This window comes from Haliotis cracherodii, unplaced genomic scaffold, assembly GCF_022045235.1.
Source record: "Haliotis cracherodii isolate W230 unplaced genomic scaffold, xgHalCrac1.p SCAF_23, whole genome shotgun sequence".
Taxonomy (NCBI): domain Eukaryota; kingdom Metazoa; phylum Mollusca; class Gastropoda; order Lepetellida; family Haliotidae; genus Haliotis; species Haliotis cracherodii.
The window spans coordinates 9,525,317-9,669,495 of record NW_027266279.1 but is presented as its reverse complement, the minus strand read 5'-3'; the positions used below and the strand labels follow the sequence as shown (position 1 = coordinate 9,669,495).

At 41.4% G+C, this 144,179-nt stretch overlaps 2 protein-coding genes across 3 annotated transcripts; one reads left to right on the top strand and one right to left on the bottom strand.

Moving 5' to 3' along the window:
- Positions 1–17,181: 17,181 nt before the first annotated feature.
- Positions 17,182–28,841, top strand: LOC139471606 (G-protein coupled receptor dmsr-1-like). The gene is made up of 2 exons (XM_071253986.1): positions 17,182–17,465; positions 24,394–28,841. Exon 2 carries the CDS (start codon positions 24,424–24,426, stop codon positions 25,522–25,524), a length of 1,101 nt encoding a protein of 366 aa, XP_071110087.1. The 5' UTR covers positions 17,182–17,465; positions 24,394–24,423; the 3' UTR covers positions 25,525–28,841.
- Positions 28,842–89,360: 60,519 nt separating this feature from the next.
- On the bottom strand, positions 89,361–142,774 carry LOC139471667 (high affinity cationic amino acid transporter 1-like). 2 transcript variants are annotated; one of them, XM_071254112.1, is made up of 14 exons: positions 142,550–142,774; positions 131,972–132,115; positions 125,566–125,685; positions 124,509–124,637; positions 122,624–122,779; positions 121,746–121,885; positions 119,566–119,680; positions 118,725–118,947; positions 116,835–116,974; positions 116,418–116,520; positions 114,272–114,417; positions 113,637–113,803; positions 112,540–112,648; positions 89,361–89,984 (listed from the first exon to the last, which is right to left on the bottom strand). In XM_071254112.1, the coding sequence occupies exons 2-14, from the start codon at positions 132,090–132,092 to the stop codon at positions 89,611–89,613; spliced, it is 2,043 nt and encodes a 680-aa protein (XP_071110213.1). In that variant the 5' UTR covers positions 132,093–132,115; positions 142,550–142,774; the 3' UTR covers positions 89,361–89,610. The 2 variants fall into 2 exon arrangements, with proteins under 2 accessions (XP_071110213.1, XP_071110214.1); XM_071254113.1 differs by lacking the exon at positions 89,361–89,984 and adding an exon at positions 110,200–111,487.
- Positions 142,775–144,179: the final 1,405 nt, after the last annotated feature.

Below are 144,179 nucleotides of genomic sequence, written 5' to 3'. Positions count from 1 at the left end.
TCTACCCCGGAATCTTCACGGGTACAGTCCCTCAGTGGGGATTCGGGATCAGAATATGTCCCCATGGCCCGATGCCTGTTGTTGAAGCCTACTAAACTGAAGATCGGGTGGTCATTGAATCCCGATGGACTGAATCGTGGCAAAAGTTTTCAGTCACCGTTTTTCCTGGCCAGAATATATTAATAATATTTAGAAGCGGCTGTGATCGATAGTGACAGTGGTATAACATTTACATTAAATAACTCAGCTTTTCAATCAAGGTTCAACAACAAATACCCGGTTACGTCATTCCAGAGAATGTATGGCAGACATTCAGAGGAATGTCCTGAATATGTCACGACCCATCCCATGACGGGTGAGACCCGTGAAGATCCGGGGTAGAATAGGTCTTCAGCAACCCATGCTTGCCGTAAAAGGCGACCATGATTGTCGTAAGAGGCGACTAACGGGATCGGGTGGTCAGACTCGCTGACTTGGTTGATGCATGTCATCGATCCCAATGACGTGGATCGATGCTCATGATGTCAGTCACTAGATTGTCTGGTCCAGGCTGGATTATTTACAGACCGCCGTCATATAGCTGGACTATTGCTGAGTGCGGCGTTAAACAACAAACCAAACCAAACCAAACCAAAACAATGATGGGTGACGCTATCCCATGCTATAATCTGTAGATGGACTACATATAGCCTGCAGTACTCATTGGCACTTTAAATGTAATTTGTGCGAGTGGCGGATCCTACTGGTAGAACGCGACATGTTTACCCTTTTTACGAAAACCTGGTCGTGCACCTGACTTTCAGTGATCCATTCACACAACTTTCATCACACTTTAGCCTTTCAAGCCCTATGGAATTTGTTTCGCCAGGTATATGAGATTATTTTCTGGCGTTCACTTTTGAATAATGTATACATGTGATTACGTGTGCCATCATGCGAATGTCAGTCGAATGATAACCCATTCTAGTGATTGATTGAGTGAGTGAGTGTAGTTTTACGCCGCTTTTAGCAATATACCTGCAATATCACGGCGGGGGACACCAGAAATGGGCCTCACGTCGGAAATCGAACCCTGGTCTTCGGCGTGACGAGCGAACGCTTTAACCACTGGGCTACCCGACCGACCCTTGCCCATTCTATGTCCGACATCCACTAACGCAATGTAAGAAGGCGGTATAGCTTTGAAAAAAAATGATTGTGTGCGATGTGAATTGATACCAGCTTCAAATAGTTTCAATTGTTGTTCTCGATTCATATGTCGCTAGTGTAAACTGTAGTAGTGACTGTGTGAGTTTGGTTTTACGCCGCTTTAAGCAATATCGCAGCATTATCGACCGCGGAGGACAACAGAAATGGCATGGGTTTGACATATTGTACTCTTGTGGGGAATTGAACCCGGATCTTGTGCGACGGCCTTATTATATTTTACGAATTGTGGTTCAAAGAGAGATTGATGTTCATATCTTCAGACGTTGTGTGAAGCTGAGAAAGTGTCTCAATGCAATAACAGTTTAGTTAGCAGCCAAACAAAATGCTGTTTGATCTACGTGAATGAAAAAATGCCAGGAATGCCATCGCCGCAGTCAGGTCCCTCTCAAGAATTCATCCAGTAATCGGAACATGTACACTTAAAGTAACACAGTTTGCATGTCAAAGATATACAACTCAGCATTAGCTAAGGATCAAAATAGTCAATGTACAGTGTGTGGTCCTTAGCAAATGTTGATTAGTATATTTTATGAAAGTGAAAGTAAAAACACTAATTTTTTAAAGAGGAATGGACAATTCAATCACTCGAAGGGAACGTTTAATTGTCAGTGTTTTGAGAATAATTAATTAAAGACTTCCTACGACAACCATGCCCATGTTTACCTATATCTATGAAGGTGGTGATCTTACTTCAAGAAAGTATTGGTCATTAGATACACCTTTCTTATGTTATTAAACAATACTGGCTTGCATATTATATTCTTGATGTCATTGAAAGCGTTCGCGGTGTGTAATAGAACCATAGGTGAGGTGAGGTGAAATGGGGTTTAACGTCGCGTCCAAGATTATTGCACTTATATAGCGACGTGCATGTACGTGTGTGTGTTTGTGTGGCTGCTTGCACTAGTCCGGACTGATGCCGATTTATAGTGCTGAGATACCATGCCGCAGGTAAACATGAATACCCCACTCAGACACAGTATACTGACTCCGAGCCGACCAGTCCTTGTTTTAGCCCCTTAATGCCGAGTGCCAGACAGGGTAACAACAAGTACCATCTTTTAACGTCTTTTGGTATGACCCGGCCGGGGATCGAACCCCGGACCTTCAGCTCTCCAAGCGAGCGGACGCTCTACCCCTAGACCACGGAGGCGGTCAGAGAAACAAATGTAATACATTACGATACAATAAGCGTTAACAATCAATCAATGTCTGCGATACATTTCATGTGGTTATTCCAATTTAATCGTCCCCATTGCGCGAGATAGATTTCCATGTATTCAATCAATTTCCAATGCTTTTAAGTTTCGAGTGTCAACAAAATCAGTCAATACCCTGTTGTGGTTTATCACTTAATTGTCTGGATAGTCTACAGGCCGCCGTCAGGCAACACTCATTTACTTTTTTATGAAAATTGTGAGTGGAGGGAGTGGGACTGATTTTTAGTGATCCATTCATATATTTTTTTTTTCCATTATTTTATCTTTTACACCCAACGGAATCGGTTAACGGATAACCGAGACTGGTTATTCTTTGACTTTGACGTTATATCTATTCCATAGATTTCCAATGCATTCCAAGGATTACCACGTTATAAATTCTTAGAATAATAGTTCTCTCCAGTTTTCACATTTTTGCAATGATCAGTTCTCTCGTGGTTAAATTGGAGAGGGCACGGGTTTAAGGCCCCGAAATTCGTTATGCAGAGCTGCGTCCCTAGAGCACGCCCAAAAAGCTTATGATTGTGGGTTCGAATCCCGATTAAGTCGCTAAGTTGGTCAGCCCTATACCACCGAAGTGGTAAACGTCTGAGACCTGCATCACTTCAGGCTTTCCTCCCACATCAAACTGACACGCCGTGATATAACTGGCATAATATTCAAAGCGGCGTTAAACATACGTCCCTCCCCTAAAGTTTGATTTTTTTTTCTCCATTTTCCCACGTTCTTTCCAAGATTGAAAATATAGCTTTTCTCCCAGTGGTATTAACAAGCTGTCGACAGTTATAATGAGTTAGGAGAATATTGCATATTTACTCACACAGAGTACACATCACACACACACACATTTACACTGTTTAAAGATATCATAGATTACAATATTAACGACCAGGCTTATTTATTGCATTGGAAGCACGTTCTCGCAGCAGTATGAATCTCTAATGTGTTTATACAGTGAAGGAGCCCGTATCATTTCCGTCAGCTACCAGTATGTTAAACCAGTCTTGTCGAACCTAACCTCAGACTCTAAATTCAATTATAACTTTTTCAGTCGAACAACGGTTTAATTGTTCAGCGACATGATTGATGTTTGGGGCAATTGTTAAACAACTGTTGAAAAGAATCATCTTGTTCAGAACACGACCTCCAAACCACATGCCCTGGAATCTCCTGATAGGAGAAAACACACTATCAGTGCTGGGTAGGAACGTATCAAAAATAACTGCCGACCATCTCTCCTGGTGCACTTCGTGTGATTCTCCAACTTTGAAAAGATTATTGCTCTATTATACTGATACATGCTCCATTTAAGCAAATGAATTCAAGGCTGCAATGAATAAATGACTTTTCGCGATAAACGAAAGTGGAGCGATTTCACAATGGACAAGTGTAACCATCAACATTCTGGGCAGAGTCTGGTTTCAAGGGAAAAAACGGTCCTATTTTAAGTCCCATGGGAAACGTTGGAAATTTAGTTTGAAGGAATCGGGTTAACCAACCGTATAAAACCACTAGTCGGGCTGTTTGGTACGGAAGCCTTTTAGGGCCATTTCGTATTTTTTTGTTTTTTCTCTTGAAATTTTAAGATACTAAGTTGAAATTTCAAGAAACTAAGTTGTCATTTCAAGATAGTAAGTTGAAATTGCAAACGTTAATATCTTGAAAAATCAACTTAGAATCTTAAAGTTTCAATATTATCATTATCTTGAAATTTCAACTTTGCATCTTGAAATTTCAAGATAATAAGTTGAAATTTCAAGTTATAATCTTAAAATTTCAACTTATTATCTGGAAATTTGAAATTTCAACTTATTATGTATCTTGAAATTTCAAGAAAAAATTAAAAAACAAATGGTCCTAAAAGCCTTCCGTAGCTGGGTGGGCGTTCAGTATTCATAATGCCACTGTCTACTCGGAATTGCAGGAACATTCCACGTTTCTCTCATTGCCAAGTTTATGAAATTGCAAGGATGAATTAATGAATGTAGTTTTACGCCGCTTGTGATCGCTTAACTGTTGTTGTTTTTTTTAAGAAGGTGAGGTGAAATTGGGTTTAACGTCGCGTCCAAGATTATTGCACGACGTGTGTGTGCGTGTGTGTGTGCGTCCGTAAAACCATACTCACTCACACACTCACTCACTTAATGCCGAGCGCCAGACAGGGTAGCAACAAGTACCATCTTTTAACGTATTTTGGTGTGACGCGGCCGGGGATCGAACCCCGGACCTTCCGCTCTCCGGGCGGACGCTCTACCAATAGACCACAGAGGCGGTCTCTTTTTAAGGAAGAAGCTTTTATTTAACTGTCCTTATTGTATTCCTCTTCAGTGACACGTTGACAATTCAGTGTCAGTTTATTTCATTTATCAGTTTCTTATACCCCCATCACACCAAACTGGTTCTCAATACGTTCGTGAAAATGTTATCAAACGGGCTCCAACTGTGTATGAACGTAGTGGACGTAGTCGCAACTATTGGCAGTCTTTTTACGAACTTCATGGACGACCTCGGACGGGGATGGTGCTCTAGAACTTTGAGTCTGCTCGAGCCCGTCCATCCCGTTCTGCAATTAGTCGGATTGACAACGTACTTAAAACGAGAAAGACGTATTTCGAATGGAATTGCCGTATTTCGAACCTACTAGGGAAGTGTTACGACGTGGTGCAGTCGGACATAAATTTCAGTACGTGTGCACACCGACCGGGTCGACTTCTCTTTGGAGGCATGATGTGTACAGCTCGGAGCCCTGAACTTGAATGAAGACTGACTACAACGCGCTCGGTATCCACAGGAGTCGGACCAGGACGGGCAGGACGCGAATACACACGCACTAGGGATGAGATGAGGATGTACTGCGAACGAGTTGGTCGGGTTAAGAATTAGTTAGAACTGGCTTGGTCGTATTGTGGACGAGGTAAAACGAAGTTGAACTGGTAACGAGCGGGTTGAGAACGGCTACGGACGTGCTCGAACTGCTTCGAAACTTTGTCGGGATGAGGTGAACGGGCACTTTTACACGATCTGAACTGGATACAAACGGACTGCAGACTGGCTAAGAACGAGATAAGAACGAGATAAACGTCTTGAGGACTGCTTATGAACGAACTAGCATCGTACTTTACGCCAAACTACGCGTTCTACCGTAATCACAGTCCGTTCTAGTATTTGTTTAGAACGGGATAGAACTATTTTGGTGTGATGGTAGCATTACTCTAAAAGCATTGGGGGCACGGGTGGCCAAGTCGTCTAAGGCGCCGCGTTTCGCTGTTAGAGTTGCGTTCCTTGGTTACGCCAGAAACCTATGATTGTTGGTTCGAAACCCGGTTTGCCCCGGGATTATGTTTCTAGGTTTGTCACAACCATACCCGTGCTCGTGGGTTTCATCGAAGTGGTAAACGTCTGAGACCTGCATCACTTCGGGCTTTCCTGCCACATTAAGCTGACACGCCGCGATATAACTGGAATGCTGTTAAAAGCGGCGTTAAACCCAACTCACTCACTCACTATAATCATTGACGCATAAATTCTTGAACAAGGTTGCCTTCAACATACAATGCAAAATCGAACAATTCGATCAATAATTGCGCGTACAATCAACCTACAAAACTCAAGTTAATACACGAATGTCAGTTAACGACCTGAGATTCGGTGTTTAAAGGTATACATGTGACTTGATCGATAGCATAAGAATAGTCAGAAATTTCAACTTTGATTGACAGGTTATATGTAACAGGTACTGAATATAAGTACAGGTGTGTTCAAAGGCACAGAAGCGTCGGGTGATCAATACATGCACATGCATGTAAATCCCTTCCCGATGAATAGTTGTTTGTTTGTTTGACGCTTCACTCAGCACAACTCCAGCTATATGACGGCGGCCTGTAAATAATCGAGTCTGGATCAGACAATCTAGTCATGAGCATCGATCTGCGTAATTAGGACACGATGATATGCATCAACCAAGTCAGCGAGCCTGGCCACCTGATCCCGTTAGTCGCCTCTTATGCCTCACAGTCGCCTTTTATGGCAAGCACACTTAAAGTTTCATTTTACCTTCATTTCAGTGGCCAAATTGTCTAACATGCCCATGTTTATCTTGGGATATCGATTTATCGACATAAGTAATTATGCTCTGATTGTTAGGGAGCGTGTATGATTCCTCTCTATGTAACTAGAAACTTGAGGATTTGTAAATTATGTAATATGGGTTATGTGGAAAATGAATACCACTTTTTGTTAATTTGCAAGCCTATGATAATTTAAGACAACAATATATCCATGAAAAGTTTTATGTCCATTCTACCCTGGATACATTTGATATGTCAATGTCTGACTGTGACCAAACTACAATTCGAAATACCGCAATGTATTTGTATTATGCCTTTATCTACCGTGAGTCAATAATTAATACTGTGGAGAAATATATGTACAATGGGCCGTTGGCCTAAACACGTACGAAATAAAGAAACTTGACATTGACATTGACTCCTCTCAGGAATTACATGTAGGTGACTATATTTCACGTAAAAATGGGTTTATATTTGCGGAATTAATGACTTAAATATTTTTAAAGCATCATGTTATATAAGCGAACTGTATCTTTATCAATTAAAAAAAATATGTTAATGCTTGCAAGTCTTTCAAACACGGTGTGTTCAAGTGAAAATGATGCGTACAATGCAGGGTTCAAGACATAAGATTACAGCGTTCCCTGACGTTACTATGGCAGCACGTTGTCACCATCTACTATGACGTTATAAATGATATAAGGGGAGCTTAACAATGGTATTCTGTTACATGAAGGGATGTGAAACCATTAGCATACAGAGGAGTTAACGTGAGCGTATATATCAACATGATGTCAACGGTTATATGCTATGACGTCATTGTACGTCCCTTCAACATTGCCGTGAATATATTATGACGCATGTGCTTCGTATGTATTTCGCGTAAATCGATTTAGGCCTGTGACTCGTAGGACTCATCCCTCATTTGTTTGTAAAAGATAAATATCAGCCTTAATGAATCGATATTTGCCACAAATTGGGGAGCAATTAGCGAGTACCATGATGAGTGAGGGAGTGAGTTGGGTTTAACGACGCTTTTAACAGCATTCCAGTTATATCGCGGCGTGTCAGCTTAATGTGGGAGGAAAGCCCGAAGTGATGCAGGTCTCAGACGTTTATCACTTCGGTGAAACCCACGAGCACGGGTATGGTGCTGACAAACCTAGAAACATAATCGGGGCGAACCGGGATTCGAACCCACAATCATAGGTTTCTGGCGTGCCCAAGGGACGCAGTAGTACAATGATGAGGCTTGATAAAACACGAGTAGTTAATTCTATATATCATACAACCTTTAATATCTATTGACAATACTGATAATATTGAAGTACTCACCTTAAACCATTGTCTCAAACATCAAAGGAACCCATGTTGTTATATGAACATTTGTTTGTAAACACCTGTCACGTGTACCTGTTAAGAGGTGAGGTGAAATTAGGTTTAACGTCGCGTCCAAGATTATTGCACATATATAGCGACGTGCATGTTCGTGCGTGTATTTGTGTGGCTGCTTGTACTAGTCCGGACTGATGCCGATTTATAGTGCTAGCTCACTGAGATACCATGCCGCAGTTTAACATGAATACCCCACTCAGACACAGTATACTGACTCCGAGCCGACCAGTCCTTGTTTTAGCCCCTTAATGCTGAGCGCCAGACAGGGTAACAACAAGAACCATATTTTAACGTCTATTGGCGCGGTCGAGGATCGAACCCCGGACCTTCCGCTCTACCACTAGACCACGGAGGCGGTCTGGTACCTGTTAAGAAGTTTCCGGTTAGTATTGTGCATTGCTAAGTCTTCGGGGTATGATGTACACCTTATTTATGTCAAGTTTATGCTATGGATAAATGAGTAAAATGATAAGAACTTTATGAACCCGCTTGTTTTGCACTAGATAATAGATACAAAATAACAATAAAAAAGTTTTACAGCTATATTGATAAAGTTTATTTTGAACTCGAGCAGTTTCACAAATGGTATACGTCATGTCATGCGGACTTGATCACTGTGAAAGTACATTATGCCCATAATCTGTAAGCCGGTGCAATTCAGTCATATTACAAAGTGCTAAATGAACCCGTCGCCCCTCTGATCCTTCTTCGCTGAACGAATGATGGCAATCGAGTTTAGTTGCTTTGAAAGGCATCTGAACGTAAATATCAACGGTCAACGTGAAATATTTGACGATTAATTTTATTGATCCTGAAGCTATATTTCAAGTTTACTTTGTGAGACTATCCCATTTCACCTGATTCCTGCGAGAACATGTTCTTGATAAGACCTCTGACGTCATACGTCTCTACGCTTGTTCGGACTCTCGGGTCACAGTATTGTTATGTGTCGATTCCCAAATTGAAACAAAGTTTTAACCAAGAAATATGTACGTAAAAGAACTTAGTGTGAAAGCAACAAACAACCAACAAGTGGAAAACAATCAACAAATTAAGTACGTTTATAAATCAACAGTTCACAATACAACGAAAGTACGATATTCAATGACTGTATATAATATGATGGTCAGTATTAAATACAACAAGAGTTTGCCACTAACGTAGCTATATCCCCCACCCCTGTTGCAGAATTTATGACATAATTAAATCTAAACAAACCCTAACCCTTTTTAACCGAGGTGAGTGAGTGAGTGAGTGAGTGAGTGAGTGAGTGAGTATGGTTTTACGCCGCTTTAAGCAAATATTCCAGCAATATCACGGCGGGGGACACCAGAAATGGGCTTCACACATTGTACCCATGTCGGGAATCGAACCCGGGTTTTCGGCGTGCCGAGCGAAGGCTTTAACCACTAGGCTACCCGACCGCCCCTGGAGAATCATGAAGTATCATGGAGGATCATAGCGTTACACAGAGGATGATGGCGTTACATGGGGTATCGTGGCGTTACATGGAGGATGATGGCGTTACATGTAGGATGATGGCGTTACATGTAGGATCATGGCGTTACATGGAGGATCATGGCGTTACATGGGGTATCATGGCGTATCATGGAGGATCATGGCGTATGATGGAGAATCACGAAGTATCATAGTGCATCATGGCGTTACTTGGAGGATCATGGCGTTACATGGGGTATCATGGCGTATCATGGAGCATCATGGCGTTACAAGGAGGATCATGGCGTATCATGGAGGATCATGGCGTTACACGGAGGATCATGGCGTTACATGGAGGATCATGGCGTATAATGGAGGATCATGGCGTTACATGGAGGATCATGGCGTTACATGGAGGATCATGGCGTTACATGGGGTATCATGGCGTATCATGGAGGATCATGGCGTATCATGGAGGATCATGAAGTATCATGGAGGATCATGGCGTTACATGGAGGATCATGGCGTTACATGGAGGATCATGGCGTATCATGGAGGATCATGGAGGATCATGGCGTTACATGGAGGATCATGGCGTTACATGAATGATCATGGCGTATCATGCAGGATCATGAAGTATCATGGAGGATCATGGCGTTACATGGAGGATCATGGCGTATCATGGAGGATCATGAGGTATCACGGAGGATCATGGCGTATCATGGAGGATCATGGCGTTACATGGGGTATCATGGCGTTACATGGGGTATCATGGTGTATCATGGAGGATCATGGCGTTACATGGAGGATCATGGCGTATCATGGAGGATCATGAGGTATCATTGAGGATCATGGCGGTACATGGGGTATCATGGCGTGTCATGGAGAATCATGAGGTATCATGGAGAATCATGAGGTATCATGGAGGATCATGGAGGATCATGGCGTATCATGGCGTTACATGGAGGATCATGGCGTTACATGGAGGATCATGGCGTTACATGGAGCATCATGGCGTATCATGGAGGATCATGGCGTATCATGGAGGATCATAGCGTATCATGGAGGATCATGGCATTACATGGAGGATCATGGCGTTACATGGAGGATCATGGCGTTACATGGAGGATCATGGGGTTACATGGAGGATCATGGCGTATCATGGAGGATCATGGCGTTACATGGAGGATCATGGCGTTACATGGAGGATCATGGCGTTACATGGAGGATCATGGAGTTACATGGAGGATCATAGCGTATCATGGAGGATCATGGCTTTTCATGGAGGATCATAGCGTATCATGGAGGATCATGGCGTTACATGGAGGATCATGGCGTATCATGGAGGATCATGGCGTTACATGGGGTATCATGGCGTATCATGGAGGATCATGGCGTATCATGGAGGATCATAGCGTATCATAGAGGATCATGGCATTACATGGACGATCATGGCGTATTATGGAGGATCATGGCGTTACATGGAGGATCATGGCGTTACATGGAGGATCATGACGTTACATGGAGGATCATGGCGTATCATGGAGGATCATGGCTTTTCATGGAGGATCATGGCGTATCATGGAGGATCATGGCGTTACATGAAGGATCATAGCGTATCATGGAGGATCATGGCGTTACATGGAGGATCATGGCGTTACATGAAGGATCATAGCGTATCATGGAGGATCATGGCGGTACATGGGGTATCATGGCGTATCATGGAGAATCATGAGGTATCATGGAGAATCATGAGGTATCATGGAGGATCATGGAGGATCATGGTGGATCATGGTATATCGTGGTGTATCATGTACATAATGGAGGAAAGTCCAAAGCGACACATGTTACGGCCACTTACTCCAACAAGCAGAGAGTAATAGAGATGCCAGAAAACATAATTGGGATGAATTTCGGATTCGAGCAACAATCAGCCAGTCCTGATACGACCAAGGGTCGCAACACGTCACAGAGAGATGCGTCTCTTCAAACCACTTGTAACTCTTCATTCTAACTTCACTTCATATTGTATGACTAATGGACTAATGACTAATGGAAAGTAAACCCTTACCATTCTTGAAAAGAAACCAGACAATGTTAATACTACGCCAATGAACTACCTCGTCGAAAACAACATTACAAGAAACGTATTCCCTATAACCATGTATCTGATTATGAACGTCAAAAGGAGAGGACTGTTGAGTTTAATCAAGTAGATAGCTGTGTGTTCTAATTTGTAACTTCAACCATGACAGGAATAGCTGCTTCAACGGGAAGCAGGCTACATGTATGGATGTGGCGCTTGGTTTCTTAGATTAAGTTTTCTGAGAATACTTGGCGATGAATGAATGAGTGAGCATGGTTTTACGCCGTTTTTAGCAATATTCCAGCAATATCACGGCTGGGGACACCAGAAATGGGCTCCACACACTGTACCCATGTCGGGAATCGAACCCGGGTCTTCGGCGTCACGAGCGAACGCTTTAACCACACGGCTACCCGACCGCCCCCGGCGATGATTGAAAAGCCTGGAGTATGCCTCCAGTAGCCGGTAAGTTGACTGTTCCACATTCAGTTGACTGTTCCGCATTCAGTTGACTGTTCTGCGTTAAGTTGATAGTTCTGCATGAGTTTCTCAGCAAACAGAGAATATTACTGTGGAGTGTTTGTGGAATTTCTAGCTTGGGACATATTTCGTCAGTGAAGCAGTTCTGGTTGAACGAGTATGTCATCTGGTTTTATAGCGTGGTCATTAGTTTCACAATTGCTGTTAATATCAATGTTCAATCTTTGGGTAAGTAATGTTATTTACACTAATGACTTTCATTTACAATAATAATACTACATTAAATTAAACATGTTAAAAATGTACTTTCGTGTAGAAAAACAAAACAATTGGAAATTATAATTCATAGTAATGTTAGTACATATGTCATACATGATTCATAATGTATATATACAGGAATAATATTACACACATATATATATATATATATATTATATATATGATAGTAGTAGCGACAATCATAATCATAAGAAACCTCATTAAATCATTTTTTCATGGTGTATCATGGAGTACCATGGGGTATCATAGAATATCATTGTGTATTAAATCATTTTTACTGACAATTTTATTACTAAAAATAAAAAAGTTTCTTTTAATTTTGATAGCGTACGCTGGGTTTGACATCGATTTGAACAGGTAAAGGGGTTCTGCCGTTTCTACTTACTAATTTAAATTCCCTTAATGGAACCAATACTCGAATCAATAGTTACTCATTTTCGCATTGCCGTTTATTTCAACGCATTTTACCTATCCTAGATGGGTTTACAACGCAACATTCTTTTTATTCAAAACTCGACAATGCGACAATATTCCTTCTTGGATGGCATATGTCGGCAGCTTGCAGACAGAACTCAGAAGAGATAGAAGTGCTGGTAATTTTGTAATTATTGGTATTAATTTCATTATGCTAATGTCGTCCTCACCATATCAGTGAAGATGACCTTCAAGTAATGAGTTTTATATCATGTCTGACATCTGAACTCATATACCAAAATCGGAGGGCATCATTTCCCCATCCTCGACGAGACCCGTGCAGATCCGGGGTAGAATAGGTCTTCACCAACCCATGCTTGCCGTAAAAGGCGACTGTGCTTGTCGTTAGAGGCGACTAACGGGATCGGGTGGTCAGGCTCGCTAACTTGGTTGATGCATGTCTGGTCCAGACTCGATTATTACAAACCGCCGTCATATAGCTGGAATATTGCGGAGTCCGGCGTTAAACGAAAAACAAACAATCTACACTATTTTCAACCTAAACAAAAACAACAAAACATGCTTATGACATAGTCGGAATAATTCATATATGATTTTTTAAACTATTCAACCTATAATGTGGTGATGAAATAATGCATTAGATTGCGATATAATGACAAACTTAAAACCTTCAAGAGTGATTAATAAATTATTTAATATTTTTTATATATTGTAATATAATTTGAAAATATAGTGATCGTAACTGGTGAGTGTAATGGATACAGACACGTGTCATATCTCCACTGTGTAATGTAGAGAAATCATGAATAATTGAGGCAAGCATCATTTGATATTCCCCCAGAAGTCTTAGAGGATGCAAAAACATAAGAGGCCACTTGGATGAAGAAAGGAAGAAAGACTCGCTGACTGTTGAGATGATAGTAACTGACAGGTCAAGTCAAGAAACAAATACTAATAACATCAGACTGGAAATAGCCAGATTGTGGGATAAAACTTGACGGGGAGGGGTAGGTGGTGGTTGACTCAGGGTGTTGGGCAGATGTAGATTCGGGGCACCTCCCTACACACGTTATGAGAAGTGAGTGAGTGAGTGAGTTGGGTTTAACGCCGCTTTTAACAGTATTCCAGTTATATCGCGGCGTGTCAGCTTAATGTGGGAGGAAAGCCCGAAGTGATGCAGGTTTCAGACGTTTACCACTTCGGTGAAAGCCACGAGCACAGGTATGGTGCTGACAACCTAGAAACATGATCAGGACAAGTGAGAAGTGATTGAATTGAGTTGTGTTTCGCTTCTCTGTTGCACATAATCTGTGTGTCAGCTTCATCAGCGAGTGCCAGAATGTTGATGAAGACAGCCAACGTGATGAAGGTGAAACCTACGGGCACTGCATGGTTCTCACACACAGGGATCATAATCGGAACCAATCCGGGATGCGAACACGTGACCAGCAAACTGCATCGTTTTAGACACATTAGACGTTTTGCCTCAGAAGACTAAGCGATATTTATAATTCACATCTACTAAGAACTAAGAATATCCAGAATAATTTCGTCTGCATATTTTCACCATCGGGTGATTACGTACAAACTGAGGGGCAAAGGAAACGCAACCAAATAAATAATGGTCGTCGGTTTTCAACAAATTTGCCAAACAGCACGAAAACAGTTGGGAAAACATAGCTGGAATGCAACTAACCTATTCCCTGTGAACATGTGCACGTGCACGTGATTTGCGAGAAAAGTGAATTTTATCACTAAAAAATGCAAAATGTGCATAAAGTTACCCGTATGAAAATCAGGTATAAAACATGAGCAGGATTGTACTTTCTCATCACACAAAACCGTTTAAAACAGCGAACATGCCTCGACTAACCGCAGAACAGAGGGAGAGAGCCATCGGAGCGACGCAGGAGCACGTTGCCAGGATCATTGGCTGCTTCAAGTGCACCATCTCCAGACCTGTCACACGTCACAGGCAAACCGGCAGTAGTGCAGGCAGGCCGAGGAGTGGAAGACCCAAGGTCACGACCCCACAAGAAGACCGGTTTTAACGGGTGCTTCATCAAAAGCCCGGATTCCTAACTGTTACGTCATCATCCGCAAACAGCCTTGGACATCTGGTCAGCAGAAGGACCGTTGCTAGGCGACTCCGCATGTACGGTCTCCGTGCCTTTCGACCTTTCAACCTTTCAAGGGCATGACGTTAACGTTTCTACACCGACGTCAAAGACTGAGATCGGCCAGGAATGTGCAGCAGTGGCAGCAGAGAAATTGGCGGGTTCGAATCTACCGACGACGTGGTGAACGGACGGCACGTTGTTGCGTCCAAGAAGTGGATTCTAATGGAGGTGGTAGAGTCATGGTCTGGGTGGCATCTGCGGGGACCAGAAGACAGATCTGGTCATCATCGACGGAAATCTCACTGCACGTCGTTACATTGATGAGGTTTTGCGGCCTGTGGTACTGCCTTTCCTGCAACGACACCCACGGACGCTGTTTCAGCAGGACAACACGACCCCACACACAGCTCGAGTCACTGGCGACTTTCTGAACGTCAACAACGTGACCGTATTACAGTGGCGAGCCAGATCCCCGGACCTGTCGCCCACGGAGCACCTCTGGGACCAGCTTGGACGCAGGATTCGGAAACGTCAACAGCCGCCATTGACGAGGGATGCCTTGGCAGGAAGAATGGCGTAGGGTCCCTAATCAGGATGTCAGGAGACTCGTGTACTCAGTTCGACGTCGTTAGGGCCTGCATCGTGGCTGGAGGGGGTCACATCAGATACTGAGCCATGTGTGAAGCACGTCGATTCTGTGGGTGTGATCGAATACTGGACAGTGCACCCAGTATGATAAACGTGTCTGCAGAACTTCAAGTACATGTTTTTTTATCTCGTCATTTTCAAATACCGTTTTAAAATAATTGGGTTTTTTTATAATTTAACATGAACTGCCACTAAATTTTGCGTCTGATTTGTTTTAGACCAGAAAATTGTTTGTGGCGTTCCTTTTGCCCGTTGGTTTATTAAGGAGAAATTTCGCAGATATAATGACAATACACTGGCATCAAACTGGATCCAAATAGATCCCTTTCTTCATTATAACAAGAAATACAAATTAATTTAAAAACAAACACTGATGTTGTTCTTTTTGTCACAAATTCATTTTTTTCTGGTAGTGGTTCAATGTGCGATCAAAAAAACCCTTTCCTTTATCATGAGAAATGTCCGTGTCTATGAGTCACTATCGAACAGTGATGACACCAGGTGCTAGCGAAAAGATGGAGTAGCCTCCACCAGCGGTGGCACCTTTCACAAACACATGCAAGAAAAAGTTGATTGTCCATCGGACAAACTACGGGAATATAACTATGGAACAAGTCAAAACAGGGAAATGCATCTGACATCAGTTTTTGACTGATGCGTCTAATTTGGAAATGTCCCCTTGTGGCATATAGTCATATAAAAGTCGTATAGTGGTTCGGATGGCAAATCATTTATGGGATAAGTGAGTGAGTTGGGTTTAACGCCGCTTTGAACATGATTTTAGGTGAGGTGAGGTGAGGTGAAATGGGGTTTAACTTTGCGTCCAAGGTTATTGCACTTATATAGCAACGGGCATGCACGTGTATGTGTGTGTGTGGCTGCTTGTACTAGTCCGGACTGATGCCGATTTATAGTGCTAGCACACTGAGATACCATGCTGCAGTTTAACATGAATACCCCACTCAGACACAGTATACTGACTCCGAGCCGACCAGTCCTTTTTTAGCCCCTGAAAGCCGAGCGCCAGACAGGGTAACAACAAGTACCATCTTTTAACGTCTTTTGGTATGACGCGGCCGGGGATCGAACCCCGGACCTTCCGCTTTCCAGGCGGACGCTCTACCACTAGACCACGGAGGCGGTCTAGGTGTCTGTTTAATGTGGGAGGAAAGCCTGAAGTGACACAAGCTGTACACGTTTACAACGTGCGTGAAACATGAGCCGGGTCTGGTTGTGACAGGTAATCAGAACGAATCGTGTATTCAAAATAGCTGGAGTCTTCGTGATGCAATTTTTCACAGCGAGCTGCCTCGCCATAGACGCCACGCAAATGACTATTTCCCATAAATATCTTACTGAGACAGTGCAAAGACAAGTCAGTTGTTCACTTGAAAAAAAACCCACTGGAATATATGTTACATGTGAAAAAAGGGAATTGCATCTGACATAATTTTTGTCACTGATTTGGAAATGGCCTCAAATTGTCTACAAAAAAACATAAGAAAACTCTGCTAAAAACAGAGTTCATGGCACGATTCTGACTACACAATAAGCATGTGTTTATGAATCCCTGTAAAATAGTGATGACGCCAGGTGTTCGCGAGAAACGCTTTTAATCTTTCACCTCGACAAATACTTGTTCTGATGAAATGTCCTGGCTAATTATATACTACGTGACATTGGCCTTTTCCTTCGTCATGTTTTGACATATATTACCCACAACAACACCAGCCGTCTCTCAAGACGCTTCTCTTCCCACAGACTACCAGGGATAAACACAAGACGAATCAAAGGCGCGGCGCCCCCTTTCACCATTGGTCCAATCCAGCAGCTGTGTATACGCTGTGAGTACCAACGCTACTGCACGGCTTACAATCAGTGGACGAGGATGGATCTATACGTGTAACAGCCAGAGGATCCGACTGTCCGGGAACGCAGGATTTTGTGATCACTTAATGGATATTTGTAGAGACCTGTTGGAATATGTTGTATGGGTGTTGGTGAAGACGGATTTTCGTAGAGCTGCTTGTTTCTTAACCATGGAGCTAGTGTGCACGGGGCGAGGTGATGGAACGTTTCTGTAATTACGGTGAGGATTTGTTGTGTGCTATAGTAGGATTCATACAATGGACTCTACTTTTAGCTGAGATTTTTTATGATTATGGAAAACGTTTTTACGCTTTTATTTGGGGTGAAAATAGTATAGAAGTAGTTGCACAAGTAGGTGTTCCCTGTGGGGATTTTGGATGTTGTGACCAATTCATTTCTTATAACATGTTCATATGAACAAAAATCATGTTTGTTTACAAATGGTGCCTTTATAGTATAGAAAAAAACACACTTCTTTTCTATAACTGACAACACAATTTTGTGTTCTGACTTCAGTCATCATTACAATAATGTCATTTACACATTGGTGAAACAATATTTGTCCAACATAGGTTTCCTAAAGACAAAAAGTATTTATCATTAAAAGATGTTTTACTATATAATAACTTATACAACTATATATACAATATATAACCATCAAAACTGTACTGAAGTTACCACTGTACGCGATTGCATTGATTTTGATGTGTGAATGAAATCTTTATATATGATGCTCCAAACCTTTGAAGCAGGTGCTTGCGAAAAGGTGTATATGTACAATGTGTATGCATCGATTTGATGTGTGAAGGAAATCGCAGTTCTGTCTAACGACAGTGGAATCAATATTTGTCTGAGGACAATATTTTCAAAAAGGATTAAATCAACTATATAAATAAATACATTCTCAGAAAAGGTTTAAACTGTGTATATAACGATTTTTTGCCGAAGCAGATTCCTTTGCAAAATAGTGGGGAAAAGTATATGAACGGATCATAAAAAATCTGTTGTTCGCGAAAGTGGTAAGCGTGTCCTGTCTAGTGTGTTGGTAGAATAGGTCTTCAGCAGCCCATGCTTGCCGTAAAAGGCGACTATGCTTGTCGTAAGAGGCGACTAACGGGATTGGGTGGTCAGGCTCGCTGACTTGGTTTGAAGCATGTCATCGATCCCAATTGCGTGGATCGATGCTCGTGATGCCAATCACTGGATTGTCTGGTCCAGACTCGATATTTACAGACCGCGCCTTAAAGCTGGAATATTACTGATTGTGGCATTAAATACAAACAAAAAACACAAGTGTGTCGAGGTTTTTTTGGCTACAAGCTGCACTAATGAGAACCCCGAGAGGATGTGGGGTAAGTCTCTAAGTCCCTAGCAAACTCCCAAGTGGAACCTAATGGATCGGGTTGTCAGGCTCGGTGACTTGGTTGATTGCGCGTCGTTGGAAGTCGAGGAAAGGTTGCTAGCAATATCAATCACTGGATTATCTGGTTCAGATTCGATTATTTACAGGCCGGCCTCTCATGTGTGGAAAATTGCTGAGTGTGGCGTTAAACAACAAACGAGCACTGACGTGTATTTTGGCTATTGTTATCAGTAATGTCTATATCATAAATTAATAAAACACTTCAGTTGTATTCATGTTAGCTTCGTTTACACATAATCATATTTTACTATTGGTGAGTGATTAAGTGAGTTGGGTTTAACGCCGCTTTTAACATTATTCCAGTCATATCGCGGCGTGTCAGCTTAATGTGGCAGGAAAGCCCGAATTGATGCAGGTTTCAGACGTTTACCACTTCGGTGAAACCCACGAGCACGGGTATGTGCTGACAAACCTAGAAACATAATCGGAGCGAACTGGGATTCGATCCCACAATCATAGGTTTCTGGCGTGCCCACGGGATGCAACTCTGCACAGCGAATCGCGGCGCCTTAGACGACTGGGCCACCCGTGCCCCCCATTTCACTATTGGTGTTTTATTGCAATGTAAATAAAAAAAATGTAATCCATCATTTATTTCATATATTTCATGGTTGTAAATGATCTGAAAAATATAGACGCAGACGTAATGATCCTAACAAGAAGGTTTTGTACATTGCGTAATAGTTGTAAAGAACGCTCGATAGAAAATAGAGAAAGGACTTGTAGACAATGTAGTAATCCCGTCCTATAAAGCGATCTTATCGTTAAGACGATCGTAGCTCCCATACGTTAACATTGACTGACCAGTAGTCAGAGGCGGTTGGGTAGCCCGGTGGTTAAAGCGTTCGCTCGTCGCACCGAAGGCCCGGGATTGATTCCCCAAATGGGTACAGTGTGTAAAGCCCATTTCTGGTGTTCCCCGCCGTGATATGGCTGGAATGTTGCTAAAGGCTGCGTAAAACCATACCCACTCACTAACTCACTTACGGCAATCGTAGGGATGAAATATCTCTGTGGAACGTGGCTCTGACAAAAGCTAAATTTAAACAAAATCATTCCATGAATAATCGAAGGAGGGTGTCATGCCTAGTAACAAATTATCAGTATGTCATTTTAGAACTGTATTACCTTCCACTGATTTACCCACCTAAACTACAAATAAAGACGACCAGTGAGACCGCCTCCTTTTTCTATGGGGGCACGGGTGGCCCAGTCGTCTAAGGCGCCGCGATTCGCTGGGCAGAGTTGCGTCCCTTGGGCACGCCAGAAACCTATGATTGTTGGTTCGAATCTCGGTTCGCCCCAGTTATGTTTCTAGGTTTGTCAGCACCATACCGTGCTCGTGGGTTTCACCGAAGTGGTAAATGTTTGAGACCTGCATCACTTCGGGCTTTCCTCCCACATTAAGCTGACACGCCGCGATATGACTGGAATACTGTTAAAAGCGGCGTTAAACCCAACTCACTCAATCACTCCCTTTTCTATTTAGATCTACGCATAATGATTCAGCGACAAAAACTCTCCACAGGACTGTATGACAAGAGGGATGCCTTTAACTTTCCAATAGTCAAATTGCCCTTCATGTCGAGCAATAGCCCAGATATCCCAGACTTGATTATTTACAGACCGCCGTCATATAGCTGGAATATTGCTGAGTGCGGCGTTAAACATCAAATAAACACACAAATAGACAAAAAGCTGCTGTATCATAACCTGCCAACCAATATTTACATCCACATTTACACATCCACATCTCTTGTGTGTGTGTGAGAGAGAGAGAGAGAGAGAGAGAGAGAGAGAGAGAGAGAGAGAGAGAGAGAGAGAGAGAGAGTGAGAGAGAGATCAACAGTTCGCACTGAACACGACCACTGAGTGCGTGTTTATTGACTAGCTATCCTGATTCTACTTTGCTTGAAGAATATTCTCCGAGGGCAGTTCAGATAAGAAGCATCTGGTTTTACGAGAGCTTTCATTACCCAATAGGCTGTCCATATGAACTGTCTAAATGTCAACAGCTCTATAGTGGAAAACGGTAGCTATGGTTTTCATTGCAACAGTCGAAGAGAAGAAGAACAAGTATAATACATTAATTTAAAAATGGATACGAACAGCTCCTATAATTCGGCACACTCTCGTTTTTTTGTTTTTTTTAATTGATATTGAATTGAAAACAAAACCGCTTTCAAGAGAATGATGAATATTTTACAGACGTATAAAACGACGTGTATTTTATGATGGAAATATCTCTTTTGTATGTGCTCTGCTCAAACTAAATGACTCGTCATCCTTTAATGAAATAGTGAGTGAGTATGGTTTTACGCCGCTTTTAGCACTATTCCGGCAATATCAGGACGGGGGACACCAGCAATGGGCTTCACATATTGTACCCATGTCGGGAATCGAACCCGGGTGTTCGGCGTGACGAGCGAACGCTTTAACCACCAGGCTACCCGACCGCCCCTTCAACGAATTATAAATATTATAAAACAGTCACATTATTGTTTTGTTTGTATGTTACTGTAACCACCCTCAGCAATCTGTTTCTTGTTCTTTAAGATCGTCATGTAAATCGGGGTTTCAAATGTTAAATTACCTGGTATCAAATTAGGAGATAAACCTTCTGTGTTTTGAAATTTGAGGTAGTCTGACTCAAATGCATAAACAACAATATTCCGTGTATAAATAGGAGGTAATCCGGATTCCAGATTAGAATAAGACCACATCACCCCGCATTATATGACTGACGTGAAAGGAGACTAAATGGATCGGGTCATCTTCCCCAGGCAAGAGAGTTAACTGACTTTAAAAGTCCAGTTTCCACCCTTGCCGAACAAGGCTGGATTTACTGGGCTCGATCGTAGCGCCACCAGTGGCTATTACCAGTTATGTCCCTTCTAAGCCTCTCCTGTGGACCAATCAGATTCCACCTCTCGTATCACTTGCGTTTGCTTCACACAAAATGGTGGCGCTCAGTCAGGACGATCTGATCGATAAAAAGGACCTATATTGTGATAAAACGGGTCTTACATCGCGAAATGCATCCAATTACTTGAACACCTTGATTTAAACCATGAAAAAAGTTTGGAAATTATCTGTTGACAACGAGTTTGCGGTGCACATGCTTTGCAAATCCTGCAATTGAACGAAATACACGACAGTTTACGAACCGGATTTCGATTTCGGTGCGCGATTTTGATAGGACGAGGCAAAGACTCGTAGGCCCAGCCAAAATGTAACTATGTCATGAGCATGTGTTTATGAATCATTATCAAATAGTGACGATACCAGGTGATCGCGAAAAGGTGAGCGCATCTTGCCCCACCGGTGACACTCGTCACAAACACATGCAAAGGCATATTGATAAGGTTATTGATATGTGAGGAGTTACCAAAAATAAACAAACTATGTTTTTGTACCATGTACACATGAACGATTTGGTGAATTTGCGGTAGAACTCTCTTCTTTTGTTCATTCAAACACCTGAGATTAAAGTGCCGTCAGATCGCAGAATAACACCAACACTATTAGAGTCAGACAATTACATCTGGTAACCAATTTTAATATCAGACTTTAGGGGTTTGGGAAGTCCAAAGGAGGCCCGGATTCGATCCCATCCATCGGTACAATGTGTGGACAAAACCCTTTCTCTATTCATAAGAAATCTCGAATTTCCATGTACGATAAATGAAGAATAAAAGCGACACAAAACCATATTCATAAGAAATCTCTGTCAAAAGTCGATTGTACGATTCCAACAATATCATGATCATGTTTGTATTAATAACTATCAAATGGTGATGATAGTAAGTATTCGCGAAAAGGTGAGCGTATCCTGCCCCGCTGGTGGCTCCCATCACAAACACATGCAAAGGCAATTCAATGGTTCACATGGAGTCTGGTAGGCTATGGCTGGAATACTTCAAAAACGTGTTATACTATCACGCATCTAGTCAACTGCACCTACGTGTTCGATTTGTTGCAAAGATCAAGTCGTTATAGGCCACAAATTTCAAATATTCAAATGCATCGTTAACCAGTATGGCGAGAAATACAATAAACCTGACGAGGTTGACATGTTCTCTGCTAAATCCACGAAATAATGATTTTCACATGTGAATAAGAGATTTGGATTGGTTTTTTTTTAAATATTAATAATACCATACTATTGTGAACAGAACTCAGAGCTTTGCAAATACGATCGTGTCGAAAATAGTTAATTGTCTTGACATGCCAGTTTGTCCTGACTTCAAACTCCCATCAACATTCTCTGAGTAACAAATTCTCCCTGGACGATCTCATAATGCATTATTCATGTAAAGCTATTTCAAGTATAAGGACGATTGAGTCATTTTAAATGGGTATACATTCAATTTAACCGCGGTAGTGTGACGTGAATGATTAATAGCTTCAAAGAAAATAGTTTCTTTACTGTCAGGAAGCAGTGCCATGACGTAATTAATGACGTCATTATCTGCTGTCATTTCACATTACGTCACAATTAGGAAATAAACACTTTGGTGAAATATATTCAGTGAAGCGGCATGTGTTTTGAGTGGGTTGTCTATCTGAATTTCGGAATCACCGACAACAACCTGTAACTAAGACAAAATTGTTATGGATGAGCAAATTACAAAGAAGTTGCTCATCCATAACAATTTTGTCTCAGTTACCATTCTAACTTCTAAATGCCACTCAAAGAAGTAACAGTCTGTAAACAAAATATGGCACTGTATATGCTCAAGCAGTTTGTTTACAACGTAAAACATCACTCGAATATACAGGCATTGAAAGCATATAAGCACGGCAACTTGGGAAGCTGACATGAGATGGGAATCCCTATAGAAAACAAAGCAAGCTTTGCAAAACTTTCGTTCTATACCATACGTCACCATTATGACGTCATATCGCTCATTGTGACGCAAAAGATATGACGTCACAGTCGAAAATATCAAAGCGCCAAATTCCAAGTTCTCTATTGTACCCAGAACTAAAATACATTCTCTTTCTAGATTTCTATCGTGTTTTGATGGTAACCGCAACTCTGCATTTTGTAACCTGTAATTGTAGACATAATTATTTAAATATGCCAACAGACAATGCCTGAAAAAGTACTATTCTATAAATATTAGCTTCCGCGCTGGATGCGGCCGTTAAACCAGCTGTTTCAATCAGAGGAAGTTTATTGTGATTAAGTAGCATCTGTTTGACCAATCAGCATCGAGTAATTCATGGTAGAATAATGAATATTACGTCACCAGCGGCATCACGTACACAATATTGTAGTGCGTGTGAGCTCATTATTAAACATTTTCCCGACATTCCGTTTGGTCGGCTTGGGGGGCACGGGTGGCCCAGTCTTCTAGGGCGCCGCGATTCGCTGTGCAGAGTTGCGTCCCTTGGGCACGCCAGAAACTATGATTGTGGGTTCGAATCCCGGTCCGCCTCTATTATGTTGCTTGGTTTGTCAGCACCATTCTCGTGCTCGTGGGTTTCACCGAAGTGGTAAACGTCTGAGATCTACATTACTTCGGGCTTTCCTCCCACATTAAGCTGACACGCCCTGATATAACTGGAATACTGTTAAAAGCGGCGTTAAACCCAACCCTCACTCGCTCACTTGACCGGCTTATAAAAAACAAAAAAACTTAAGTTTAACCTATGTATTTTGTATGTAACTTTACGAAAAATGATTATAACGTGTTAAATGTATTATTGGTCCTTTCAGAGAGCACGTGAGTGGTTTGTCTGAACCAGGATGGAGTCGAACCTGACAGAATACGAACCGTACAAGAGTGAAACGCTCGTGTCCTTCTACAAATGGTACACGGGCGTCCATGGCTATCTCAGCATCCTTGTCTGTGTGTTCGGGATCCCAATGAACCTCATCAACATCACAGTCCTTTCCCAGAAGCACATGCGAACGCCTATTAACTGTATCCTTACGTGGCTGGCCGTGTCGGATCTACTTACAATGACGTCATACGTCCCATTTGCTATCCACTTTTACTGTGTGTATCCGCCGTGGGAAGCGTCCCCTGAGAAGAACAGCCAGGGATGGATGCAGTTCATTTTGTTCCATATCAACTTCTCCGCTGCCACCCACACAGTTTCAATCTGGCTTGGTGTTACCCTTGCTATTTTTCGATACAAGCATATTTATTCTCCTGCCAAAGGGGCGATAACTCGTATACGACGACTCGTCCGCGCCAGGATTGCCGTTGTAATGATCTATGTATTATCCGCTGTAGGCCTTACCCCGAACTATATGACGAACAAGCTGACACATTCTTTGAATGAAAACAACGAAACAATCTACCATTTTGAAAACCTCGGACTAGGAACGTCGGACGTTAAGCCAGTTGTTCTGTTGAATTTATGGATGTACAGTCTGTTAGCGAAGCTGCTGCCGTGTATTTTGATGGTAGTCTACGGAGGACTGCTCGTCTGGACTCTCAAATCCAAGCTGCGTCACAAACGCAGACGACTTTCCTGCACTTCCGCCACGATGCAGCGCCCCCTAGACAACTCACGAACGACCCGGATGTTGCTGATTGTGATTGTCCTTTTCCTGATCACGGAGTTTCCACAAGGAATTCTCATCATCATTAGTGTGACGTCTAAAGGATTTTTCAAGAATGTTTACATTCCGCTTGGTGATTTAATGGATATGGTAGCCCTTATAAACAATGGCGTCAACTTTGTGCTGTACTGCGCTATGAGTAGGGACTTCAGGAGAACACTAATGGACTTGTTAAAGATGGCTGTCATGCCCAATGCCAAACACACGGTAGCTAATGGCATCAACAACACCGACTCGGAGCGTTCAAATACAGCGTTGATTCTGCGCATGACATGACTAAGGCGGACCAGGGATGGGTGACATTGTAAAAATATGGCGCATGCTCAGTGTCATTTCCGGTATGTGACGTGGGCAAAATGTGAATACAGCTTTACCTGACAATTAGTCATTTCATATTTATTTAAACGTCTTTGAGCGCCCATCGTGTCAACCTGACGTGGCACTGAGTAATAATGGTATGTGATGATATTCCACTGAGAGTCAGGCTCACCAAAACCATATCAGCTTCTCGTCGTTGCCTTGTGATGCATTCACCTCCCGCACCCAATCCCTGTGTTATAGATATTACCCGAAATCTTTGTTCAGAGAAACTCGATAATCAGGACCATCTTTTCCTGTAAGATTCGACGGACAAAAGCATGTCCGGTTTGACAACTACCCGAATTGACGAATGTCACGTGTGAAGACGACGGCAGATTTCCTGAACGGGGAACGATCGGGGCTTCACTGGACAATGACCCCATGTGACTCTTCTATCCAGTGAGATGGGTCCCTATATATAATTCAAGACATTAATATTACCATGACCAATAATCTTTCCAAATACGGTGAAACCTTTTTTACCGGTTAAGCTCTGGGAAACTAAGCGTATTTCGGGACAACCGAAGCAGCAATATTAAGCCATAAGGATCTTCAATTTACGTCTTAAACGAAGTTTGAGTTCGCAATAAGTATTGAAATATTGACAAAAGTTTAAAATTATAAGTATATTCATCACTAAATGTGACACGTCCATTTGGAGGAGGGAGAAAACATACCCGGAATCACACGAAAAACAGATTTTCTAACTTCATTTGACTAATATAGTGCTGATTTTGTGTTCGTGCTTTGTGCATATAGAATAATTATACATACATAAGCAGGTTTAACACCTTTTTATCAATATTTCAGTTATATCAAGGGGTCATCTAAATGTGGTAGGAATGTACAAATTGAAAGCAGGCCGAACAAAGTACACTTTGATGAAACCCACGAGCAGGGTAAGATGTTGATGATCAAATATAATAATTGGGGCGAACCTCTGAGTTTTACCCACGCCCCGCGGAGCCTGGTTGTCTAAGGGACACCACTCTTCACAGCAAGTAGTGGCAACTGAGACCACGCGCCCCAAACTCCCGAACTTACACTGGAAGAATGTTTACAAATATCGTCTTCACAAGCAGGAACAATTGTTGTAAATTTAACATATACATTTAATGCGACATATTTCATAAACAATTGTAAATTTAATTTACATATTTTACATATTAGAAGAATTGTAAATTCCTAAGTTGCACACATTCACGTAAATGTCTGTGTGAATTTACATACATTTACGTAACTTCATATCTAAATTTACAACCGAGCAAAATTGGTAAAAGTGATGTATTCTTCCAGTGACATAAACATCACAGGTCTATAGTTCGTTGGGGCGGTCGGGTAGCCTCGAGGTTAAAGCGTTCGCTCGTCACGCCGAAGACCCGGGTTCGATTCCCGACATGGGTACAATGTGTGAAGCCCATTTCTGGTGTCCCCCGCCGTGATATTGCTGGAATATTGCTAAAAGCGGCGTAAAACAATACTCACTCACTCTATAGTTCGTTATGTTTCAAATCGGTCAAGACGTCCATATGTTGTAATTTCTTAACTGTCCCCAAGAAATATTATTACTGTGATAGCAGAACGTCACGGTCGTGATGGTTTTCAATTGTTTATAATTCCTTACCTGTTTTAAGTTTATTTGTATAGTAACTGTGTTCCTACCTTTGGTATATATTGACATTGCACTGTGATACCACTTGTTGTTGAGCCGGAGTACCAAGACAATTCCATGACGGTTTGGCTGGTCAGGTTAATTTTCAGTTGTAGAATGGAAGTATTTAGAACAGATTTGTTTAGCGACCCCAAACATGTGTACTGTACCATAGATTTGCCATACTGTCATGGCTGACTAGCGGGTAGATAGTCTGGACTCCTAGTGATGTTAGAACGGAGGAGTGGATGGGTGAGTGATATGGTTTAACGACGCTTTGATTTGTTTCTTAGTTGTTTTATGCCGCACTCGGCAATATTCCTGCTATATGACGGCGGTCTGTAAATATTCGAGTCTGGACCAGACAATCCAGTGATTGCCATCATGAGCATCGACCTACACAATTGGGATAAGATGACATGCATGAATCAAGACAGCTAGATTGACCACACGATTTCGTTAGTGGCTTCTTACGACAAGTATGGGTTGCTGAAGACCTATTGTGATCCGGATCTTCACGGGTAAACGCCGGTTTGGACGGTATTTCAGTTATATCACAGTGTGTCAGATTGATGTGTCTGAAGTATGCAGAGCAGAGGTCGGAAGGGCTCAGCGCATTTTGAAAACTACGAGTGCGGTTATGGTGCCAGCAGAAATAATCATAATCACATCTTCATCGCATCCTGGCGCCCCAATCTACATAACTCTCAAATTCATGTCCATGCACACAATCCTAATCAAAATCACTTGGCACAGAACTCCGATATGATTGACTTTATTTATTTATTTAAGCTGACACTGAATGCATTTTTATTGCAATTGTCAGTGTTTTCTTGTTTTGTTTTGTTTCGTTTTCTCGTATGATACCGTTCTCATTTTAAATACGTTTATGTATGGTCGCTTTGGGACGCAATAACGGCACATTCTACTCTACTTAAGCATGCAAGTATATTGTTCAAATACTTATCTACGGTCTACGGGCATTGGGTGTTTTTTCACTGTGACACGGTAACAATGCTGCCATTAAGCTACATCTAGCTGTGGAGCCTCGAGGCTTTGGGATAACGACTTCTTGAACCTAATAGTAATTCGGTGTACATGAGTGGACAGTGTTGTCGTTAGCGATTAAGTATGTTTGGCTTCAAATCACAACAAAAGTATATCTAAATAAGCAGGGTATCTTTCAGATTTATTCAACCAGACATGGCCTTGCCCTCAAATGTGTTTGTTTCTTGAAATTTGTGGAGTGTTTATAAAAAAAATATTAGTATAATATATTCTTTGAATCATATTCACGTGTTAAGATGTAGACATTGTAGACTATGTCCCAGCATTTCGTATTTACATTTTAAGTTTTAACATTTGAAAACATTTGCTCCAAAATATGTTAACGAATTCGCGCGTACGGCAAAACCTCCTTATTTTAAAAGACCTAGGGACTACGAAAGTACATCGAGTTATGCACAGTTCGAGAGAAGAGGAGTATACTAGTATAACAATTTCAATGCAGATCACGTTTGGAGTATAAAGATACCTTTTCCGAAACGATACATTGAATTAAAGGATTTCTAGTAAACGAGGTTTCGCTGGATGTCTTATTATTATCATTATTATTATTATCATAATTATTATTATTATTATTATTATTATTATTATTATTATTATTATCATCATTATTATTATTATCATCATCATCACCATTATTAATAATAATAATAAGAATTATTATTATTATTATTATTATTATTATTATTATTATTATTATTATTATCATTAATAATAATAAGAATTATTATTATTATTATTATTATTATTATTATTATTATTATTATTATTATTCCTGAGAATAATGGAGCGTCGTGTGCCAGGTTGGTGGCAACTGGTCAGAAGAGTGTTGGGTATAAATGTTTTTCCCAAAGTTTTTCTTGTTCATTGTCTTTGTATATCAGCATCGTGACGAAATTTGTTGAACATGTGCTTTTTACATATTGTTACTGTATATAAGTCAAATGGAAAATAAAAATAATTCTAAGAATATTTACGGTCTTTTTATTAACGTATGGAGAGACGTATATCAATGTGTTTGACGTATAACGAAAACGGGACCCTCAGCACGAGACTGTCAAACGAGTGAGTAGGTTTGTTGGTTGGTTTGTTGGTTTACGCCGCACTCAGCAATATTCCAGCTATATGACGGCGGTCTGTAAATAATCGAGTCTGGACCAGACAGTCCAATGATTGACATCATGAGCATCGATCCATGCAACTGGGATACGATGACATGCATCAACCAAGTCAGCCAGCCTGATCACCCGATCCCGTCAGTTGCCTCTCACGATCTATTCTACCCTGGATCTTCACGGGTCCCTGAACATGTCTACCAAAAGACTTTTTGAAAGTTTCACTGAGGAATGTTGTAAACATATTTAATCAAATTTAATTCTCTTTTAAGCAAGAGTCGTATTATAAAGTGGATAAACTAGGTTGTTGTAAGCATGTTGTGATTACTCCAGTCTAAATGCTAATATTGCTAAGAAGAACCGGACAAATCAATATACTGTTATTCTCTGTGCCTTTTTATGGTTGGTTGGTTTGTTGTTTAACGCCGCACTCAGCAATATTCCAGCTATATGACGGCGGTCTGTAAATAATCGAGTCTGGACCAGACAGTCCAATGATTGACATCATGAGCATCGATCCATGCAATTGGGATACGATGACATGCATCAACCAAGTCAGCGTTCCTTACCACCCGATCCCGTTAGTCGCCTTTTACGACAAGGATAGTCTTCTTTTACGGCAAGCATGGGTTGCTGAAGACCTATTCTACCCCGGAATCTTCACGGGTCCTTTTTTATGGCAGAAACGGGGCAGAGCGAGACTCTTTGCTTAGTTCTGATCTTTAATGGCAGTGCGTGAGCGAGTGAGCATCGTGCACCATGTTGACAAGCGACGTGTCATACTTTAAGTTAGTAAATTGACAGCCTCCGTGGTCTAGTGATAGAGCGTCCGCCCAGAGAGCGGAAGGTCCGGGGTTCGATCCCGGTGATACCAAAATACGTTAGAAAATGGTACTTGTTGTAACTCTGCTTGTCACTCGGAATAAAGGGCTAAAACAAGGACTGGTCGGCTCGGAGTCAGTATACTGTGTCTGAGGGGGTATTCATTTTAAACTGCGGCATGGTATCTCAGTGGACGAGTACTATAAAATCGGCATTAGTCCGGACTACTACAAGCAGCAACACACACACGCGCACGCACGCAAGCACGCACTCACACATACACACGTCGCTATAAAAGTGCAATAATCTTGGACGCGATGTTAAACCCCATTTCACCTCACCTCAACCACTAAGTAAATTCCTCTAAATGTTTACCATTTCATTTCTTGATTGACGTGACCAGGTCTTAACAGTTAATCCCTTTGGAAACCTCACGAGTATGGTGCTGACAACCCTACGATCATAATCAGGGCAATTCTGACATACGAACCCACTACTATTGAATTATGACGCACGAAGGAAACAAAAATGAAGGAAACGCACGCACTGTATCGCCTTAAGCGACTTGGCCACCTGTATGCTGTAAGAAATATTGATTCAATGTTATTCCAAAAGCCTAACGTTTCTTACACGTCTTGTAACGTTTAAAGGACACATTTACATAAACACCAAGACATTTTTAAGATACTCAATGACTGCTATTCCAGTAACAACACAAAATTGACGAAGGTTTTCTTAATTAACAGTGCGACAGATGTACCCAGATATGTCGCTGCCCTTTATATTGGAGTCATGGTTGCGGCCTTGCCTTCCCTGAGAGCTGAGTGATCGCTTCCATAAAGGCACTAGCATGACGTCAACTATAACTTGCTTGTTTAAGAATTGAACGTCAGTTTGGATGGGTTCATTGAAGTGTGAACGATTTAAAAGCGGCGGTTAAACTGTGTGAACCTCAGAGCTTGCGATTCTTACCTCAAAGGATGTAGGCCAAGTTCTAAACACAATTTTATTTAGTAGGTGTGACTTCATGTTTACACTGACAGCCATACAACAACCAGATATATCGCGAAGTAAAATAGTCCCCCAAAAAGAGAGGTGACATGGGCGTATGGATGCACAACTTGCTCCTCAGAAACATCTTACGCAGCACATGTGTTCAATTCATATCCTCATTAGATGAGAAAGGTCTGTAAAGAACTACCTCAGTAAGTCAGTCACAATGACAGCGCGTCGTAATACATTTACATCAAGTACAAGACGTCAAAATGTCCGACACGATAAACGTGACGGGAGAGATTTCCGAAGTTGTTAATGAACGTGTGGCGGTTACATGTGTTAATCATCATTGATCAACTGGACGATCATTGAAAGGTGAATAAAGATGCGTCAAACAGACACAAAGGTAAATTCATAGATTGCTGGAGACGGTCAATGTCAGCCTAGGCACGGATTGAGTCGATACTACGTTAGTTTAGATGTGCATTTCTTCATTTGTTCATTAGGATGGGCCGTAGAGAGGATATTCGTGAACAATCATGCAGTAACGCTCTCTGACATTTCTCAATGTATACTGAAACGCTGAGACCAAGAATAAAGGTTCTAAATGATCAGAAAGATTACGTCATTTCAAGAACACGGTCTCGTGAAAAACGTATAAACGTCAAATTGTGTCGTTCATACACTTATGAACGTCAATTTCGCGGTCATGTGACCTCTCGTCCAATGGAAAAGCAGTTTATCGTGTAAACATCAAATTAAAAATTATTTGTTGTTTAACGCCGCAACCAGCAATATTCCAGCTATATGACGGCGGTCTGTAAATAATCGAGTCTGGACAAGACAATCCAATGATTGATGTCATGAGCATCGATCCACGCAATTGGGATACGACGACATGCATGAACCAAGTCTCCGAGCCTGACCACCCGATCCCGCTAGTCGCCTCTTACGACAAGCATAGTCGCCTCTTACGGCAAGCATTGGTTGCTGAGGGCCTTTTCTTACCCGGATCTTCACGGGCAACGTTCACTATATTATCGATGGTGTATTACTGAGAAAAACCAACACAGTACTGTGGCGATTCAACGTTAAAGACAAACATATTAATTTTCACAGACGGTAATACCTTTATGTTATTGCTCAACAGAAAATAGAATTCAATGGTGTCTTGATTTATTGAATGTCCCACATACAGTCAATGGATATGTGCATTTGTTTTTACTCCACTGTCGCCGATATTTCACTCATATCAGGTCGTGGGGCACGGGGGGCCAATTCGTCTGCACAGAGTTGCATCCCTTGGGCAGGCCAGAAGCTCAATGATTGTGGGTCCGAAACCCGATAGTCCAATCAAAGAACGTTTCACAAAATTAACATCCACGACTGACTGGTTCACCTTCTTATGAAAGTGATTTACCGCTGCCTGTCTTTGTTGACATGTCTTTTCCATCTTTATCACACACGCACGCAAGCACGCACGCATGTTTTTGTGTCAGGGAAGAAATCGCGAATGTTTTCGTTATCTGATCGACTTGGCCATCGCCTATGGTTGTCACCATCTTTGTGGAGCTACACGAAATAAGACCATCGATCTGATTGGACATCGCGTTTTCACTGAAAGGGGCACAACTCGTGATCTACGCGAGGCCTCGGGAAGATGGCCTAAATAGGACTGGAGTACGGAGAGTTTGTGTGTCAACGAAATGGACAGGAACGAAATGACATTAATGACACTTAATGGCTGGTGCATGACGAGGGAAGGAAACTGGTGCCATGTTTCGTTCCTGTTTAGCCATGTTTCAAACATGATTACCTCTGTTTCCATCTTAACCGGTTTCAGGCCGGCTTCGGAGAGATTTACTGTTAGATATCGACAACAGGTCATTACTGCATCTACGGACGTCCGTGGTGAGTGGAGGCTGTGGGTGTGGACGGAGTAGGGGGAGGGAGGGGGGACGCAACACCTTGGGGGGTATTGATGCCTCATCCTGTGAGTTATGGCTGTTGACGATAATTAGAGTCGAGATGGGTTGTTGTTTGTGAATATCAGTTTACTTATTACTCTCTTTTTTTTAGGGTCAAGTTTTCTTTTCTGTCACGTTTACTTTTACCGTTATGAATAACGTACTTTACTGTTACACGGACGTGTTACCGTCACATTGTCATTATCGATTATGCAGCTTTTGATGACTTATTTTTTATCATTTGGTTTACTTTAACAGTATACTTTCAGCGTCAAGTGTAAAGTTACCGATATGTACGTTTTACTGCCATGTCTACGTTTACTGTTAAGTTGGGGTTTTTTTTTGTTCCGTCGCATGTATTTTTACTGCATATTGTACTTATGCAGTAGACCCGTGAAGATCCGGGGTAGATCCGGGTCTTCAGCAACCCATGCTTGCCGTAAAAAGCGACTTTCCTTGTCGTAAGAGGCGACTAACTGGATCGGGTGGTCAGGCTCGCTGACTTGGTTGATGCATGTCGTTGTATCCCAATTGCGTGGATCGATTCTCATGATGTCAATCACTGGATTGTCTGGTCCAGTCTCGATTATTTACAGACCGCCGTCATACAGCTGGAAGAGCACATCTTTGCATCTTAACATATGTATATAAAATTAAATTTATCCCTAATTCGGTTTTGTAGCAAATACTCGATATGTATGTAGGAATTGCAGCAGTTGAAAATTATCCTTTTGAATATTTGTTGATACAGGGAAATCGGTTTAAAAAAATCCTCTCTCTTGTCAAAATATGTTTCGAAGCGTAGTCGCCAATTCGAAATTAGTGCCGTAAAGCACGAGAAGGCAGCCTTCTGATTGGCTTGTGTCGACTTCTTGTCAGTAATCCCATTGGTCGGTCAGAGTTTGCGAAAGGTCAGTCTGACGTGACCCGTAATGGAATGTCCTCAGATCTTTGTTTAGCAGTTGCGAGAGCTAAGGTCTGATTTTAATGAGATTGCCGGGCAACAATATTGTTTATCATAGGCTTACGGGTGTTGCAGGGCTACGAATGCTTTGTGGATTCGGGACCTGGTTTATCATCATTAGCACAAACTTCAGTGATAAATTTCAACTGAGTATCGAACCATTCGTCGTCTGACATCACGCCTCTTTCGATGTTGACGTCTTAAGTGCTTGTCGCGTGCTGCACGTGCGTTTTACAGCCTCGGAAAGACAAGTGACACAGTGTTCATTGCTGTGAATACCGTAAAGTTTCACTATAAGGCATTATCGATTTTTATACGTTTTTTTTCTCAAATATTTATGCTTTTATCGATAGAATACATTACTCCACCCCTTTTTCTCAAAACAACCGAAATACGTGGTGGCACGTTGAATACAGTTACAGATACACACAGGAATAAAACCTGACATTGGATGAGGAGATTAAAATTTCAAAATACAAAAGTGGAAAGCGTGTATAAATCTCAAATGCATCTAAATGGCATGGGCAAATGTACACAGCATGAACACCTGAGCCCTGTTCCACAAAGCGATCTTAGCACTAAGGTGATCGTAAGTCCCATACTTTAACATAGGTTTACGATCATCGTAGCGCTAAGATCGCTTTGAGGAACGGGGCCCTGGTGATTTTCAGGCTTCATTCTTTCTCGACTACAGTCGCCTCTCAGTGCTGTATCTCGACACAGCAGTAATATCTCAATACTGCTTCTATCTCGACACAACAGTAATATCTCAATATTGCTTCTATCTCGATACAACAGTACTATCTCAATACTCCTATATCGACACAACAGTACTATCTCAATACTCCTATCTCGACACAACAATACTATCTCAATACTCCTATATCGACACAACAATACTATCTCAATACTCCTATATCGACACAATACTATCTCAATACTCCTATCTCGATACAACGGTACTATCTCAATACTCCTTTTCTCTCGACACAACGGTACTATCTAAATATTCCTTCTATCTCGACACAACAGTACATTCTCAATACTCCTATCTCGATATAACGGTACTATCTCAATACTCCTTTTCTCTCGACACAACGGTACTATCTCAATACTCCTTCTATCTCGACACAACAGTACATTCTCAATACTCCTATCTCGACATAGCAGTACTATCTCAACACAACAGTACTACCTCAACACTAGTATCTCGACACAAGAGCACTATCTCAATACTCCTTCTATCTCGACACAGCAGTACCATCCCAATACTCCTATCCCTCCACGCTGCAGTGATCTCTCAGTAATCATATCCCAAAACTTCTTGCGTCTCAGTATTCCCTTTATCTCGACACAAAAGTTGTATTTCACGGGGCTTTTGCGTCGCACTATGGTTACCTCGCAGTACTCCTTTTCACTCGAAGGTACAGATATCCAGAAGATCCGTTTCCTTTTCATTCCCAAAGAAATATATTCCATGTCCAAACCAATACCCCCATGCCCCCAGGAGCTGAACTATGCAATCACAACTTTAAAAAAGAACTTTTAAAAAACTTTAAAAAACACTGGTAAATAATTCTGTCGAACTTCAATACCATCTGGATGTTTCTAGGGTTTGTGCATAGCGGTACAGAATTCCCATTACCGATTTTGATAGGGGTTTTTTAATTCCAATTTGCAATTTTCAAAATTACCGCTTTCCACCAATGACACTCTGAAATCGATTGAACTTTCTGATGGAAGCAATCATTGCATAACAAAACATAATATCGATTTTTTGAGAATTTAAAAACTAAACACCTTAAATGCAAAGACGATTTTCAAGAAGTACTCAATTCACCAAATACACCATAGCAGACCTGAAGACTGTTACAAGAGAACATCGAAACAGTATGGTTCAATGATATTTAAATGATTTCTAGGTTTTAAGATCACACTGAACTACAGCAAAAGTACGATATATTACAATGCTTCTGTTAATGGATTTTGAAAGTTTTCTCTTTTACAGTAACGTGATTCATCCCAAATTGAATCAATATCTAAATCCAGAAATCTGTACGTAAAAGATATGTGTGTGAAACCAACAAATGGTGTACAATCAACAAATGTATTTAAATTAAATTTACAAATTTCACTAATTCTACTAGGGTTGGGACGAGTCCAACTTTACTACCCGGGTACCCACATTCCTATTACCCGACCCTACCCGGGGACCCGCTGTTGGTGTCAAGAGATAGGTACAAAATGTCCGACTCGGAATAGTTTGACAGTAGCCCTGGCAAAATGTATTTAGAGACACGTGGTCATTCATACACTGAAGCTGACTGAAGTTTTAGCATTGTTCAAACATATATGAGTCACGATGAACGTGTTCAAAGTCATAAAGAAATGCGAGCATTAAAGACTTTAAATTGTCGTGTAACCCTGTAGTTATATAGTGAATTTTTCCACGAAACAATATATCACGTGACTAACCACGGGTCTTGGTAATCCTGTGGGTACCTGGGTCCCACTCAGGACCCAACCGACCCGAGTACCCGAGTACCCGAGTACCCGAGTTACCCAGCCCAAAAGCCTAAAAATCAATACACATTACTGCACAGCAATTACAAATACAACGACAGTAAACATTAGAGTGGTTGTAGAATATTCAATTTCAATAAAGGCAACAATGCAGTTTACCAGGCGCACCCGAGCTCTACCATCCGCTCAATTACCGCGCTATAGCGCCACCGCTGTCTCGTTATACCGTTACCGTTAATATGATGGCAGCGGTGAGTTTCAAAATACAAAAGTTACAGTGGTGATAGCAAAAGTCGGTGATAATAATATATATTCACCCATCAGCGACAGTGGTCAAGTTTACGTGATGACCTTTGCAGGGAATCGTGAATGTTGAACGACCCTCACGTGCAAGCTGGTTCCAAAACGATAAAAATGAGTGAGAGTGAGAGACAACATGTACGAGAGATGATGTGTGAGAGATACGCAAACACGCAACTGTCCCCTTATATACCAACTCGCTTCCAGAATACCACCGACCGCCTCCGTGGTCTAATGGTAGAGCGTCCGCCCGGAGAGTGGAAGGTCCGGGGTTCGATCCCCAGCCGCGTCATACCAAAAGACGTTAGTGAGTGAGTGAGTATGGTTTTACGCCGCTTTTAGCAATATTCTAGCAATATCACGGCGGGGGACACCAGAAATGGGCTCCACACATAGTACCCATGTCGGGAATCGAACTCGGGTCTTCGGCGTGACGAGCGAACGCTTTAACCACTCTAGGCTACCCGACCGCCCCCCAAAATACGTTAAAAGATGGTACTTGTTGTTACCCTGTCTGGCGCTCGGCATTAAGGGGCTAAAACAAGGATTTGCCGGCTCGGAGTCAGTATAGTGTGTCTGAGTGAGGTATCCATGTTAAACTGCGGCATGGTATCTCAGTGTGCTAGCACTATAAATCGGCATCAGTCCGGACTAGTACAATTACGTGCAGGCACGTTGCTATATAAGTGCAATAATCTTGGACGCGACGTTAAACCCAATTTCACCTCACCTCAATGCCACCAAATAGTCCACACCAGTCCACGGTATACCGGATGTTTACACACCACACCAGTATCTAAATATAGTAACTTCCTGACGACTGCTAAGATTAAATGGCACTACATTCCTGACGACTAATCACTGCCCAAACACAATGCAATGAACGTCTACCGAATCTCATCAGAAACAATGTAACACAGTTACATCCATTGTGAACAACAGTAACAAAAACTGCCGTATAACATTCTGTATACTGTATTTCCTCTATTAGACGCCGGTCCTTAATAGACGCCGGCCTCCAATAGAAGCCGGGTCAACTGTTCAGTGCCAAAAATGGAGGCCGGGCCTCTAATAGACGCCGGGTCGATCAATTGATTGAGATGTATCTACGAACACAAAATATTTCCATTTCGTGACGATTCGGGACATTCGTGGTCATAGTGAAATGGGGGTATTAATAGACGCCGGGTCAAAGGCTTGTCCGAAAAAAATAGAAGCCCGGGCGTCTAATAGAGGAAATACGGTAAATGTTAATAAGGCTACACCTATTACACCAAACTATGCTTAATGTGACGTTTATTATGTAACGGAAACTAAATACCTCAAGAAGACGCGCGCATTGCAATATGTGTATATGTCGTTTGGCAACAAATAAACACCTACGTTTTATGCACATTGTGTGTGTCGGGTGTCACGAACACCTGGTGTCATTACTGATTTAATTGATTCATTTATTCAATTTTCACTGCCATTTTACCTTTTACGCCCAATTGAATCAGTTTCGTCAGGTAATCGAGACTGGTTGTTACCTGGCGTTGACATCAGAGTGAGTGAGTAAGGTTTTACGCCCCTTTTAGCAATATTCCAGCAATATCACGGCGGGGGGCGCCAGAAATGGGCTTCACACATTGTACCAATGTCGGGAATCGAACCCGGGTCTTCGGCGTGACGAGCGAACGCTTTAACCACAAGGCTACCCGACCGCCCCACATTGTGTTGACGTCAGAGAATAACTAGGCTCGAGTTCCTTTAAAAACAGAGTCCACTGGCGTCAACGGCAAAATTGTGGTGAAGGTCATTTTTATTTTACCTGTTTTCTTATTATGTGTGCAATGTAATGTATGATGTCATTGTCTGTAGCATTGCCATCTTGCATCAACTGACCAATCAGCTTCGAGAATAACAAAAAGGCGCTTGCACAAATATCAAATGGCGATTGAACTCCTTTACTTGCAAAACATTTCAGTGATTGCTCTCATAAGATTGGCACCAGGGTTTCTCAGAAAACTGCAGAACAATTTAGGTTCTCTTTAAATGGGAAACAATAGGCAATCGATAACTGACGTTCTTATCACACGCAAGTGAGTTTTGCCAAGTCTTGTTCATCGAAGAGTAACTTTGCAAACTTTTTTTTCAAGGACACACGTTTATGTCTAGAGGATTCTATCATTTAGATAATTGTAATACACTGCCCCGAGAAGTGCACGAGAATTTCTCATTAATGTCAAATAGACCTCATCGTGTATGCCTCATCATCAACCGCTTTGATCATCTAAAGTTAAAGTGCTATTTCGTTTAGTATAGGCAGATATTTTTCTTGCTAAGAATGTCCTTAACTTAAATCTCTGCCGTTTATCAGAAAACCTTTTGTCAATTTCAAAAGATATGTTTTGTCAAAAGTATGAGCTGAAACGTCTTACCAATCACCTAATTATAACACGTTGTGAATCCGAGCTTTACATGGGTAGCAGTTAAACGACATCATAAAAAAACCGTAACGAATGGAGTGAGTGAGTAAGTTTGGGTTTACGCCGCTTTTAGCAATATTCCAGCAATATCACGGCAGGGGACACCAGAAAATACCCATGTCGGGAATCGAACCCGGGTCTTCGGCGTGACGAGCGAACGCTTTAAAACTTAGGCTACCCGACCGCCCCCGTAACTAATAGAAAGGATGTACATTTCAGGATGAGGATGGGGATGCGAACCTACCGGAGGAAGTTATTATAATCAGGTCTAGATTCAGATTGGCTCATTGCTTATAACATAAGATGAGTTATCATCATATATTGGAATAATTAATATCATCCGTTTGTAATTTACGAATATCAATAATAACGTGAACTACAAAATATTATTTTTAATTTTAATTCATGTTTTTCTAGTTCCCATTACCCTCGTCCGGACCCCCATACAACCCCCGAACTAACCCCACACAAACTTCGTCAAAGAGAATACCCCAGAACAAATCACAAACAAACCACAGGGGAACCCTCAAACTAGCCCACACAAAACTCCTTTCAAACCCTCGAACCAAACCCACACAAACCTTATTCAAACCCTTGAGCAATCCCCACACAAAACTTCTAACATTCGAGCAATGCCCACACAAACCTTCTAACATTCGAGCAATCCCCATACAAACCTCATTCAGATATTCGAGCAATGCCCACAAAACCTCATCCAAAGCCTTCCACAAGTATAAAAATCGATACATCTTAAATATCGTTTAAATCCCCAATGTCGAATATAACAGACTTCAAGGTGTTTGGTGATGTTAGCTGTGTTCTTCTATCTGTTGTAATAAGCTATTAATAAGTTATTTGTATGCCTTTTAGCCATTAAAGACTGTTCCATTATCTTCTGATGTGAAGATCACATGTGGTTCAAAACGAAGCTAATTCAACCTCTTATTATATCACAAAATGATAATGTTGTCTGTGGCCTACGGCAACACCTATACTTGCTATTTTTTCATTTGAATGTATTCTAGCGATAGTGGAGGATGTAACAGGTATAATTCTTTAAATGCTCTTCGCACAAACTGGAAAAACAGGTTAGCCACACGCCGAAAGCCAAGATGGCCCCTATTTTCCCAAGATGGCTGCCAAGTTTCCTTTCAGATGTCCAAATTTTGCCTATAACGTCTTATTTATGAAAATAATGACTATTTTTCAGTGTACAGATTAATGCTTGCTCTTTTGAGCCAAGTTTTATAATGTAATGTTCCCAATTATGGTTGAAAACCAAACACATCAAAATCGACTCAATTTCTGTACAGATAAATGAATGAAAGCTACAAAAAACATCTCCATAATCATAAGTCAGTGAGTGAGTGAGTTTTACGCCGCTTTTAGCAATATACCAGCAATATCATGGCGGGGGACACCAGAAATGGACTTCACACATTGTACCAATGTCGGAATCGAACCCGGGTCTTCGGCGTGACGAGCGAACGCTTTAACCACTAGGCTATCCGACCGCCCCCATAATCATAAGAAATCGCTACCAAAAGCATTTGATTCCGACTATTTCAAGAGCATTTGTTTTCGAATTACGATTCACCAATATGTTGCACTTCATCTGTCATAATAACGTTGAAGTATTTGTTGCAGAGACACCCTCGAATATCTTAGATTGTGCAACTTACAACGTCACATTTGTTTGTTTGTTGTTTAACGACACACTAAGCAATATCACTGCTATATGACGGCGGTCTGTAAATAATCGAGTCTGGACCAGGCAATCCAGTGATTGACATCATCAGCATCGATCCACGCAATTGGGATACGATGACATGCATGAACCAAGTCAGCAAGCCTGACCACCCGATCCCGTTAGTCGCCTCTTACGACAAGCAAAGTCACCTTTTACGGCAAGCATGGGTTGCTGAAGACCTATTCTACCCCGGATCTTCACGGGTCCACAACGTTATAAGAGACATCGATCACTTTCCGAGGTATAACTCCCTAAATTCAGCTGGTCGTTACATGTAATGCAGCAAATCTTGTTTACGATCTCTTGAAGGATCTCAGATGAGCTCGAGGGTGCCTTTCATTTCATCTAGCCGTCATTAATCATTGCTTCCACGAAGTTTAATATCAACCCGAAATATTAGCACGCTCTGACAGATTCAACCGCGAGTTCCACAACCGAACCTGTTCAGATTCCGATTCGCGTTTGTGATCTTTTAGAACCAAATAGGCTTCGAATAGTTACCGGATCGATCTTTTACTCGTTTATACAATAGAATGATTAGAACTGGACATGCAACTAATGTCCTAATAATACATGAATGGGGGAAAATAATCTCTCAGCAAAGGGAAAGTGGCTCGAGTGCTTGTTGTGGTTGCAAAGCTTTCAAATTGAAAATACTGTACGAGATCAATAATGTAGCAGCATACTTGAATAATAAACAGGGTAATTTCAGAAAACATGTGGGATATCTTCACAAAATACATATGTTGTGGTTTACAAAGTGAAATACTCATGTTAAAATACAGAAACCGAAATTAAATTATCTAACGAAATTTCTTCTTGTCTTACGATTTTTAGACAATTCTTGTGAAGTGCGAGTGCGACTGGTAGAGCAGGGCCCACGTGCACAGAACAATCTTGGTTACAATCCATCTAAGGCGGCTAAAATCAACTTTACAATCAGCATACAATTGCCCTATTCCACTTGCACAAACCGATCTTAGCGCGATTGTAAGACGGCTTACAGTTAAGATGGCGATCTTAGCTAAGATTGAAATCTTCAACGGTGGAGGTACGATCATCTTTAACTCGACTCCTGTCTACAGTTGTCTGCAAACGCGCATATCTTGCTGCGCATACAATAAGTGGAACCGGTCACGACACACATCGCGTACCTCTCTCCATCGCATCTTGCACAGTTTTAAGAAAGGTGCCAATTAATTGAAGGAAACGATTATAAGAATGATGGCATATAATTTTTCGGCATTGATACTGTCGTGATTTAGTAATTGTAGGTTTAATATTGCAACTAGAGAAGTCCCTACTCATGTTATTTTAAAAAAAATGAAATACGAATAAATACATTCATATAACTATTATGAAAATAAAAATAAAAATAATAATATGTTTGATCGTCATCTATTTAGGGGAGCTTTTCGTAAAATGCTTCATGTTTTCGATTCGCTGCTATAACAAAGAATGTTATGACTACCATTTCAAAAGACGGGTGGATTTCAAGAATGCATGGACGGAAAATATGAATAATAAATACTATTTTGAGAAATATGTATTTACTGGGTATTAATTATATAAATAATCATTTATAAAAGTGTGAAGTTTACTTTTGCTATTCATGGGATATTTTACACAAATTTCAAATGTCTCATCATGTGCATTCACATGTAGTTGCCTGTTTGATGAATAATTGTACTATTTTTCTACTTGCGTTTAAATCGCAGCCAGGGAGAATGGGTATTGAATTAGTGAGTGAGTGAGTTGGGTTTCACGCCGCTTTTAACAGTGTTCCAGTTATATCGCGGCGTGTCAGTTAAATGTGGGAGGAAAGCCCAAAGTGATGCAGGTCTCAGACGTTTACCACGAGCACGTGTATGGTGCTGACAAACCCAGATACATAATCAGGGCGAACCGGGATTTTAACCCACAATCAGATGTTTCTGGCGTGCTGTGCCCCATGGGTATTGAATTAAGTGTCGTTTACATGTATACCCTATGTATGCACGAAAGTCTAATTTGTCTAGATTGTTCGAGCCGTGTAATAATACCAATGGTGAAATTATATACCCCAGTGTGAAATAATACCAGATATATTCTGAGAACTATTGATCAGCCACCAGTACACACTCAGCAGGACAATACAGACACAGGAGTGGATATGCTACAAGGCGACATGGATATGCTAAAAAACACACACACTTCAAAACACGTAGTTTGGTGAAGAAAATCGATTCTAGCTGCTTATTTGTTCGAAATATATTTCTATGACTTGACAGGAAATGTATCTACTGAGTGTATGATTTAGAAATCGATTTATGCTTATTTGTAGGAATTATTGAGAACTTGAGAGAAAATGTAACAACGCCAAAAATAGCTGTCTAAATTACGTTCTATTTCATGATTAACAGAACCGACGAAATCAGCAATACTTGACTTGCGTTGCGTACCTATTCATACAAACGTCAACACCAAAACACCCTATTCCCATCCCCACTTCCCCAACCCAACTTCCCCATCTCCACTTCCCCAACCCCACTTCCCCAACCCCACTTCCCCATCCCCACTTCCCCAACCCCACTTCCCCAAACCCACTTCCCTTTCTCCACTTCCCCAACCCCACTTCCCCATCCCCACTTCCCCAACCCCACTTCCCCAACCCCACTTCCCCATCCCCACTTCCCCAACCCCACTTCCCCAAACCCACTTCCCTTTCTCCACTTCCCCAACCCCACTTCCCCATCCCCACTTCCCCAAACCCACTTCCCTTTCTCCACTTCCCCAACCCCACTTCCCCATCCCCACTTCCCCAACCCCACTTCCCCATCCCCACTTCCCCAACTCCACTTCCCCAACTCCACTTCCCCAACCCCACTTCCCCATCCCCACTTCCCCATCCCCACTTCCCCAACTCCACTTCCCTTTCTCCACTTCCCCAACTCCACTTCCCCTTCTCCACTTCCCAAACCCCACTTCCCAAATCCCCACTTCCCCATCCCCACTTCCCCAACCCCACTTCCCTAACCCTACTTCCCCAACTCCACTTCCCCAACTCCACTTCCCCAAGCCCGCTTCCCCAACCCCACTTCCGGAAACAAGCTTTGCTGAATGGTTCCAGGGGGTAAAGAGTTCATATATAATACACTGTATACTGGATGGCCGCACTCAGCAATATACCAGCTATATGACGGCGGTCGGTAAATAATCGATTCTAGGCAAATCCAGTGATTGATATCATGAGCATCGATCCACGCAATTGGGATACGATGAGATGCATCAACCAAGTCAGCGAGTCCGTCCATCCGATCATCCCATAGTCGCCTTTTACAGCAAGCATGGGTTGCTGAAGACCTATTCTACCCCGGATCTTCACGGGTCTGGATACTGAATGATGGGTGAAGAGGTACAGCCCCTAGACCACTGCGCCAAGCATATCCCCTTATATAGTGGGTGAGTGAGGCGTTTTGCTGTGACAATGTCCCAGCTTTAGCAAACTAGTCTCATTGTGAAAGATCAAAGATTGGTTGGTTGTTGGTTGTTTAACGCCGGACTCAGCAATATTCCAGCTATATATATCGGCGATCTGTAAATAATCGAGTCTGGACAAGGCAATCCAGTGATTGACATCATGAGCATCGATCCACGCAATTGGGATCGGTGACATGCTTCAACCAAGTCGGCCAGCCTGGCCACCCGATCCCGTCAGTCGCCTTTTACGACAAGCATAGTCGCCTTTTACGACTTTTAAGCATGGGTTGCTGAAGACCTATTCTACCCCGGATCTTCACGGGTAGGCACTACCAAGGGACTCAAGGGTCTAAGGTCAAAGGGCACCCATGTGATCCCTCTTATGTTTGTTCACAAAAAAAAAAATTTTTCCCTACATTGAGTGGTACTGGATACATATTGTATATAAGAGTCCTCACAGTTTGTACCGCCTCCGTGGTCTAGTGGTAGAGCGTCCACCCGGAGAGCGGAAGGTCCGGGGTTCGATCCCCGCCGCGTCATACCAAAATACCTTAAAAGATGGTACTTGTTGTTACCCTGTCTGGCGCTCGGCATTAAGGGGCTTAAACAAGGACTGGTCGGCTCGGAGTCAGTATACTGTGTCAGTAGTATAGAACGGGTCCGCAGGAACCCCTTTTGGTTGAGGGAGGTTGAGGGAAAATAGGGAAGGTGATTGGTTGATCCAAGTCACGTGATCGGATAGGATGACTCATGCATCAACAGCGCGTCACAGGTGAGGGGGAATGAAAGGTGTGTGTTTATAAGGCAGAAAAGAATTCGTAAGAAAACAAAAGTAAAGGGTTATGAATAGAGCTAAATGTATAGCGTGCTGCCCTAAATAGACAGACCGTACCCGTCAGCCCAGTTTGAATTGAGCGCGCTTGACAACTCACGTGGCCTCGTCGTTTAACCCGCGCTCGCTAGAGCGTGCGACCTGGTTTGATGAATACAGGGTGTGTGTTGAAAGTACAAGTACCACAACAGAGACGGGTTGTATCAACACGATATACACCGGGTAATGTAGGGAAAAAAAATGTACGTCTAGTTGGATCAAATTCATCTTGTACGGTCTTCACGTTGTACATCACGAACGTTAGACAACCTGTATAGAAAAAAATATATAGAAAAAATGGATAAGACTACGCAATCAGCAAGCTAGCGGTGTCGTTTAATTACGTTTAGCGCGCAACAACGAGGTAGTCACGTCACCCTGCATTGACTATAACGCTGAAGGCAGCCGGATTTCGAATCACCCGCGCTGCGTACTATTATGAACCATTTGTATAGAGGGCGTTCACTTATTCAGCCCTGTCCCGACTTGCATAGTTGATGTTTCAACGCTAGCGTTTCCTTTTAACGCGATGACAAATAAGCCGTACGGTTTGAGTTATAACCGTGTAACATGATGTGCACAGTTTTTACTTCAGAACGTGCTATTTTGAAAATAGATAGACAACTTATAAGTGCCAAGACAATCCAGTGATCAACGGCATGAGCAGCGATCTGTGCAACTAGGAACCGATGGCACGTATCATCCGAGTTGGCGAGACTGACCAATGGATCCCCGCCGTCAGTCGCCGATAAGCATGGGTTACTGAAGGTCGATTCTATAACCCGGGACCTGCACGGGTGTAGTATGACGAAGACTATATACTAATATGCAAAAAAACTGAGAAAAACCAAACCAATTCATTCGTATCATTTATTGATTCGAGTCAATTGGTTCCATACAAAGCCGTGATAAACGAATGGACAATAGTATTCCCTCTGGAACATTATTTAGTCACTCATATACACATGCTGCTGCTGCTCGAAGGCCCTATTGTTTAAACAGCCAGTCCATGTTTTGAAACACATTTCGCACTGTTGAATGTTTTAAGGTTGAATGGTTGTCTATAGTCTATGCTTAATCCATTGCTTGTAACGATTTCCGTCCAGGAGGTCCCAGTTTCACAATTCCTCTCACGTGGAGGGAAATTCGGCGTTTCTTATCGTTCGAACGCCTCAGTTTACGAGGTGTTTTCAAAATATGAATCAAACTAGACGCGTGGCGTTGACTCGGCATTCTCTTAAGACTGTTAGACTGATACAGTAGTGATGGGTATTTATGCCTAATCGTTCTGCTCACGATCGTCATCCTCCTCCTCGTCATCACCGTCGTTATCCTCTGCAACGCTATCAGATTCAGTCTCACTTTCTATTTCCGGCATATCCATCAAAGGCAGGATCTCTTTCATCTTGGGTTTTAGGAGGAGTTTGATTTTATTTTTGAGAACGGATTGTTCCGTGGAAGGATTCATGTCTCCCAGGTTGTATAGCATGTTTTGAAACAGAGGTGCCTCTTTAAAGTACGTGGTATATTCCATCGCATAGTTGAGAGTACTACGCACTAGATTCTCCCACCTCAGTTTCAATCTTCTCTCAATCCATTCTTGCGTTCGTCCCTGTCGCTTGTACTGTTTTTTCTGCAGTTTCATCTTGTCATGAAACGTATCGTACACCTGCTTCCAGATGCGTTGCAAGCCTACATTTTGCCACTCCTCGGCTTCCATATTAGTGAATGTTGACTTCCCACGTGGAGGTTTGACGGCAAGACCACTGCCTTTCTGGGAAGAGGCTAGGTCGTCAAAGTCACTGTCATCGTCATCACTCTCGACTCTGGCACGCTTTCTCTTAGGTTGAAGGCTATTAGCCGGACACCAGTGTTTGATATGTCGCTGTAGATCGTGCATGTTATCTATCAGCACCCCGCAATCTGCGCAAGCCGTGGCCATAGTCAATGATGTCTCACTACTCGTGTCTGAATCGGTTTCAATTGGAGTGAGCTGATGTTGGGGCAATCTCTCTTCTTGTGTCAGAGGACTATCCAGAGATTCTGTTGTAGTCAACTTCTCCCTACGCAGATCAGGTTCAGACTGTGCTGTTGTTCTCCTGTTCTCCTCATTTATGAGGTTAACATGCAGTCGATCCTTATCTTTGGTGGTAGGTTTTAGATCGATGGTGAGTTGTCCATAGGGTGTTTCAGCAACCTTTTCATACATAGCCATAAAGTGATCCATATGTTCGGGGAAAATTCTACGAGCGAAGAGTTTGATTTGCTGTTTATCTATGGGGGAATGAAACAAGGTGACATAATGCGCGTTCAAAGCAATGTCTCTCGATTCCTTACCTCTCGGAAACAGATTTTGTATCAAGAGAAAGATCAATACATTCTTGTGATGTGAGGTTTCAGTAAACAGCCGCGAAATACGCTTGTCGTGCTTTGCTTCGGCCAGGAAATCATCCAGGACCAACACGTTCTGTTGACGAGCATCAAAGTAATCCTCGTCCAAGATATCGTAGGGAATTCCTTTAACAAAGGTCAGCTGAGGCAGCTGCTCACCGAGGTCCTGATATGATGGCTGCCATTGAGTATAACACCAAACGATGCGGGTAGGTTGGGGTTGGATCAGGCCATGCCGGAGTACATGAGAGGTAAACACAGACTTTCCACAACCACTGGGTCCCACAACGAGCGCATTTGAGGGAATCAGGAACTTGAATTGTTCTCGAAGATCAGATATACATGGTAAATGAGGCAGCCACGAGTGGACTTGCGATGGCGGCGGCGGCGGCGGATGTGCTTGTAACGGCGGGTTGGCTTGACGCAGCGGCGGCGGTGGGTGGACTTGCGGCGGCGTTACCGGGTGGGCTTGTAATGGCGAGTAGACTTGCGGCGGCGGGTGGGCTTGTAACGGCGGCGGCGTTAGCGGGTGGGCTTGTAATGGCGAGTGGACTTGCGGCGGCGGGTGGGCTTGTAACGGCGGCGGCGGCGGTATGCTATGTTTATTTCTCTTGTGTCGTAACATGACATCTCTCCTTGAAAACATTTTTTCACAGACCGGACAGGTGGCAACCCCCATGGTGATCCAATACGGTGTGCGATTAGAGGGTATGAAGCTTTCTTTTATACCGTTGACTCTGTTGACGCTTCAAGGCAGCAAGTGCCCGTTCCACCACAGCCTTCACCTCCGACACATGTTGTATTTTCACGGGTTGGGGTGTTGTCTTCGATCCCTGTTTGGTTGTCATCTTTTTCATTTTAGGGGTTACCTGTCTCTTCTTTGTCTTCAGCGTCGACTTCTTGGCTGCTTGTGGTTTCTTTCTCTGTTGTGATTTTCTCAACGTAGTCTTCCTAAATATATCTCTAGGGTCAAGTCTAATCTCTGATGCTTTCTTCATGTTGTTCGCGTCCAATCCGTTTGATGGCGAGAGTAAAACTGTTTGTCGGGCTACACTACTGTAGAGTTTATACTGTCTTACACGTGCAGGGAATCTTGGAAGAAACTCTTTTCTCCACAGCACACTTGTGAGTATGTTAAAAAAGCGATCAGTATGTGTATTTTAATTTGGTTTTACAATACACACTGGTAAATAATCCTTGATGGTCTTCACCTTTGGCTTCCACAGGCAGCAGGCCCAGTAACCCATGCTTATCGGCGACTGACGGGGATCGGTTGGTCAGTCCCTCCTCTCTGAAATAACTCCCTTTAAAAATAACAAATGTACAACACATCTTCCCTGACATATCATGAATACGGGACACTGCTCACACAATTTATGAATGGGAAGCTTCAGGCGAGGCTGGTATGTTAACATTAATTGTAAGGCCGGGGTAGTGTATGTTGACATTGTTATGGGCGGTCGGTCGCTTAGTATGTCTGCTATACATTAGCTATGAAAAAACCTGCTTCGACATATATTTCCAATAAAACATTTTCCTCGTCAAACAATTTTCCATAATAAACTCTGTTCTCTCTTCGAATTAAGGGTGAGTATTGTAAACATGAAAATGTCCTATAGATTGCTTCCATCACTTTCCCAACAAACCTAGCTTCGTACCGTCACACTGCTACATGTACTTATCAGTTTCTTATTGAACATAGACATGGTTCTAACTATCTATTTTCAAAATAGCACGTTCTGAAGTAAAAACTGTGCACATCATGTTACACGGTTAAAACTGAAACCGCACGGTTTATTAATCATCGCGTTAAAAGGAAAAGCTAGCATTGAAACATCAACTATGCAAGTCGGGACAGGGTTGAATAAGTGAACGCCCTCTATACAAATGGTTCACAATAGTACGCAGCGCGGGGTGATTCGAAATCCGGCTGCCTTCAGCGTTATAGTCAATGCAGGGTGACGTGACGACCTCGTTGTTGCGCGCTAAATGTAATTAAACGACACTGCTAACTTGCTGATTGTGAAGTCTTATCTATTTTGTCTATATATTTTTTTCTATACAGGTTGTCTAACGTTCGTGGTGTACAACGCGTAGACCGTACAAGATGAATTTGATCCAGCTAGACGTACATTTTTGTGTGTGCCGACATTACCCGGCGTATATCGTGTTGACACAACCCGTCTCTGTTGTGGTACTTGTACTTTCAACACACACCCTGCATTCATCAAACCAGGTCGCACGCTCTCGCGAGCGCGGTTAATTTGAAACGACTTCGTGAGTTGTACACTAATTGTAATTTCTACTAACGCCTGAAATTAACGAAACCATTACGACCAATAAACAATTTGAAACGACGATGCCACGTGAGTTGTCAAGCGCGCTCAATTCAAACTGGGCTGCTTGTCTATTCAGAGCAGCACGCTATACACATAGCTCTATTGAATACCCTTTACTTTTGTTTACTTACGAATTCTTTTCTGTCTTATAAACACACACCTTTCATTCCCCGCCCTTTCCCGACGCGCTGTTGATGCATGAGTCATCCTATCCGATCACGTGACTTGGATCAGCCAATCACCTTCGCATCCGCCTGGATCAACCGGATCAACCAAAAGGAGCTCCTGCCTACTGACACTATACTACTTGTGTCTGAGTGGGGTATTCATGTTAAACTGCAGCATGGTATCTCAGTGTGCTAGCACTATAAATCGGCATCAGTCCGGACTAGTACAAGCAGCCACACAAACACACACACGTACATGCACGTTGCTATATCAGTGCAATAATCTTGGACGCGACGTTCAACCCAATTTCACCTCACTTCACCTCACCTCACAGTTTGTTCTTTTAAGGATGCGAGATTATAAAACAACAAGTATTCGACCTGTTACCAACAAGACCATTCAGCAGTGAAGCAAGTGTTGAACATAAGGCTGTAAGCAGTACTACGTGTTCTATTTCCAGTTTCGATTATTGATAAAGGTTCCCAAATCAATCTAATGAGATTAATGTTATTGAAACAAGAAAAACACAATTATAAACTGGTTCTGGGAAAATGTCAGTTGTCCAATATTTGGTTACCGATGCACCAACACTCTCTTAATAGAACAGTTTACTAATCTCAAAACTGGTTAATGAAATAAGATGAACCTTGTCCATCGAATTGGAAATGGAACCGCAAGCCTATCTTGTGATGATTTCATACTGAGATGAGGACTGCAGGCCATCGCCTTGTCACGTTGGAGGAACTTGGTGTTTTTATTGCATGTTACGCCGGTACAAATTGATTATTTATTGACCAAAGCAGGTTTTAACTGAAAGCATTACCACGAATGTTGGGGTTAATGATGAGGTTTGGGTTCTTGTACAGTTGATGATGACGATGATGATGATGTTGGTGATTTAACGAGCGCTTCCGGATGTGCCGATTTCGCACTCTTGTCCAGTTGACAATTTCAGTCAATCTATATTTACACATCTACAGAAAGGTCAAAGGTCACAGGCCTAAAGTACAGGCCCGTAGTACAGATTGCATGAATAGTTTCAATTTTGTACACCACTGACCTTCATGATTAACTTATTACCGAACATCATTCCTTGGTCCATGGGGCTTTTGTTTTTAAACGTGGTGACCATTTACATATCTGTATGTCTTCAGAGGTTCAGGGTAATTTGTCAAAACTGAGCACAAATGCTATGTGAAGTTTACTGATAAAAACAATATGTGAAATGGTGGACCTCCTCATAAATAACATCCATGTAAAATTTGGGGGTAAAATATATTGGCAAGAAGTAGGCATCCCCATGGGCACCAATTGTGCTCCCCTTCTTGCTGAATTGTTTCTTTATGCATATGATCGGAATTTCTTCTCGGATTGGCAAGGTCAAAACAAGGCCTACAGGTTTTACTTCAGATCTGATGTCGTTGAAAACTCATCTATAAATCAATTACCATCCACTGACCTGGACACCCGAACACGAAATAAAGGCGACCAGTGAGACAACCTCTTCTTTTTCATATTTAGATCTATGCATAGAAAATTAAGCGTGACAAGACACTCCACAAGACTGTATGACAAGAGAGACGACTTTAACTTTCCAACAGTCAACTTTCCCTTTATGTTGAGCAATATTCCAGCAGCTCCAGCCTTTGGTGTCTACATTTCACATCTTTTCGGTACAATCGAGCATGCTCTATCTACCAAGATTTCAAAGAGCATCGCACGACTCTTGCTCATCCAAGGCCTCAGTGAAGCTCTCAAGTTTTTAGATGACATTTCCAAAAGTGACGCATCAGTGACAATATAATGCCTTATGAAATTCTCTATTTTGACTTGTACCAGATATTCCTGTGTTTTTTCAGGTGAACAATTGACTTGCCTTTGCATGTGTTTGTGACGGGTGCCACCGGTGGGGCAGGGCATGCTAACCTTTTCGCGAACACCTGATATCATCATTATTGTTTCAGTCGATGGTTTGTTTGATCCAGTCTCGATTAGACTCGATGGCCAACGAGCCATCGCTGGAATATTGCTGAAAAAATACTCCCGCACCCACCGGTTATGCTGCCACACATCCTAGTCAGGAGTTATCTCCCATTTGTCTGACAGCCAGTTGTGAGACAGTGGAACAGGAGATTATTTCAGACAATACACACAGCTGGGACAGGACAGAGCCCGTGAAGATCCGGGTTCGTAGAGGTCTTCAGCAACCCATGCCTGCCGGAAGAGGTGGCTATGCTTGTCGTAAAAGGCGACTAACGGGATCGGGTGGTCAGACTCGCTGACTTAGTTCATGCATATCATCGTATCCAAATTGCGTGGATCGATGCTCATGATGTCAATCAGTGGATTGTCTTGTCCAGACTCGATTATTTACAGACCGCCATCATATAAATTGCTGATTAAGTTGCACCAGTGTGAATATTAAGGCAACAAATATTAATAACGGCGGCAAATCGATTATGTATAGACCGTCGTCACACAGCTGGAATATTGAGTGTGGCGTTCAACAACAAACAAACGAAAAGGTTTCACTTCGGTTTAAACTGTTTGTTATTCTTATTAGACAAGCATATTTGCTGTAAGTAATTGGTTTTATCTGCTTGAAAGAGGTTTACTATCACAACACACATATTGAACAGGGAAGATATGAGATGCCAAGCGATCGATGCATGACGCCAAAATGATTAATGGTTGTTTGTGTTGTATATTCTAGTGCTGTTAAAAAGAATATAAAGCTAATTGTCTCTTTTAAAGGCGACAGTACGTATCTATGCCTTTGACTGTCTGTCAAGGAGTCTGTAGGATTCTAAACCCCCTTTGAACAATGTTTTATCACGATGTATCAGCTCTAGTTTAAGGACAGAATGATTAATTTTGCTACCAGTTCGCTTTTCAAAATCAGCCTAGAGTATTAGGTGCCAATCTAGGTCTACGAATAAAACAAGGGTACACATAAACCTACATTGAATGACATGGTGTACCTTATCCTCTCTTGGGGACGAGGGGGTAGGGTAGTTAAAGCGTTAGCTCATCGCGCCGATGACCCGGGTTCGATTCTCCACATGGGTTTAATGTGTTAAAGTCTTTTTCTGGTGTCCCCCACTGTGATATTACTACTAACTAGCTAATTAACTAACTAACTCACGGGTGCACGATTATGTTTACGTTAATTCAACCACCATCGACGATACTCACTCACTCACTCACCCACCCACAGGGGCATGCTTTGTTTACGTTTTACTGTTTTAGTGCAAACCATTTCAATACTTATATTTAAAATAGTGCAAACCATTTCAATTATTATTTAACATTTCATTTATATAACTGGTTCAATATGTTTCCAATTCTATGCCCTTTGTCTGTTTAAAATATTCAGCAAACATTCGGCTCTTTTCATAAGCCCCTCCGGGCTGGACCCTTAATATCTAGCGCTATCTATAAATTTCAGTTAACACCTCCTTACGTCGCCGGATCTTACGTATATACATACACGTGGGACAATGACCTTGCCACACGTTACGTAATACCTCGCTCTACAAAACACGACTGACATGGTCAGTCGGGGGACAGCCAGAAGGTAAGTGACAGAGCGAGTCTCCACCCGGGAAGATTGGCCACTCGGTCCCGGTCTGCGTTCTGTCACGTTCTTATCAACATGTACCTTTTCGACTTATTCCAAACCATCAACAATAAACATGGCTGCTGTCGTCTTAAACTTCACCCCTGAGTTTTGTCTTCCGTCATCACCCTGAGCTACCATCCGAGGGCCGAAACGTACGCCCTTGGACATTACTAACAATCTCTGTGTATGACTGTCTACTACCCATTTATAAGATAAATAGGTTCATCAAACCTTATCTATCAATTGTATTTCTTTTAAAAAACAGTTAATCAAATGCGAGTTTATATTTCAAAAACAATCCTTCAGAGACGATGCTCGTGTGATGGAAAAACAACAGTCAAGTAGGATATGCGTGACAGTGATTCTCTCCTCACAAGAGATATACGTTGGAGAATCTTCACCTTAAAACAAATGTTCATGTGTATATCTGCTGTTGCCAATACAACATCGTCGTTGGGTGACCTTCAAATCGGGGCCCACTTGCACCAAGCGACCTTAGTGTTACGACTATTGTAAGCCTATGTTTAAGTATGGGAGTTACGATCATCTTAGCGCTAAGATCGCTTTGTGCAAGCGGGCCTTGGACTGACAACCCAGATAGGTGCAGCCGATAGCTTGGTTTTATTGCCTGGAATGTATTTATACCTACGTTGGTGTCCTACTTCGTTTGCTTTAGATCTCGGATATAGCATCCGCTGACAAGCCAGGTTATCCTCGCTGAAAAGGGTCAGAAGAAGTATCAGAGCTTTGTTGAGAGCTTACTTAGAGCAGCACCGGCCATCGAGTTCCAAATGATTCCCACATGGCTTGGTAACCGACAGAAGACGATGTCGCATTGGCCAGAAGCAAGATAATTTTGTTTCTGAATGATCTCAAGTAAAATTGGATGCTGGCACGAATTATTTTGAATTTCTTAAAGACAAGGTGAGGTGAGGTGAAATGGGGTTTAACGTCGCGTCTAAGATTATTGCACTTATATAGCGACGTGCATGTACGTGTGTGTGGTTGTGTGGCTGCTTGTACTAGTCCGGACTGATGCCGATTTATAGTGCTAGCACACTGAGATACCATGCTGCAGTTAAACATGAATACCCCACTCAGACACAGTATACTGACTCCGAGCCGGCCAGTCTTTGTTTTAGCCCCTTAATGCCGAGCGCCAGACGCTCTACCACTAGACCACGGAGGCGGTCCTTAAAGAAAAGAGTCTGAAGTGTGTATGTATGTGAGAGTCTGAAGAAATAATGAATTGCGGATGTTTCGAATCAAATCATTTGAGACTGATTGATATATCTTAGAACTGTTGAGATGGCCTTTGCTTCGTCTGTAAAAATGGAATCTTGATGACTTAGTTCGGGATCCAACGACAATGGCGCTAAAAACTGCGTCGCCATCTAAGGATCACTCTGTAAAATTTGTGGATAGATTTTTAAGTATAACTGTATGCGCTTCTTAACTGTTTACATTCGTTGTGATATGTTTCCGAGTTCTTTATCTGGGCCGACGAGCACATGTGTGGTGCTGATACTATAATCTGGGCTAATCTGGGATTCGAACCCTGCACTAACTGATTAACTGGGCCTTCCGTGCCCATTACTGCTTTGGATGGTCTCGTGATCTTGACAGATACGTGTTAATTAAATAACAGCGAAATTTTTCAAATGATCTATTACCGATTTTCGGCTACGGAATGGTCCGGAATGGCCCAATCGTCTAAGGCGCCACCATTCTCTGCGAAGAGTTGTGTGCCAGAAACCTATGATCACGGGTTCGAATTCCATATACTCCCTGATTTTGTTTCCAGGGTTGTCAGCACTATATCCATGGTTTTTTGGAAATGAAATGTGCCCAAACAAAACTCACTTAATCACCACTTATAATTAACGCCATGAATTGAGGCCTTAGATTGTTGGACCCAGCCAAGCCCAAGCCCACGCCCACGCCCACGCCCACGCCCACGCCAACGCCAACGCCCACGCCCACGCCCACGCCCGCGCCCGCGCCCACGTCCAAACCCACACCCACACCCACACCCACACCCACACCCACACCCACACCCATTTATAATACCACGCATTTCTTTTTCAAGACACCCAGAATTTCCATTCCATTGTTTCCAGGGTTGTCAGCACTATATCCATGGTTTTTTGGAAATGAAATGTGCCCAAACAAAACTCACTTAATCACCACTTATAATTAACGCCATGAATTGAGGCCTTAGATTGTTGGACCCAGCCAAGCCCAAGCCCACGCCCACGCCCACGCCCACGCCCACGCCAACGCCAACGCCCACGCCCACGCCCACGCCCGCGCCCGCGCCCACGTCCAAACCCACACCCACACCCACACCCACACCCACACCCACACCCATTTATAATACCACGCATTTCTTTTTCAAGACACCCAGAATTTCCATTCCAAATGTCAAACATATTTTGTTCAAGTCTTCAACTTTCCAACAGTCAACTTTCCCTTTATGTTGAGCAATATTCCAGCAGCTCCAGCCTTTGGTGTCTACATTTCACATTTTTTCGGTACAATCGAGCATGCTCTATCTACCAAGATTTCAAAGAGCATCGCACGACTCTTGCTCATCCAAGGCCTCAGTGAAGCTCTCAAGTTTTTAGATGACATTTCCAAAAGTGACGCATCAGTGACAATATAATGCCTTATGAAATTCTCTATTTTGACTTGTACCAGATATTCCTGTGTTTTTTCAGGTGAACAATTGACTTGCCTTTGCATGTGTTTGTGACGGGTGCCACCGGTGGGGCAGGGCATGCTAACCTTTTCGCGAACACCTGATATCATCATTATTGTTTCAGTCGATGGTTTGTTTGATCCAGTCTCGATTAGACTCGATGGCCAACGAGCCATCGCTGGAATATTGCTGAAAAAATACTCCCGCACCCACCGGTTATGCTGCCACACATCCTAGTCAGGAGTTATCTCCCATTTGTCTGACAACCAGTTGTGAGACAGTGGAACAGGAGATTATTTCAGACAATACACACAGCTGGGACAGGACAGAGCCCGTGAAGATCCGGGTTCGTAGAGGTCTTCAGCAACCCATGCCTGCCGGAAGAGGTGGCTATGCTTGTCGTAAAAGGCGACTAACGGGATCGGGTGGTCAGACTCGCTGACTTAGTTCATGCATATCATCGTATCCAAATTGCGTGGATCGATGCTCATGATGTCAATCAGTGGATTGTCTTGTCCAGACTCGATTATTTACAGACCGCCATCATATAAATTGCTGATTAAGTTGCACCAGTGTGAATATTAAGGCAACAAATATTAATAACGACGGCAAATCGATTATGTACAGACCGTCGTCACACAGCTGGAATATTGAGTGTGGCGTTCAACAACAAACAAACGAAAAGGTTTCACTTCGGTTTAAACTGTTTGTTATTCTTATTAGACAAGCATATTTGCTGTAAGTAATTGGTTTTATCTGCTTGAAAGAGGTTTACTATCACAACACACGTATTGAACAGGGAAGATATAAGATGCCAAGCGATCGATGCATGACGCCAAAATGATTAATGGTTGTTTGTGTTGTATATTCTAGTGCTGTTAAAAAGAATATAAAGCTAATTGTCTCTTTCAAAGGCGACAGTACGTATCTATGCCTTTGACTGTCTGTCAGGGAGTCTGTAGGATTCTAAACCCCCTTTGAACAATGTTTAATCACGATGTATCAGCTCTAGTTTAGGAACAGAATGATTAATTTTGCTACCAGTTCGCTTTTCAAAACCAGCCTAGAGTATTAGGTGCCAATCTAGGTCTACGAATAAAACAAGGGTACATATAAACCTACATTGAATGACATGGTGTACCATATCCTCTCAGGGGGACGAGGTGGTAGGGTAGTTAAAGCGTTAGCTCGTCGCGCCGATGACCCGGGTTCGATTCTCCACATGGGTTCAATGTGTTAAAGTCTATTTCTGGTGCCCCCCACAGTGATATTACTTCTAACTAGCTAATTAACTAACTAACTCACGGGTGCACGATTTTTTTTACGTTAATTCAACCACCATCGACGATACTCACTCACTCACTCACCTACCCACAGGGGCAGGCTTATTTTTACGTTTTACTGTTTTAGTGCAAACCATTACAATACTTATATTTAAAATAGTGAAAACCATTTCAATAATTATTTAACATTTTATTTATCTAACTGGTTCAATATGTTTCCAATTCTATGCCCTTTGTCTGTTTAAAATATTCAGCAAACATTCGGCTCTTTTCATAAGCCCCTCCGGGCAGGACCCTTAATCTCCAGCGCTATCTATAAATTTCAGTTAACACCTCCTTACGTCGCCGGATCTTACGTATATACATACACGTGGGACGATGACCTTGCCACACGTTACGTAATACCTCGCTCTACAAAACACGACTGACATGGTCAGTCGGGGGACAGCCAGAAGGTAAGTGACAGAGCGAGTCTCCACCCGGGAAGATTGGCCACTCGGTCCCGGTCTGCGTTCTGTCACGTTCTTATCAACATGTACCTTTTCGACTTATTCCAAACCATCAACAATAAACATGGCTGCTGTCGTCTTAAACTTCACCCCTGAGTTTTGTCTTCCGTCATCACCCTGAGCTACCATCCGAGGGCCGAAACGTACGCCCTTGGACATTACTAACAATCTCAGTGTATGACTATCTACTACCTATTTATAAGATAAATAGGTTCATCAAACCTTATCTATCAATTGTATTTCTTTTAAAAAACAGTTAATCAAATGCGAGTTTATATTTCAAAAACAATCCTTCAGAGACGATGCTCGTGTGATGGAAAAACAACAGTCAAGTAGGATATGCGTGACAGTGATTCTCTCCTCACAAGAGATATACGTTGGAGAATCTTCACCTTAAAACAAATGTTCATGTGTATATCTGCTGTTGCCAATACAACATCATCGTTGGATGACCTTCAAATCTGGGCCCACTTGCACAAAGCGACCTTAGTGTTACGACTATTGTAAGCCTATGTTAAAGTATGGGAGTTACGATCATCTTAGCGCTAAGATCGCTTTGTGCAAGCGGGCCTTGGACTGACAACCAAGATAGGTGCAGCCGAGAGCTTAGTTTTATTGCCTGTAATGTATTTATACCGACGTTGGTGTCCTACTTCGTTTGCCTTAGATCTCGGAAATAGCATCCGCTGACAAGCCAGGTTATCCTCACTGAAAAGGGTCAGAAGAAGTATCAGAGCTTTGTTGAGAGTTTAGTTACAGCAGCACCGGCCATCGAGTTCCCAATGATTCCCACATGGCTTGGTAACCGACAGAAGACGATGTCGCATTGGCCAGAAGCAAGATAATTTTGTTTCTGAATGATCTCAAGTAAAATTGGATGCTGCTACGAATTATTTTGAATTTCTTAAAGACAAGGTGAGGTGAGGTGAAATGGGGTTTAACGTCGCGTCTAAGATTATTGCACTTATATAACGACGTGCATGTACGTGTGTGTGGTTGTGTGGCTGCTTGTACTAGTCCGGACTGATGCCGATTTATAGTGCTAGCACACTGAGATACCATGCTGCAGTTAAACATGAATACCCCACTCAGACACAGTATACTGACTCCGAGCCGACCAGTCTTTGTTTTAGCCCCTTAATGCCGAGCGCCAGACGCTCTACCACTAGACCACGGAGGCGGTCCTTAAAGAAAAGAGTCTGAAGTGTGTATGTATGTGAGAGTCTGAAGAAATAATGAATTGCTGATGTTTCGAATCAAATCATTTCAGACTGATTGATATATCTTAGAACTGTTGAGATGGCCTTTGCTTCGTCTGTAAAAATGGAATCTTGATGACTTAGTTCGGGATCCAACGACAATGGCGCTAAAAACTGCGTCGCCATCTAAGGATCATTCTGTAAAATTTGTGGATAGATTTTTAAGTATAATTGTATGCGCTTCTTAACTGTTTACATTCGTTGTGTTTTGTTTCCGAGTTCTTTATCTGGGCCAACGAGCACATGTGTGGTGCTGATACTATAATCTGGGCTAATCTGGGATTCGAACCCGTCACTAGCTGATCAACTGGGCCTTCCGTGCCCATTACTGCTTTGGATGGTCTCGTGATCTTGACAGATACGTGTTAATTAAATAACAGCGAAATTTTTCAAATGATCTATTACCGATTTTCGGCTACGGAATGGTCCGGAATGGCCCAATCGTCTAAGGCGCCACCATTCTCTGCGAATAGTTGTGTGCCAGAAACCTATGATCGCGGGTTCGAATTCCATATACTCCCTGATTTTGTTTCCAGGTTTGTCAGCACCATATCCATGGTTTTTGGAACTGATCTGTGCATCGCGGCCTTAAACAAAACTCACTTAATCACCACTTATAATTAACGCCATGAATTGTGGCCTTAGATTGTTGGACCCAGCCAAGCCCAAGCCCAAGCCTACGCCAACGCCCACGCCCGCGCCCACGTCCAAACCCACACCTACACCCACACCCATTTATAATACAACACATTTCTTTTTCAAGACACCCAGAATTTCCATTCCAAATGTCAAACATATTTTGTTCAAGTCTTCAACCTCCCAGAATACCAAAAGATCCCAAACTCGCCTTCTTTACGAGACAATATACATGACATTTGAATTACATTCGTAAATACCGTTATCTAGCTTTATTTCGAGCGACCTTAAAAGTTATCCATATGTAATCTGAATTAGATACGTGATTTCACCTCATGAAATCGCTACAATGACTGTCAATCTTCGATAACCGAGTCCGTGTCAAGTGATGTACTATAAATTTACATCCAAACTAACGTGTATCATGAGCCGATATCGCTGCATGGGGCACGGGCACAATTGTGGCCAACTAATGTACCTTGGATGAACGTTTAGTTCAATGTAGTATGGAATATAGTCGCACAAAGTGTCAGTGATTTGACCAGTGTATGGTTTGTTACTGTTTCTATATGAACGGAAATAAGACATGGTATATACGTCAGCCTAATACATGTGGCAATAACGTCACGGGTGACCTGTGCTAAACTATATATTCATATTCTCTATAGTCCACTCAACAGCATCGGTCTGTTCGAAATGACAACTTGATTGGTTGTGGATGTAGTTACTGGTGTCTCGGGTGTGCCGTATTGTAACGTCACACACGCACACACACACACACTCTCTCTCTCTCTCCCTCTCTCTCTCTCTCTCACTTACTCACTCACTAACTCATGCCCCTTCACACTCACACACACCTCACCACCATCACGCCACACCCAACACACACATACCTCACCACAAGACACACCCACCATACACACACCTAATCACAACACGCCACACCCACCACACACACACACACACTCTCTCTCACTTACTCACTCACTAACTCATGCCCCTTCACACTCACACACACCTCACCACCATCACGCCACACACATACCTCACCACAAGCCACACCCACCATACACACACCTCATCACAACACGCCACACCCACACCTCACCACCATCACGCCACACCCACCACACACCTCACCACAACACGTCACACCCACCACACACACACCTCATCACAACACACCACACACACACCTCATCACAACACGCCACACCCACCACACACACACCTCACCACCACCACACACACACCCACCACACACCTCACCACAACACGCCACACCCACCACACACACACCTCATCACAACACGCCACACCCACCACACACACACCTCATCACAACACGCCACACCCACCACACACACACCTCATCACAACACGCCACACCCACCACACACACACCTCATCACAACACGCCACACCCACCACACACACACCTCATCACAACACGCCACACCCACCACACACACACCTCACCACCATCACGCCACACCCACCACACACCTCACCACAACACGCCACACACATCACACACACACCACCAACACGTCCCACCACACCATACTCACACACACTTCACAAAAACACGACCCACAACACCACACCTCACACCCACACCCACCTCACACCCAACACACCTCAAACCCACCACGCCCACACACACCTCACCCCCAACACACCCCACCACACAAACACACCTCATCCCCAACACACCACACCACACAAACACATCTCACCCCCAACACACCACACCACACAAACACACCTCACCCCCAACACACCACACCACACAGACACACCTCACACCTAACACACCACACCACCATCCCTAGCGTGTCCTGCCTTCATCAAATGTTGCATGCCTGTCTGAAATGATCTGCTTATTGTCAGATTCCAATTTCATTATCTTAAGGCTGATTTATCAATATCTGCTTAGACAAGACCTTGAACCAAACAAGAGGAGGGAATATTGCACCGAGATACGGCTATTCGATATTAAAGTATAACTGGATTCCGAATCTGTCTTACTGCTGTCGACCTGTAGATTGATTCATGTACTTTGGTGAAACCTTAGAGAAGGGTGACGTGGCGCGCTAACAGAAGGCAAGGGGTCACAATCGGCGAGAATGAAGGAGTCGAATCCACGGTCATTGGATCCTCGGATAGCTACTGTGAAAACTGCGACGCTTCAGACAACACAACACACAAAGCGAGCTGCAGTCAGGGTAACAATCCCATATTATTACACATTTTCACATTCCTAAATATTCCGACATTCTAACATATTCCCACATATTCCCACATTCCTACATATTTCCACTTTCCTACCCATTGACACATTCTTACCCATTCCCAAATTCCTACATATTCCCACATACCTACATTCCTACATATTCCCACATTCCTATATATTCCCACATACCAACACATTCCTACATATTCCCACATTCCGACATATTCCCACATTCCTACTCATTCCCACATTCCTACTCGTTGACACATTCTTACACATTCCCATGTATTCCCACATTCCTACAGATTCCCACATTCCTATTTATTCCCACGTTCCTACTCGTTGACACATTCTTACACATTCCCATGTATTCCCATATTCCTACAGATTCCCACATTCCTATCTATTCCCACGTTCCTACTCACTGACACATTCTCACACATTCCAACATTCATACATATTCCAACATTCCTACTTATTCCCACATTCCTAATATATTCCCACATACTTACATATTCCCACATACCTACATATTCCCACATACTTACATATTCCCACATACCTACATATTCCCACATACTTACATATTCCCACATTCCTACACATCCCCACATTCCTACATATTCCCACAATCCTACACATTCCTACATATTCCCATATTCCTACACATTCTCAGATTTTGGAATCAACGATGTGAACGAGGAGCCGTTACACCACACGACCAGGCCAAAATGATATATTACCATCGCATGTCGTCAAATAATACAATTTCAAATGTGTCGTTTTCCAGACGTCCCGAAACAGCTTAAAAAAATCATGTTTTCTGTCAGGAGAACATGATCACTTGCCTCATCATCAGTGGTACGGATTCCTCACGGACCATCCCAGCAATTTCACACCCTAACGAGAAAGGTTTGTAATCCTACCCTAGTGCTGTTAACTGTCTGGATATTGCACCATCAATTCCACATTACCCAATATTTCCTGGGTTTCTCTGATTCTGACCCCGAGAGGTTTTATAGACCGATCTGCAACAACTCGCTTGTCAACAACAAGGAGAAAATTGAGTTCACATAAACATAAAACGTCAACGCCAGAGAATAACCAGTCTCGATTATCCACGGAAACAGATCCCATTTGGAATAAAAGGCGAATCAGCGATGAAATTATATGACAATCCAGTGATTAATATCATGAGCATCGATCCACGCGATTGGGGTCGATGGCATGCAATCAACTAAGTCAGCGAATCTGATCACCCGATCCCGTTAGTCGCCTCTTAAGACAAGCATAGTCGTCTTTTACGGCAAGCATGGTTGCTGAAGATCTATTCTACCGCCCACTTTCAGGAAATCCGAAAAAAACGTCAGGAGATGAAGATTAAGGCATAATCATCCCCATTCTCACATCAAAATGGATCCGATTTCACCGGTGCCATGTATCTGGAATAAATAAAGTTCTTTTAAGAAGTTAGCTTGATCAGTTCGTTCCATTATATCGAGTGCGGATTCACCACAATTTATTTGGGCTGTATAATTGCCTATTAATCTGGACGAAATGTCTTGTCACATCCCTATACCTCTAAGTGTGGGATATTGGAAACTCGTAATGTTTTTCTTCCGTACTCGATATCAATAAATATTTGACAGCTTATTTTAACTATGGATTAGATTGCACTCTGTTCTTGTAATATGTTCCCTGTGGCACCCTTCAGCAACTCTTCAGCAACCCTTGCTCCTTGCTTGCAGTTACGGTAGAAGGCGACTATGTCTCGCGCTCGCTGACTTGGTTGATGCATAACATCGTATCCCAATTGCGTGGATCGATGCTCTAGTTGTCAATCACTGGATTGTCTGGTCCAGACTCGTTTATTTTTCAGATCGCTGAAATATTGCCGAGTCCGGCGTTAAACATCAAACAACAACAACAAGGATTCCAGGGGACTGTAAACAATCGAATCTGGACCAGATAAACCCGTGACTGAGGAACGTTCCACCTTGTCGAGGTACGCTGTCACAAAATCAACCAAGTCAGCGAGCTTGAGCAGCAAATCCATATAGTTGTCACGTACAACAAGCAAAGATCCCTGTCAATTCTTTGGTCAAAACGCCAATCACTGTTAATGAGATTTTAAGACTCTCAAATCGCACATATATGCAGTTAGGGGTCACCTGCACCCTGGACACATTGTACAATGCAGTCATAGTCAGATATTTCGTTAGTACAGAAATATTTGTCGAATTTCATGATTCCACAAAACTTTCACAATTTTTAAAAGTTCATTTTGTTTGTTTATAATTTAACCCCGCACTCAGCAGTATTCCAAGTACACTACGGCGGTCTGTAAATAATCGAGTTTTGACCAGACACTTCATTGATTGACATCATGAGCATCGATATATGCAATTGGGATACGATTACATGCATCAACCAAGTCAGCGAGCCTGACCACCCGATCCCGTTAGTCGCCTCTTACGAATCTTCACGGGTTCAAAAGTTCATACTGCAAGGCACGACAGTGTTGGATTTCCCTCCGAAACAATATGTCAATCTTCACTGACCTGCCTACGTTTACAAGTCACATGTTCGAACATTATCGATCAGTTTAAAATCGACATGTACCCTGTGTGCAAAACGATATATCGAGATTTTCGTTGCCGCATCTATTTGTACGTAGACCATATCTAACTGTCCCCGGATTTTTGTTCTCGCTTAGCAACGCGAGATTTTTATTACGGTAGGGGAGATAACTCTTTGTACAGGGCCAATGATGGTCACAGATGTCAACCGATCGATCAACTTTAGAGGAATGAATGAGTGAAGAGATAAGCTTTTCTGGTTCTGGCTTGGCGAAACATTACTCGTTATGGCTTACTCGCTAATACATTAGTTTCATTGCACTTTATTTATAGTTTCCCTTTAGGATTCTCTTTTAATGTTTATGCTTTAACGCCCTGACTTGTTTGAAGATGAGGTTTCTCCATGACCTATAGCACTGAGGATCCGCTTTTTGCAACAAAGTATCACTTCTATTTTGAATTATCTATGATTGTGCGTTTGTTTGTTGCTTAACGCCGCATTCCATCACAATGACGCCGGTCTGTAAATAATCGAGTCTGCACCAGACAATCCACTGATTGACATCATGACATGTATCAACCAAGTCAGCGAGCCTGACCATCAGAACCCGTTATTCGCCTCTTACGACAAGCATGATAGTTGCCGTTTAACAACAAACAAACAAACAATAAATCGACGTTGGCAGTTCGAACCTATTGCTTGTCTCTGGACTGTCGACTGCTTTTCGGGGTATTTTGATATTTTTCTGCAAAAGATGGGAGTGACTTTAAGAACTGAAATGTTTGTAGACTGTTCATGCTGGTTCTTCAAATCGACAAAAAAATATCTTGAAATGTAGACGCCAAAATCTTCCCGAGGCAAGAGAGTTAACTTGGCTGGAATTCCTGGACTCGACCGTAACGCCACCAGTGGCTATAACGAGTTATGTTCCTTCTATGCCTCTCCTATGGACCAATCAGATTCCACCTCTCATATTCCTTATATTTGCTTCAAACAAAATGGCGGCGCCCGGTCAAGACGATCTGATCGATAATCAAGGCTTATGTTGTGATAAAACGGGTCTTACACCACAAAGTGCACCAAACCACGCGAGCACCCTGATTAAAAACATGAAATGGTTTGGAAAATATCTGTTTACAACGAGTTGGTGGTGCACATGCTTTACAAATCCTGCAATCGACCGAAATCACGACAGTTTACGAACCGGATTTCGATTTCGTTGCGCGATTTTGATTGGACTATGCATAGACTCGTTAGTCCATCCAAAATGCAACACTATGATACCAGCCTAGTTCGGCAAGGGTGGAAAGTGGACTTTAGTCAGTTAACTCCCTTGCCTTGAGAAGATGGGAGCACTTTGAATCTTTAGGCATAGATCTAAATGTGAAATATCAGACCAGCGAAATACCTGAGGCTTGGGTTAAACTTCATGGCCAAATTCCCTAACTTTGGCAATCAGAGTAGAAATTCTGATTCAAACGCATAAGGAAACATATAAGCAAGCGGGGTGTTCCCAAGGGGGTGTCCACTTGTTAGATAATGTCATTGATGAAGTTTTCAATTGAATTTAATTTTTTTTTTAGTTAAGTTTCACCATTATTTCGCCTTCTACGCCCCCTGTGGAATCTGTTACAGCGGATAATCGGGGCTGATTATCTAGCGTTGACGCGTACTATTACATTGGTGATGTTAGTACATGAATCTTAAGCCATTTAAGCCATGGCAGTTGCCTATATGTTGAACGAAAGAAGAGTTCATGATATCTCGAATAGCCAACCGAGGACTGCAGCATGACTCATATGCTGTGTAATCCGTGCTAGCTTTCTAACTTGGTGGTGGTGGTGGTGGGTGGTGGGGGTGGGGGGGGGGGGGGGGGGGGGGGTTGATGTCAAAATCAGCTTTCAATTTTGCTGACACCACATGCTAGCATGCCATTTCCAAGACACATTTCTTTATAACAGCTGGATTAAGGTAAGATGAAATAAAAAAAAGTTGAAATCGTACTTCTGGAAGGAAGAGAAATTCACTCAAAATTATTAGTTTTGTCACTTCATCATAGGTAGGTTTTAGAATCCCTGTTTTTTGCCAAGCTCAGATTTGTGTGTGTAGGTATCGGTTTCGAGACGAAGAGAAGATGTGATCCTGTCTTTAGGCAACTATTTTTACAGATATTCTCTTTGGAACTTTTTACCATGACCTTTGGTTTATTCCATGAGAGTCAGAAATGCACCTGCGACTACAAGAGCGAAGTCATGGACCCTGATTCACTGAGAGGTTTACGTGAAGATCTTCGCGGAACGGCTTTACCCTGAGGGAGTTCTTCAAGATATCTACTGTACACATGCGTGAGAGGAACTTAGAAGCATCAATTCCACCAGAGCCAAAGAAGTGTGCACCATATGCGGTGATCACTGCATATATCTTCCACAAGCCAAAGATACATGCTGATTGCACAAAGTAATCTGCAAAAGCCACTGGAATCGATAAAGTTTCCTATTAATCCGAGTCTTCGGGGTAACAGTGGTTCAATAAAGCAAATGAGAATTTCTAAGTTCCCTTTCTGATTCAGACACGTTAGAATAGGGCTTCAGCAACCCATGCTTGATGTAAAAGGCGACTATGCTTGTTGTAAGAGGCGACTAATGGGATCGGGTGGTCAGGCTCGCTGACTTGGTTGATGCATGTCATCGTATCCAAGTTGCGTGGATCTATGCTCATGTTGTCAATCACTGAATTGTCTGGTCCAGACTCGATCGTGTCGACAAGCAAAGTCTACACAGAGAATCGCGGCGCCTCAGACGAGTGCGACGTTAAAAAAAACCCAGCAAGTTGTGTTTTTTACCTCCCTAGTCGTAATGCCATATTTGCCGTTGGACGAAATGTGGCATTATAAACAGAGATGACAGCAAATTATTTGAGACTACAGTCGGCCAGAAAATTCGTGATATTAAATGTCATTAACATCACGACTGTGACGGGAAATCCGCTAAAACTCGTTTAAAGTTTGACAAAAACTGTCACAATGCCTCATTTAAAACGCTCTTTTTTTAAGTTAATGACACCACGTCTTCGGAAACAGTGGCGTGTCTCATCCTTCTATCCCATACAACAGGCTTTGGTCGTTTCAATGACGTCAATGTAAAGACGTATCGACATTTCTTACGAGCAGTCAAAACTTAACGAAACTAATTTCAAGCAGCAGACGTATGTTGTTGGAGACCTGTTCTTTTCCTGAATCCACACGTGGTAAATAAATCATAATTTCCTTTCCTATATTTCCCCATATTTTGCATTTAGGCTTTCGCTTTGTCAGCAAAACATTTAAGAACGCATATGTATAATTTCATTCCGACCAATATTTCAAAAGCAAATGTCCGCTAGCATAGGTAATCTTTCAGACTTGGTGACTTACAGTACGAATAGAAAGGCAGGGCAGGGCAGGGCAGGGCAGGGCAGGGCAGGGCAGAGTTGCTTGACAGTGAACCTTCCATCACAAGGCATGCGTTTTGGGGGTTCATCGTCATTGTTTGGAAAGCCCAGAGCTCAGGTGTGGTGCTGTCAGCCCAAGGCGTGATGGTTCTGGGATTGTTGTGAACGATCCGACAAGTAAGGGACACAACTCTGCACAACGATCATAGTGGAAGGTATCCCTAGAGTTAACTGATACAGTGAAGAATAAAATGAGGTTTCATTTTGGAAACATAGATTTCGAACGGTGTGAGTGAGTGATGCCTTAAGACGTCGCTCCGACCCGTGAAGATCCGGGGTAGAATAGGTCTTCAGGAACCCATGCTTGCCGTAAAAGGCGACTATGCTTGTCGTTAAAGGCGACTAACGGGATCGGGTGGTAAGGCACGCTGACTTGGTTGATGCATGTCATCGTATCCCAATTGCGTGGATCAATGCTCATGATGTAAATCACTGGATTGTCTGGTCCAGACTCGATTATTTACAGACCGCCGGCATATAGCTGGAATATTGCTGAGTGCGGCGTAATACAACAAACCAAACCAAAAAAACTAAGCTGGTGCTCCGTGATTAGAATGAAAACTGATAAAGCCGACAGGTGCTGGAATTGCTTTACTCTGTCTTAACTGCATTTTCTGTTTTGTGAGAAAATACAAACACCATTAGAGCGGCAGCCCAGAGCACTTTGGTCAAACGAACAAGGTACCAATATCCGAACACAGGAACATTTACTGTGTAACCCAACATATTCATATATGGATGTCTGCCGGGGAGCCCCTGCTGCTTGTGGCCCCTGGTCCCCCAAAAGAAGGGGCCATTCAAGGGCTGGATCAAACATTGGAGGTACCACATGAAAGTAAGTGTAAATGAACTGGTACATCTCGCAGAGTACAGAATGGGCCACGCCAGACAAATCTTCCTCTGCAAAAGGCCTGTCAGACACCCCCAAAGAGAGTCCCAAAATTTGGGCTGGGTTAAACATTGGAGGTACCACATGAAATCAACATAAAATGAACTATTTCACTCTACTAAGAATAAAAAACCCATTGCCAGACAAATCGTCTGCTGCATAAGGCCCGCCAGACACCCCCAAATGTTGACCCTTAATGCACTCAGTGAACGATCTGGTAAAATTTGACTAGAGTATACATTCAAAGTACCAGATGAAAGTAAGTTTAGATGAACAGGTACATGTTACTAAGTAGAACACGGCCCATACCTGACAAATTGTCCTCTGCATCGGGTCCGCCAGACCCCCCAGAGAGGGTCCCAAAATTTGGGCTGGGTTAAACATTGGAGGTACCACATGAAACCAACATAAAATGAACAATTGCACTCTACTTATTGCAAATACCCATTGCCAGACAAATCATCTTCTGCATAAGGCCCGCCAGACACCCACAAAAAGTTGACCCTTCAGGTATACACGGGTAAAATTGGTCTGGAATATATATCGATTGTACCACATTAAGGTACGTTTGAATGAACAGGTTCATATCACAGAGTACAGAATGGGCCACACCAGACAAATCTTCCTCTGCATAAGGCTTACACATTGGAGGTATCACATGGAAACCAACATAAAATGAACTATTACACTCTACTTATTACAAAATACCCATTGCCAGACAAATCCTCTTGTGCATAAGGCCTGCTAGACAGACCCTCACCCCACCCCACACAGATGACTCTCTGTAATCCTCCATTGTTTAACCCAGCCCAAATTTTGGGACTCTCTTTGGGGGTGTCTGGCAGGCCTTTTGCAGAGGAAGATTTGTCTGGCGTGGCCCATTCTGTACTCTGCGAGATGTACCAGTTCATTTACACTTACTTTCATGTGGTACCTCCAATGTTTGATCCAGCCCTTGAATGGCCCCTTCTTTTGGGGGACCAGGGGCCACAAGCAGCAGGGGCTCCCCGGCAGACATCCATATATGAATATGTTGGGTTACACAGTAAATGTTCCTGTGTTCGGATATTGGTACCTTGTTCGTTTGACCAAAGTGCTCTGGGCTGCCGGTCTACATGTTTGAATAAATTGTAAGAGCAACGACAATATTATTAGAAAACAAATAACTGAAAGTGACACAAGAGCGTTCGGACGAACTGGCATTTGAGTGAGTGAGTATGGTTTACGCTTTTAGCAATATTCCAGCAATATCACGCCGGGGGGCACCAGAAATGGACTTCACACATGTCGGGAATCGAACCCGCTACTTCGGCGTGACGAGCGAACGCTTTAACCACTAGGCTACCCGACCGCCCCAACTGTCATTTGAACACCGCTACCCGACCGCCCTAACTGTCATTTGAACACCGAAATGAAGCTATCTGAACTGGTTATTAAACCATGTCAAAATTCTCTTGAAAGCAGAAAATAATCAATGTTTTAATTTCAGTGGGATTTTAACGTCATACACATTTCAGAATGTGGACAAGTCTGTTATTAAAGTAATTTTTTAAAACTTAAATCAATATTTAAAAGACTTGACATTCAAAACAAAAATTTAAACAATCTTTTTCTGCGTTTACAACACCAAGGACTTCAAAGTCTTCAATTTCGAATCATTTAAGTGTTTTAGGGTTGTCATGTTTTAGAAAGTTAAGATTAGAAAATGATAAAGCGCAGTTTGTTGTATTATCAAGAGTGAGTTTAGGTTTGTCAGCACCATACCCGTGCTCGTGCGTTTCACCGAAGTGGTAAACGTCTGAGACCTGTATCACTTGGGGGCTTCCTCCCATATTAAGCTGACACGCTGATATAACTGGAATATTGTTTAAAGCGGCGTTAAACCCAACTAACTCACTCCCTCAAAGCTTGTCAATGCCAAGTCCCTTTTGGGATTCTGCTAAGAATGGGTCCCCAAGCATGGCATGTCTATACGTAATAGACGACTAAATCAATGGTGTGGTGAGGCTCTGTGATATTGTTGATTGCATGTCATTGGACCCCTTTGGCCTGGCGACCGCCTCCGTGGTCTAATGGTAGAGCGTCCTCCGTGGTCTAATGGTAGAGCGTCCGCCCGGGGAAGGTCCGGAGTTCGAATCCCGCCCACAACATACCAAAATACGTTAAAAGATGGTACTTATTGTTTCCCTGTTTGGCGCTCGGCATTAAGGGGCCAAAACAAGGACTGGTCGGCTCGGAGTCAGTATACTGTGTCTGAGTGGGGTATTCATGTTAAACTGCGGCATGGTATCTCAGTGAGCTAGCACTATAAATCGGCATCAGTCCGGTCAAGTACAAGCAGCCACACACACACACACACACACACACACACACACACACGTGCATGCACGTCGCTATATAAGTGCAATAATCATTTCACCTCACCTCTGGCCTGGCCCGTTGCTAATAATATCAATCATTGGATTGTCTGGTCCAGACTCGATTATTTACAGGCCGGCGTCATGTGGCTTGAATATTGCTGTGGCGGCAACAAACAAACAAACAAACAAACAAAGAGGAGGACGATGACACGAAGTTAGTCTTCCCTAACCTTATCAAGTTTCAACATTTGTCCAGCAGCTCATCCTTGACGTAAGTGTGAGTTGTTGGGTTTTTAACGCCGCTTTTAACAGTCGTCCAGTTATATCACAGCGTGTCAGCTTAATGTGGGAGGAAACCTCGAAGTGATGAGGGTCTCAGACGTTTACCACTTCGGTGAAACCCACGAGCACGGGTATGGTGCTGACAAACCTAAAAAACATAATCGGGGCGAACCGGGATTCGAACCCACAATCATAGGTTTCTGGCGCGCCCAAGGGACGCAACTCTGCACAGCGAATCGCGACTGCCCCCCTCCTTGACGTAACATGCTTGCCGTAAAAGGTGACTAGGCTTGTCGTAAAAGGCGACTAACGGGATCGGGTGGTCACTGACTTGGTTGATGCACGGTCATCGATCCCGATTGCGTGGATCGATGCTGATGATATCAATCACTGGATTGTCTGGTCCAGACTCGATTATTTACAGACCGCCGTCATATAGCTGGAATATTGCGGATTGCGGCGTTTAACATGAAACCAGCCAACCAACCCCTTGACGTAAGAGGCGACTAACGGGTGACATACCAGACCAGCGTCACATAGCTGGATTATTGCTGAGAGCAGCCTTAAACAATAAACAAACACATTTCCGCAACTGCTTATTGTATTACCATGCTCCACACGGTGACCCTTAAGGACACACCAAAGCTCCACCATCAGTATCAGCTATATAAGGATGAGGCCCGTGAAAATCCGGGGTAGAATAGGTCTTCAGCAACACATGCTTGCCATAAAAGGTGACTATGCTTTGACTCGTAAGAGGCGACTAACGGGATCGGGTGGTAAGGCACGCTGACTTGGTTGATGCATGTCATCGTATCCCAATTGCGTGGATCAATGCTCATGTTGTCAATCACTGGAATGCCTGGTCCAGACTCGATTACTTACAGACCGCCGTCACATAGCTGGAATATTGCCGAGTGCGGCGTTAAACAACAAACAAACATACCATATACGGATGATCCTGAGGGAGTTACCTTCCTTGAAATAACTATTTACAATAGCCCCAGGGGTTTCCATCTGTGGGAGGATCTGGTTGTCATTGTTTTCTTGTGTGTCGTCCTTAATTACTGCTAACCTTTCGTCGATCTTCTCCGAGAATCTAAACTGAGACATATGTCCGACCATGTTTCTGTATTTGGTCGCGACATATATGAGTTGATCACAACAGTGTCAATTACCTCCTGTTTTGGCTCAGTTTGACATTTATTTCTTCGTGGAGAATATGCCTTATTGTGTATAGTATAGAATCACACAGGAAATACCTTGTTACACTATCCTGAAGCGTAGAAAGATCCACATTCGTGACCAACTCGTGTTATTCCGGGACAAGCCGAATAGCGACTCGTGCCCCTCTCGTTGACATTTTTGCGACCGGGTTCCGTCTTAGCGCAAACGGGCATACCTAAAACAATTGTTAACTCATTGCGTAATGGTTCACTTATCTTTCCCCATATATTATACATATTTCAGATGCAATTTAAAGCACATCGGGACATGCGAAGTTATACAGTATGCTTGAACACATTTAACTGTGTCATGGGTATATTTTTAGATGCAAGACATATGTAAAATCAAATAATATTTCTGAGGGATTCTTTGACGAAGAACTTGAAATCATACGCGCATTCTGATTGGTTTGTCGTATTTTCGCACATAACATTCATCGATAGGGGAACGAGTCTTCATGCAGGTTACGGAAAGGGGCGAGTGGTGCCGAATGGAAAGATCCAGTGCAGTCACTGTCCGATATTTGCACTTGCCCTTTAAAATTTGATTGGGCGATACTGAGTCACATCCATAGAGCTAAACTATTGCTTGGTCGAACACAGCCTGGATTCCTGGGTGCGCTGCGCTGGCTCTACACCGACTCAGTGTAGCGCCAGCGCAGCATACCCAGGGAACCAGGCTGGGTCAACATATATGTTCTTGACCTTCAACCCTCACTGAGCCTGGAAGACAATTATACACACACATGAAACCACTTTAGAGTTTTTAGTTCAGTTCTGAGATATCACCCGCCGTCACATTAGTCAAAGTAAAATTGCGGCAAGTGTCGTCTGAAAATTAGGAACATCGTTCTTAACGCTATTTTTTTACATTTAACTAAATCACCATTCAATGCGTTATTTCGTTTATGTGTTGACTTCAAACTATCGGTAAGTTACTAGGAGAATTCAGTAACACAAACAGTATATCAGAAAACGGGTGTCTGTGTTAAAAATTTATGAAATCACCAATGATCCTTCTGAAACGTCAAAACGTTTGGCATATTTTAGAAAACACGGACGCCAAAGTGAACTTTTCGACTCGATAATGGATGGTCATATGAGTTCCAACAAACAAACAAACAACTTGAATCAACCTTGATATCTGAGTTGGTTCTTGTAAACATAAAAGAGGACTTGTAAGAGGCGACTAACGGGATAGGGTGGCCAGGCTCGCTGACTTGGTTGATGCATGTCATCGTATCCCAATTGCGTAGATCGATGCTCATGACATCAATCACTGGATTGTCTGGTCCAGACGATTACTTGCAGACCGCCGTCATATAGCTGGAATATTGCTGAGTGCGGCGTTAAACAACAAACCAGCAACAACAAATGTAAACATAAATACAGGATTTATAGATCGCTGACGCCATAGACACTGCACATGTGTTGTCACCTCATTAATACATTGTCTCATCTTCTAAAGACAAGAAACCCTCGAAGATCCGGGGTAGAATAGGTCTTCGAGAACCCATGCTTGCTGTAAAAGGCGACAATGCTTGTCAAAAGAGGCGACTAATTATAAAGGGATCGGGTGGTAAGGCACGCTGGCTTGGTTGATGGATTTCATCGTATCCCAATTGCGTAGATGCTCGTGACATCAATCACTGGATTGTCTGGTCCAGACTCGATTATTTACAGACCGCCGTCCTATAGCTGGAATATTGCTGAGTGCGGCGTTAAACACAGAGCGAGAAAGCGATAGAGCGAGAAAACGATGTCCCCTCTCGGCCACCATATTAAACAACAAACAAACGAAACGAAATCTTTCGACAAGATCTCATTGTCAAGACAGCATCCCCGATACTAATGATAGGGCTTGCTTCCTGAAGGTGTAGGTGCGTACACATTTAATTAATACGCAGGAAGAGCCGAGTAATTTGAGACTGCCTTTGGTCGAATTAATGATGAGACAGGAACCGAATATATCTCACTACATTACACAAAGTTTGACTGTATTCTAAACTTGTTACATCGATGAGAAAAGGAAATCAAAGATTCATCCACTTTTTTGCATGTTGGATGAAAGAAGGCCAACATCACACTTCCTGATTATAACACTGATACTTCTGACGTGTGGATCCGCGGTGATCTGCAATTGCTTGTCATTAATTCAAATAGGACGTGCTTGATCATTCATTGAGACACAAAGAAGAGAATTAACATCTCGCTGGTGCTTCTGATGGGGTTTTTACAATTTTTGATCCGGGGAAGGTAAAATACTAACATTAATCCCTTCCAGTGATCACAAGGACGATGAAACGTTTAATTTTTAGCTGTTACTTTTTTTTTCAATTCCCGATCGACTATTATTTTACGCCACTTACTTTTGACGAGATAATATGGCGGTGATGAACAGTAATCATCTATAAAAGGGACTTGAGCAAACTTCAGTGTGTCCACAACTGGTTGAAAGATGTGTTGTCATTATAATGGATACATGGCAGTACTTGTCAGCGAAGACATTTATTTATTTTTGTAGACCTCTGACGTTGTCAGTCTATTGTGCTGAGAAAGCAGTTCAAAACAATTTTTGCATGTAAATTCTCTGTAATGATGTTTTTTGCATTTTCTCCTCATACGGGTGCTTTCCTAACATTGTTGTAAATTCCATGAAGCCCCTCTTGCTAGAAAGTAGTTTTTCAGTGATTCTGCGTCCAAAAACTCATAAGTTTCTCAGTTACGTCATGCTTGCCGTAAAAGGTGACTATGCTTGTCGTAAAAGGCAACTAACGGGATGGGATGGTCAGACTCGCTGACTTGGTTGATGCATTTTATCGTATCCCATTTGCGTGGAACGATGCTCATGATGTCAATCAGTGGCTTGTCTGGACCAGACTCGAATATTTAGACCGCCGTCAGACAGAGGGAATATTGCTGAGTGCGGCGTTAAACAACAAAACAACCAACCAACCAATCATTTGGAGATACAACTATTTGGTTATTATTTATCATCTGTAGAATGTAAACATTGGGATTTAATTTTGTGATCTGTCAGCTGAAATACTGTTGTCAGGGTGATGACTTCATTACGCTGAGCTGTCTCAAGATTGTGATCTCTCCTTTGTGTGAAAACTGTGGACAAGAATATTCAGAAAACGTCAGTTGAATTTACCAATGGAGATAAACAGTACGGGTCTGAAAGTAAATGTCCTACTTACTTTGGTACTCTTACATAAAAATAACATTTATCTGTAAATGAGAGGATGGACAATTACTTTTGCTTCAAAAACATATCAATTAATTTGTATTTGTTTGTTTCATGTGAAATAAAATGCATATCGTTTTTTAAGTTAATATTGTTATATGATAAATATGTTTCATTTGCAACATCGTTAGAATATTAAATAATGTATTTAGCTTTAGTAAGACAGATTTGTCTGATACATTGTAACCTTGTCTTCATTCATTTATTTTTACATACAGTGACATTTTGTTACTTACATGTACTTTGTTGGTCTCCCTGAACATATAATGCTTTATAAAGGTCACCGCTCACACACCAAGCCTTGTTGAACGAGACACAACTCGCAGTGCCGAGTTACGTCCCTTAGTTGTGACGGAGTCCACCAGATCCGATTATGTCCCTTCCTCTGTCAGTACCACGCCTGTGGGTTTAACCAAATGGCAAAGTAAACATTCGGTTAACTTCAGACGTTAACTGATATGCTGGCATACGATTGAAATACTGTTCAGGGCAACGTCAAATAAAGAGTGCTTTGCGATTTTTACAGCATAAAGTGAAATACTATTAATAATAGTTTTATGCAAAACTATTAAGACGGTGAGTGATTTTCCCATATGCCTTCAATGAAGTCATCGTCCCGGGGCAAGGCAGATAACTGACTTTAAAAGTCCAGTATCCACCTTTGCCGAACGAAGCTGGAATTCCTGGGCTCGATCGTAGCGCCACCAGTGACTATTACGAGTTATGTCCCTTCTATGCCTCTCCTTTGGACCAATCATATTCCACCACTCGAATCACTTGCATTTGCTTCTAACAAAATGGCGGCGCCGGTCAAGACGATCTGATCGATAATCAAAATCTATATTGTGATAAAACGGGTCTTACATCGCGAAGCGCATCAAATCACGTGAGCACCTTCATTAAAAACAAGAAAAGATATGGAAAATATCTGTTGACAATGAGTTGGCGGTGCACATGCTTTACAAATCCTGCCATCGAATGAAATCTACATGACAGTTTACAAACCGGATTTTACGATTTCATTGCGCTATTGTGAATGGACTATGCAAAGACTCGTTAGTCCAGCCATAATACCAGCCTAGTTCGGCAAGGGTAGAAACTGGACTTTTATAGTCAGTTAACTCTTTTGCCTGGGGAAGATGCAATGAAGTGAGCTTGAAGCGGTAGTTGCGCAATAGAACACACACCAATTTCGATATTTCTTTATTTGAACAGTTAGATTTAAGGAACAAAAACAAATTAGAAATATTTCTCAAAGAAAAAGTTAAATACTGTTAATACAGACCAGAGGAGATCATTAATATCATTATATTTTTAAAGCAATTTAATTTTAGGCTTTTCGTTCATTTAACTGTTGCTCGTGCTATTTGGTAACTCGAACAGATACAAATAACAGCTCATTACTTTAATTACCTCCCTTGCCAGACACCTGAATCCAAAATACATAAAGACTGACTAATCATCTATGATAAATATATAATCTCCCTGAAACTTGAAATGAATGAAACAAAGAGAGAGAGAGCATTTTGGGAACAGGTTATAATTTTTAAAAGAATGCCAGAAACGAATCAGCTGTTTTCATCAGAGGTTATTATTGCGATTTGAAACCTGTCTGACCAGTTAGAATCGAACATTTTCATGGTAGAATTTTATATTGTGGAATACTTATTCTGACTCTTTAGTCCTTGGTGTTGCCCCTTTATGCCGAGCATTAGGCAGGGTAACACCAGTACCGTCCTTTAACGTCTTTTGGTATGACGTCGGCAGGGGATCGAACCCCCGACCTTCTGCTCTCCAGGCGGAAGCTCTACCACTAGACTAGGGTGTGTATCGAAAAGGCACCCTCCTTTTTAAAAAAATAACTTGCATCTACATGATGTGAGTGGAAATTAAATTGGGTGACTGAAATGCCCTGGGTGATGGACAATTTTTTTTATAAAATACAGGCTGCGGGATCATGTCAGGGAGATTCAATTGCCTTGGTGGAAAGTCACAGTGAACCTGACTTGCGTTTAGACGAGGGACGTGACCTGTCTTAGTTTTCTTTCGAATGAATTTATTTTGCACTTGGGCGTCTCAAAATAGTAGGGTAAACAGGAAGACGGAGTATTAATGATTTAGGGGAATTACGTGTCAACTAATGGGCACTGGCGCGGTTTTATTGTTCTGTTGTTTTGCAGAGCCACTTTGATCTGCTTTCTTGCAATAAACCCACATAGCTTATTTCTTAAAAGCAATTTCACCTAATCTAACACGCTAAAACATCTAAAACATTTTAACACCCCTGTCCAACAGAGAATCGATGACTACTCTAAACAAAGTGTTTGATGGTGGTTATTTCGCTAGAAAAACCTCCAGGTTATTGTGTTTTGATCTATAAGGATACAATCCCTTCATTAATCCATAGAGCGATCAAGTCGTGGCTGCAAAGAGTTGCGTCCCTTAGACATGCCAGGAACCTATGATCGTGGGTTAGAATCCCGATTCGACGTGATTATGTTTCTAGGTTTGTCAGCACCATACCGAGCTCGTGGGTTTCACAAAAGTGGTAAACGTCTGAGACCTGCATCACTTCGGACTTTCTTCCCACATTAAGCTGACACGCCGCGATATAACTGATATTCTTTGGCTTTTTTTACAGTTGGTGTTGTTTGCGTGAAAGATTTTGGTTTCTAGTTTCAGATTTGTAGTCTTTGCTGAAGAGGCGACTAAACTGAATATGGACAAGCACGGTGGCACGATTGCGTGTTATTTTCCACTGTGGGCGTTGTTCATGATATCAACCACCGGTTTGTCCGGTCGAGAGGCGCCTGGTTACATGCATCTAAATAACTGAAATATTGCTGACGTTCAACAAACAAACGAAGCCGTTACTGTGCCACCAGGCCTGACATAAACTCCAGGACAAAAGAAAGTAAACACCATGTTTGATGGTGGAAAAAAATGAAACAAACTTGAAATGGTGAGGTGTTTGATACAGGTATCATAGTTGTGTTTTGGAAATTAAGTTCAAAGTATTTCGGCGACTATTGTTGTCCCAGTAACCTTTTGATAACGTTTGTTATTTTGTGTCAAAGCCAAATTTCAAATTTGCCCGGCATTGAAGATTAACCATTGTTGAATCATACACTGGCACGGAATGCCATCATTTGTTTACTTTAGTCACCAACGAAGAGGTGTTTATTCATAATTATATCTTCGCAACCGACACTGATAAGAAAACACCACTGTACTATTTGAATCAAATCAAGACAATTCCCGATCCATTTTAACAATAACGTTTTGAGTGAGGCGTTTCATGCTTGCGTTCTTGTAATTATTCTTGCCATTATCAAAAAATCGGGTTTTTTTTCGAATTTTTTATAAATCCATACCAAGGGTGTTCTTTTTTCAACCTCAAGCATCGTAATACAATTGCTAAATTGCAACTGACTCGTCGAACCCCTCGCACTGCGTTTATATTCTCATATTTCAGTGCACGACCCTATGTGAAATGAATAACAGCAGCTAAAAGCTATATGAGTTACGGAATAACATGGTCACGGGACTGTAACTGCCGTCCGGTCGTTGTGCAATCTTCTGGACATGTGTTTGTGTAGGCAGTACTTTAGATGAATGTCCTTTTTGCATGTTAGTGCCAAGTGGGCTGTATATTACTGCCTGTGGTTATCTGCGAGTAGTTATGTTGTGCATTTCGTTTGTGAAGGATCGATGCCCGATTACTGTAATTCCGAGTAAATGAGCTTATTGGCTTTACTTAAATGTACACAAATACCGAGTTGGTTCAGTGAGATTGTAAATCAGTTGGAGACTGTAGAAAACAAAGTACCAATTAGGTTATTCTGGCATTCTTATGAGGGTCGGATTTTATGGAAAAAGTGTGAGTGAGTGAGTATTGTTTAACGCCGCTTTTATTCCAGCAACATAACGGCGGGGATACCATAAAATGGGCTTCACACATTGTACCCATGAGGGGAATCGAACCTTGGTCCTCGGCGTTACGAGCGAAGTGCTTTAACCACTAGGCTACCCGACTGCCCCTTGAGACCTAGTTAGTACATCTGATAATGTTACGATATTGAACGTAGACAGATCTGATAGGTTATTGGCAGACAGTTTTTTATGGCTCGATATGTTGGTTATCGAATTATTCATACGCACGATTTTTGTGTCAAAAGGCTTATTTTAGCGGTATCAAATTGAAAATTGACACCTCATTGTAACCAATCAGAATAAAGTTTCATGAAGAAAAATGTCCCTGTAAAGTGACTGAGTTTGGTTTTACGCTGCTTTTAGCAATATTCCAGCAATGTCACGGCGGGAGACACCGGAAATGGGCTTCACACATTGTACCCATGTCGGGAATCGAACCCAGGTCTTTGGCGTGACCACTAGGCCACCGGACCGCCCCTCCCTGTAAAGTGATCCCTCTCAAATGCGGATTCCGCTGACCTTATCACTCTCCGCTTGAACATTTAACTTGGAACCGGGGACAGAGGGTAGCCCAGAGTTCGGGTGCGATTCCCAACACGGATATATAGAATGCATGAACCACATTATTGTGCTCCTTGCAGAGTAGATACAGGAATGTTACTGGAGCTGCGTAAAACAACACTCACTCAGTCACCGGGAGTGTCACACAGTTGTAAATTTGTTCCTTCAAAAGATATCGTTTCATTTTCTCGGTTCTCTCTACTTTCAATTCCTGGCAGAATTGCATTAAACATTTCAATGTTCAATAACTCCTGCACTCGGATGCATTCAGTTGAAATCAATCAAGCTCAGGATCCTTAAGCTCTTCATCACTAATCCAGGTCGCACAGCAGTTGTATCGCAAAGAGGCTCTTGGGAGCTCTGTAAAACAAGATCAAAGCAAGCAATCCACATCGGTAATTGTTTAGGGGAAAAAACCTTGACGATGTAATCGATTGTGAGAGAAGACATTCTTTCGCAAAACGCTAAACTATGACAACCGTACATAATCAGGTAAAAAGCAAATAATTTAAAGAACATCAATGAGATCAATCTTGTATCTTATTCTTTATGCTAGCTCCTGAATAAAGTACATAGATTAATATGAGTTTCGTTTAATGCCGCTTTAAGACATTAATAAAGTTTCCGGACATCAATTGCAACATACTGAAACAGTTGAAGAAATATTAACTGCAAGCGCCCATCATTAAGTGAATATGCTCCTGAGGCGTCGTCATTCATGTGACGTTATCAAGTAAAAAAATGATATTTATTCATCTACAAATCCTGATATTTTTGATGAAATACTATCAGCCTGATCAGAGCCCATATGGTCTCTGGCCTGATGTTTTAAAAAAGAAAAACATCTTGCAAGAATGAATTTGTGTAGGAGGGTAACGTGGTCATTTTTTTCCGATAGACACCCATATGCCCCCAAAACACCCATTAAAACACGGCAGATATAGGGTGGTTTGATTCCTCACCTACAATCTGTTGAACTATAAAACAAACAGGGTTTTTTATGGGACCCGTGGAGATCCGGGGTAGAATAGGTCTTCAGCAACCTATGCTTGCCGTAAAAGGCGACGATGCTTGTCGTAAGAGGCAACTAACGGAATCGGGTGGTCAGGCTCGCTGACTTGGTTGATGCATGTCATCGTATCTCAGTTGTGTGGATCAATGCTCATGATGTCAATCACTGGATTGTCAGCACCATCAGCCATTGTATTACCCTCAATTCCAACATGGCATGGTAACCAACAAAAGACGTCGTATTGTCGAATTACTGATGAGTCAGGAACCGAATGTAACTTCATGACACAAAGTTTGACTGTATTAGACTGTATTAGAAAACGAAATCAAAGATTCATCCACTTTAATGCATGACGGTGAAAGAAGGCCAAAATCACACTTCCTGATCATTACACTGAAACTCCTGAGATGTGGATCGGCGGTGACCTGCAATTGTTTGTCATTAATTCAAATAGGACGTGCTTGATCATTCCTTGAGACACAAAGAGGGGCATAAACATCTCGCTGGTGCTTCTGGTGGCTTTTTTTTCATTTTTGATCCGGGGAAGGTAAAATACTAACATTAATCCCTTCCAGTGATCACAAGGACGATGAAACGTTTATTTTTTAGCTGTTACTTTTTTCAATTCCCGATTGATAATTATTTTACGCCACTTACTTTTGACGAGATAATATGGCGGTGATTAAGAGTAATCATCTTTAAAAGGGACTTGAGCAACCTTCTGTGTGTCCACAACTGACGTCCGTTGAAAAAGACTGTAAGAAGTGTTGTCATTATAATGGATACATGGAAGTAGTTGTCAGGGAAGACATTTATTTATTTTTGTAGTCTTTGACGTTGTCAATCTTGTCTGCTAAGAAAGCAGTTCAAAACAATTTTTGCATGTAAATTCTCTGAGATTTCCTCGCATTTTAGCAAAAATGACGTTTTTGCATTTTCTTTTCACTGGGTACTTTTCTAACATTGTTGTAAATTCCATGGAGACCCTTTTGCTGGAAAGTAGTGTTTTTCAGTGATTCTATGTCCAAAAACTCATAAGTTTCTCAGTTACTTCATGCTTGCCGTAAAAGGCGACTATGCTTGTCGTAAAAGGCGACTAACGGGGATGGGGTGTTCAGACTCGCTGACTTGGTTGATGCATGTCATCGTTTCCCAATTGCGTGGAACGATGCTCATGATGTCAATCACTGGATTGTCTGGTCCAGACTCGAATATTTACAGACCGCCGTCATACAGCTGGAATATTGCTGAGTGCGGCTTTAAACAACAAACAAACACAAATTACTTTGTCAATGTCCTTGTGCCGAATCAAATTATTGACACAGATCACGTGACAAGGAAATAGGACCACATAGTTCCTAATCATTTGGAGATACAACCATTAGGTTATCATTTATCATCTGTAGAATGTGAAAATTGGGATGTAATTTTGTGATCTGTGCGCTGAAATACTGTATACAAGGTGATGACTTCTTTACAACGATCTGTCTCAAGAATGTGATCTCTCCTTTGGGTGAAAACTGTGGACAAGAATAATCAGAATACATCAATTGAACTTGCTAATGGAGATAGGACAGTACATGTATCAAAAAATAAAAGTCCTAACGTCTCTGGTACTCTTACATAAAAATAACATTTACCTGTAAATGAGAAGATGGATAATTACCTTTGCCCCCAAAACACAAAAACTAATTTGTATTTGTTTGTTTCATGTGAAATAAATGCATATTGTTTTTTTAAGTTAATATTATTATATGATATTATTTGTCATTTGCAACATCGTTAGAATATTGAATAATGTATTTAGCTGGTCAGATTTGTCTGATAGATTGTAACCTTGTCTTCATTCATTTATTTTTACATACAGTGACATTTTGTTCTTTACATGTACTTTGTTGGTCTCCCTGAACATATAATGCTTTATAAAGGTCACCGCTCACACACCAAGCCTTGTTGAACGAGACACAACTCGCAGTGCCGAGTTTATTTATGCCGAGCATTAGGCATGGTAACACCAGTACCATCCTTTAACGTCTTTTGGTATGACGTCACCAGGGAATCGAACCCCCGACCTTCTGCTCTCCAGGCGGAAGCTCTACCACTAGACTAGGGTGTGTATCGAAAAGGCACCCTCATTTTTAAAAAAATAACTTGCATCTACATGATGTGAGTGGAAATTAAATTGGGTGACTGAAATGCCCTGGGTGATGGACAATTTTTTTTTATAAAATACAGGCTGCGTGATCATGTCAGGGAGATTGCCTTGGTGGAAAGTCACAGTGAACCTGAATTGCGTTTAGACGAGGGACGTGACCTGTCTTAGTTTTCTTTCGAATGAATTTATTTTGCACTTGGGCGTCGCAAAATAGTAGGGTAAACAGGAAGACGGAGTATTAATGATTTAGGGGAATTACGTGTCAACTGATGGGCACTGGCGCAGTTTTATTGTTCTGTTGTTTTGCAGCGCCACTTTGATCTGCTTTCTTGCAATAAACCCACATAGCTTATTTCTTAAAAGCAATTTCACCTAATTTAACACGCTAAAACATCTAAAACATGTTAACACCCCTGTCCAACAGAGAATCGATGACTACTCTAAACAAAGTGTTTGATGCTGTTTATTTCGCTAGAAAAACCTCCAGGTTATTGTGTATTGATCTTTAAGGATACAATCCCTTCATTAATCCATAGAGCGATCAAGTCGTGGCTGCAAAGAGTTGCGTCCCTTAGTCATGCCAGGAATCTATGATCGTGGGTTCGAATCCCGATTCGACGTGATTATGTTACTAGGTTTGTTTGTTTGTTAGGGTTTCACCAAAGTGAAAAAAGGTCTAAGACCTGCATCACTTCGGGCTCTCCTCCCACATTAAGCTGACACGCCGCGATAAAGCTTTGATATTCTTTGGCTTTTTTTTACAGTAAGTGTTCTTTGTGTGAAAGATTTTGGTTTCTAGTTTCAGATTTGTAGTCCTTGCCGAAGAGGCGACTAAACTTGATATGGACAAGCTCGGTGGCACGATTGCGCGTTTTTTTCCACTGTGGGCGTTGTTCATGACATCAACCACCGGTTTGTCCGGTCGAGAGGCGCCTGGTTACATGCATCTAAATAACTGAAATATTGCTGACGTTCAACAAACAAACGAAGCCGTTACTGTGCCACCAGGCCTGACATAAACTCCAGGACAAAAGAAAGTAAACACCATGTTTGATGGTGGATAAAAATGAAACAAACTTGAAATGGTGAGGTGTTTGATACAGGTATCATAGTTGTGTTTTGGAAATTAAGTTCAAAGTATTTCGTCGACTATTGTTGTCCCAGTCACCTTTTGATAACGTTTGTTATTTTGTGTCAAATCAAAATTTCAAATTTGCCCGGCTTTGAACATTAACCATTGTTAAATCATACACTGGCACGGTATGCCATCATTTGTTTACTTTAGTCACCAACGAAGAGGTGTTTATTCATAATTATATCTTCGCAACAGACACTGATAAGAAAACACCACTGTACTATTTGAAACAAATCAAGACAATTCCCGATCCATTTTGACAATAACGATTTGAGTAAGGCGTTTTATGCATGCGTTCTTGTAATTATTCTTGCCATTATCAAAAAAGCGGTTTTGTTTTCGAATTTTTTTTATAAATCCATACCAAGGGTGTTCTTTTTTCAACCTCAAGCATCGTAATACAATTGCTCAATTGCAACTGACTCGTCGAACCCTTCGCACTGCGTTTATATTCTCATATTTCAGTGCACGACCCTATGTGAAATGAATAACAGCAGCTAAAAGCTATATGAGTTACGAAATAACATGGTCACGGAACTGTAACTGCCGTCCGGTCGTTGTGCAATCTTCTGGACATGTGTTTGTGTAGGCAGTACTTTAGATGAATGTCCTTTTTGCATGTTAGTGCCAAGTGGGCTGTATATCACTGCCTGTGGTTATCTGCGAGTAGTTATGTTGTGCATTTCGTTTGTGAAGGATCGATGCCCGATTACTGTAATTCCGAGTAAATGAGCTTATTGGCTTTACTTAAACGTACACAAATACCCAATTGGTTCAGTGAGACTGTAAATCAGTTGGAGACTGTAGAAAACAAATTACCAAATACGTTATTCTGGCATTCTTATGAGGATCGGATTTTATGGAAAAAGAGTGAGTGAGTGAGTGAGTATTGTTTAACGCCGCTTTTATTCCAGCAACATCACGGCGGGGATACCATAAAATGGGCTTCACACATCGTACCCATGTGGGGAATCGAACCTTGGTCCTCGGCGTTTCGAGCGAAGTGCTTTAACCACTAGGCTACCCGGTGCCCCTTGAGACCTAGTTAGTACATCTGATAATGTTACGATATTGAACGTAGACAGATCTGATAGGTTATTGGCAGACAGTTTTTTATGGCTCGATATGTTGGTTATTGAATTATTCATACGCACGATTTTTGTGTCAAAAGGCTTATTTTAGCGGTATCAAATTGAAAATTGACACCTCATTGTAACCAATCAGAATAAAGTTTCATGAAGAAAAATGTCCCTGTAAAGTGAGTGAGTTTGGTTTTACGCCGCTTTTAGCAATATTCCGGCAATATCGCGGCGGTTGACACCAGAAATGGGCTTCACACATTGTACCCATGTCGGGAATCGAACCCGGGTTTTCGGCGTGACGAGCGAACGCTTTAACCACTAGGCCACCGGACCGCCCCTCCCTGTAAAGTGACCCCTCTCAAATGCGGATTCCACTGACCTTATCACTCTCCGCTTGAACATTTAACTTGGAACCGGGGACGGAGGGTAGCCCAGAGTTCGGGTTCGATTCCCAACACGGATAGAATGCATGAACCCCATTGTTGTGCTCCTTCCAGTGGTGATACAGGAATGTTACTGAAGCTGCGTAAAACAACACTCACTCAGTCACCGGGGGGGAGTCACAAAATTGTAAATTTGTTCCTTCAAAATATATCGTTTCATTTTCTCGTGTCTCTCTACTTTCAATTCCTGGCAGAATTGCATTAAACATTTCAATGTTCAATAACTCCTGCGCTCGGATGCATTCAATTGAAATCAATCAAGCTCAGGATACTTAAGCTCTTCATCATGACCGACTAATCCAGGTCGCACAGCAGTTGTATCGCAAAGAGGCTCTTGGGAGCTCAGTAAAACAAGATCAAAGCAAGCAATCCACATCGGTAATTGTTTTGGAAAAAAACCTTGACAATGTAATCGATTGACAAGACATTCTTTCACGAAACTCCAAACTATGACAACCGTACATAATCAAGTAAAAAGCAAATAACTTAAAGGACATCAATAAGATAAATCGTGTATCTTATTCTTTATGCTTCCTCCTAAATAATGTACATGGATTCATATAAGTTTCGTTTAATGTCGCTTTAAGACATCGATAGTTTCCGGACATCAACATACTGAAACAGTTGAAGAAATATTAACTGCAAGCGCCCATCATTAACTGAATATGCTCCCAAGGCGTCGTCATTGATGTGACGTTAACAAGTAAAAAAATGCAAACAATATCCAGTTGTAACAAAACTTAACTAATTATTTTTTCGAGGGATATTCACTCGCATATGGGTCGGCTGACAATACATGGCTACCCTTGTGTATCCCCGTGAAGATTCCGGGCAGGAATTGGCCATATGTTCAACCTAACCTGAACTAAGAGGTGATGGTGGTCAGGCTATTTTATTGACAGCGTGTCATCCTACCCCGACTACGTGCATCGCTGAATACAATATCAACCACTGGATTGTATCATGCGGCGTCAAGCAACATACACACACACACGCACGCACGCACGCACGCACGCACGCACGCACACACGCACACACTCAGCCTCATTTAAAAAAAAAGAAAAACACCTTGCAAGAATGAATTTGTGTAGGAGGGTAACGTGGTTTATTTTTTCCGATAGACACCCACATGCCTCCACAATTCCCATTAAAACACGGCAGATATAGGGTGGTTTGCTTCCACACCTACAATCTGTGGAACTATAAAACAAACAGGGTTTATTATGGGACCCGTGGAGATCCGGGGTAGAATAGGTCTTCAGCAACCCATGCTTGCCGTAAAAGGCGACGATGCTTGTCGTAAAAGGCGACTAAAGGGATCGGGTGGTCAGGCTCGCTGACTTGGTTGATGCAAATGCCAAATGTGTGGATCGATTCTCATGTTGTCAATCACTGGATTGTCTGATCCAGACACGATTATTTACAGACCGCCGCCATACAGCTGGAATATTGCGGTGTTGAACAACAAACAAACAAACAAACAAACAAATATCTTATAACGTCAATTATTTAAAATATTTATATATATATATATATATATATATATATATATATATCTTCACCATTTCACCAAATATTTTGACTTCCAATTGAAAGCTTGTATTTGTTTTATAGTCCGTGATAACTCCTCGCTTCATGTTCAACCCGGCCATAGCCTCCGGTCCAAGGAGTGATCATGCGAAGTATGTTCATATCATGATAAAAATACCGCAGTCCATTTCACAGGATTGCGTGCAGCACGTGCATTTATTGAAAATATGGCTGTAACAGTACCGGATCTAAAGGGGGGTGTCCAGCCCCCACCCACCGTTTTCACATCTGATGACATTTTGTATGGCATTGCCTTCCAAGATAACATGTTGATTGGTTGTACAATTAATATAGGTTAAATATGGTGTTTCCGATTTTGTCTTACCCACCACCCCACCAAAGGTACCAATGGCCCAAGTGTAAACCACCCTTTTTTTCGGTCCTGGATTGTGAGAGACTTCGTGACAATGCACGATTTGGTTGTGAAGATAACAGACTTTATTTTCCGGCAGTGTCTTTAAATCCTATTTCTAATGTCTTACCTCACTCTTAAACGCAGGTTGTAAAATACAGTAAACTACGGTTATAACGAACACGGTTATAACGAATTACGGCTATAACGAACTAAAATTAGTAGTCCCTTTGAGTTAATGACATTTTTCGAATTATTCTCACGTTTATCCAGCAATGGATGGGTACCCGGTAAGATGTGACAATGATGTGAATTTTAACCCCTGAGGCAGCTTGGATTGTATACTCCAAAGGGAGCTGAGAAAGTACAACGTAACTGTAACTCGCGCTTTGAAGATGTTCATTGTGGTGTCCCGCGCAAAAAAAAAGAGGATAAATAATATAATTATTGTTAATGTTCTTTGCTCGTCTCCTATCTATTGTGGTATAACTGGTATGCTTTGAGACCACTGGGGTATCACGTAGGCACCCCACAGCACCCCACTTACACGCAGTTCTTAGGTACAGGTCTATTTCTTTGAGTGAACAGGGGCATCGTCTTCACTGTCGAAAGGAGCTTTCGGTTCACCGACTCCAGTGACATTTGCATAGACGTGTTTATCAGAGTCTGGTTGATTCTGATTGGCTGGGTCGTCGCCAATCGTCTTTTCGTTTACTGACGTATTCGGCGGTGTAACGTTGATTCCTATTCTCGAAGCGTTTCTTCTATGATTGCGTCCTGACAATAACGGTTCTTTTTCGTCCACTTGATCTGTTTCCTCTTGATATGCAGGTGGGCGGTCTTCTATATCTCGGCTAAACTGGCCTGCCCTGGGCTGCTGCATCGCTTGTTGGTTGTTCTCTGAGCTGTTCCGCACGCCGTAGCCGAAGTATATTGCGAAACCTGAAAGAAGAATGGAGCGAGTGAGTGAGTGATTGAGTTTAACGTCGATTTTAATAGTATTTCAGTAAAGCAGTCCTGAAACGTATACCCCTTTCGTGAGTGAGTGAGTCGGTGAGTGAGTATGGTTTAACGCCGCTTTTAGCAATATTTCAGCAATATCACGGCGGGGGACACCAGAAATGGGCTTCACACATTGTACCCATGTCGGGAATAGAACCCGGGCGTGATGAGCGAACGCTTTAACCACTAGGCTACCCGACCGCCCCTGGGACAATTCAGAGAGTTGGGTGAGGGAGTATGGTTAAACGCCGCTTTTAGAAATATTGGAGCTAAGGACACCAGAACTGGGCTTCACACATAGTACCCATTTGGAAATCGAAATTGAACGAACGCTTTAACCTCTAGGGTACCCCACCGACTACCCCTTTTGTGAAACCCACGTGCACTGTGCTGGCAAACCAAGAAACAGAAGTACTAGAGATTTCAGCCATGCTGGCGGCCATCTTGGATTTTCTACCACCAGGAAGCGCTGCAAACTATATTTGAATTATATGCTGCAACTCATTTCGCACGTATTACTATGGATATATGTATAAAGGGATCAGATAAGTATGATATATTGAGTATATATTGATATATAGAGATTTCAGCCATTTTGGCGGCCATCTTGGATTTTCTACCACCAGGGGGCTCTGCTGAGGTGGATCCATATCCAAAAATGTTCGGAATGGTTCAATGTATAAGTGTGCCAAGTTTGGTGCTTTCAACCCAAAGTGCACAATTTTAGCCTCACCCGCCCCACTATACCGCCAATCTGGTGTTCGAATCTATGACCTCCAAAGGAACTAGGGTCATATCGAGACACCATCAAGAACGCCATACAAATTATTAGGCCTATAAAAGGAATTGGTTTCATCTTTAACAAACATGTGGAAGATAACTTAACGCTCACTTGTAAATAAAAGCGACACAACCCTTTCCATATTCATAAGAAATCTCTGCCCATACCAGTGTCCATTGTACGATTCTGACTATATCACGAGCGTTTTTTTATGAATCACTATCAAATAGTGATGATACCAGGTGTTCGCGGAAAGGTGAGCGTATCCTGACCCACCGGCACCGATCAGAAACACATGCAAAGGCAAGTCAATTGTTCACCTGTAAAAACACGGGTACATATGGCACTAGTCAAAATAGGGAATTGCATCGGACATCATTTTTTGTCACTGATGCGTCAAATTTGGAAATGTCCTCAACCACCGGTGTCCATGGGGGTGCCTACTTCTTACCCCAACAGATCAATGAGGAAGTCCAGCATTTTCCATAGTGTTTTCTCAGTAAACTTCAGATGGCATTTGCTTTCATTTTTGACAAATTGACCTGAGTGAGTATGGTTTTACGCCGCTTTTATCAATATTCCAGCAATATCACGGCGGGGGACACCAGAAATGGGCTTCACACATGGTACCCATGTCGGGATTCGAATCCGTGTCTTCAGCGTGACGAGCGAAAGCTTTAACCACTTGGCTACCCGACCGCCCCAAATTGACCTGACCATCAGAAGATAGATATGTTACTGCATCCATGGTCACCACGTTTTGTAACAAAAGCCTCGTGGATCAGGTGTTCCCTTAAGTTTGTCACGTGGGACAGTGGTGTACAAACGTGAAAAATAACATGTCTTAACAGAATTGTATTGTTTTTTTCTGAGATTGTAAACAGTCAAGCGAATCCTTTGAGTTTTTGAGAATCCACATGGTATAAGCACCACTTGTGTCAAATACTTTCTGTGAATATAAAGAAAGTCCTTCTGATCGTAAGTAATGGACTGAAGAATCGTTCCACTAGGCACACGTGCCTTTCCTGCACTATGATAAGGGTTTTGTACCTGTCAGTATTTCTGAGAAAACTCTTATAATGTTTAAATGAAGGCAAAGTACCGGAAATGGTAAGTGAGGTGAGATGAAATGGGGTTTAACGTCGCGTCAAAGATTATTGCACTTATATAGTGACAAGCATGTACGTGTGTGTGTTTGTGTGGCTGCTTGTACTAGTCCGGACTGATGCCGATTTATAGTGCTAGCACACTGAGATACCATGCCGCAGTTTAACATGAATACCCCACTCAGACACAGTATACTGACTCCGAGCCGACCAGTCCTTGTTTTAGCCCCTTAATGCCGAGCGCCAGACAGGGTACAAGTACCATCTTTTAACGTCTTTTGGTATGACGCGGCCAGGGATCGAACCCCGGACCTTCCGCTCTCCGGGCGGACGCTCTACCACTAGACCGCGGAGGCGGTCCGGGAAATTGTAATTTATAATGATTCGATGACAAAAATGCCACCATCCCCTCTTCCCTCCCACTATCAAGTTGGCATGTTAGAGTCAACAATCTTCTCAAAACAGTATTCAAAACGCGGAGTTTGTCTGGTTAATGCCAAAGCTGTCAAAAGAGACCAAAATATCTCAAGTACAAGTTCTTTGAATGTCGATTATAATTACCGCTGATCATACACAGTTCGATTGACCAAGGATGTCATCATGACAATTGACATCGATCCGTGTTCACCGACATGTTTATGTGATCACGACTTCGCTTTTATGAAATGTCACAAGTCATGAATCTAACCTTTATCTCTGCTAGTGTGGCACTACTTGAACAATGGCAGAACGAGTCGAGTTGTGTGTTGGGGAAGATGGCTGGGGAGGCAACGGTGTAGTGGATGTCTGTCTTCAGCACAGATAGAAATATTCCTTATTCTTTAAACAGATTCGGTGTCTAACAAGACATAGTTGCTTAGGTTCCGACAATTTGATATCCTGGGATTTTATCGGGATAATAATTGTCCCCAGAAATTCTTGAAAAAATAGTTATTATTCACATTTGTTTATATCACATATATTCATCTGATGACAGAGTAAGTGGATGGAACTGTGTCTTCAGCATAGATAGAAACAATTCTTATTCTTTAAACAAGTTCGGTGTCTTACAAGACATAGTAGCTTAGGGGCCAACAATTTGATATCCTAGGATTTTATCGGGATAATAAATGTTCCCGAAAATTCGTAGAAAAAAAATGATTCTTCATATTTATTTATATCATATTTATTCACCCGATGAAGGAGTAAGTATATACTCCGAAATGTTGTGTTCCTCAAAATAAAGAAAATGCCATCCATAAATTCTCTTTCTTATGTGTATCACTTTTAAATGCCTTTCAAAGACTAATATTTCCTATTGTTGGCAAAAGACATTGATGCATGCAATTTGTCTTTTCGGAAAAAAATATTTTGACTCTTGACTTTTAATTAAAAACGATCTGATATCTATACAAAATCCCAGCTCTACCACAGACATCAGTCTCTGGAAAATATGGAAACTGCTATAAACTATGAGGATTCAAATACAATACACTACGGTTATAACGAACATGCTTATAACGAACTGACGGATATAACGAACTTACTTTTTTGTCCCGACTATTTGCTGTAGTTATGCTGTATATATGCTTATTACGAACTACGGTTTTAACGAACTAAAATTAGTAGTCCCTTTGAGTTCGTTATAACCGTACGCCGTGATATAACTGGAATACTGTTAAAAGCGGCGTTAAACCCAACTCACTCACACTCGTTATAACCGTTACGTAGTAAACTGTACTGTTCTTAATTCGGACTTTTACAAAAATCAAGGCCTCAACACAAGGCCAGTATACAACGGAACCTTGTTAATCCGGACGGTATCGAACTTAGTAACGTCGTCAGAAATAACAATTTTCAGAATAAACGAATCATTGGTGCACGTAGTAATATGTATGTTGTTTTTTGATCAGGTGTACAACATTCAACCCCAAGGCCAACAGGTTTTACAAAGATATGTGGAGGACATTTCCAAATTTGACGCATCAGTGACAAAAATGACGTCCCCATTTTGACATGTCCCATAATTATGTTCACGCGTTGTAGTTTTTCAGGTGAACAATTGACATGCCTTTGCATGTGTTTGTGACGGGTGTCGCCGGTGGGTCAGGATACGCTCACCTTTTCGCGAACACCTGGTATCATCACTATTTGATAGTAATTCAAAATGTCGAAATGTCAACGCCAGAGACTGTTCAGTCTCCAAGATATTCCACAGGGCGCAAGGGCTGGATAACGGGGGAAATTATATGAATATATCACTAAAAATCAGTGATGGCACCTAGTGTTCGCGAAGACAGAACACATGAAAGTAACATCGTATTTGTCTTTTGGGTGGCACAAAGATTAAATCAATCACAATAAACCTTGCTCGTTAACAAAAATGCCACACCAATGTCACAAATGTACTCCCATCTTCTCTGGACAATGTCATCTTTTACCAGAAACACTACTGGCCTATATTTTGTTACGACAATGATTATTGTTATTAGTATTGATATTATTAATGTAACCATCAAGAACCAACAATCAAACAAAGCTTGGAATAAACAATGAGTACTATGACACTGATATATTACTGCCTCATTTCTTAGTATCTAACAGAACGTCATGGTTTGCATATAAATGGGAGGTGGGATAAGGAATGTTATATATCACGCATTCTTTTAAATTAATCACGAACCATTCGTGAAGTCCTGTCTCTAAATAACAGATTGAGCAAGATCATAATTATCCGTTTTTCAGTTGAGTTTCATCTGATCAGAAAATCATTTCCAATTTTCAAAATATATTGATCCTAGCGCGGAATTATCTGACGCTAAACACGTCAGTACCAACATGTCTATTCATGAGTGTGTGAGTGAGTTTCGTTTAACGCCGCTTTTAACAGTATTCCAGTTATATCGCGGGGTGTCAGTTTAATGTGGGAGGAAAGCCCGAAGTGATGCAGGTCTCAGACGTTTACCACTTCGGTGAAACACACGAGTTCGGGTATGGTGCTGACAAACCTAGAAACATAATCGGGGCGAACCGGGATTCGAACCCACAATCATAGGTTTCTGGCGTGCCCAAGGGACGCAACTCTGCACAGCGAATCGCGGCGCCTTAAACGACTTGGCCACCCGTGCCCCTGTCTGTTCATGAAATATACATAGTAACATTATAAAAGTGATGCAAAATTACTACATTCAATAACCAGTCTATATTCAAAGGCATTTACTGTGCAACGCGAAACACAAATATTGGGTTTCGGTCAGGGAACAAGAGAACGGTGAGCGAGTTTGTAACGCGCCATCTTCCCGAGGCAAGGGAGTTATACCATCAGTTGCCTCGGGAAGATCCACAAACGCACGAAGTCATAACTGGCGGCGTACGCCAATGAATGCGATTTGGAACGAGAGACGTCGTCAATTATGAGCACTTTTATTAAATGATAGAAGAATCAACGTTGGTGTATTTTCCGGTCAACAAAACCAAGCCATTACTCTGACCCCGTCTTGTAAACAACCACGAATAGTCGGCAGGTTCAACTAACTTAATAATGTTCAGACAGTTATAGACAGTTCGACAAAACACAACACACTGCTCGAAGGGTCTTTTCTTTTATCAAGTGGCGTTGAATCCTTTGGATTGAATTAACTGCCTTACACTGGATTGTGTTAGGTAGAAACTACCAGATCAATTGATTGTGAGTAGTGTTACTACGTTCCCTTGTGTCAGAGGGATAACTGTGTTCTAACACACATTTCAATGCCAATATGTATTTATACGACGGGGTATCAACAAGTTTTGTGCCTAGCATTTAACCTCTAGGGTACCCCACCGACTACCCCTTTTGTGAAACCCACGTGCACTGTGCTGGCAAACCAAGAAACAGAAGTACTAGAGATTTCTGCCATGCTGGCGGCCATCTTGGATTGTCTACCACCAGGGAGCGCTGCAAACTATATTTGAATTATATACAGCTATGCTGCAACTCAATTTGCATGCATTACTATGGATATATGTGTAAAGGGATCAGATAAGTATGATATATTGAGTATATATTGATATATAGAGATTTCAGCCATTTTGGCGGCCATCTTGGATTTTCTACCACCAGGGGGCTCTGCTGAGGTGGATTCATATCCAAAAATGTTCGGAATGGTTCAATGTATAAGTGTGCCAAGTTTGGTGCTTTTAACCCAAAGTGCACAATTTTAGCCTCACCCGCCCCACTATACCGCCAAACTGGTGTTCGAATCTATGACCTCCAAGGGAACTAGGGTCATATCGAGACACCATCAAGAACGCCATACAAATTATTAGGCCTATAAAAGGAATTGGGTTCATCTTTAACAAACATGTGGAAGATAACTTAACGCTCTCTTGTAAATAAAAGCGACACAACCCTTTCCATATTCATAAGAAATCTCTGCCCATACCAGTGTCCATTGTACGATTCTGACTATATCACGAGCGTTTTTTTATGAATCACTATCAAATAGTGATGATACCAGGTGTTCGCGGAAAGGTGAGCGTATCCTGACCCACCGGCACCGATCAGAAACACATGCAAAGGCAAGTCAATTGTTCACCTGTAAAAACACGGGTACATATGGCACTAGTCAAAAAAGGGAATTGCATCGGACATCTTTTTTGTCACTGATGCGTCAAATTTGGAAATGTCCTCAACCACCGGTGTCCATGGGGGTGCCTACTTCTTGCCTGAAAGTCTTACCCCAACAGATCAATGAGGAAGTCCAACATTTTACATAGTGTTTTCTCAGTAAACTTCAGATGGCATTTGCTTTCATTTTTGACAAATTGACCTGAGTGAGTATGGTTTTACGCCGCTTTTAGCAATATTCCAGCAATATCACGGCGGGGGACACCAGGAATGGGCTTCACACATGGTACCCATGTCGGGATTCGAATCCGTGTCTTCGGCGTGACGAGCGAAAGCTTAAACCACTTGGCTACCCGACCGCCCCAAATTGACCTGACCATCAGAAGATAGATATGTTACTGCATCCATGGTCACCACGTTTTGTAACAAAAGCCTCATGGATCAGGTGTTCCCTTAAGTTTGTCACGAGGGACAGTGGTGTACAAACGTGAAAAATAACATGTCTTAACAGAATTGAACTGTTTTTTTCTGAGATTGTAAACAGTCAAGCGAATCCTTTGAGTTTTTTGAGAATCCACATGGTATAAGCACCACTTGTGTCAAATACTTTCTGTGAATATAAAGAAAGTCCTTCTGATCGTAAGTAATGGACTGAAGAATCGTTTCACTAGACACACGTGCCTTTCCTGCACTATGATAAGGGTTTTGTACCTGTCAGTATTTCTGAGAAAACTCTTATAATGTTTAAATGAAGTCAAAGTACCGGAAATGATAAGTGAGGTGAGGTGAAATGGGGTTTAACGTCGCGTCCAAGATTATTGCACTTACATAGCGACGTGCATGAACGTGTGTGTGTTTGTGTGGCTTTTTGTACTAGTCCGGACTGATGCCGATTTATAGTGCTAGCACACTGAGATACCATGCCGCAGTTTAACATGAATACTCCACTCAGACACAGTATACTGACTCCGAGCCGACCAGTCCTTGTTTTAGCCCCTTAATGCCGAGCGCCAGACAGGGTACAAGTACCATCTTTTAACGTCTTTTGGTATGACGCGGCCGGGGATCGAACCCCGGACCTTCCGCTCTCCGGGCGGACGCTCTACCACTAGACCGCGGAGGCGGTCCGGGAAATTGTAATTTATAATGATTCGATGACAAAAATGCCACCATCCCCTCTTCCCTCCCACTATCAAGTTGGCATGTTAGAGTCAACAATCTTCTCAAAACAGTATTCAAAACGCGGAGTTTGTCTGGTTAATGCCAAAGCTGTCAAAAGAGACCAAAATATCTCAAATACAAGTTCTTTGAATGTCGATTATAATTACCGCTGATCATACACAGTTCGATTGACCAAGGATGTCATCATGACAATTGACATCGATCCGTGTTCACCGACATGTTTATGTGATCACGACTTCGCTTGCATGAAATGTCACAAGTCATGAATCTAACCTTTATCTCTGCTAGTGTGGCACTACTTGAACAATGGCAGAACGAGTCGAGTTGTGTGTTGGGGAAGATGGCTGGGGAGGCAACAGTGTAGTGGATGTCTGTCTTCAGCACAGATAGAAATATTCCTTATTCTTTAAACAAATTCGGTGTCTAACAAGACATAGTTGCTTAGGTTCCGACAATTTGATATCCTGGGATTTTATCGGGATAATAATTGTCCCCAAAAATTCTTGAAAAAATAGTTATTATTCACATTTGTTTATATCACATATATTCATCTGATGACGGAGTAAGTGGATGGAACTGTGTCTTCAGCATAGATAGAAACAATTCTTATTCTTTAAACAAGTTCGGTGTCTTACAAGACATAGTAGCTTAGGGGCCAACAATTTGATATCCTGGGATTTTGTCGGGATAATAATTGTCCCCGAAAATTCTTGAAAAAAAATTATTCGTCATATTTATTTATATAACATTTATTCACCTGATGAATGAGTAAGTATATACTCCGAAATGTTGTGTTCCTCAAAATAAAGAAAATGCCATCCATAAATTCTCTTTCTTATGTGTATCACTTTTAAGTGCCTTTCAAAGACTAATATTTCCTATTGTTGGCAAAAGACATTGATGCATGCAATTTGTCTTTTCGAAAAAAATTGTTTTGACTCACACTTTTAATTAAAAACGATCTGATATCAATACAAAATCCCAGCTCTACCACATACATCAATCTCTGGAAAATATGGAAACTGCTAAAAACTATGAGGATTCAAATACAATACACTACGGTAATAACGAACACGCTTATAACGAACTGACGGATATAACGAACTTACTTTTTTGTCCCGACTATTTGCTGTAGTTATGCTGTATATATGCTTATTACGAACTACGGTTATAACGAACTAAAATTAGTAGTCCCTTTGAGTTCGTTATAACCGTTACGTAGTTAACTGTACTGTTCTTAATTCGGACTTTTACAAAAAATCAAGGCCTCAACACAAGGCCAGTATACAACGGAACCTTGTTAATCCGGACGGTATCGAACTTAGTAACGTCGTCAGAAATAACAATTTTCCGAATAAACGAATCATTGGTGCACGTAGTAATATGTATGTTGTTTTTTGATCAGGTGTACAACATTCAACCCTAAGGCCAACAGGTTTTACAAAGATATGTGGAGGACATTTCCAAATTTGACGCATCAGTGACAAAAATGACGTCCCTATTTTGACATGTCCCATATGTTCACGCGTTGTAGTTTTTCAGGTGAACAATTGACTTGCCTTTGCATGTGTTTGTGACGGGTGTCGCCGGTGGGTCAGGATACGCTCACCTTTTCGCGAACACCTGGTATCATCACTATTTGATAGTAATTCAAAATGTCGAAATGTCAACGCCAGAGACTGTTCAGTCTCCAAGATATTCCATAGGGCGCAAGGGCTGGAGAGCGGGGAAAATTATATGAATGTATCACTAAAAATCAGTGATGGCACCTAGTGTTCGCGAAGACAGAACACATGAAAGTAACATCGTATTTGTCTTTTGGGTGGCACAAAGATTAAATCAATCACAATAAACCTTGCTCGTTAACAAAAATGCCACACCAATGTCACAAATGTACTCCCATCTTCTCTGGACAATGTCATCTTTTACCAGAAACACTACTGGCCTATATTTTGTTACGACAATGATTATTGTTATTAGTATTGATATTATTAATGTAACCATCAAGAACCAACAATCAAACAAAGCTTGGAATAAACAATGAGTACTATGACACTGATATATTACTGCCTCATTTCTTAGTATCTAACAGAACGTCATGGTTTGCATATAAATGGAAGGTGGGATAAGGAATGTTATATATCACGCATTCTATCAAATTAGTCACGAACCATTCGTGAAGTCCTGTCTCTAAATAACAGTTTGAGCAAGATCATAATTATCCGTTTTTCAGTTGAGTTTCATCTGATCAAAAAATCATTTCCAATTTTCAAAATATATTGATCCTAGCGCGGAATTATCTGACGCTAAACACGTCAGTACCAACATGTCTGTTCATGAGTGAGTGAGTGAGTTTGGTTTAACGCCGCTTTTAACATTATTCCAGTTATATCGCGGGGTGTCAGTTTAATGTGGGAGGAAAGCCCGAAGTGATGCAGGTCTCAGACGTTTACCACTTCGGTGAAACACACGAGTTTGGGTATGGTGCTGACAAACCTAGAAACATAATCGGGGCGAACCGGGATTCGAACCCACAATCATAGGTTTCTGGCGTGCCCAAGGGACGCAACTCTGCACAGCGAATCGCGGCGCCTTAAACGACTTGGCCACCCGTGCCCCTGTCTGTTCATGAAATATACATAGTAACATTATAAAAGTGATGCAAAATTACTACATTCAATAACCAGTCTATATTCAAAGGCATTTACTGTGCAACGCGAAACGCAAATATTGGGTTTCGGTCAGGGAACAAGAGAACGGTGAGCGAGTTTGTAACGCGCCATCTTCCCGAGGCAAGGGAGTTATACCATCAGTTGCCTCGGGAAGATCCACAAACGCACGAAGTCATAACTTGCGGCGTACGCCAATGAATGCGATTTGGAACGAGAGACGTCGTCAATTATGAGCACTTTTATTAAATGATAGAAGAATCAACGTTGGTGTATTTTCCGGTCAACAAAACCAAGCCATTACTCTGACCCCGTCTTGTAAACAACCACGAATAGTCGGCAGGTTCAACTAACTTAATAATGTTCAGACAGTTATAGACAGTTCGACAAAACACAACACACTGCTCGATGGGGCTTTTCTTTTATCAAGTGGCGTTGAATCCTTTGGATTGAATTAACTGCCTTACACTGGATTGTGTTAGGTAGAAACTACCAGATCAATTGATTGTGAGTAGTGTTACTACGTTCCCTTGTGTCAGAGGGATAACTGTGTTCTAACACACATTTCAATGCCAATATGTATTTATACGACGGGGTATCAACAAGTTTTGTTCCTAGCATTGATTTCAGTGATCCATTCATAAAATGTCCGCAGCTATTTTGCCCTTTGCGCCAAATGGAATCTATTTTGTCAGAAAATCTAGGCAGGTTATTGTATATTCATTGAACTAAAATATTGTCGCGAGCTTTAATCATTTTTTAACATTGTCCCCTTGTAGCTCAATAGAACTCTTCTCCAGGTAAGCTATCCCTGTTTTTGTAGAAGGTCAAATCTTGGTCTCTCAACCAGTCTTCCGCCGCAGCAACACATTCTTGGTCCTAGTTAAATCTCTGACCAAGCAAGTGGGCTTTTTTCAAATTTCGAAAACAGGGGCTAGATGTGAATAAAGGGGATGGGGTAGAAGCTGGTACATCTTCCCGAGACAAGGGAATTAACTGACTGTAAAAGTCCATTTTCCACCCTTGCCAAACTGAGTTTCTTATCACGAGTTATGTCCCTTCTATGTCCCTCCTTTTGACCAATCAGATTCCACCTCCCATATCACTTGCATTTCCTTCAAATAAAATGGCGTCGCCCAGTGTAGACGATCTGATCGATAATCAAGATATATTTTGTAATAAACGGGTCTTACTTCGCGAATTGCACCAAATCACGTGAAACATGAAAAACTTTGGAAAATATCTATTGAGGCTGTGTTGTCGGTACCCATGCTTTGCAAATTCTGCAATCGAGCGAAATATGCACGGCATTTGACGAACCGGATGCTGATTTCATTACGCGATTTTGATTGGACGATGCATAGACTCGTTGATCCAGCCATACCAAGAGCAACCATACACAAGTAAATCAACAGTATGCCATCAAGGTGCCGTGCATGTATTGTCCAACATGGTGGACACACCAGGGACCACTTGCACGAAGCGATCTTTGTACCACGACTATTGTGAGACTATGTTAAAGTATGGACCGTTCGCTTTGTGCAAGTGGGCCCTGATATTCATCTTGGCGAATATAATTTTACAGACATTTCATCAATACACCTCCTCTGTCATTTCATCAGTTCCCTTAGTTTTGGTCGGTAGTACACATTGCAAATTCGCACGATTTCATTACATGATCATATCAGAAGAAAAAAACATATTGACAGACATACGCAAAAGGTCATTTCGACATGGTCTGCCCACGGCAGTTGTTTTTTTCTCTAAAAACAACTTCGTGTCTCAAAGTGGTATAATGGTGTTTGCATTATATGATTATCTCTCATAACCTTTATAACACAGGCGACAATCCAGCCCGAAGCAGCACATTCTGAAAATGAAGCCAATCGTGAACCCCCAAGTGCTGCACAGATAAAAGCGAATCGACCGGGATCGGAATCACCACGAATACAAATTATATTTAATAGGGGTTTGTTTGTAGCCTGGTACATCAGTCTGCTTGTTTTAGACCAGGACTGCAGTCAGTTCCACGTGTCTAAAATATTACTTTACTTTTTGTAATGTATTCTACAGTATTGTAGATTTTGGTTGTTCGTCTGTTTGTTGTTTAACGCCGCACTCAGCAATATTCCAGCTATATGACGGAGGTATGTGAATAATTGAGTCTGAACCAGACAATCCAGTGATTGACATTATGAGCATCGATCTACGCAATTGGGATACGATGACATGCATCAACCATGTCAGCGAGCCTGACCACCCGATCCCGTTAGTTGCCTCTTAAGACAAGCATAGTTGCTAAAGACCTATTCTACCCTGGATCTTCACGGGCCAGCTGTCGGTTAAGAACATGAGCATTGATTCACGTGGCTGCTTGTACTAGTTCGGACTGATGCCGATATACAGTGCTAACCCACGGAGATACCATGCCGCATGTTAGCATGAATACCCTACTCAGACACAGTATACTGACACCGAGCCGACCAGTCCTTGCTTTAGCCCCTTAATGCCGAGCGCGAGACAGGTTAACAACAAGTACCATCTTTTAACATCTTTTTGTAGGACGCAGCCGGGGATTTCCGGGCGGACGCTCTACCACTAGACCACGAAGGCGGTCCGATAAGTGAAGGATTGAGTGGGTGTTAGCTTCCATTAGGCGTAAAGAGAAAAATAACGTTGAAAATCAGTGATGACACCAGGTGTTCGCCTGCAGGGTATGCATATCCTGTCTCACCAGAAGCACCCACCACGATAACAATTTGCAAAAGAAAATAACTGCAAAACGCCGTCCTGAAAATATAAGTTGTTTTGCGGCCTATCTTATCAGCTTAATTTGGAAAGAAATACGTTAGCCCAAAGTGATGCTGATCGTAGACGTTAACCACTTTGGTAAACCCCGAGAAAAGTATGGTGCTAAAAAACCAAGGATCATAATCGGAGCGAACCTGGGATTCGAACCCAGCACCAGCGGATCCTGCACTCTGCACAGCAAATTGAGGCGATGTATTCTACTTCAAATCCTTTACCTTAGTCTGTCTCCCAGACCCAAGAGAATGATGCAAAAAAGGAGTCTAGAATGATTTGGCAAGTCTAGATTGCCTCAGCTCAAGGTCTGAAATCAATGATTGTTCTGGACTCTATTATTTTGATTTGATTTTTTTCATTATGTGAATATATGTAAATTTTGATAAGATAACGTAAGTTCTGCGACTAAATGTCAATTTACAATGACTTATATGTTGGTACGCTTGCGTGCATTCTACTACAGTGTTTATGTCGTGTGAGCAATGTGCCAGTCGTTTAATAGCAAGGATGATTACTTCAATGGACGATAACACTACTGTTACTTTTCTTGGCACTAATTAAAGAGCTAAACTGCTATTCCCTGTTCGTGTATATACATTAGTGTTTATTTACAGATTGAAACAAGAAGTCAGTGACATTTAGACGTTGTTGTTCGAAAAGGCGAAGAGCTTGACGTCATTCGATCTGTATGTACCTTTATTGTGAGATTTGGGACCGTGGGTTTCCTTGACGCGTGAAGTCACAAAGCGAACCCAAAACACGTGGTAGGTCCACACACGCGCACGCTCATACACGCGCACGCACATTTACCTCCTAGATCCCGTGGCCTCGTAGATACTGTCTGCCCGGAGAGCGAAAGGTCCGGAGATCGATCCCCAGGCGCGTCATTCTAAATGACTTTCAAAGGTGGTACTTGACTGGCAATCGGCATTAAGAGGATCAGAGCACGGGAATAGTGTACTGTGTCTGTACGTTGCAATATGAGTGAAACAGCAATCTAGCTGAAGTATAACTCTAGCCGTGCCTGAATGTGATATCTATGTTAAACTGTGACACAGCACGTGGGTGCGCTCTCTAATCGCAATAATAACATCTGATGAAAACAGCTGAATCGTTTCTGGCATTCTTTTGAAAAATATAACCTGTTCCTAAAATGCTCTCTCTCTGTTCCTAAAATGCTCGCTCTCTCTCTCTCTCTCTCTCTCTCTCTCTCTCTCGAAGAACGGTCTGAAGGCTAGGGCTATGAATTTAATGGTCAGCATAAACAATCTACGTGTATGAAGCGTTCGTAAAATGTAAGCATCCATCAGTTATTCTTGGTTGCGGGTTCAGTGCCAGCAAACCCAGGAACGTCAACAACACGAGGACAGGATTAAAACCCGGGATCGGCGGATCCTGGCACCACTAAAAAACGCTTTTGGCATATATGCTCCCACCCCTCCTGAGTAAGGTTGCCATCTTCCCGAGGCAAGAGAGTTAACTGACTTTGAAAGTCCAGTTTCCACCCTTGCCGAACTAGGCTTGAATTCCTGGGCTCGATCGTAGCGACACCAGTGGCTGTTACGAGTTATGTCCTTTCTATGCCTCTCCTATTGACCAATCAGATTCAACCTCTCGTATCACTTGCATTTGCTTCAAACAAGACGATGTGATCGTAAATCAAGATCAATATTGTGATAAAACGAGTCTTACATCGCGAAATGCATCAAATCACGTGAGCACCTTGATTAAAAACAGGAAAAGATTCAGAAAATATCTGTTGACAACGAATTAGCGGTGCACATGCTTTGCAAATCCTGCAGTCGACCGAAATCTGCATGACACTTTACGAACCGGATTTCGATATCGGTACGCGATTTTGATTGGACTATGCATAGACTCGTTAGTCCAGCCATATAATGAGCGCCTCAGGCGGGTAATTGAAACTAGTTACGTGCAGATTACTATCGCACGACACATCACGATAAGTGACAATTCAAGTTGTTTTCGTTTCCCCTGCTGTCATATTAGACGAACTACATGCAGTGGGGCTGGACGTAACACGGTACACAGTGATTTAATGAAGCACCCCTGCTCCATTGAGTGAGTGAGTGAGTTGGGTTTAACGCCGCTTTGAACAGTATTCCAGTCATATCGCGGCGTGTCAGCTTAATGTGGGAGGAAAGCCCAAAGTGATGCAGGTCTCAGACGTTTACCACTTCGGTGAAACACACGAGCACGGTATGGTGCAGACAATCCTAGAAACATAATTGGGGCGAACCGGGATTCGAACCCACAATCATAGGTTTCTGGCATACCCAAGGGACGCAACTCTGCAAAGCGAATCGCGGCACCTTATATGACTGGGCCATCCGTGCGCCCCCCCCCCCCCTTCATTGATGCAGGTTACGGAATAAGCAATAAGTCGACTGAACTCGATTCTGAATTCGTGAAGCACATTTGGTACTGCCTCACGTACAAACTAAATAAAATCCTCGGACCAGAGACCATATACCACATATGGACGGTCGGACAGACAGACAGACAAACATACATTTCTTGATTTATGTATATTTGGATTTATACATCCAGTTCGATTCCTAAGCTACGGAAGCCTTTTAGGGCCATTTGGGTTGTTTTATTTTTTTCGATACTATCTTGAAATTTCAAGATACTAAGTTGAAATTTCATGAAACTAAGTTGAAATTTCAAGATACTATCGTTAAATATCAAGATACTATCTTAAAATTTCCAGATAGTAACGGGGAAAAAAATGGCCCTAAAAGGCTTCCATACGTAGCTGAGCCTGGTCACGAAAAGAATTTGCTATAGCAGTACATTTCATTTACAGAAAACGATGTTCAACAAATACGAAAAATACATTCTTATACCCAGAGAACAATTTATTGTTCTTGATAACAGATATATTGAATAAAACAGCCCACTGTATAAAACAAATAACCCACTGATTGGGAGAAGGTACAAAACAATACATTTTGTGAACAAGAAACATCCACAATCCTCCATGAAAGGGGAGACCCATCAGTAACAGCCGTATCATTAAACCTAATGTGTGAATTGGAGTATGAAACACACGAGCGACTGTGCTCCAAGACCTGGTGAAAACGTCCAGTCAGTGAGTTGGGGTTTATCCAACTTTTAGCAAATACCAGAAATGTCAAAGGGGATTCAATCAGTGTTGTCATGTAACACAGCACTCAGCATTATGACAGGGTTAGTAAATGATCAAGTCAGTCACACAAGCCAGTGATCGACATCATGAGCATCGATCCACGCAGTTGAGTTATGATTACATGCAAGTCAACGAGCCTGACTATCCAATCCATTTTTTATAATAATAATAATAATATTATTAAAAAAATAATAATAATAATGAGCCTAACTGTGCCAGGATCACCCAAACCCTCTTTGCTGCATTTTTTATTTTAATCTGTAAATAATAATAATAAAAATAATAATAATAATAATAATAATAATAATAATATTTTAAAAAATTATAATAGGCCATTTATATTGCGCATATTTCCACACCACTCAAGAGCATGCTCAAAGTGCCATTATTACTGCCAGCATAAGTTGTGGAGGATGAATATTCTTAGCCTGCACTCATTGTACACAGGTGTTATATGGAGACAGCTCTCTGTACGATTAAGGATATTTTCATTGTTTATAGATTGACTGATTTCTGCAGTAAGCAGTTTGAGTAAGGGACCTTCCATTTAGCATTTGTTTGGGAGAAGTGGGGCTGGATTTTTTGTAAGAGACAAACTATTCTTTTTTCGCTGGAAGGGGAAGCCGAACAGTGTTTTTTTCATGCATGGAATAAATGTTGGTTCCAAACTTCCCATATGTGGACTGTCTTTACTTCATGACTTTGGTTCCAAATATGCATGAGAATCAATGTGTTCCAAACTTTCCATATATGGAGTTTACTTTCTCAAAAATGAATTTGGATATTTCCAAATATGGATTCCCTGGAACTGTTTTCTTTCGTATTGTGTTTGATTGATTGATTGATTGATTGATTTATAAGGAGGGGTGGTATCTGTTTGGATTTTGTAGGTAACCCAATATAATTAACCTGGCACAATATAATACTTAAAAACTATTATCACAAATATGGTTACAAAGATTACATACATCAACACTACAAAATATTTTTTTCAAATTACCCACTTAGTCTATTGATGCCAATGGTGAATACACATACCGGGTAATAAAAAAATAAAAAACTTATATCATGCATTACACCATGAACAATGCATGCTTTAAGTGCACAACCACAGCAATTAATCTTGAAAGGCATCAGGAACAGATGAGTTTTTCAGGCAAGATTGGGAAAGTGAAAGCTTGGAGACTGTCTCAACTGTATATTTTGGAAATTATTCAACTGTGCTGTGGCAGCGAGAGACTAGATCTTGTTGGAGTGCATCTGCTAAGCAGGACACACAAATATTGTGGAGCATCACCGGATACACAAGACAAAGAATTTTGTAGCTTCTCCTGATGAACAGGAAGCCAATGTACAGTTGTGAAGGACGTGGATGATTGGATGATTCCAAGGCAAACATGGCCACTAGCCCATATCAAAGCCTAGTTTCTACCCTTGCCACATCAAGGCCACTTTTCTTGGCTTGACAGCTTGAGTAGATCAAGAGTTGTGCCCCTTGTAATGAAAACATGATATCCAATCAGATCGCTGTTCTTATCTCGTATAGCTTCACAAAGATGGTGACTACCATAGGCGATGACCTAGTCAAACGAATAGTTTAGCGATTTCATCCCTGACACACAAAAAAAGGAAATCGTTGGGGGGTTTAATAGATGAAAAAGACATGTCAACAAAGACAGGCAGCGGTAAATCACTTTCATACGAAGGTGTACCAGTCATTGATGTTGATTTCATGAAACATTCTCTGATTGTACTATTGATATGTGATCGTCCAATCATATTTAGCACAGGAAAGTGGGCTTGATGTGGCAAGGGTGGAAACAAGACTTTGATAAAAAGGCTAGTGGACGCTCTTGCCTCGGGAAGATGGTTTTGAATATGCTGCAGCTATTTAATAATGGATGTTGGGGCACCAGTCACAACAGTATTGCAGTAATCCATCCTGGATATGACGGGGGAGTGGGGGGAACAAGGAGGATGGTACTGATGTTACCAATATTCCTTAATTTGGAAGGAACAATATTTTGCAATGGAAAGTCTTTGAAAGGCATTTAGAACTGATACACATTACGAAGAGAATTTATGGATGTCAACTTCTTTCTTAAGATGAAGAAATTGTTATCCATAAATTCTCTTCCTTTTGCACTGTGGTTGACACGTCTGTCCATGGAGACCTCTGTGTCAAATACAACAACTCAATCCTTTACAGAAGACGATATGCCATAATCAAAGAATTTCCACTTTGTGGAGCTGAAGTCTTGTGTTTCAGTTGTAACGGAATAAAAATATCACCAATTCACTGGACAAGGATTATATGCAAGCATTGTAAAACAATAATTATTGTTCAAACCTGTCTGTCCATCTCAGACACAGCTTGTTTTATAATAGTTTGGGTCAAGTTTGCAGTTGGCAACGTCCAGTTTCATATTCATGAAAAGGGATTTGCATCACATATACGGTTTCTTGAGATCCAAGGTCATATTGTACGTATTTTTGGTGTATATATTTTTCTAATACGTATAAAAAACATGCATTTTATATGTGGATGACAAAATGTGGTATCATATTGTATAACACACATGCCTCACATTCTGTAACCAAGGAAACACATAGTTAGGACAAATGTACATCACACACATAATAGTATCACATTTTGTGTAACACACCGGCCTAACATTCTGTAAAACTAGTTACAAATAATATGCATCACACACATACTGGTATCACACATGCGCGACACACATATATTGTATAACATGTGGCCACACACACATTCATCAAACAGTGTGATCCACCTAGGATGTTGCAACACACAATCCTGACACACATCGCAACACACATTCATCACACACATTGCAGCACTTTGCAAAACACACATTCACCACACACATTGCAACACTTTGCATAACACATTCACCACACACATTGCAACACTTTGCATAACACACATTCACCACACACATTGCAACACTTTGCATAACACATTCATCACACACATTGCATCACTTTGCATAACACACATTCACCAAAAACATTGCAACATTGCAACACTTTGCATAACACACATTCATCACACACATTGCAACACTTTGCATAACACACATTCATCACACACATTGCAACACTTTGCATATATACACACATTCACCACACACATTGCAACACTTTGCATAACACACATTCATCACACACATTGCAACACTTTGCATAACACACATTCACCACACACATTGCAACGCTTTGCATAACACACATTCACCACACACATTGCAACACTTTGCATAACACACATTCACCACAAACATTGCAACATTGCAACACTTTGCATAACACACATTCATCACACACATTGCAACACTTTGCATAACACACATTCACCACACACATTGCAACACTTTGCGTAACACACATTCACCACAAACATTGCAATTTGTTTTCAAAGATATCAACACTCATTCACAAAAGTGAAAGAAATTCTCGGCAAGCCATGGAGTTTTTCAACATTTATCAACTCGTGTTGATATATAGAGAATCTCACCTGAGTGTCTTTTGATATCAAATATATCAACACAAGTTGATAAAAGTGGAAGAATTCCGAGGCTTGCCGAGGATTTTTGCCACTTTTATCAACGAGGGTTGATATATTTGATATCAAAAGACACTCGGGTGAGATTTTCTATATTTAACACATTCACCACATGCATTATTTAACACATTCACCCCATGCATTATTTAACACATTATTTAACACGAGTTGATAAAAGTGGAAGAATTCCAAGGCTTGCCGAGGATTTTTGCCACTTTTATCAACAAGTGTTGATATATTTGATATCAAAAGACACGAGGGTGAGATTTTATTTATCATCCAACATCATTCTTCCAACTTTTTCAATTTGTAGACAGTAATTAGCAGTGTCTTCAGTGTAAAAAGTACTGCTAACAGCTTCAGTAGCAGAGCCATTAGTGATGTCATTTGATTGTGACATCATGGTAACCAGTGACGTCACAATGGTCTGCAAAGCATTGTGATGTAATTTCATTGCAGCGATATATACAGTGTAGATATCGTTTGATCTCATCCAAGCGATATCTCCTGTGGGAGCCAGTTTTGGTGATAAACATGTATTTGATATCAAAAGACACTCGGGTGAGATTTTCTATATCTAACACATTCACCACATGCATTATTTAACACATTCACCCCATGCATTATTTAACACATTATTTAACACATTCACAACATGCATTATGTAACATGTGATTGAACACATTCATCACATGTGTTATGTAACATTATTTAACAAGTTCACCAGATGCGTTATTTAACTCATTATGTAACACATTTACAACTTGCATTGTGTAACACATTACCTAACACATTCACCACATGTTTATGTAACACATTTTTTAACACATTCACAACATGCATTATGTAAACACATTATTTAACACATTCATCACATGCGTTTTGTAAGACATTATTTAATACATTCATCACATGCGTTATGTAACACATTATTTAATACATACATCACATGCATTGTGTAACACATTATTTAACACATTCATCACATGCATTATGTAACACATTACTTAACACATTCACCAAATGTGTAACGTAACACATTATTAAACACATTCACTACATGCAACACATTTTATCATCACACCACTGTATAACACACATGGTGAGACATATTGAACAAAACAAACATAAAATACTTCAGTTTCAGGTCATAAAAATAAGTTAGATATATATGTATATAAGATATGGTTAGTTGGGGGACAAACAATAAACATATAGTTTAACGCAAGTTTTGATGAGGTCGCAGAACTAGCGCTGAATGTTGAATATCTGAGGGTAACGAGTTATTGGATGGATCAGTCCAGCTACCAGAAACAAGAATTCTATTTTTGTGGCTCATCACTCGAACATCTCCCTCTTTGTGGAGCACACGCAGTATTTTGTATTACGTCCCGGATTCTTCATCACTATACAGCTGTTCATGAGGACGCTGTATCAATGATGCATCCTCATCATCTTTCAGGAGTTCTAACTTTGAGGCAGGAAGGTTGTTGTGCTCGGGGTTAAGGGAACCGCTGCTCTGCCAGATGCCGTAGGTGAAGTAAATGGTAAATCCTGGTGAGGGAAAGGTCAAGGTCAGTGCAAAGGTCAAGATGAGTGCAGGTAGAAATAGGCGTGTGATGTTATGCTGCTGAGAGTAATAATCAAGCCGTATCACTGAAGGGGATCCACAAGAATCAGTTTGTATCCATTTCGGGGATGTAACACAAATGGTTTAATAATGAGTGAGTTGGATTTGACACTGTTTTTAACAGCATTCCAGTTGTATCGCGGCGTGTCAGCTTAATATGGGAGGAAAGCCCGAAGTGATGCAGGTTTCGGAAGGTTACCACTTTGATGAAACCTTAAAGCACGGGTATGATGCTGACAAACCTACAAGAATAATCAGAGAGGACCGGGATTCAAACCCACAATCACAGGTTTCTGGTGTGCCCATAGGATGCAACTTTGCACAGGAAATTGCATAGATGACTGGGCCACCTGTGCCCCTGTTAAACTATGAGGCTTCTCAATTGTAAAGAATTGTGCGATCAGCATATTTGTGACTGAAACAAATGCATTTGATACTTGAACCCCTCTTTTTAAGTGTAAAACAAAGCCACTTTGACACAGCTGGAGATAAAAGAGGTGGTTGTTTTGGGAAAAGCAAAGCAAATGGAAATGCCATGGTTGGAGAAAGTGTCATCTTATTTTGTTTTCTGTTGCATATAGATAGTTACTTAGCCTGCAGTCTACAACACACAAGAATACAAAAATATTCTGTTTTTCCTGGATGATCAGTGATCAATTACCAGAGTCAACTCCATCACAGCAGGGTTATGAATCTGGAATATTTGTTTGTTTGTTTGTTGTTTAACGCCGCACTCAGCAATTTTCTAGCCATATGACGGCGGTCAGTAAATAATCAATTCTGGATTAGACAATCCACACAATTAGGATCAATGACATGCATCAACCAAGTCAGCGAACCTGACCACCCAATCCCGTTAGTCATCTCTTACGACAAGCATAGTTGCCTTTCATGGCAAGCATGGGTTGCTGAAGACCTATTCTACCGCGGGTTTTCACGGGTCAGTACAACACAGTATCAATGGAATACTTCCTACCTATCGCCATCCAGACTCCAAACCTGATCCATGTAGGGACTGAGAGTTTCATCATTAAATAGATGTTGATGAAGGCACTCAGAGCAGGAATCCAGGGTAGGCCTGGAACCTGATAAGAAATATAACAAGAAATATTAGTGCTCAAAGATGTTGATGAAGAAACACCGGAAGGCAGGTCACCTGTCAAGATCAAAACAAGAAATATTGGTGATCAATGATTACGATGAAAAAATACTGGTAGGCAAGATAAAAAGAAGAAATGTATGTCATTTGTCAAAATTATGCAATTTGTGGGGTCTTGTCACAACAATAATGATAAAATTGAAAAGCTTCAGAGTGAGTGAGTGAAAACAGAATGGATAGACAGGATATCTCTGAAGATGTAAATGGGAAATAAGTTTGGTCGGAAATCAGAATGGGCAGACAGGATACCTCTGAAGAGGTAAAGGGGAGATAAGTTTGGTCGGAAATCAGAATGGGCAGACAGGATACCTCTGAAGAAGTACAGGGGAAATAAGTTTGTTCGAAAATCAGAAGGGGCAGACAGGATACCTCTGAAGAAGTACAGGGGAAATAAGTTTGTTCGAAAATCAGAAGGGGCAGACAGGATACCTCTGAAGAGGTAAAGGGGAAATAAGTTTGGTCGAAAATCAGAAGGGGCAGACAGGATACCTCTGAAGATGTACAGGGGAAATAAGTTTGGTCGAAAATCAGAAGGGGCAGACATGATACCTCTGAAGATGTACAGGGGAAATAAGTTTGGTCGAAAATCAGAATGGGCAGACAGGATACCTCTGAAGAGGTAAAGGGGAAATAAGTTTGGTCGAAAATCAGAAGGGGCAGACAGGGTACCTCTGAAGATGTACAGGGGAAATAAGTTTGGTCGAAAATCAGAATGGGTAGACAGGATACCTCTGAAGATGTACAGGGGAAATAAGTTTGGTCAGTAATCAGCATGGGTAGACATGATACCTCTAAAGAAATAAGAGAGTCAGAGCTCAGCAGAGAATCACGGGTAGTGGATGATCAGACACAGAGGAGAAAATAGTCAGTATGCAGTCAGTGAAACAAATGTAGAAATAGTTTATGAGACTTACCTTAAACCATAGTTTAGATTTGTTCTGTGGTTGTCTCCAGACAACAATGACAGCCAGCAGCACAGCAGAGCCAAATATAATTGTCAGGACTATTGCCCACCATGAAAGCTTCACCAGGTACGGCTCAGCGTAGATTAACATGGCACACAAGGCAGTGATTGCAAGAACTGAAAGCATAGTTTGGTATCGGAAAACAGGATTTGTCATTCATACATGTGAAATGAAATAAGGTTCTAGGTTATTGCACGTATATACAATCTCATTAAAATCAGATCTTAGTTCTCTCTACCGCTAACTAAAGATCCGAGGACATCCCATTACGGGTTACGTCAGACCAACCTTGCGCGAACTTTAACCGACCAATGGAATGACCAATCAGAAGGCAGGTTTCTCGTGCTTTACGGCACTTATTTCAAATTGGTGAATACGCTTCAAAACATATTTTGACAAACATTCGGGAATCGAACCCGGGTCTTCGGCATGACGAGCGAACGCTTTAACCACTAGGCTACCCGACCGCCCCTTGAGACCTTGAGTGGGTACCCGGGTAGGGTCAGGTAATGAGGGCGTGGGTATTCGGGTAGTAAATTTGGACTCATCCGAGCCCTACAGGCTACCCCACTGCCCCAACTTACGGAGCAGTCCTACACTGTACGATGTTAAGCTGCCTGAGATAGTAGTGGGATCGCTACTCCGTGGACTGAAGAGGTCCCGGGACGAGATCTTCCCGGTCATAGGCTGGTCAGGCACTTCACCTGTCAGGTATTCGTCTGTCTGATACCTGGAACATGCACAGATAAATATACATACTGGAACATGCACACAGGATGTAAATATACATACTAGAATGTAAAAACAGGTAAATAAACATACTGGAACATGCACACAGGTAAATATACATACTAGAACATGCACACAGGTAAATATTCATACTGGAACATGCACACAGGTAAATATTCATACTGGAATGTAAACACAGGTAAATATACATACTCAGTAAACATGTAGGTATATATGTAGGTTTACATGTTACATTTCAACACCATAATACCATAATATGATAAACTGGAATTTGCAAAGTCCTATCCTCACTTTTAAATAAATTTTACGTGTGGTTCACCTCACTCACCGGCCATTAATCTAATGAAGCACCCTTAAAATGACTGACATGGACGTCTTTTTAAACTTCAAAAAACGTTTATGAAAAATATATGTATTCACTCAAACTATACTGACTGATTCTTGAGCATCCATCTCCTGAGAATTCACAGACTGTTTATAAATATTAACAAACAAACGTTAAATAAAAATAAGTGAACTTGTGTTTTTCAAATATATAAAGAAAGAAGTCATAATATACAGGTAAATATACTGTAAATCCTGAAGAAAAAAAATGATAAAAATTAATTGAAAAAAAAGAATTCTTGAAAAGAATAGTTACACTTCAGACATTGAAACAAAAGAAATTGCCTGCCACATAGAATACATTGTTGCGAGGCGTTTTTCTTTATAAAACATTCAGGCTCATTGTTTTAAATAACAAAATATCTGGGTATGTAGCTGTACCTGAAAAAATATATAACCTCGATACAAAATCACAGGTCCCCTTCCTTCCCTCCGAAAAATCAAATGATCGACCCCTTAATAAGGTGAGGTGAAATGGGGTTTAACGTCGCGTCCAAGATTATTGCACTTATGTAGCGACGTGCATGTACGTGTGTGTGGGTGTGTGGCTGCTTGTACTAGTCCGGACTGATGCCGATTTATAGTGCTAGCTCACTGAGATACCATGCCGCAGTTTAACATGAATACCTCACTCAGACACAGTATACTGACTCCGAGCCGACCAGTCCTTGTTTTAGCCCCTTAATAAAGATTCTACAGATGTATGAATTTTCTAAGGTAGTAAGCAGTTTACTGATTAATGTATTCATTTCATTATTAATTGATTTAGAAGGATAAAGCTTGTAAAAGGTTTTCTCAGGTTTGTTTTCAACTTATTTTTGACAAAAAATGGTTCTCAAAATAGAAATAACATTTTTTAAGGTGATCTCTTGACAGTTTGTTGCTGTTTGTTTGTTTGTTTGTTGTTTAACGCCGAACTCTGGAATGTTCCAGCCATATGATGTCAGTCTGTAATATTCGAGTCTGGGCCAGACAATCCAGTGATGATGACATCAACCAAGTTAGTATCTAAGTACAAATGTGATTTATTCTTGTGACACCTTGGAGATTTTCATATTCCTGAAATTTGTTAAGAGATATGACCGGAAGAAAAATACATTTATTCCACATTTGTGCAACGGTATCACAAGGACCTTTTTGGTCAAATTGTTTGTTTGTTGTTTAACGCCACACTCAGCAATATTTCAGCTATATGACGACAACCTGTAAAAAATTGATTTGTCTTTGTTATTAAAATTTGGATGAGATGACATGCCGCAACCAAGTCAATGAGCCTAATCACCCGATCCCATTAGCCTCCTCTTATGACAAGCATAGTCGCCTTTTACAGCAAGCATGGGTAGCTGAAGACCTATTCTACCCCAGATCTTCACGGGTCGTTGGTCAAATTGAGCCAAACTTTCAGACGTAAAAACATAAATAGATTGCATGTTTGGGACATATGAACCCAGCAAGCATAGATAAAGATAAAAGCATCAAAACGGAAGATCTTAAATGTTTTTGAGCAGCATTTTGACTACAGTTTGACTTGGAACATTTAAGAGGTTTCTTTGGTGGGGGGGGGGGGATCTATACAGTACATGGTAGACTTCTAACCTGAGTATTAGAACACAGACAGCCACCAGGGTGTAGGCCAGCAGTGTGCCTATCGACATCATGTCCACCAACTCCTTCAGGTCGAACAGCATCGCCATGGCACCTGGAAGGGAGACGTAAATCACTGACTGTCTTAGTCTGGGGCTTCCTTTGTTTTTGTGTTTGTTTGTTTTTTTGTTTTGTTTAATGCCGCACTCGGCAATATTCCAGCTATATGACAGCGGTCTGTAAATAATCTCCTGTATTAAAGTTAAATCTCCCAACTTTAAGCGAAATCTCCCCCATCTTAAAGTTAAAACTCTACCATTTAAAGTTAAATCTCCATCATTTTAAAGTTAAACCTTCCCATTTAATCGTCATGGGGATGGACAGGTCTGGCACATGTAGAAAGTGCTCAAAGTAGTACACATGACTTACCTGCAAATACACCTGAGATCATGGTCCCTACCACAGGGGTCTGGAAACGAGGGATAACTTTACCAAGGAACCGAAACAGAAGGCCATCATTCCCCATTGCATAGAGGATTCTGGGTAGAGGAAACATGGCACCGAGAAGACTGCAAATAGAACAGCATGTGTCAGTTGTCAGCAGCAAAGTATATCTGTAGGATATTGGGATCCGTCAAGACATATTGATGGTGTTTGTTTGTCCCAAATATTGTTGTTTTTTTTCAGACCAAAAAAGGATGACGAAAAATAGACTTTTCAGTGTACGAATTTGTCTGAACAGAACATGAAAAGCCACAATAAGAAAATAAAATAAAAGTAGACATTAACATGTATACGCCCAGCCAGCTAACATTGATGGATAATATAATATAATTGTATACTACCAAAAAATTACCCAATCAAAGAAACAATACATATTTTAAATAACAACTGATAGATGCATTTTTAGTTGTCTTTTGTCAGTCAAGCAACACTCTTTTTTTAAAAAAAAGGCCATCTCGGAAGTAAATACTTTTGAATACATTTCATTGTAAAAATATCAGACATCTTGCACTTTAAACAGCATCAACAACCCACTCATTTGCCAACCAAACAAACCACCCACTATCCTACAGACCCACCCACCCACTATCCTACAGATCCACCCACCCACTATCCTACAGACCCACATCACCAAACCAACCACCCACTATCCTACAGACCCCCATCACTGAACCAACCACCCACTATCCTACAGACCCACCCACCCACTATCCTACAGACCCCCATCACCGAACCAACCACCCACTATCCTACAGACCCACAAACCAACTATCCTACAGACCCACATCACCAAACCAACCACCCACTATCCTACAGACCCACCCACCCACTATCCTACAGACCCCCATCACCGAACCAACCACCCACTATCCTACAGACCCACCCACCCACTATCCTACAGACCCACATCACCAAACCAACCACCCACTATCCTACAGACCCACCAACCAACTATCCTACAGACCCACATTACCGAACCAACCACCCACTATCCTACAGACCCACCAACCCACTATCCTACAGACCCACCAACCCACTATCCTACAGACCCCCATCACCGAACCAACCACCCACTATCCTACAGCCCCACTACCCACACACCATCCTACAGACCCCCATCACCGAACCACCTACTATCCTACAGCCCCACTACCCACACACCATCCCAGACCCCACCACCAGGCCAACCACCCACCCTTCTACTACCCACACCCAACCCCCCAGCTGATAAAACACTGATAACCCAGTATGAAGCTTTCCGCACATACACCCACGCAAGCTGCATTCCATTGCTTGACACCTTCATCACACTCTGTGTAACATCGCTGCCAGCAGTGTGGGCATGACCATTACAAGAATCTTGAAATTAGACCTCTGACCCCAAATGTAGTAACGTTTATACTTTTGTTTATGTCTCTGAGAATGCAATCATTGTGAATTTTGCAAAGGTTTACTACAAACCATATTTCCCAGATGAATTTAACTTTTGTTTGTTTGATCCGATTGGTTTGAGATTGCAGACGAACGGAAAATAAACCTCTTATCCCTTACATTCTTACTATGCGAATTACATGATAGTTGTAATGAAAGTGAAATTCAAATTGACAAAGAAAATAATTAAGCAGGTGTAAGAGTATTCGGCGTCACAGCAGTCATCACTTGTTTCTAAACATAACAGTCAGTCAGCTGTGAGTTCAACTCCAAGCATGGTTGTGCCACCTATCACAGTTGGGAGCTTTCGCTGTGAGGAGCTTGGCAGCGATAGTATAGAGAGCTCCGCGAATGGGATATCACTGTGCGGAGCTTGACACCCACCTGGTAGAGAGTCCACAAATTGCCCCAACGGCTATGATGTATTTGGCCACCCCCCAGCCCAGCCGGTCGAACACAAGGGGGAGTGGGGCGTTGGGGTCGAGGAGGTAGTAGGGGCAGAGGAGGGTGAGGACCGTGGACAGGCTACAGTACGCCAGGGTGATGGCCAACAGGGACACCACGATGCTCATGGGGATCGCACGCTGGGGGTTCTTGGCCTCTTCACCTGGACAGGCACGCAAACATTAGTACATTTGAACTCGTTACAGGTAGAGAAAAACATTAGATCTCGTTACAGGTAGAGAAAAACATTAGAACTCATTACAGGTAGAGAAGAACATTAGATCTCGTTACAGGTAGAGAAGAACATTAGAGCTTGTTACAGGTAGAGAAAAACATTAGAACTCGTTACAGGTAGAGAAAAACATTAGAACTCGTTACTGGTAGAGAAAAACATTTGAACTTGTTACAGGTAGATGAAAACATTAGAACCTGTTACAGGTAGAGGAAAACATTAGAACTCGTTACAGGTAGAGAAAAACATTAGCACTCTTTACAGGTAAAAAATATTAGGTAGTACATCAGATGTTGTTTGTTTAATGCCGCATTCAGCAATATTCCAGCAATATCACGGCAGGGGACACCAGAAAATGGCTTCACAAATTGTACCCATGTGGGAATCGAACCCAGGTTGAAGGCTTTAACAGCTAGGCTACCCCACCGCACCCAAACACTGATGAGATGTAAGACATGACATGTTAGGACTCCCTCGGGCAACCGTCATAAACAAGGGTACAAAATGGTTGCGTGTGGTTACACTGGACATAACATGTAGACATCCTACCTGTGGTAGCTACACAGTCGAAGCCGACAAAGGCGTAGAAGCAGGTGGCTGCGCCGGACATCATCCCTGAAAAGCCGAACGGCATAAACCCCCCCGTCCCCGCATCACTTGGAACCTGCAACAGAGTGAGTGACTATTGTTTTACGCCACTAGCAATGTCATGACAGGAGACATCAGAGGTGAGGTGAGGTGAGGTGAGGTGAGGTGAGGTGAGGTGAGGTGAAATGGGTTTTTAACATCGCGTCCAAGATTATTGCACTTACATAGCGACGTGGATGTGTGTGTGTGTGTGTGTGTGTGTGTGTGTGTGTGTGTGTGTGTGTCTGCATGTGCTAGTCAGGACTGATGCCGATTTATAGTGCAAGCGAGATACCATGCCACTGAGATACCATGCCACAGACCCACTCAGACACAGTATACTGACTCCGAGCCGACCATTCCTTGTTCAAGCCCCTTAATCCCGAGCGCCAGACAGGGTAACAACAAGTACCATCTTTTGGTATGACTTGGCCGGGGATCAAACCCTGGACCCTCCGCTCTCCAGGTGGACGCTCTACCACTAGACCACGGAGGCGGTCAGGAGACAACAGAAATGAACTTTACACCTTTCAACCATGTGGGAATAGAACTATGGCCTTCAGCGGGACAAACAAATACTGTAACCGCTAGGCTACCTCACCACCCCTCACAGTGACTGGGGGCAGCATAGTGAGTGAGTGAGTATGGTTTTACGCCGCTTTTAGCAATATTCCATCAATATCACGGCGGGGGACACTACAAATGGGCTTCACACATTGTACCCATGTCGGGAATCGAACACGGGTCTTCGGCGTGACGAGCGAACGCTTGAACCACTAGGCTACCCGACCGCCCCGGGGGCAGCATAGCATGAGCAAGGATTTTATTCCTCAATTGCTCTTCTAATGTATCATTGGAAATGCTTGAAAAATGCCTTCCTGGCCTTTTAATAAATACGAATCATAGGGTTATGTAAAAAGCATACAGTAAACTATGTATATAATGAACACGTATAGTATGACCAGAAATTGTTGAGAATTTTAGGGACATGTTTAAGTGGATATCTAGTATAAAAAACACTGACCAGCTTGGTTTCATTCAAGGGAGACAACTTAGTTAATCCTATTTCATTAGTTTGTCAAGAGTTATCCCCTTTGTTTACTTGCTAGCAGACATCATTTTCAGTGATCCTCAGAATGGATGATTTAGAGAAGAGGGGTTGATTTTAGAGTATTATAACAAGGACATCAGATCAGCTAAAGTGATTTCAAGCAGAACAGGCATCCCTTTGTCCACTGTTTATCGTGTTTTGAAAAATATTGAAAGTGGCGATGGCATTGTATATAACAAACCAACGGATAACAAACTGTTTTTATAGTCCCATCAGTTATAATGAACTTAAGTTAATGGTCTCTTTAAATTTGTTATAACCATAGTATACTGTATATCAAAATCATGCAAATATACCTAATCTAGCCTATCCTTCCTGACACTGTGATTAGCCTACAAAAGTACTTTTACAGATAAAATGATGATATACTGAGAAAATATGTGTGTATTGTCATGCATGTATGAAACGGCCCTTAACCTGAGGTAATTACCTAACACCTGTCCCTCACACAGTCCCGTGCATTCTCCCAGGTGCAAATGTCACCTGAGTTGGGGATTGTCTCAAAATATTGCTGTTATTTGTACTTTATTGAGGTATGCGTTGATGGGCTAGCAATTAGGGTATGTACTGCATTATACTTGCTAGGGAAAATGATGGCATAGTAAAAAGCTATGAAACGTGACAAGTCAAGAACGCGACCTCCAGTCTCTTGTCTCTGATGTGAGTCTAGCAGGTGAGCTACAGGTACGAAACAGGTGTATCAAGAGTGTTGGTTGGTTTGTTGTTTAACGCCGCACTCAGCAATATTCCAGCTATATGATGGCAGTCTGTAAATAATCGAGTCTCGACCAGACAAACCAGTGATTGATATCATGAGCATCGATCCATGCAATTGGGATCGATGACATGCTTCAACCAAGTCAGCGAGCCTGACCACCCGATCCCGTTAGTCGCCTCTTACGACAAGAATGGGTTGCTGAAGACCTATTCTACCCCAGATCTTCAGGGGTCGTATTAAAAGGGATAGAAAGGTAGGAGTTGAGAGTGTTACCTCTGATTCCGAGATGGACCAGTTGTCACCATCAACCTTGAACAGCCCGCACACGACAACATAGGTAACAACCAGCAGGTTGACCACGGTGAAGATGTTGTTGAACATCGTTGACTCCTTCACCCCAACAGCAAGTAGGACTATAACATGCGGAACATCCCACATCAACAGTTAGTGACTGCCTGCTACACAAACAGGAACTCAACTTGATCTCCGACATTCAACTTTTAATCAATATATCCTTTTTATCCCCCGCCCAACAAGTTCGCGGGGGATATAGAAACGGGCTCCGTCCGTACGTACTTCTGTCCGTCCGTCACGTTTTGTTTCCGGAGCGTAACTCAGAAACCGTTCAATATTTTTTCATGAAACTTTGCAGGTCTGTCAAGTACATGCTGGGCTGGTGCCTTTTGCTATTTAGAAATTTTTACTTTTACGTTTCCATGGCAACAAGATGGACTTAGGTTCTGGGTTAGGTTAGGGTAGGGTTCATTTCCGGAGCATAACTCACAAACCGTTCAATATTTTTTCATGAAACTTTGCAGGTCTGTCAAGTACATGCTGAACTGGTGCCTTTTGTTATTTAGAAATTTTAGAACCTTTTATTTTTTAGGTTTCCATGGCAACAAGATGGGGGGGGGGAGAGATGAACAGGAAGGTGTACCAGTCGTGGATGTTGATTTTGTGAAACGTTCTTTGACTGGACTATGTGACAGCACAATCTTATTTAGGCAGGAAAGTGGGCTTGATCAAATCTTTATTTCACTTTACAATTAACTATTTCAACTCCTAGCATAGACCTACATTTGGTCACATAAACAAAGTGGCTTCATTTAAAAATATTACAATAATAACGGCTGTGGTGCTGTGACCCTCACCTGTCAGAACTAAGGTGATGCTAAATGCGAAGAAATCAGGGTATTCCGACAACCCTGAAACGTGCATAGGCATGTTTTCCTTGAAGAAGTCCTGTATTTTGTTGTCGACGAGGGAGTCGAAATAGGAGCTCCATGCTCGCGCCACACTCGCTGTGCCTGGAGTGCAGAGAGGCGTGATGAGGACACGTATAATGCGCAGGAATTATTTGACAATTGGAAAATACATAACTCTGATTGGTTAATCCGAGGTTTCAAATAATATATGTTATGATGTTAACATTGTGGAGCCAGCGCTAAACATACATTCGGACAAACACATGGAAAATTAAACCATCTAAACATGATTTCATATACTTACATGTTGACATAGAATCCTCAAACTACAACAAATATGACTTTTAACGAGTCAAAGTATGGCATTTATGATATATGTATCCATTCTCTGTCAACTAAAGTTCGTTTCAAGGCACCAATAGCGGTGATCTGACCGTGGTTGCTGTTAATAACGGTGAGTTGTGCAATCTTCTGATCGCTTCACACACGATTTCGCCGAAATTAATTTTAACAATATCAAAAGGAATTTTGAAATAAGTGACAAACATAAGTCCAGATATACAATGAACACTTTTTATAACCAGACAGTGTAATTGCAAGATTACTCCAGTACGGATTTGTTGACATGGTATTTCCAGTGTTACATGCTCACGGTAATGTCTTTGCGTTGGAGGAAAAAATATCAAAACTCATTATGGCGTGTATAATGCTCACCCCCTTTTACACAGCTGTGTTCTTTTGGAAAAAAGTGCGCACAATACTCAAGAAAATATAGTATGAATTCAGAAACTAATTATCGATCATAATGCATAGGAAGGTGGCAAATTTTGTGCTTTACAAGTGTTTATTATTTAACTCATGGTGAATTAAATAACAAAGTTCAAACTTCAAACTTCAATCTTCAAAGATGGATCAAAACTATTATTCTCTTGACACACTTAAATTTAAAAGGGTGAGGTGAGGTGAAATTGGGTTTAACATCGCGTCCAAGATTATTGCACTTATATAGCGACGTGCATGCACATGTGTGTGGGTGTGGCTGCTTGTACTAGTCCGGACTGATGCCGATTTATAGCGCCAGCTCACTGAGATACCATGCCGCAGTTTAACATGAATACCCTACTCAGACACAGTATACTGACTCCAAGCCGACCAGTCCTTGTTTTAGCCCCTTAATGCTGAGCGCCAGACAGGGTAACAAGTACCATCTTTTAGCATCTTTTGGTATGACGCCGCCGGGGATCAAACCCCAGACCTTCCGCTCTCTGGACGGACACTCTACCACTAGACCACGGAGGCAGTCTAAATTTTAAGGTATACACATGAATATATACCCTGTGGCACCCTTAAGAATATACATTTCGACCATTACTGTTCTTACCCATCAAGAGGAGGTAGGGTAGCCAAGTGGTTGAAGCACTGGCTCGTCACACTGAAGTTCTGGGTCCAATTTCAATATGGCCACATGAAGATTTGGGTTAGAATAGGTCTTTCAGCAACCCTGCTTGTCGTGAGAGGCGACTAATGGGATCAGGTAGTCAGGCTCGCTGACTTGGTTAATGCATGGCATCATATCCCATTAGCCTGGATCGATGCTCATGATGTCAATCACTGGTTTGTCTGGTCCAAACTCGATTATTTACAGACCGCCACAATATAACTGGAATATTGCTGAGTGCGGCGTTAAACAACAAACAAACAAACAAACAAACATGCAAACAAAAAAACAGGTGCAAAGCCTGATGTCCCTCATCCGATATTGCAAAAAGCAGCATGAAACCCAACTCACTCGCTCACTCACTCACTCACTCACTCACTCACTCACTCTTACCTATCACATATTCCAGGATCAGGTTCCAGCCAATGACAAAGGCAATCAGCTCCCCGACAGTAACATAGCTGTACACATAGGCGGATCCTGCCTTCGGGACCCGGGCAGCAAACTCAGCATAGCATATCCCTGCAGCCATCGCCAAATCACACATAATATACTGCTCCGTGTTTGATAGGGATATTTTTTTGCATGACACACAAAACTGATTCTCATACCACAAGTGTATATTGAACACGTTTAACGACTGATTATCCTTGTCAAAAGTTGAGTACTATACATGAGCTCGGAACATCTCATAGTGTCCATACAGAGTAGGTTCCCCCTGACCTTGCTTGACACAAGAGGCAGCTAACATGAGGATTGGTTGGATAAAATGCTGGACCTGGTTGAATGTGTGTCAACATATTCAATGATTCATATAGTCAATCATATCATTAATACCATATTCGACAAAATAGGCGCCCTACTCTAATAAGCACCTTCGGCGATATTTGCTAATATATTGGAGAGTGAACAATCCCATTTAGCACCCCTTTCCGAGTGATCAATGTACACAAGACTTATTTATTCGCATATATTATTATTATTATTATTATTATTATTATTATTATTATTATTATTATATAGCACTTGAGTGTTATATGCACCCTTACTTATGGGCAAATAAATTCTGGAAATATATATCTGTCATACACAAACATTTCTGACTGTAAAATAATATTCTAATAAGAGCCCTGGGCGCTTATTATGCTGAATACGGTATGTATAATAAATAACTTACCAAATGCCTCAGGTCCAGTTAAAACTTATTTATGGATGAAAAATGATAAATTCATCACTAACTAACTTTCTGTTATGGTTCAAGAGTAATATGCTTAATTAACTCTTCATTTCATGATTTCCATCATTTATGAAATTAATTTACATGGTTATTATTGGCAAACGTATAACAGCTGTCTTTGCAAATCAATAAGCTTGTTTTACGCATAAACTTTTTTAAACAATTTAAAAATTACCACAATTTTGCAATGGTTTGTGAACTTGAAACACTCACCTGCGAAAACTGATGCAACAGCTGCTATGAGAAATGACAGGACAACAGAAGGGCCTGCTGTTTGACGAGCTACCTGACCCGCTACGACGTAGATACCTGCACCCAGGGTACTCCCGATACCTGTAACACAGAGTGAGTGAGTGAGTGACGAGCTACCTGCCCCGCTACGACGTAGATACCTGCACCCAGGGTACTCCCAATACCTGTAACACAGAGTGAGTGAGTGAGTGACGAGCTACCTGCCCCGCTTCGACGTAGATACCTGCACCCAGGGTACTCCCGATACCTGTAACACAGAGTGAGTGAGTGAGTGACGAGCTACCTGCCCCGCTACGATGTAGATACCTGCACCCAGGGTACTCCCGATACCTGTAACACAGAGTGAGTGAGTGAGTGACGAGCTACCTTCCCCACTTCGACGTAGATACCTGCACCCAGGGTACTCCCGATACCTGTAACACAGAGTGAGTGAGTGAGTGACGAGCTACCTGCCCCGCTACAATGAAGATACCTGCACCCGGGTACTCCCGATACCTGTAACACAGAGTGAGTGAGTGAGTGACGAGCTACCTGCCCCACTACGATGAAGATACCTGCACCCGGGTACTCCCGATACCTATAACACGAAGTGAGTGAGTGAGTGAGTGACGAGCTACCTGCCCCACTACGATGAAGATACCTGCACCCGGGTACTCCTGATACCTATAACACGAAGTGAGTGAGTGAGTGAGTGAGTGAGTGAGTGAGTGAGTGAGTGAGTGACGAGCTACCTGCCCCGCTACGACGAAGATACCTGCACCCAGGGTACTCCCGATACCTATAACACGAAGTGAGTGAGTGAGTGACAAGCTACCTGCCCGCAACGACGTAGATACCTGCACCCAGGGTACTCCCGATACCTATAACACGGAGTGAGTGAGTGAGTGAGTGAGTGAGTGTGTGAGTGATCTAGTTCGGCTACATAGAACACCAATGCAGCCTGTTGTCTCACACATATAAAGCTAAGCGCCATCCCTTTATTTCCAAACACCCCCAAAATCCGAGCATCTCTTGGAAATGTCTATAACATTGAGATGTCATTCTGTGTTTAGTAACACGTGTTTTACCACAAAATTCACACTGGACAAAAATTATACAAAATGGTTATTTCATACAGAATCCTATACACATTTTGAGAAGATCTATTTGTATTTTGTAACATGGCAAAAAAGGACACAAAAATAATTAACTTGCAAAGTGGATTTTGGCATAATATTTATCATCCAAAACTGGCTCCCTCAGGAGATATCGCTTGGGTGAGATCAAGCGATATCTACACTGTAGATATCGCTGCAAAAAAATTACATCACAATGCTTTGCAGACCATTGTGACGTCACTGGTTACCATGATGTCACAATCAAATGACATCACTAATGGCTCTGCTACTGAAGCTGTTAGCAGAACTTCTTACACTGAAGACACTCCTAATCACTGTCTACTAATTGAAAAAGTTGGAAGAATGATGTTGGACGATAAATAAAATTTCACCCGAGTGTCTTTTGATATCAAATATATCAACACTCGTTGATAAAAGTGGAAAAAATCCTCGGCAAGCCTCGGAGTTTTCCCACTTTAATCAACTCGTGTTGATATATTTGATATCAAAAGACACTCGGGTGAAATTCTCATTATTCACAAACCACTTTCATTCATTTGGAGCTGAAGTTGATTATGAATTTTTATTGTGTGTCTGAATATATTCAGTGATGCTGAAGATTTTTTAGAGTACTTAAAGGGGCACTGATCTAACGCCATTTCCCGGATTGGTTGTTGCCTTTGTTATTGTTTTTTCCCCTGTGAGTACCCGGATGATACGCAACGCAACTGAGCGTGACCAGAGACTGGGCTACCGTCTGCAAGGACAGCTAAATAAACTTGGAGGCTGGAGGCAATATTTGTTTTACGCATTTTTGAATAAACACTGATTAGTTAAATGTGATCTATAAAGATTCGACAAAGGGCGCATGTTAATTAATTTCTTCAGCCTAAACAAACAGACAAAAAGAACGGCGGAGCTCATCGGAAGTCGTCATTTGGAAATACCCCAGATGGTTATAGTTTAATACTAAAAAAAAGGTATCCATGCAGTGAAAGCATTTTCGGATTTCGGATTGCGTCGATAATACGATTACTACTCCCTTGTTGTCATCAACGTTTTCTCGTATAACCCTACACTTGTGTATTTGTCGTCATTCACTTGATGCTCAGTTAATGAATTTATTACAGGTACAATTAGTGGTAGCACCACTTAGATTACCTGACAAAGGTTCTCATTTGGCATTTATTGTGTCTGGGGTAATTATTCAATCTATATCCAGGTTTGAAGTGAGGTGAAATGTGCGTTATGTAATATGCACGTGGCAGCCCAGCAAGAGATGAATGATCAGTTGATTTACTTTTTTAGGTAAATCAACGGATCGTTCCTAGTCATCAAAGGATTAACAGAAAATACGTTGATTGATTAATCACTGTTATCTTGCACAGTGGATATGTCAAAAGTGAGTGTTTACATGTCTAGGTTTACTAAAACAAAGGGAATACACTCATATCATGGCGTGAAGTGCCGATGTAAAAACAACATACTTTGTTCAAAGGGTTAACTGATAATACGTTGATTGGTTGCTCATTGTTATCAAACTCAGTGGATTTTTTAGGAACCGTGGACGTTATGAAAATAGTTGTCACGTGGCCTTTCTCAGCCAACCCTTGAGACTTGACACCTATGTGAAACACCTGAAACAATCCAAGTGATCAGTTGAGAAACGAACACTGGTTATAATATCCCGAAACGATATATATCTTTTAGAATATTTGATAGTTACAGAGACACGTGACATCGAATAAGTTATTTTGTATAGCTGCAGATGAGTGGGACATTATTCCTTTGTGTGGATATTCACGGATACATTCCTCGAACAAGGAAGCTGCCTATTTATACACATAAATTTGGTAAGTTGTAATTATGGTATTTGCATTTTGTTTTCCTTCATTTGAACCGATTCGTTCTTGTTTCTCTACGTCTTGGTTGGGAAATTCTTCAATGCGCGATAGACGTTGTTTTCACAGGTCATTTCCTTTGTAAGCGTGTATAGATTACCGTCAATTTGTAAAATGTGATTCTCTCAGGCAATTTATAAAATGTGTAAATATTTCAGTCATTTTGACTAAAAGATCTGTCCAGATTGATTAAGACGATCAAAAGTGCCTACAAACATCACAACAGATTATTATGTAGGATTAGAAGCCAAACAACATAGAAATGTACTTTTCAACGTAACATTTTCAGTCTCTTGGTGATGACATTAAACATCAAAATGTTTGGAATTCGTTATCATAATAATACAGATGGAAATGTTTTTCAGTCACTTTGTAAAATAACTGAATATTTATACGTTTAATAAATATGTTACACATTTTGACAGTAAAAAAATATACACACTATAAAAAAAGCAATGCTCAGATGAAATATTTACTTTGTGTTGCAAGTCAAAATAGTGTAAACGAAAATCGCAATATTACCAAGCAAGTGACTTATCAAAACTTCGTCACCATTACCGATGCTACCCACAAAAATACCTACATTTCCTTATTATCTCGAAAACTGTATTTCATTTTGTTGATCAATGTGACCATACGCTCTTATTACTACCGGTATCCATAAAAGTGACTAATGCGCTTACGAATGGCGCAACAGAGGTCGCGAGCTAGTCTAGATTTCTGCTCTACATCCGGGTACTCACTGGGAAAAAACAATAACAAAGGCAACAACCAGTCCCGGGGAATTGCGTTAGATCAGTGCCCCTTTAATGCCATCCTGGGCCCTATATGTAGTATAGGGAGGAATGCACTGTGATCAACGTAGCGCAGAGAGGCACATAGTCTGGAACCTAGGTCATTCAACTGATGATGATCCCTTGAGGCATAAGAAGTAGATGTTGTGATTCTGATGCACTGGTGTACAAGAAGCCATTGACGTTTTTGTCAAATCGGAGTGATGAGTGCTGACTTAGGGACTAGGAATTTATTATGTATGAGTGTGCCTGTTGTATTAAGGGCATGAAAAAAATGACAGTGAAAGAGGGGGGTCGCCAAAGTCACAGCTATATATGGGGGTTGAGAGTGCTCATGAAAAAATGACAGTTCTATTCTTTCTATCATAAAGAAATTATTAATTTCAACAGCACTTAGGTAATGCTCATTTATACAGGGAGGAGGGACTCTTTTTACGTGCATTTGGGGGGACAACTACATAATGTTACATAAAATTGGGGATCAGTAAAATATGATACAATACTAAGATTTATTTGTTTGCCTGTTTGTTTGTTTGTTGTTTAATGCTGCACTCAGCAATAATCCAGCTACATGATGGTGGTCTGTAAATAATAGAGTCTGCACCAGACAATCCAGTGATCGACATCATGACCAATCTAAAGCCACAGCAGCGACCATTTGGATGATGATTTTGTAAAACGTTCTCTGATTGGACTATTGATATGTACGGTAGTCTACTCATATTTTAGCACAGAAAAGTAGACTTGAAATGGCAAGGGTGGAAACAGGACTTTGAAAGAAGCTAGTGGACACACATGCCTTGGAAAGATGTGTTCTTGGAGGATTTGTTTGTTTGTTTGTTTGTTGTTTAACGCCGCACTCAGCAATATTACAGCTATATGGCGCTGGTCTGTAAATAAGCGAGTCTGGCCTACACAATCCAGTGATTGCCATCATGAGCATCAATCCACGCAATTGGGATACAATGACATACATCAACCAAGTCAGCGAGTCTGACCACCCGATCCCGTAAGTCACTTCTTACGACAAGCATAGTTGCCTTTTACGGCAAGCATGGGTTACTGAAGACCTATTCTACCCTGGAACTTTCCGGGTCATTCTAGGTGGATTGCTGTCAGCAAAGAATACTTTTAGGAGTACTGGCAAGCATTGATCTTTGAGTTAAATTTTGAAAAAGCACATATTTTGGTGGCAACTTTTGTCATGCAGGGTCTGATTTTGCCAATGTTAGACAGCTGCCATTTAGTTTTCACACTGCAATATTCCAGCAATATCACGGCGGGGGACACCAGAAATGGGCTTCAAACATTGTACCCATGTGGAGAATCGAACCCGGGTCATCGGCCTGACAAGCGACCACTTAAACCACTAAGCTACCCCGAAGCCCCCAGCTGCAGCTGACATAATCTTGACTGGCCTGTTTGTGTATGAGTGAGTGAGTGAGCTTTTGTCAGTATTCCAGTTATATCGCGGCGTGACAGCTTAATGTGGGAGGAAAGCCCGAAGTGATGCAGGTCTCAGACGTTTACCACTTCGGTGAAACCCACGAGCAAGGGTATGGTGCTGACAAACCCAGAAACATAAAAAGGGTGAACCGGGATTCGAACCCACAATCACAGGTTTCTAGTGTGCCGAAGGGACGCAACTCTGCACAGCGAATCGCGGTGCCTTAGACGACTGGGCCACCCGTGCCCCCTGGCAATAATCAGGAAAAACATAGTGTCAATAATATTAATGATGACACCAAAGTCTATTACACTGGAAGAAATGGTGATTGATACTACTCTAATACTAACTGTATCAAGTTCACACTTGTGTCTTTTAACAGGACCAATTAGAACTGACTCAGTCTTCTCGTCATTAAGTCTTAACTTGTTATGAGACATCCATGCCTAAATGTCATGACAAAAGTCAGATATTTGCATTTATACAGACTCAGTATACATGGATATATACGTTCAAGACACATTCACATTAAATTGTCCGTGATCGACCTGACTTACCTCATTTTAATACCGTATTCGACGTAATAAGCGCCCCGCTCTAATAAGCGCCCACGGCGATATTTGATGATATATTGACTAGTGAACAATCCCAATTAGCACCCCTTCGGACTGATCAATGTACACAAGTCGTATTTATTCACGTATAATACACACTCGTGTGTTATATGCACCCTTAATTATAGGCAATTAAATTCTGGAAAAATATATATGTCGTATATAAACATTTCAGGCTGTCAGCATAAACCACGAAATTTATCTTTCAACTCTGTTGTTTTCACCAAAATAATATTTTAATAGGAGCCCCCTATTTCTAATTTTGAGAGGGCCCTGGGCGCTTATTACATCGAATACGGTATGTCTTATAGGGAATTCCCTGGTATAGATTTTGTGAAGTTGGTGATGAAAGTGAATTCTATCACACCATGGACGTGCCAGTACTATATCATACAACGGTAGGGCTACACATCCACAGTTATATCAAAGGAGGTTAAGTAGAGGGTTATTTAAATTTCAAAAGGACTACTCACACTTATTTTATGATTTTGGTGAAAAAATCTTGTGGACTTACCTAAACCAATCAGATCACATGTCGTAAGAACTCTGGCCAATGAGGTTTCTTCACTTGGATTGATGTGTTTCTTTCGAGCAAGTTTGTTAAAAAAGAACAATATTCTAGCTGACTTTGACATGTTGTCTCCAAGCGTGTCTTCAGCTAAAAATAGAAACATAACGTAACATAAAGGTGCAAGATCCTATTTGCCTTTTATTTCGATGGTCTAAAGTGTTTACATATTCAGTGAAATATTTATTTAAATCTTTTAACAAACACAAAGATCCCCTATGACAATGAAGGTACAAAATATGTTGAAATATGTTTTAATATTTTCAGATTACATCTATATGTCGACTCCAGGGCTCACTTGCACAAAGCGATCTTAGCGCTAAGACTATGGTAAGTCTGTGTTAAAGTATGGGAGTTAGGATCATCTTAGCACTAAGATTGCTTTGTCCAAGTGGGCCCATGACAGAAACGGAACCAACTATATGCATATTATTTTCTTGGAATATCAAGTCTTCAAGCAGATATGAAAAGAATAGATAGATAGATAGATAGATAGATAGATAGATGGATAGATAGATAGATTGTTTTGACGTCACAGTGCACTCTAACATAGTATGACATCATAGTGCAATCTAACTTTGTGACGTCACAATAAGACAGGCGTACGACACATACAGAAATAAGTATTGTAGTGGCAGTAAAATGTACAATACATGTAATTGTATAAAATAATTCAATTATTTCAGGCCAATCAATTATTTTGGTTTGAAAGTATTAATAAAATAACTTTCTTTTATCTTTCTCAGTGCATCATTGTCACATTTGTAAAACGGGAATATCACAAAATTTGGTGTTTTATTTCTGGCACACTGATCCATGTGTTGACTGAGTGGGATCTCACACTCGCTCTTAGCGTGTCCCGTCTGTCCAATGTATTCGGCCTTGCATCCAGTACATTGTATGACATAAATCAAGTTTTTCGAGGCACTATTCATATTTTCACGGACATAGAAAGTTTTTCCGTCTTTGAATGTAAAAGAACAACATTGTAAAACATGAGGGCAAGTACCGCAATTTGGTAGGTTACACTTTTGTACTGTTTAACATTCTTGAGAAAGAAGCCCTGGTAAGAATCTGTTTCAGATTTTGGCTCTGTCTTTAATTTTTAATAAGTTTATTTTGTGATATTTTTTGTTTTATTTCATTACACGTAATAAGCGCCCCGCTCTAATAAGCGCCCGCGGCGATATTTGATAATATATATTTTAATACATATAAGTGAACAATCCCAATTAGCACCCCTTCTGATTGATCAATGTACACAAGACTTATATATTCGTGTATGATACGCACGCGTGTGTTATATGCACCTTTAATTATGGGCAATTAAATTCTGGAAAAATGGATCTGTCGTATATAAACAGTTCAGACTGTCAGCATAAACCATGAAATTTATCTTTCAACTCTGTTTTTTCCACCAAAATAATATTCTAATAAGAGCCCCCTGTTTCTAATTTTGTTTCACAAACACTTCCAAATATTTCCAGGTTTTGTGGATTAAAGGGAGAACACTCTCGTTAGGTTTATCTTTAGGTTTTAAAAGATCACAACCAGGGCGTTCTCAAAATTAGGAAAAAGGAGTTGAAAAATAAATTTCGTGGTTTATGCTGAAAACATGAAATGTTTACGTAGGACAGATATATTTTTCCAGAATTGAATTGCCCATAATTAAGGGTGCATATAACACACGAGTGCGTATTATACGCGAATAAAAAAGTCTTGTGTACATTGATGAACATACCAAAATTAGAAAAGTGCGCCAAGTATTCTTACAGTGTAAGTCAAGTGATAAACAGTCTCATTCACTCGTCGGTCGCCGTGGAAATCTTCCCAAACGTGATGTATTAGATCTTTCTAGTTCAGCCAAAGAGAATATTATTATTTGGAAACTGAAAACATGTGTTTCTATGAGACTACCAAAACATTAGATCAGCTGTTTGACATGACGTCATCCACGCCACAACAAGCGAGGTCAAATCACACACTGCAGTCCAGATGACAAATTCACAGCAGTGGGAATTACCGACCGTCTACTGGCCTACACAAATAAAACTGCAGATTTTTACGTCATTGAACGAAAAAAAATATCAAGCGTTTACACATTGCTGACATTTCAGATAACATATCAAATAAGAGTTGAAGACTCACAATAGATTGTCATACGTTATTCGAGAGTACAGTGCACATCAATAATTTGTAAATCTAATATTAATTACATCTAATATCCATGGTGGAATGTTGGAAATATGAGCTGTCGTGTTATGGTAATATATTCAATTTTCTGAGAATTATAACGTGTATTTGATGATATATATACATACACAATTGGTTATCAATTATCTTGTACAATCAGAGCATGTACCATGTCGATCATCTTCCAGAGGCAAGTGAGTTAACTGACTATTAAAGTCCAGTTTCCACCCTTGCCGAAATAGGCTGGTATTAGGGAGTTAGATTTTGGCTGGACTAACGAGTCTATGCATAGTCCAATCAAAACTGCGCACCGAAATCGAAATCCGGTTCGTAAAGTGTCATGCAGATTTCGGTCGACTGCAGGATTTGCAAAGCATGTGCACAGCTAACTCGTTGACAACAGATATTTTCTATATCTTTTCATGTTTTTAATCAAGGTGCTCACATGATTTGATGCACTTCGCGATGTAAGACCCGTTTTATCATAATATAGATTTTGATTAACGATCAGATCGTCTTGACAGGGCGCTACCGTTTTGTTTGAAGCAAATGCAAGTGATACGAGAGGTTGAGTCTTATTGGTCAACAGGAGAGGCATAGAAAGGACATTACTCGTAAAAGCCACTGGTGGCACTACGATCGAGCCCAGAAATTCGGCAAGGGTGGAAACTGGACTTTTAAAGTCACTTAACTCTCTTGCCTCGGGAAGATGCATGTCGATGTACATTAGACTCACTGAAAGTACTATTTCAGTAAATCAACCATAGCGCCATATCACAGTTTCAATGAAAGGAAAGACAAGTCGAAATCTAAATTTACAAAAGCGATTAACCCAAATGCAAAAAAGTATTGCTGTCATCATTGAAGAAGTTATGTTGATATTTGCAATAGTTGTATTATGTTTGTATCGCAGAAACGAGGGCCAGCTTCCACATGTGAAACCGACCTTGACACAATTTGTTTACAATATGTCGTTGACTCATGTTACATGTCGTAGCAACACTTTTGAAATCTCCTTTTGCGTCAAAATGTCAAACGGTTAGGGCAATTCATTTTCGCGGTCAGGTAGTTTGAGCAATCACACATGACTCTTAGTCATTTCATATGAAACAAGAGTGCTCAGAGAGCACAACATCCCCCGCATGAATCTGTCAAAATTAGTCGAAATGAAACAGGACTGCGATATGCATATCATCAACAAGTCGACATCTTGTGTGTAGAGTGTCAGGGATATTCTCTGGAAACTGTAGGAGTAGTTGATTTCACAAGCTTAGTACTCTCTCTCTCCGTAAAACAGGGGCAGTAACTCTGTCAAAATTAGTCGAAATGAAACGGGAGTGCGATATGCATATCATCAACATGTCAACCTCTTGTGTGTAGAGTGTCAGGGATATTCTCTGGAAACTGTAGGAGGAGTTGATTTCACAAGCTTAGTACCCTCTCTCACAATAAGGCAAATGAAGCTCTGTAAATCAGCATCATAAAGAGAAAGACAATCTGCGCTGCCAATTCAACATGGCAGAAAAAGGTCGAGAAGAGCGTTAACCACTCTACTAATCTCACCATATTTCGCAATCCATAGCACTGTATCAAATATGAGTCAAACGATGTTAAAGCTGAGGTGATAAGGGTGATGACGGTTATAATTTTGATTATGCGCACTCAGTGTTTGCCATCTTAAGTCACAGTTTCAAAGGGACATTTTTCGCCGGACCATATATGGTCCCATGGCACCAAGAGGGTTAAGGGTTGGATGCTACTCTAACATAACATACCTTCACAACGGATATCAGTATCTTCATGTATAACCTGCCATATCAGTAATGCCATATATACCCTACCATATCAGTATTGTCATATATACCCTACCTTCACAACGGATATCAGTATCTTCATGCATAACCTGCCATATCAGTACTGCCATATATACCCTACCATATCAGTATTGTCATATATACCCTACCTTCACAACGGATATCAGTATCTTCATATATAACCTGCCATATCAGTACTGCCATATATACCCTACCATATCAGTATTGTCATATATACCCTACCTTCACAACGGATCAGTATCTTCATATATAACCTGCCATATCAGTACTGCCATATATACCCTGTCATATCAGTATTGTCATATATAACCTACCTTCACAATGGACCTCAGTATCTTCATATAAATCCTGCCATATCAGTATTGTCCTATATAACCTACCTTCACAAGGGATGTCCTTCTGCGAGGCATCTTGTCCTGCCATGCCTGCCATGTGTTCAACAGCTTATGCCAGTGTATATGTATATGAATATGAATATGTATATGTATATGAATATGTATATGTAACTATCTGATGCTGATGCTGATGCTGTGCTACACGTATCAATTCATCAACATCATTAAATGAAGACTAATGAATCAATAACAGAAATGTGCATAAACAACCAGGTATTTGAAATGGTTTCCAGTGTTGGTTGGTTGGTTGGTTTGTTGTTTAACAACGCACTCAGCAATATTCCAGCTATATGACAGCGGTCTGTAAATAATCAAGTCTGGAACAGACAATCCAGTGTTTAATATCATGAGCATCGATCCACGCAATTGGGATCGATGACATGCATCAACCAAGTCAGCGAGCCTGACCACCCGATCCCGTTAGTCGCCTTTTACGACAAGCATAGTCACCTATTACGGCAAGCATGGGTTGCTGAAGACCTATTCTACCCCGGAATCTTCACGGGTCGGTTTCCAGTGTAATCAGGTCTCTCATTCCATATTTTTCCATTTTTTCGCATAATGGTTTTGGTTTTAACGCCGCTTTTAACAGTATTCCAGTTATATCATGGCATGTCAGCTTAATGTGGGAGGAAAGCCCGAAGTGATGCAGGTCTCAGACGTTTACAACTTGAGAGCATGGGTGTGGTGCTGACAAACCTAGAAACAGGTATTCGAACACACAATCATTGGTTTTGCAAGCTCCTCACAGTGATAGCCTATTTGCGGAGCTTTCTATACTATCTCTGCCACAAGTCAAAACTCCCCACTGTGCTTAGTGGCCAAACCATGCTAGGAGTTGAACTCGCAGCCGACCAGCCATTATTATTACAAACAAGTGATGGCCGCCGTGACACCAAATACTCTTACTCCTGCTTCATTATTTTGTTTGTTCGTCAATTTAATTTTCAATTTCATTTCAACAATCATGTCGTTGGTATAGGAAGAATGTTAAGGGAAAGTTTAGTGATTTTCCATTCGTCTGCAATCTCGAACCAATATGATTAAACAAACGAAAAGTTAATTCATCCGGGAAATATGGTCAGTCATAAACCTTTCCAAAATGAACTATGATGGCATTCCCAAAGACAAACAAAAGTATAAATGGTACTACATTTGGGGTTAGAGGGCAAATTTCAAGATTCTTGTAATGGCAGCACTACACAGGTGGCAGCGATGTTACCAAGACTGTAATGAAGGTGTCACACGCTGGGAAGGAGCTTGAGGTTTACGGTGTGCCCAAGGGATGCAACTCTGCACAGTGATTTGCGGTGCCTAAGACAACTGGGGCAAGCAAGCCACCTTTCCCATAACGACCTCATCAAGAGTTATTATTTGCAAAATGTCTGCCTGCCTCCTCCATAGTCTTGTGAAGAATTCATTTTATTCTCTAACTAAAACATAAAAGGGCACTAGGCTTGGCACAGTGGCAGTCCTAGCATTAGCCTCAAGAATGGCCCTTTTCTCAAATGACACCTCTATTAGGTCTTTTTCTCAAATGACACCTCTATTATGTCTTTTTCTCAAATGACACCTCTATTATGCCCTTTTCTCAAATGACACCTCTATTAGGTCTTTTTCTCAAATGACACCTCTATTATGTCTTTTTCTCAAATGACACCTCTATTAGGTCTTTTTCTCAAATAACATCTTTATTAGGTCTTTTTTCTCAAATGACACCTCTATTAGGTCTTTTTTTTCAAATGACACCTCTATTAGGTCTTTTTCTCAAATGACACCTCTATTAGGTCTTTTTCTCAAATGACACCTCTATTAGGTCTTTTTCTCAAATAACTTCTCTATTATGTCTTTTTCTCAAATGACACCTCTATTAGGTCTTTTTCTCAAATGACACCTCTATTAGGTCTTTTTCTCAAATAACATCTCTATTAGGTCTTTTTCTCAAATGACACCTCTATTAGGTCTTTTTCTCAAATAACACCTCTATTAGGTCTTTTTTCTCAAATGACACCACTATTATGTCTTTTTCTCAACTGACACCTCTATTATGCCTTTTTATCAACTGACACCTCTATTAGGCCTTTTTCTCAAATGACACATCTATTAGGTCTTTTTCTCAAATGACACCTCTATTAGGTCTTTTTCTCAAATGACACCTCTATTAGGTCTTTTTCTCAAATGACACCTCTATTAGGTCTTTTTCTCAAATAACATCTCTATTAGGTCTTTTTCTCAAATGACACCTCTATTAGGTCTTTTTCTCAAATAACATCTCTATTAGGTCTTTTTCTCAAATGACACCTCTATTGGGTCTTTTTCTCAAATGACACCTCTATTAGGTCTTTTTCTCAAATGACACCTCTATTAGGTCTTTTTCTCAAATGACACCTCTATTAGGTCTTTTTTTCTCAAATGACACTTCTGTTATCCATCTATGTGGGGGCACCCTGGAGGCATTAGCTGTTGTCTAATTCCGATAACTAAACAAATATGTAAGGAACTTACTGGTACTGATAATTGTTTTTATTGCTCATGTTTATTTTTTTCACTTTCACATACAGACTATAACTTAAACATGGTTCATTTAAATGAACTTCATTTAACTTGCACCAATGTTGCACCAGGTGCATCGTGACATGAAAACCTAGTTGCACCAGACAAAGACAGGTTGCATCCTGGTCCCATTAATTTATTAAAGTTGAAACATAGATGCACAAACCTGTCTAAATAAGTAAAACATCAGACCTCAGAAGACTGGGTCATGAATACACATAGCACAGGGATTAGTGGATTAGTTGGTTGGTTGGTCTGTTGTTTAACGCGCACTCAGCAATATTGACGGCGGTCTGTAAATAATGAAGTCTGGAACAGACAATCCATTGATTGACATCATGAGCATCAATGGGATTGGGATCGATGACATGCATCAACCAAGTCAGCGAGATCCCGTTAGCCGCCTTTTACGACAAGCATAGTCACCTATTACGGCAAGCATGGGTTGCTGAAGACACAGGGATAAGTGATGGAGTATGGTAAGTATATCATAGAGGTACTGAGCGCGTTCAAAGACTGATGTTGTGTGGACAAATGAGGGTTAGTCAGACACAAATTTAAAAATATATTTTACATACACATGTGCATGTAGACATAAATATCAGGTTGCATTTTTTCAATAATAGGTTGCACTGGTGCATGTTTTATATAGCTAAGTCAAGCCCTGATACACATTTCACTTTCGAATATCATATTTCACAAATTTAAAGTCCAGTGAAATGAGATAATATGTCTGCATACTCAGTTGGTGTTTTTCTGCCACAAATTAACATGATCAGGCCATTTTGCTATCATAATGGTAATATGACCAGATTAGGCCATTTATAGACATGACAAGATGACATTAATCATGTATGATTTAACTACCGGTATGAACATATACAGAAAAATGTTCATGTCACCTGTTTTAAACTGGTCCACTAGCCTATATCAAAGTCTAGTTTCTATACACTAGGCTTTGATATACCGTATTTAACGTAATAAGCGCCCCGCTCTAATAAGCGCCCACGGCGATATTTGCTCATATATTGTCTAGCGAACAATCCCAATTAGCACCCCTTCCGATGAATCAATGTACACAAGACCTATTTTAGTCTGTCTTACAGACCCTGATACATTTATATCAACTACAGCCCATGCAAGTCTATAATGTTTGGCAAGTCTAGATTACTGCAGTATCTGAAAATGAAGAGAATCACTGGGCTCCCTTTTTATTAGATTTTTATTAAGATAACTGAACAACTGTTTTTTTCTGTATGATATGTTCATTTCAGAGACTATATGTTAGTCTAGACCTATTTATTCGCGTATAATACGCACTCGTGTGTTAAATGCACCCTTAATCATGGGCAATTAAATTCTAGAAAAATATATCTGTCATATATAAACATTTCAGGCTGTCAGCATAAACCAACTTTCAACTCTGTTTTTTTTCACCAATATAATATTCTAATAAGAGCCCCCTGGGCGCTTATTACGTCAAATACGGTAAGTTAGAGGACACCCTTGCCTCTGGAAGATGGTATTGAACATGCAGATGAGTGGACACTGACTGTACTGAGTTGAACCTGAGAGGAGGTCACTTAATGGGACAGACTGTAACGAGAGATTGTGTGATCAGTGACGCTTAAGCTGCGATAGCAGTGAGCAGAGCTCCAGATAACTTTTTGAGCAATTGTTTTTACTCTAGGGTTTCTATTTTGATTGGGTTATTAGATATTTCATTGGGGAACCAAAATGTTTTCACTAATCTATGCAACACTCTGTTGGGTTTTTTCCCAAAATTAGTGAACATTTTAAGATTTAAATAATAAAAAAAAAAAAGATAAATAATGTTTTTGATGTACATAACTGTTATAAATATATAGGCTCGGAGAGTAAATTAGCTCGTAATTGTTTTTCGGAAATTAGCTCCTTTGAACGCATGCTGAAAAAGCTTCATTGGGTATTTACGCGTGCTGTTTTCATAATTTGATTTTTTCATTTAATGGTTGTGTTTCCGTACGCATGCTAATTTAAAGTAACTGGGTTTTGAATATTTTAGGGGGGTATTTTACGCAAATACGCTGCTTATCTGTATCTCTGAGTGAGTGAGTGAGTGATTTGGATTTAATGCCGCTTTTAACATTATTCCAGTTATATCACGGTGTGTCAGCTTTGGGAGGAAAAGTCCAAAGTGATGCAGGTCTCAGAGATTTACCACTTCGCTGAAACCCACGAGTACGGGTATGGTGCTGACAAACCTAGAAACATAATCTGGGCAAACCCAGCTCCTGGTGAGGTTTACCCATGGATGGATGGATGGATTGTTGTGTGCATGCATATATGTATGTGCATGTGTGGTGGGGCGTGTGTGTGTGGCGTGTGTGTGCGTGTGTGTGTGTGTCGTGTGTGTGTCGTGTGTGTGGTGTGTGTGTGTGTGTGTGTGTGTGTGTGTGTGTGTGTGTGTGTGTGTGTGTGTGTGTGTGTCAGTGTGTCATGTGTGTGTGTCTCTGTGTGTGGCATGTGTGTGTCTCTGTGTGTGTGTGTGTGTGTGTGTGTGTGTGTGTGTGTGTGTGTGTGTGTGTGTGTGTGTGTGTGGCGTGTGTGTTTGTCATGTGTGTGTGTCTGTGTGTGTGTCTGTGTGTGTGTGGGGGGGGGTGGGGGTGGGGGTGTTTAGGTGTGTGTGTGTGTGCGCACATGCATATATGTGCATGTGTGTGTATGTCTATGTTGTTTTGTTTTTTTATTGGGGGGGGGGGGGGGGGGGGGGGCGGGGATCATGCAGGGAGGTGGGCGGGGTCAAACAAGACTCCACCTCTACGCAGGGTGTTTAGGTCAAGCTGAACCAGCTCTGTCACAAATTGATAACATTTCCCTGTCCACTTTGTTTAACCACAAACACACTGCCCCACTGTCCGACATTGATTCAAATAGGATGCAGTGAATTCATATGCATTGCCAACTAGTAGACACAGCCAACTCGTAGACACAATTTATGGTGAATTCACAGAAAAAAAGGGAGTGAATTTGCAGCCATTTTTTTTCCATATTAGAACTGTATAAATAATATTAATACTTTAATAGCAGAAAATAAGATAAAAGACTATATCAACATGATACAAGATAACTGTCAAATCTTGCATATTGGATTGGTGAATAATAAATCACATACTTAATGTTATTTTAAAATTTGTAATACATTTAAAAATTCAATATTACCTAATACAATAATAAATCAATATTCAAGTCTATTTCCCAATTGTTTTGCTTTGTTCAATGTCAGTTTTGTTTACAAGTGTCTACAGATTCTCCATGGCTAAGACTTTTTTGGTTGCAATCCAGTTCACCTCAGCCATTTAAATATAGAATACCTTTTTATGGTAACATATGTTTTTGTGCTGTTGTAAATTTGTCATCCAGGTCTGTAGTAAAACAGTTTTCAGGTAAACAGTGAAGACTTATTTATTTACTTATACATTGAATAGGGACGTTATATGTATGGTTCAAACAGTTCATATTCCCAGCTGGTTGAAAAGATATATATATAGTTACTGTAGTGTACTTACTTTGAGGTCTATTGCCCGCGAAGGCTTGGCATGCTTACGACGACATCTGTGAGTGTGATTGTGAAGTGATCGCCGATAGGATTATCGGCTGATTAGAGCTGATTAGAGTTCAAATGAACGGATAACTGTTTTCTGGATAGACACAGTGTTCATTTACATCCTACATAGTCTACAAAGCAGGGTCGTTATACACACGTGACCCCATGCGTTGGTATACAGGTAACAAAACAAGTGTGTCACCTGACATGAAAGTTCAACTTCCTCGTCATGTTGTCCTTCACTATACCGCGCCCTAAAACGGGGGCTTGTTTTTGAGATTATTCATTCCTGTTTTTTTAGCTGTTCCGTTGTAGCGAACATGTGATTTATAATTGGATCAATTCATCAGGATGAATTATCATATGGAAATAAAAATAAGCATGATAACAGAGACCATATAATAATAATAATCTATTATATGGTCTCTGATGATAACGACACATGTCGATCAACTAGTGGTGTACGTATTTTTTCAATGACTATCTCAAAGAGGCACATCCCTCAACAATATTCCAGCAAAATAACGGCGGTCTGTAATCCACGCAATTGAGACACGATGACATGTATCAACCAATTTAAGACAGCGAGCCTGACCGCCCGATCCCGTTAGTCGCCTCTTACGACAAGCTTAGTCGCCTTTTACGGCAAGCACGGGTTGCTGAAGACCTATTCTACCCTGTTCACGGGTCTTTTGGTAACCATAAAATAGCTTAGATCCAGTGCATGATAGCTCTGGTTCATGCTGAAGGTTAGGTATTATTACCCATATGGGCTCAAATATGCAGTTAATAACTTTGTGATATTTGCACATTGTGCAATTAGTGATTCCACATTGTGCAATTAGTGATTCTCGAAGATGATTGGTCAGTTGAACAAAGATCAATTTTCATTGGACAACGGATCTATTTTTCTCTCATCCCATTCATTCACAAATCAACGCCTTTCCCTTCAGATGTTTTTGGTGCTACAATCTCACTGATTCGAGATTTTATGTTTAAGACAAAGTTAAAGCTCGGAACTTAAAACACTAATTTCAATCGTGACATATATTTTCCGTAATCACTCGTACCGCGTGGGTTATTCTATAATGATTGCTCTAGGGACTGGTCACTCATTTGAGAGAGGAGGGGGGGGGGGGGGGGGGGGGGGGTTGGATCACACGACTATATTAGCACAGGTCCTTTTCTGACCCGGAATCCAAACTAAGAACCATACTTATAATTAATCTGCAAGAGTGCATTAACATTGCCATCTGCACTGTTTTGTTTTTGGGTTGTTGTTTTAAAACTCCGCACTCGGCAATATTCCGGTAGATTGTAAATAATCAAGTCTGGACCAGATAATCCAGTGATTAGAATCATGAGCATCGATCTATACGCAATTGGGATACGATGACATGCATCAACCAAGTCAGAGAGCCTGACCACCCAATCCCGTTAGTCCCCTCTTACCACAAACATGAGTTGCTGAAGACCAATTCTAACCCGGATCTTCACGGGACCTGTCTACACTGTATAAGCCAACGGAAAGGTCACTATAAGAATCTATTAAACAAGGTCTTAAATACATTATCTATAAAAGATAAAACAAA

Coding starts and splice junctions, on each gene's coding strand:
- LOC139471606 (XM_071253986.1), top strand. CDS start 24,424: ATGGAGTCGAACCTGACAGAATACGAACCGTACAAGAGTGAAACGCTC.
- LOC139471667 (XM_071254112.1), bottom strand. CDS start 132,092: ATGTCAAAGTCAGCTAGAATATTGTTCTTTTTTAACAAACTTGCTCGA. Junction 125,686..131,971: donor ATGTGATCTGATTGGTTTAG/GTAAGTCCACAA, acceptor TCTGTGTTACAG/GTATCGGGAGTACCCTGGGT. Junction 116,975..118,724: donor ATTTGTGGACTCTCTACCAG/GTGGGTGTCAAG, acceptor TTCTATTTGCAG/TCTTCTCGGTGCCATGTTTC.